Source organism: Theropithecus gelada, chromosome X, assembly GCF_003255815.1.
Source record: "Theropithecus gelada isolate Dixy chromosome X, Tgel_1.0, whole genome shotgun sequence".
In the NCBI taxonomy this organism is placed as follows: Eukaryota; Metazoa; Chordata; class Mammalia; order Primates; family Cercopithecidae; genus Theropithecus; species Theropithecus gelada.
Window position 1 is genome coordinate 84826572 of NC_037689.1, and position 124577 is coordinate 84951148.

General features: G+C 47.7%; 1 protein-coding gene, 1 long non-coding RNA gene and 1 pseudogene across 6 annotated transcripts; 1 reads left to right on the forward strand and 2 right to left on the reverse strand.

The window, feature by feature from the left end:
• Window positions 1-50119: 50119 nt before the first annotated feature.
• Window positions 50120-80121, reverse strand: LOC112616640. The gene is made up of 5 exons (XR_003117683.1): window positions 80033-80121; window positions 58451-58606; window positions 55594-55711; window positions 55051-55187; window positions 50120-51806 (listed from the first exon to the last, which is right to left on the reverse strand). It is a non-coding gene; the product is annotated as an uncharacterized LOC112616640 (long non-coding RNA).
• A 53-nt stretch (window positions 80122-80174) lies between these two features.
• LOC112615198 lies at window positions 80175-85950 on the reverse strand (annotated as a pseudogene).
• An 8450-nt stretch (window positions 85951-94400) lies between these two features.
• Window positions 94401-99355, forward strand: PJA1 (praja ring finger ubiquitin ligase 1). 5 transcript variants are annotated; one of them, XM_025372990.1, is made up of 3 exons: window positions 94672-94822; window positions 96750-97266; window positions 97834-99355. In XM_025372990.1, the coding sequence occupies exons 2-3, from the start codon at window positions 97139-97141 to the stop codon at window positions 98906-98908; spliced, it is 1203 nt and encodes a 400-aa protein (XP_025228775.1). In that variant the 5' UTR covers window positions 94672-94822; window positions 96750-97138; the 3' UTR covers window positions 98909-99355. The 5 variants fall into 5 exon arrangements, with proteins under 5 accessions (XP_025228771.1, XP_025228775.1, XP_025228772.1 ...); XM_025372986.1 differs by having other exon boundaries at window positions 94401-94822; window positions 97072-99355; XM_025372987.1 differs by having other exon boundaries at window positions 96750-99355.
• The last annotated feature ends 25222 nt before the right edge of the window (window positions 99356-124577 follow it).

Here is a 124577-nt window from a genome sequence, read left to right on the forward strand (position 1 = left end):
GCCTCAGCCTCCCGAGTAGCTGGGACTACAGGCGCCCGCCACCTCGCCCGGCTAGTTTTTGTATTTCTTAGTAGAGACGGGGTTTCACCGTGTTAGCCAGGATGGTCTCGATCTCCTGACCTCGTGATCCGCCCATCTCGGCCTCCCAAAGTGCTGGGATTACAGGCTTGAGCCACCGCGCCCGGCCGGGGTGGATGATTTCTAATTACAACCTCACTCAGCCTCACGGTGGGAGATGATTCCTCTTCACCTCCTCACCCTCCTTAAAAGCCAGCAGTCCTCTGTGTGTTGAGGGAGGAGTCAGGGATTCCAGGCAATGTGTTCTGATGGCGAAAGATCACATAGCTTTGGCCCAAGAAGGATGACTGCTTGTGTTTGGTTTCAGGGCCTTCTCTCAAAGCAGGTAAGAGGGAGAGGCCGAGGGGTGCTGGGAACAGCCTTGCTGGCTGTAGCCCAGTGGTTCGCAGCCTTGGCTACACAGGAGAATCATCTGGGGAGCTTTTAAAAATACAAATGTTCAGGCACCACCCCATACCAATTAAGTCAGAGTCCCTGGGTATGGGGCCTGGACATTCGTATGTTTTAAAAGCTCCCCAGGTGATTCTCACATGAAGCCAGAGCTGAGAACCAGTGATCTAGGTGGTCACTGGAATCAGGTTTGACCCAATACTCCAGCACTTCATGGCAGAGGAGACAGAGGTGGCTGCCTCATATGTGCCACAGTTGCCATGGCAGCTTGTCGATTCTACTTATAATACTTAATTGACTCCTTAGTTAGGTGTACATGTCTATTGGAAACCACTCGTCCCAGATAAAGGACGTGAATTTTGAGATTGTTTTCTCCTACTCGCTTAATCTAAAATGCACGGATTTCCATATGCCTCTGGCCTCGAGGTCCCGGTCAACACTGGAGTTTGTTTCCCAGGGCACATCTGCTTCACTCTTGTAAGGGATTCCTGAGGTTCAGCACATTTCAAATCCTGCATGTAATGCTGTCACTGGACATTTGTTTGATTATGAAATATTTCAGACACACAGACAAGACACAAGAAAAAAATACCTTAACAGACACCTGTGTACCTATCTCCCAGTTTTGTGAAATCTTGACAGTATTCCACATTTGCTTCACGCCTTGTTTTAGGAATAAAGCAATCCAGTAGAGATAAGGGTCCTTATATACTCCTGCCCTGGCCCATTTCCCTTCCTCTCACCCTCCCCAGACATAACCACTTTCCTGAATCTAGCGTACCTCATTTCCATGCATGTTTTCATTACATATTGATCATCAGCCCCATTTGAGAGAAGAAAAAACTGAGGCTCAGGGAAGTAAAGGGACTTTCCCCTGAGTTACACAAATTTATAGTGGGTAGTAGAGTCCAGAAGCCCCAGGAAAAGGTACCAGGCAGTCACCTCCCAGCATGCTGGCCCTGCAGTGCCCCCATCTGGGGAGCTCCCACCCCATCATTCTGTCAACACCTCCTTTACAGGCAGGGTCGGGCCAGACCAAGCCCAGCATGGCCCAGGACCAAGCAGAAATTGTGGCCTTCTCCTCACATCTCTTGGTTCCTGCCCTGCCTAAGAGGCCAGGCTCCCTGAGACCCAGGCCAATCCCTCCTCTGTTTCCTCTCTGGGCCACTGCCCAGCCCAGCTCTACCCAACCTCCGCCAAGCCCAAAGCAAAGGGCCTGTCTGTGCTGCCAGATTTCCCCACTAGGCCACTGGGGGCTGGGCTGAGGCAGGGGGCCTGCAATTTTGTTCTGTGGGTCCTCCAGGCTTAATTAGCATGCTGCCTGGAGTGGCAGGCCAGAGGTGGTGGGCAGGCGCCGAGACACTCTCCCTGGGCCCCAAACCACTGCCTGCCTCCACCTCCCCCCTCCTTGCCAGCAACAGAGAAGGCCTGTGTGCAGTGGGAAGGAAGGCAGTGGCCGACACCTCCATGCTGAGGAATTGGGTGGGGAGAGGCAGGCAGCACAAGCATAAACACAGGGAGAGAATTGCTCCCCTTACACATGAAGGAAGGGGAGGGAGCAGGGGAGGAAATGGCTATTTACGAAGCACCTACTTACAGGCGGCCACGCGTTATTCTAGCTGCTCCCCATAGCCACCCCATGTGGGACATAGAGTAGCTTCTTTGGTACAGAGGGGCAAACTAAGGCTGGGAGAGGTAGAGTCAGAGGCCCAAGGCTCACGGCTAACAAGAGGAAAAGGAATCTGGCCTACATGCCTTTCCAAGGAAGCAATGCAGCTCCACAAACCTCTCCCTTCCCTGGAGGCCTCTTCCTCCAAGAAGTCCTTTTTAGTGGAGGAATGGCCAGTTTGGATGGGTAGGAAGAGGTGAAGGAGAGTGGATGGGCAAGAGGCATAATTTACTCTTCATCCTGAAGCACTCAGCTTCAAATCGATGAACTTCCACTCTGGAGACTTCAGGCTGCAGCTTCTCCCTCCTAGCTCCCAGCCCTGTCCCGGGCAGACCCTGCTTCATCTAGGGACGCTCACCTTAAGGCACTTTTCTCCCACATGATTCCATCTTTGCCCCTGAAGACCCATATGGTCATAGGCTGCAGGACTAGAGGCCAGTCCAGGGCATCCCAAGATGTGGATTATGGTAAAAGCCAGAATACAGCTACCATTTATAGAGAAGTTAATATGTGCCAGGCACTGGGTGAAGAACTTGGCTCACATTAACTGCTTCGATCACTACCATGGAGATACTATTATTTCCCCACTTTAAGACCAAGGAGTTGAAGCACAGAGAAATAGAGGAACCTGCTCTAGGTCTATTAGGTGTCTGGGCTCCAAAACCATGCTCTGAGGGACCTTGGAAGACAAGGCTGGCTGGTAACTGGGAGGGGAGACTGGCAGTCCCAGGAAAGGGTCTGAGGAACAAGGATGGCCATGGGAGAGAACTCCTGCAGTCTCTTGGCTCCAGCTGAAAGCTCTCCAGGCTTTGCAGTGGGGCTCCTGCTCTGCCCCTGGGGTGTCTGCCAACTGACCCCTTCCAGAGGCTTCCGCCAAACTACTCCCTCAGGGCTGGTGTTGCTCAGAGCCATCTGCAGCATGTCCTTCTTGCGGAGCTGAGGCTGTGGGGTGAGATGCAGTGCAGGCTTCAGTCCCCTACCTGGCAGGGGCAGAGCCTAGGGGAGACCCAGCAGGTGGTAAGTTCTGAGCAGTCAGACCCTAGCTTGGAGGCTCCACCCATGCACCTCCTTTCCATATCTGGGCCTGAGGCCTCTAGGCTCTTAGAGAAAAATTGCTAAAATCAAATTGCAATTAACAGAGGCAATTATCCGCCTATTAGAAAACGTCCCCTGAGCCAGGCCTGTGCTGTGAGCTGCCTGGGCCCCACGGAGCAGCTGGGCCCCAAGGGAGGCCCCAGAGCACGGCAGCAGCCAGGGGTCAGGGGGAGGCAGGCAGCAGCCCAGGCCTGGTGGGGGGTGGGAGGCTCTGAAGAGCCCTAAGGGGGTTCAATAGAAACATGGGTCTGCACTGTGCCCTGGGAAGGGAGCCCCAGACTGAGCACAGACACGGACGCTACAGACCCTACTTTCCCAGCCCCTCTCTGGCCCCTCCTCTCCATTAAGCCTTCCTCGAGGGCAGACCCGGGGCAGTCTGTGTGTGCGGAAGAACAAAGGAAAGAAAAATCACGCAGCGGTAACCCTCCGGGAGCGATGATAACATTTTCACTTGAAAATTACCAGAGAACAGATTGTCTTATGCAAATTATATGCAAATCACGCTCCGGTTGGTCCTCTCCTAGCACTACTCAGAGTTCTTCCAGCTCTCTCCCTGACTGGGTATGATGGGGGAGGGGGAGGGCTCTCATGGAAATTAGGATTTAGGTGGAATTCTGCCTAGAACCAAGCTGGATGAGGTGACCTCTTGGCTTTCCGTTCAGTCCAGCTCTGAGTCTTGCTGCATTTGCATGAACCCTGCAGAAACCCCACTGCCTCCCGGCTGGACTGCTTTTAGATCCCAAATCCAATGGGGGTTTCTCTGCTGTGTCACCAGGACCGTCCATTTTCAGAAGATATTTGACGTCGGTTGCACAGAATAGGAGGAGCATGAGACCAAGAATCAAGAAGCAGCCAAGGGTTCTCAAATCTCTCTCCAGCCCAGACCTCACTGCTGGGCTCCAAATGTAGCCATTCTATACCTGGATGTCCTGAAACTCAATATGCCCTACATTTGCTCCTCCTCTGTGTTGCTTCCTGACTCAGGGCCTGGCAACCTCATCTAACAAGATGCCCAACCCAGAGCCTAGGAATCAGCCTTGACCTCCACCCATCCTCTGCCTTTAATCCTTCCTGTCCCATTTACCAACTACAATTCTTGGGAGATTTTTCCCCTCTTTGCTGTCCCCAGGGCCACAACTGTAGTTTATCTATCACCTTCCCTGACCTATTCCCAAGGTCTTCTGTCTGGGTTTCTGCCTCCAGTTCAGCCTCCTAGATCTGCACTCCACCCTGCTGTCAGAGTGGTCTTTCTACAAAGCAAACTGACCATGCATAAAATCCTCTGTGGCTCCCCAGGCCCATCAAGTTCAGTTCAGACACCTTGCACTGGCATACAAGACCTGTAAGATACAGGTTGCAGGTCCACCTCCTGCACTGTCCCCCATGTCCTCTACAGGCCCCACCACATACCATCTTGTCTCTCATCAGCCACAAAACATACTGCATTCTGACAGCCCCGCCCAAGCTATTCCCTCCCCTAAAACATCTTCCCCTTCTCTCTTCCCCAGCCCCAGTGAAATTGTGTTTATTCTTCAATAAACGCTTTGTCTCAGAGACATTCACTGTCTGCCAATGCTCCCCATAACACACACACACTTCACACACACACACCCCCCTCCCAGCTGTCATTGGGTTTCTTCCTTCTCAGTTCTCCCCCAGTCTTGTTTCTATAACAGAAATTAATTTACATTGTGTCCTCAGTACCTAATTGGTGATTAATGAATGAAAGACTAAGAAATATGAATTAATAGAGTTGGTGAGCAAGTGGGGCCTGGGTTTGATTTCTTGCTCCAGATGGTTAAGTCACCTCTTTGAGCCTCAGGTCCCCTACCTATAAATTGGGGAAGTAAAGCCTACCTCATTGTGATAATTCATTGAGATGAGGCATGTAAAGTCACCTAGAGTAGTCCCTGGTATCCAGTAAATGCTTTGGATGAATCTTTAGCTATCTGAACTCAGAGTTGGCTTCAAGAACGTGTGCTTTCTCAGCTAGCATGACCCAATGGCCATTGACTCTATGGTCCTTGCTCTGGGGTTGACTCTGAACCTGAGATCCAGCCTCCATTCTAAAGAGCTGGCTGGAGACTCCATGCCAGGCCAGTGTCAAGGCACATTTCCTAGAGGAAGGCCTATAACAACTCCTTGAACCTCACTGGCACTCAGGGGAAGCAGTGGTTGAGACTTCTGCCCTGAAGATGACCAGAAGTCCTTTGAATGGATCAAGGCATGTCAAAGCGGGAAGGGGCAGGAACTGAACGAGCCAATGTCAGCTCTGCCAGTAGAGACCTATATCAATGTGGGGTCTTTCTAGACTAAATTTCTGCATCCTTCATGTGAGGGTGGTAATACATGCTTGCCATGACATAATTGTGACTATTGGAATACGTGTGTAACATGACTAGCATAGTGCTTGGCACACAGTAATAATATAGCTGCCAGTATTTAATGAGCACTTACTGTAAGCATACCGTGAAATGATTCATGTGCACTTGTTCATTTAATTCTCACAGAAACCCTGTGAGATATGTTGTTTGTTTGTTTTTGTTTTTGTTTTTGTTTTTGTTTTGTTTTGTTTTGTTTTGAGACGGAGTCTCGCTCTATTGCCCAGGCTAGAATGCAATAGCACGATCTTGGCTCACTGCAACCACTGCCTCCTGGGTTCAAGTGATTCTCCTGTCTCAGCTGCCCAAGTAGCTGGGATTACAGGTGCCTGCCACCGTGCCCAGCTAATTTTTATATTTTAGTAGAGATGGGGTTTCACCATGTTGGCCAGGCTGGTATCAAACTCCTGACCTCTGTTGATCCACCCAAGTCGGCCTCCCAAAGTGCTGGGATTACAGGCATGAGCCACTGCACCCAGCCATATGTTTCTTTTTAGTGTGTGTGTGTGTGTGTGTATATATATATACACACACACACATATATATATGTTTTTTGGGGTTTTTTTTGTTTTTTTTTTTTTGTAGAGACAGGGCTTCACTTTGTTGCTTGGGCTGGAATGCAGTGACATGATCACAGCTCACTGCAGCTTCGATCTCCCAGGCTCAAGCAATACTCCTGCCTCAACCTCCCAAGTAGCTGGGACTATAGGTGTGTGCCACCATGCCCAACTAATCTTCACTTTCTATCTTGTAGAGATGAGGTTTTGTTGTGTTGCCCAGGCTGGTCTTGAACCCCTGGGCTCAAGTGATCCACCCACCTCAGCTTCCCAACAAAGTGCTGGGATTACAACTGTGAGCCACTGCATCTGGCGTAGCAGCCATATTTAAAAAGTAGAAGGAAGCTGAAGTTAATTTTAATTATATCTTTTAAAACCCAACATGCCTAAAATATTCTCATTTTAACATGTAATGAAGATCATAAAAGTATGCAGATATTTGACATTCTTTTTTCATACTGAGTCTTCAAATTCTGGTGTGGATTTTACACTTACAGTGCATCTCAATTTGGACTAGTCACATTTCAAGTGCTTAATATCCATGTGCAGCTCTTACCCACCAGAATGGGCAGCGCAAATGTAGCCATTCAGAGAAGCTAGAAGGAAGGGGAAGGGCAGTTTAGGTTGAGGAAACAGCATGGCCAAGGTTAGGTGTGTGACAGATGAGGAGACTTTGTTTTGTTTGTGTAAATAAAAATTGTCATTCACATTATTAGATTTTAAATAATGAAGTTTATATTTTTCACTACGTAATAAATTCACACAGTTCAAAAATTTAAAAATAGAAGAGACAAGTAGGTTAACATACACAGCAAATGCATTTTTAAATTATACTTTAAGTTCTGGGATACATGTGCAAAACATACAGGTTTGTTACATAGGTATACATGTGCCATGGTGGTTTGCTGCACCCATCAACCTGTCATCTACATTAGGTATTTCTCCTAATGCTATCCCTCCCCCAACCTCCCATCCCTTGACAGGTCCTGGTGTGTGATATTTCCCTCCCTGTGTCCATGTGTTCTCATTGCTCAACTCCCACTTATGAGTGACAACATGTAGTGTTTGGTTTTCTGTTCCTGTGCAATTCGGCTGAGAATCATGGTTTCCAGCTTCATCCATGTCCTTGAAAGAAATATGAACTCATTCTTTTTTATGGTTGCATAATATTCCGTGGTGTATATGTGCCACATTTTCTTTACCCAGTCTAACATTGATGAGCATTTGGGTTGGTTCCAAGTCTTTGCCGTTGTGAAGAGTACTGCAATAAATATACGTGTGCAAGTGTCTTTATAGTAGAATGATTTATAATCCTTTGGGTATATACCCAGTAATGGAATTGCTGGGTCAAATGGTATTTCTAGTTCTAGATCTTTGAGGAATCACCACACTGTCTTCCACAATGGCTGAACTGATTTACACTACCACCAACAGTGTAAAAGCATTTCTATTTCTCCACATCCTCTCCAGCATCTGTTGTTTCCTGACTTTTTAATGATCACCATTCTATCTGGCATGAGATGGTATCTCATTGTGGTTTTCATTTGTATTTCTCTAATGACCAGTGATGATGAGCTTTTTTTCATATGTTTGTGGGCCACATACATGTCTTCTTTTGAAAGTGTCTGTTCATATCCTTTGCCCACTTTTTGATGCGGTTGTTTGTTTTTTTCTTGTAAATTTGTTTAAGTTCCTTGTAGATGCTGAATATTAGCCCTTTGTCAGATGGGTAGATTGCAAAAATTTTCTCCCATTCTGTAGGTTGCCTGTTCACTCTGATAGTTCCTTTTGCTGTGCAGAAGCTCTTTAGTTTAATTAGATCACATTTGTCAATTCTGGCTTTTGTTTGCCATTGCTTTTGGTGTTTTAGTTGTGAAGTATTTGCCCATGCCTATGTCCTGAATGGTATTGCCTAGGTTTTCTTCCAGGGTTGTTATGGTTTTAGGTCTTAGTTTAAGTCTTTAATCCATCTTGAGTTAATTTTTGTATAAGGTGTAAGAAAGGGGTCCTGTTTCAGTTTTCTGCCTATGGCTAGCCAGTTTCCCCAGCACCATTTATTAAATAGGGAATCCTTTCCTCATTGCTTGTTTTTGTCAGGTTTGTCAAAGATCAGATGGTTGTAGATGTGTGGCGTTATTTCTGAGGCCTCTGTTCTGTTCCATTGGTCTATATCTCTGTTTTGGTACCAGTACCATGCTCTTTTGGTTACTGTAGCCTTGTAGTATAGTTTAAAGTCAGGTAGTGTGATGCCTCAAGCTTTGTTCTTTTTGCTTAGTATTGTCTTGGCTATAAAGGCTCTTTTTTGGTTCTACATGAAACTAAAAGTAATTTTTTCTAATTCTGTGAAGAAATTCAATGGTAGGTTGATGGAAATAGCATTGAATCTATAAATTATTTCGGGCAATATGGCCATTTTCAAGATATTGATTCTTCCTATTCATGAGCATGGAATGTTTTTCCATTTGTTTGTGTCCTCTCTTATTTCCTTGAGCAGTGGTTTGCAGTTCTCCCTGAAGAGGTCCTTCACATCCCTTGTAAGTTGTATTCCTAAGTATTTTATTCTCTTTGTAGCAGTTGTAAATGGGAGTTTCCTCATGATTTGGCTCTCTGTTTGTCTATTATTGGTGTATAAGAATGCTTGTGATTTTTGCACATTGATTTTTTATCCTGAGACTTTGCTGAAGTTGCTTATCAGCTTAAGGAGTTTTTGGGCTGAGACAATGGGGTTTTCTAAATATAAAATGATGTAATCTGCAAACAGAGATAATCTGACTTCCTCTCTTCCTATTTGAATACAATTTATTTCTTTCTCTTGCCTGATTGCCCTGGCCAGAACTTCCAATACTATGTTGAATAGGAATGGTGACAGAGGGCATCCTTGTCTTGTGCCGGTTTTCAAAGGCAATGCTTCCAGCTTTTGCCCATTCAGTATGATATTGGCTGTGGGTTTGTCATAAATAGCTCTTATTATTTTGGGATATGTTCCTTCAATACCTAGTTTATTGAGTGTTTTTAGCATGAAGAGTTGTTAAATATTATTGAAGGCCTTTTCTGCATCTATTGAGATAATCATGTGGCTTTTGTCATTGGTTCTGTTTAAGTGATGGATTACGTTTATTGATTTGCGTATGTTGAACCAGCCTTGCATCCCAGGGATGAAGCCAACTTGATCATGGTGGATAAGCTTTTTGATGTGTTGCTGGATTCGGTTTGCCAGTATTTTATCGAGGATTTTCGCACCGATGTTCATCAGGGATATTGGCCTGAAATTTTCTTTTTTTGTTGTGTCTCTGCCAGGTTTTGTTATCAGGATGATACTGGCCTCATAAAATGAGTCAGGGAGGAGTCCCTCTTTTTCTATTGTTTGGAATAGTTTCAGAAGGAATGGTACCAGCTCCTCTTTGTACCTCTGGTACAATTTGGCTGTGAATCTGTCTATTCCTGGGCTTTTTTGGGTTGGTAGGCTATTAATTATTCCCTCAATTTCAGAACTTGTTCTTGGGCTATTCAGGGATTCAACTTCTTCCTGGTTTAGTCTTGGGAGGGTGTATGTGTCCAGGAGTTTTTCATTTCTTCTAGATTTTCTAGTTTATTTGTGTAGAGGTGTTTATAGTATTCTCTGATGGTAGTGGTAGTTTGTATTTCTGTGGGATTGGGGGTGATCTCCCCTTTATTATTTTTTATTGTGTCTATTTGGTACTTCTCTTTTCTTTTCTTTTTTTTTTTTTTTTTGGCGGAGTTTCACTCTTGTTGCCCAGGCTGGAGTGCAATGGCACAAACTCAGCTCACTGCAACCTCTGCCTCCAAGGTTCAAGCAATTCTCCTGCCTCAGCTTCCTGAGTACCTGGAATTACAGGCATGCGCCACCACACCTGGCTAATTTTTTGTATTTTTAGTAGAGACAGGGTTTCACCATGTTGGCCCTGCTGGTTTCGAATTCCTGACCTCAGGTGATCAAGCTGCCTCAGCCTCCCAAAGTGCTGGGATTATAGGCGTAAGCCACTGTGCCCAGCCCTCTATTTTCTTCTTTATTAGTCTGGTTAGCAGTCTCTCTATTTTGTTAATCTTTTCAAAAAACCAGCTCTGGGATTCATTGATTTTTTTGAAGGGTTTTTTGTGTCTCCATCTCCTTCAGTTCTGCTCTGATCTTAGTTATTTCTTGTCTTCTGCTAACTTTTGAATTTGTTTGCCCTTGCTTCTCTAGTTCTTTTAATTGTGATGTTAGGGTGTTGATTTTAGATCTTTCCTGCTTTCTCTTGTGGGCATTTAATGCTATAAGTTTTCCTCTAAACACTGCTTTAGCTGTTTCCCAGAGATTCTGGTACATTGTGTCTTTGTTCTCATTGGTTTCAAAGAACTTATTTATTTCTATCTTAATTTCATTATTTACCCAGTAGTCATTCAGGAGCAGGTTGTTCAGTTTCCATGTAGTTGTGTGGATTTGAGTGAGGGTTTTAATCCTGAGTTCTAATTTGATTGCACTGTGGTCTGAGAGACTGTTTGTTATGGTTTCTGTTCTTTTGCATTTGCTGAGGAGAGTTTTACTTCCAATTATGTGGTAGATTTTAGAATAAGTGTGATGTGGTGCTGAGAAGAATGTATATTCTGTTGATTTGGGGTGGAGAGCTCTGTAGATATCTATTAGGTTTGCTTGGTCCAGAGCTGAGTTCAAGTCCTGAATATCCTTGTTAATTTTCTGTCTCATTCATCTGTCTAATATTGATAGTGGGGTGTTAAAGTCTCCCACTATTACTGTGTGGGAGTCTAAGTCTTTGTAGGTCTCTAAGAACTTGCTTTATGAATCTGGGTGCTCCTGTATTGGGTGCATATACATTTAGGACAGTTATCTCTTCTTGTTGCATTGATTCCTTTACCATTATGGAATGCCCTTCTTTGCCTTTTTTGATCTTTGTTGGTTTAAAGTCTAAAAACTAGGATTGCTACCCCTGCTTTTTTGTGCTTTTCATTTGCTTGGTAAATCTTCCTCCATCCCTTTATTTTGAATCTATGTGTGTCTTTGCACGTGAAATGGGTCTCCTGAATACAGCACACTGATGGATCTTGACTGTTTATCCAATTTCCCAGTCTGTGCCTTTTAATTTGGCCTTTTAGCCCATTTACATTTAAGGTTAATATTGTTATGTGTGAATTTGATCCTGTCATTATGATGCTAGCTGGTTATTTTGCCCTTTAGTTGATACAGTTTCTTCATCGTGTCAATGATCTTTATGTTTTGGTTTGTTTTTGCAGTGGCTCATACCAGTTTTTCCTTTCCATATTTAGTGCTTCCTTCAGGAGCTCTTGTAATGCAGGCCTGGTCATGACAAAATCCCTCAGCATTTGCTTGTCTGTAAAGGCTTTTATTTCTCCTTCACTTATGAAGCTTAGTTTAGCTGGACATGAAATTCTGGGTTGAAAATTCTTTTCTTTAAGAATGTTGAATATTGGCCCTCACTCTCTTCTGGCTTGTAGTGTTTCTGTGGAGAGATCCACTGTTAGTCTGACGAGCTTCCCTTTGTGGGTAACCCGACCTTTCTCTCTGGCTGCCCTTAATATTTTTTCCTTCATTTCAATCTTGATGAATCTGATGTTTCTGTGTCTTGGGCTTCCTCTTCTTGAGGAGCATCTTTGTGGTGTTCTCTGTGTTTCCTGAATTTGAATGTTGGCCTGTCTTGTTAGGTTAGAGAAGTTCTCCTGGATAATATCCTGAAGTGTGTTTTCCAACTTATTTCCATCCTCCCCATCACTTTCAGGTAAACCAATCAAATGCAGGTTTGGTCTTTTCACATAGTCCCATATTTCTTGGAAGCTTTATTTGTTCCTTTTCATTCTTTTTTCTCTAATCTTGTCTTCATGCTTTATTTCATTAAGTTGATCTTCAATATCTGATAACCTTTCTTCTGCTTGATTGATTTGGCTATTGATACTTGTGTATGCTTCATGAAGTTCTTGTGCTGTGTTTTTCAGCTCCATCAGGTCATTTATGTTCTTCTCTACACTGGTTATTCTAGTTAGCAATTCCGCCAACCTTTTATCAAGGTTCTTAGCTTCCTTGCATTGGGTTAGATCGTGCTCCTTTAGCTCAGAGGAGTTTGCTATTACCCACTTTCTGAAGCCTACTTCTGTCAATTTGTCAAACTCATTCTCCAGCCAGTTTTGTTCCCATGCTGGTGAGGAGTTGTGATCCTTTGGAAGAGAAGAGGAATTCTGGTTTTTGGAATTTTCAGACGTTTTGTGCTGGCTTTTACTCATCTTCATGGATTTATCTACCTTTGGTCTTTGTTGTTAGTGACCTTCAAATGGAGTTTTTGCATGGTCATCCTTTTGTTGATGTTGATGCTATTGCTTTTTGTTTGTTAGTTTTCTTTCTAACAGTCAGGCCTCTCTTCTGCAGATCTGCTGGAGTTTGCTGGGGTCCACTCCAGACCCTGTTTGCCTGGGTATCACCAGCGGAGGCTGCAGAACAGCAAAGGTTGCTGCCTGCTGCTTGCTCTGGAAGCTTCATCCCAGAGGGGCACCTGCCAGATGCCAGCTGGAGCTCTCCTGTATGGGGTTTTTGTTGACCCCTGCTAGGAGGTGCCTTTCAGTCAGGAGGCATAGGTGTCAAGGACTCACTTGAGGAGGCAGTCTGTGCCTTAGCAGAGCTCGAGCATTGTGCTGGGAGATCTGCTGCTCTCTTCAGAGCCAGCAGGCAGGAATGTTTAAGTCTGCCGAAGCTGCACCCACAGCTCCCCCTTCCCCTAGGTGCTCTGTCCCAGTGAGATGGGAGTTTTACCTATAAGCCCCTGACTGGGGCTGCTGCCTTTCTTTCAGAGATTCCCTGCCCAGAGAGGAGGAATATAGAGAGGCAGTCTGTCTACAGCGGCTTTGCAGTGCTGTGGTGGGCTCTGCCCAGTCTGAACTTCCTGGTGACTTCGTTTGCACTATGGGAGGAAAACTGTCTACTGAAGCCTTAGTAATGCTGGACACCCCTTACCCCACCAAGCTCAAGCGTCCCAGGTTGACTTCAGACTGCTGTGCTGGTAGGAAGAATTTCACGCCAGTGGATCTTAGCTTGCTAGGCTCCATGCAGGTGGGATCCACTGAGCAAGACCACCTGGCTCCCTGGCTTTAGCCCCCTTTCCAGGGGAATGAACGGTTCTGTCTCGCTGGCATTCTGGGTGCCACTGGGGTATGAAACAAAACTCCTGCAGCTAGCTTGGTGTCTGCCCAAATGGCTGCCCAGTTTTGTGCTTGAAACCCAGGGCCCTGGTGGCGTAGGTACCTGAGGGAATCTACTGGTCTATGGGCTGTGAAGACCATGGGGAAAGCGTAGTATCTGGGCTGGATAGCACTGTCCCTCACAGCATGGTCCCTCATGACTTCCCTTGGCTTGGGAGGGAGTTCCCTGATCCCTTGCACTTCCTGAGTGAGGCAATGCCCTACCCTGCTTCTGCTCACCCTCTGTGGGCTGCACCCACTGTCTAACCAGTCCCAGTGAGATGAACTGGGTACCTCAGTTGGAAATGCAGAAATCACCTGCCTTCTGCATTGGTCTCACTGGGAGCTACAGATCGAAGCTGTCGCTATTTGGCCATCTTGCCTGGGAATCTCGCAAATGCATTTACATATACTTTTCCTACTTTGTTTTATATAAATGCTATAGCCACTGTTCTGCACTTTGCTTTTTCACCAAATATTACATTTAGGGATTGTTCCATGTCAGTATATAAAGTGCTTCCTCATTCTTTTTTATATCATTATTATACTTTAACTTCTGGGATATATGTGCAGAATGTGCAGGTTTGTTACATAGGTATACACGTGCCGTGGTGGTTTGCTGCACCCATCAACCGGTCATCTACATTTGGTATTTCTCCTAATGCTATTTCTCCCTACCCCCCCACCCCCTGACAGGCCCCAGTGTGTGATGTTTGCCTATGTCCATGTGCTCTCATTGTTCAACTCCCACTTGTGAGTGAGAACGTGTGGTGTTTGGTTTTCTGTTCCTGTGTTAGTTTTCTGAGAATGATGGTTTCCAGCTTCATCCGTGTCCCTGCAAAGGACATGAACTCATCCTTTTTATGGCTTCATAGTATTCCATGGTGTATATGTGCCACATTTTCTCTACCCAGTCTATCATTGATGGGCATTTGGGTTGGTTCCAAGTCTTTGCCATTGCAAATAGCACTGCAATAAACATACATGTGCACGTGTCTTTATAGTAGAATGATTTATAATCCTTTGGGTATATACCCAGTAATGGGATTGCTGGGTCAAATGGTATTTCTGGTTCTAGGGATGTGAAGGACCTCTTCAGGGAGAACTACAAACCACTGCTCAAGGAAATAAGAGAGGACACAAATGAAAAAACATTCCATGCTCATGGATAGGAAGAATTAATATCATGAAAATGGCCATAATGTCCAAAGTAATTCATAGATTCAATGCTATTCCCATCAAGCTACCATTGACTTTCTTCACAGAAACTAAAACTACTTTTAGTTTCATATGGAACCAAAAAAGAGCCTTTATAGCCAAGACAATCCTAAGTAAAAAGAACAAAGCTTGAGGCATCACGCTACCTGACTTTAAACTATACTACAAGGCTACAGTAACCAAAAGAGCATGGTACTGGTACCAAAACAGAGATATAGACCAATGGAACAGAACAGAGGCCTCAGAAATAACGCCACACATCTACAACCATCTGATCTTTGACAAACCTGACAAAAACAAGCAATGAGGAAAGGATTCCCTATTTAATAAATGGTGCTGGGGAAACTGGCTAGCCATAGGCAGAAAACTGAAACTGGACTCCTTCCTTACACCTTATACAAAAATTAACTCAAGATGGATTAAAGACTTAAACTAAGACCTAAAACCATAAAAACCCTAGAGGAAAACCTAGGCAATACCATTCAGGACATAGGCATGGGCAAATACTTCACGACTAAAACACCAAAGGCAATGGCAACAAAAGCCAGAACTGACAAATGTGATCTAATTAAACTAAAGAGCTTCTGCACAGCAAAAGAAACTATCATCAGAGTGAACAGGCAACCTACAGAATGGGAGAAAATTTTTGCAATCTACTCATCTGACAAAGGGCTAATATTCAGCATCTACAAGGAACTTAAACAAATTTACAAGAAAAAAAAAAAAAAGAACAACCCCATCAAAAAGTGGGCAAAGGATATCAACAGACACTTCTCAAAAGAAGACATGTATGTGGCCCACAAACATATGAAAAAAAGCTCATCATCACTGGTCATTAGAGAAATGCAAATAGAAACCACAGTGAGATACCATCTTGTGCCAGTTAGAATGGTGATCATTAAAAAGTCAGGAAACAACAGATGCTGGAGAGGATGTGGAGAAATAGGAACACTTTCACTCTGTTGGTGGGAGTATAAATTAGTTCAAACATTGTGGATGACAGTGTGGTGATTCCTCAAGGATCTAGAACTTCATTCTCTTTTCATGTCCAAGAGGTAATCCATCTCCAACTGATGGACATTTAGGTTATTTCCAATCATTTGGGATTACAATGGGGGCAATAAATAATCTGTGCATACGGCATCTGTCTATTTGCATTTATAGCAATAGGATAAATTCCTAGAAGTAGAATCTGTGGGTCACATTTGTCAGTGATGGATCTCCAGCAGAGGAACGACGTGCTCAGGGCTACAGTTGGAAAGATCCCTTTGGCAATAGTGTGGTAAAGGTATTGGATGGGAGAGGACAGGAAACAGGGAGTCTGTTCTTCCATCTGTTGACTCAGTGAATTTTTATCCAGCTCATCTGTGTGATGGATATTTTGTTGGTGAACAGGACAGAGGCAGCCCTAGTTCTCAAGCAGCTGATAGTGGAATGCAAAAGTTGGAAGGCAAGAAATGCTGGCAGCCTGGACAAGGGGCAATGGCAGTGAGGAGGGATGCACTGACACTCTAAGGAAATCTAGAACAGGGCACTGGGCCAGGAGTCCAACAGACACGATCAGAGCTGGGCTTTGGAGAAACCACCCTGGCAGCAGTAAGGAGGGAGGAAGAAAGGCAGTAAGACCAGTGTTCAGGAAGGGGCCACCAGAGCACCGTGACTTGATGTGTGGCTCTGGGATCAGACTGCCTGAGTTTGAATGCCCTTGCACAAGAGACTTCATTTATCTGGGCCTCAGTTGCCCTAATCTGTAAAATAGAGCCAATAAAGTAGTACAGCTCTCAGAGGGTTGTTGTAGGGGTGTTAAATGAGGCAAATATATGTAGATAGTTATCATTGAACCTGGCATATCTAAAGCACTTAGCAAAGGACAGATAGTGCTGTTGTTTTGAAGATTAGGTTAGTGATAGTGAAAGGTACAGAATGGGAAAGAAAGATGTGAGGTTTAGGAGTTGAAATGGGCAAGGTTTGGTGATTTTATGATTGATCGGTTGTGAGGGTGGGAAAGGGAGAGTGAGGAGTACAGCAGGGCCCTTAGATGGGCAGCTGGGGGGATTAGGATCAACAGACACAAAGATGGGGGAAAGCAGAGTGTTCTGGCAGTTACCCCCCAGTGCCCAGAGCTTCCCTGGACCTTGGGACCTGGGCCAGCAAGAGTTCTTTCATGGGAAGCTGGGGGTAGGGGGAGCTGTAGGGAAGGTGAGTCCTGAGCCCATCTGCCTTCTGCCTGCCAGCCCGTGCTTGGCAGCGCCCTGTTCTATGCTCACATGCTTTCCAGCATGTGCTCCCGTAAGCCTGAGAGCCCTTGTTGCTAAGGCTGCTGAGAGTTGGGGTACAGCTGAGCAGCTCTATCCTGTTTCATTGGTCTCCTTCCTTCTCTGCCCTTTTTCTCCCCTTCAGTAGCCCAAGTTGGCATCTCTCTGCTAAAATGGAGAGACATAGAATATACCTGCCCTGTTCACACAGGGCTCAGAGGGACCCAGTTGGCTCTTGGCTGCCTACTCGGGATGACAGAGCATGGGGCAAGGATTGGAAATACACACGTCGATGTGGCTGATCCCAATGCTGGGATGTGAAGACAGTATGCAAGGAGGTAGCATGAGAAAATGGTAGAGTGGGGAGCGTTGGGGAGAATGAAGAGTCACCGAAGGAGTATAAGGAGAGTGGGTCATTGGTGGAGTTAGAGGAGTGAAATTAAAGGAGACAGGGACCCAGAAAATTCATCCCAAAGGCTTAGCGGCAACTAGATGACATTTCTGACACCTTGAATGTCACTCCAGCCCATTCTCCCAGCTCAGTAAGGCCCTGGATCTCCTTCTGCTGGCCACCTGCTTATTAAAGGCCATCAGAGGTGCTGTCAGGCCTGCATCAGGGGCCACAGGGTGCTGGTCCCATGACTGCTTGCAGGTCCCTGGGATCCTGAACCAGCTGAGGAGGTTAGAGGAATCCTAGGACAAAGCCCACTTTTACTTGGCACCTCTCTTAGTTCTCAGTGGCCTCTGGTGAGATGTCCCACAGTCTCCCTACTCAGTAGAACTCTTTGCAGTTCTAGATGGGTTCAGGCAGAAACTGAGCTTCTGCCCTTCTCCCCAGATCGATTCCCTGAGGTCAGCAGTTTGCCACTAACTTGCCAGCTAGTGCTGCCCCCTTTCCTCAAGGTGCCCTCAGCACCAGTTCTGAGCCAACTGCCTGAGGAGCTTAGCTGGACCTCCAGCCCACGCAGCAGCCTCTCTCTTGCCCACTCTTCCCTGGGTTTCTAGGTCAAGAAACATTTACCGGATACAATTCTCCAGAGCTCGTGGCAGTAGCAAAGGCAAGTCTTGTGCTTGCCTTTCTGCAGAGGAATTGTATGGATGGTGGGCACTGGCAGTAGGGCTGGGGCAGGGGGAGGGGACATCTTAGCCCTTAGCACCACTGAGTTCTCTCTAATTCCTTCTGGGTTGCTTTGGGAAATCCCAGAGAGGCTAAATGAGTCCTCAGGAGACATACAGCAAAGTGGAGTGTGGACGGGGTATCCTAACCCGCCAAGTGGCCTGGGTTCTAAAAGACCTTCAGCCCCCCTTTCCCATCTACCAGGCCAAGTCTCCATTTCCTCTCTCAGCCTTCTCTCCAGACGTTTGCTCCCTGGGTCTTGAGCCTCGAGGAGGACCACTTAGTGAGCAGGCTTTCCACTTGGGGCCAAGCAGTTCCTCCTCCCCACCTGACTCTATGTTTGTCCCATCAGCCCTGATCCTGCTGGCTGGCCACTTGCCACACCACTGCCTTGGGTTCTGGGCCTTCTCCATATCCTTCCCCACCTCAGTCTGCCCTGCCAATGTCCCTTAATGATTCCCAGTGGATCCCAGCCCCATCTTCTTCCCAGGGCCCTGGCACTGAGTGTAGGCCCTTCTTCAGTGGGCCCCTCCAAGAAGCAGCCAAAATAGGAAATCCAAGAAAAATGGAGTCAAGATCTGACAGAGTGGTCAGATTTCTCTGAGGGCAGCTTGAGCCGCCCCTGACCCCCTTCCCTGGGGTCAACACTCTGGAAAAGTACCCAAGGAAGGGTCTTTGGCTGCTGAACACCTCGTGCCTGCCTGCCATGGTGGCCTTGGAAATCCTGCTCTATGTCTAGTCCTGAGCCTTCTTGCTGCCACATTCAGCTCTCTTCCTTGTATTCTTGATAATGTTGGATCAGAAGTCTGGTTCTGAAAGCAGTATGCCTGGGTTCAAACCCCAAATTTGTCACTTGCTAGCTGTTTGATCCTGGACAAGATGCTTTTTTTCTCAATGCCGCTGCTTCCTCATCTGTGAATAATAATAGTACCTATCACATAGCCTTGCTAAAAGGATTATACAAATTAATCCACACGACAGGCACAGAAAGACACACATCGCATGTTCTCACTTATTTGTGAAATTTGAATATCAAAACAATTGAACTCATGGACATAGAGAATAGAAGGATGGTTATCAGAGGCTGGGAAGGGTAGTGGGGAGCTTAGGCAGGAGGTGGGATGGTTAATGGGTACAACAAAATAAAATGTATGAATGAATAAGATCTACTATTTGATAGCACAACCACATGATATAGTCAATAATAACTTAATTGTGCATTTTAAAATAACTAAAAGAGTATATAACTGGATTACTTGTAACACAAAACATAAACGCTTGAGGTGATAGATACCCCATTTACTCTGATGTGATTATTACACATTAGATATGTCTGTATCAAAATATCTCATGTACCCCATAAATATATACACCTACTATGTACCCACAAAAATTAAAAATAAAAATTTTTTTAAAACACATAACAAATTAATCTACACGAGCTGCTTAAAACAGCACCTAGCATTGACCAGTTAATGTTAGCCTTTGGTGTTTTATTATTGTGGACAGTGAGTCGGAGATTTGTGCGGACAGGGACTGTGTCTTTTTCACCATCATCCTCCCAATGCCCAGCACAGTTCCAGGCATACAGAAGATGTTTGCTACATGTTTGGTACATGACAGAGTCAAGTATACACAGATAAGAGTGTCAATTCTACATGCCCTATCTCAGCCAGGGACCTGGATGTTCTCATGACTAAAGAAGATAGGTAGATACAAGGAAGAGCTTCCATTCTTCTACTGGGGGCCTGAGTCCACTCTGACCTACCCCAGTCCTGTCAGTCCCTAGACCAGTGGTTCACTGGGAAATCCAGTAGGGCCTATAGGAACTCTGCTTAAAAAGACCATTAGAAGCTGGGCAAAGTGGTGTGCACCTACAGTCCCAGCTACTTGGTTATTTAGGAGGCTGAGGCAGGAGGATAGCTTGTGCACAGGAGTTCAAGACTGCAGTGAGCTATGATTGTACCATAGCCTGAGTATCTCCAAAAAAAAAAAAAATGCCATCAGTAATCAATTCACAGGCTCAGTGGCTCCCACAGGCCGCTTCCTTGGTGGTGGCCAGGCCAGTGAGATCCAAAGACTCAAGATACAGAATATGGATGCAGGGGGCAAAACATGGGCTCAGGAGTCAGACTGACCTGGATTTGAATACCAACTGCAAGTTAAGTAATCTTTTTTTTTTTTTTTGTTTTGTTTTTTTTTTTGTTTGTTTGTTTTTTGAGACGGAGTCTCGCGCTGTCGCCCAGGCTGGAGTGCAGTGGCCAGATCTCAACTCACTGCAAGCTCCGCCTCCCGGGTTCACGCCATTCTCCGGCCTCAGCCTCCCGAGTAGCTGGGACTACAGGCGCTGCCACCTCGCCCGGCTATTTTTTGTATTTCTTAGTAGAGACGGGGTTTCACCGTGTTAGCCAGGATGGTCTCGATCTCCTGACGTCGTGATCCGCCCATCTCGGCCTCCCAAAGTGCTGGGATTACAGGCTTGAGCCACCGCGCCCGGCCAAGTAATCTTTACTTACTTGCTTTATAGCCCCCAAAAGTCATACATCCTTCTTGGCCTCAGTTTGCTCACTTGTGAAATGGAGGTAATAATAACCCCTCTGCTCAGCTTGGCAAGGGCTTAATGAGAAAACTGTGTCAGGTATGCAGCATAGTGCCTGGCACAGAATTGGCACCAAGACAGTCACTAGTAGTTCCTGCCCCATCCTGTGGCCCTGAAATGGGGGAGTGCTGGCTGGAGTGGGGGAAGGCATGCATGGGGCCCTTCTGCCCACAGGGGTTTCCAGATGGTGGTTTTCAGCAAGTTTCCAGGCCAAGGGGTCACAACTGGGGTTCCCAGCCACCCATCCCCTACGCCTTGGCATGGTGGGGTTCTTGGCCTCCCGCCATGGCCGACTATGTAAATAAACCAGCTTTTCGCTGGTTGGGAGCGAGACTGCCCTAAGTGACATTTCAAATTAGTTCTGCTATATTGGGCTTGAGCTCTGAAGGGTCTGGGCATTTTTCCTCCCTAGCTCATCCCTTTCTTGTGAAGTGAGAGCTCTTAAAGCACACCCGGTGTGGGCAGAGGGCCAGGGCGGGGTGGGGGCAGGCTTTCTGAGGTGACCTGCTAAAGCACTCCCTAGGCCCCAGGCCACAGTCCCCCTTCCCAGGGGGGTCAGGAGCCCTGCACCAGGGTGGCTCCCCTCCACACCAGCCCTCCACAGCTGCCATGGCAACCCAGCCTCCTCGTACAGGGCACACACACCAGCTGGCAGGAATGCTGAACGGAAGGAGGGCTGCGTCGTTGGCCGAGGAGAGGGAGCTGGGCGCTGGAGGGGGCACGCGAGGGGTGGGCCAGCTGCAGGCCTGGCAGAGCTGAAAGGGAGATGTGCTAGCCACATGGCCTGCCCGGCTCAGCCTGGGGTTGGGACCGTGCCAGGTGATGAGACCATGGCAGGAGAAGAGAGCCAACATCGTGGACACATGCCACTATCTTTCTGGCAAGGCTTGGCAGCTTCCCTGCAGGGCTGAGGGCAGAGGGCACTGGATTCAAGTTCTTTCTTTCTGGGCAAGTCGCCTTACCCCATTTGGCTTCCGTTTCTTCAGGCTTTAGGTGTGAGAGTGTGAAAGAACTCAGGCTGTGGAGCTGGACAGATCTGAGGCAGACTCTTGGCTCTCGTGCTTAGGCCATTTTACATTTGTGAGCCTCAGTTGCCTCCTCCATGAGAGAAGAATAATAGTAGCACCCACTTCATAACTCATTGAGGGCAAATAATAAGAGAATGCATGCCAAATACACAGCACAGTGCCTGGGACAGAGTAAGAGCTCAATGCATGCTATCTGCTACCAGTATTACTGCTATTCTTTTAAATACATTATTCTAAGTGACAATTTCTGTGTCTGTGTCTTTCATTAGACTGGGAGGCCCTTAGAGGGCAGGGATCAGGTTTATTACTCTCTCCAACTCAGCAGCTCCAGGATTGGGCCAGCCCAGGGCAGATTCTGGGGCAAGGGGGTAATGACAAATACACACCAATAATACCTTGGGCTAAATGGCTTCCAAACTCCCTTGCAGCTTGGACATTTTGTACTTTTAACTCCGTAAGTTCCAAAGAAGGACTGCCCTTAGAGTGTTGTGGGCCTTGGGCCCATTTCTATATAAACAGTTCAAGTCACCCCAAACCAGCCTGTTAGCATCATTCTGGCAGCCTAATCTTTCTCATGATCTGGCACAAAAAAGTACTGTGCCAGTGAGCAGGAGCTATCTGCCTGCCAGATCGTTCTCCTGGAACTGGGCCCAGCTGCAGAACCCCAGGAAGACACCATAGATGCGAGTCCTGGAGCTCCTCAGGGCATCTGGTTGACTCCATGCATACCAGCCAGAGATTGCCCCAAAGAGGAGGCACAGAGACTGGGGTGTGCATGGGTTCACGTTTGGGCTTGAAGCACCCCATTTGAGAGGTGCTGCCGGCCCTGGCCTGTACTAGGCACCAGAAAATAAATGAGAACACAAGGAGGAAGGCCCTCCAAAGCACAAGGGCCCCTGAGTGGTGGGACTGGGGCAGGGGCCTTGTTTGCATGGGGCTATAGAATGTACTGCTCTAATGTGACAGTCACTGAGCCAAACTGATTTGAACTCTGGCCAAAGGAGCCTTAGCTCTTCATGCTGTGGGTTGCCCATGCCTGGGATTCTAATTTTCTCTGGATCTTCTACCACACCTCAGCCGAGACCACTGGCCTGGGACTGCTTGTCTGAGCAAGGCTAAGCAAGAGACCCCCTTGGCTGGCTAGGAGGAAGGATGGCAGGGGAAGGGGTGGTAAGACTAGCACACCAGGCAGTGGAGAAGGGGCTGCTGCCACACCAGCAATGAGTTCCTGCAGGTCTAATGGTTTAGTCATCCACAGGCAGGCACTGGTGCCAACCATCCTGTGTCCTCCAAAGGACTGGAGGAGGTTCCTCCGAGGACTGCCTGTGGAAACCAAACCAAAGGGGGCCTGAGGACAAGGCTTTCCCAGGCTGCTAAATCACAGCCAGCCACTGAGGGCCACCCATAGCCCAGGAAAGCTGAACACAGCTACTTCCCATGGCAGTTGCCATGTAAGCCTTGGGAACTTGGCAGGAGTGAGGGAGGAAGGGCTAAGAAAAGGGCACAAAGTCGGATAGTGGATGATGGGAGCCAGGCTGCTCACTGTTGGAGCGAGAGTGTACAGATAAGCAAGAGAGAAGGCTGGAATGATCCATGTGGCAATGCATTAGAGTGGGAAACATCAGCACGAACTCATGTTTAGCTTAATGTAGGTACAGATGGTTATGCAGAGAAATATTTGTAGATATGTGTATATACGCTAGTTAGTATATACACATATATCTCCTTATTCTCTTAGCCAAGCAGGCCAAGTAGCAACGAACACACCCAGTGCCCAGATCTTGGTTTCTAAAACCATTCTCCAATGAAAGGAACCAGAGCTCCTCACAAAAGTGGTTGATTCCAGATAACAGAAAATATACAAGATAAGCCTGGAGCATCTTGTAGTACTAGAAAGGAATTATTATACTAAAAACATAAAACCCACAATGTTGGGATTATGTCAAAGGGATATAGGAGCCAGCTAAAAGAGCTTCCAATGGCCAAAACTGGAACAATTTGAGCAACAAAATAAATAATGTAGAATTGGATTATAACCCGAAGTATAAAACAAATATCCATGAGTCTATAGTGATATAAATAAATGATCAAATAAATAAATACGTGGAGAAGTGGCGAATCTCCCATGTAGAAGAATTACAAATAATTTATGTAGATCCTGCTCCCACAAGGAGAAGGAGCATATCTTCCCATTCCACATTCCTTATGAGTGGGCTGCACATAGTGACTTCCCTCCAAAGAGTACAATATGGAAAGAGGAAAAACAAAGAGTAATTTTACAGTGGAGAAACCTGTCAAACACTACCTCTTCCAGGTGATCAAGGTCAACAACAGTGATAAGTCATATTGATCATAAGTACCCTTGATATGATGTGATGAGAACGGCACTTCACCTCTGTGGTCTTCCTCTCTAAAACCCATAACCCCAGTCTGATCATGAGAAAAACATCAGACAAATCCCAGTTGAGGGATGTTCTAAAATACCTGACTAGTACTCCCCCAAAATTGTCCAGATCATCAAAAACAAGGGAAGTCTGAGAAACTGTCACAGCCAAGAGGAGAATAAGGAGACATGATGACTAAATGTAATTTGGTATCTTGGGACAGAAAAAAAAAATAAGTACAAATGAAGAAAATCTGACTTTAATAATAACAATGTATCAATATTGGCTCATTAATTGTGACAAATATATCATCCTAATGGAAGATGCTAAGAACAGAGGAAACTGGGTACAGGGTATATGGGAACTCTCTGTATTCTCTGTTTTTTGTTTTGTTTTGTTTTGTTTTTTTTAATAAATCTTAAGCTGTTCTAAAATAAAATGTTTGTTTGAACAAGAAGAGCATGAAGTCTTGGGTTTGAATCCCATTTCTGCCCCTCCTGACCGTGTGGCTTTAAGAAAGTTATAAGCCTGTCTGAGAGTGTTTCCACTTCTATAAAATGAGAAAAATCATTTTTCCCTCTAGGCTTCCAGGAGAACCAGATGAGGTAATTTAAAGCAATGTGCCCGGACACATGTAGGCATCCAGTAAATGCTAATCTCCTTCTTCTCTCAATCCTCACAGACCCCAGCATGAAATAGATGAGACAACTGAGGCTCAGAGAAGCAGAGGGGCTTGCCCAAGGTCACACAGCTAGGACATGGAGAAACCAATATATACTGTTTCCTCTAAGGCCTATTGGTAAAGCTTGGGCTATATTGGGACCTATTGAAACATAGTGGGAAAGCTACCTGTCTGCCTGGGGGCCTCAGGGCCTCTGAGAGGCAGCCACTTCCTCTGAGAAACTGTAAAAGGTAGTACACCATAGTGGTTAGGTGTGTGGGGCTTAGGATCAGGCTGCCTAGTTCAAGCCTGCTTCCCCGCTGTGTGACTCGAACAAGTTGTTTCACTTCTTTGATCCTTAGTGTTTCCTCATCTGTAAAATGATACTGTTAATAGCATCTACATTTTAGCATTGTTGTTGTGGAGGCTAAATTAGTTAGTCCATGTAAATAAGGTATTTAGAGTTGTACCTGGCACATAATAAATGCTTAGTAAATCGTAGTAAATTATCTGCAGAATGGAGGTCATGGGTGGGTTTAAGCTTCCCTAACGGTCCTTCCAAGTCTTCTATTGTAGTGGATGGGGTGGGAGAGATGCCACTTTCTTTGAAAATACCTTGGCTGGGCACGGTTGCTCACACCTGTAATCCCAGTACTTTGGGAGGCTGAGGCCCCCGGATCACCTGAGGTCAGGAGTTCGAGACCAGCCTGGCCAACGTGGTGAAACTCCGTCTCCACTAAAAATACAAAAATTAGCCGGGTGTGGTGGCACATGCCTATAGTTCCCAGCTACTCAGGAGGCTGAGGCAGGAGAATCACTTGAACCCGGGAGGCAGAGTTTGCAGTGAGCTGAGATTGTGCCACTGCATTCCAGCCTGGGAGACAGAGCGAGATTCCATCTCGGAAAAAAAGAAAAAGAAAAAGAAAAGAAAAGAAAAGAAAATACCTGACTTTTCCCATAAAAATAATAAACACTTGTCAGCATATCAGTCAATGAATAAACCCTTTGTAGCCTGAAATTTGAAGGAAGTTTTGAAATCATCAGTATCAGTTTAGATGGGTCAACTGAGGCCCAGAAAGGGAAAGGGACTGACCTCAGGTCCCTCCGCAAGTCAGTGGTTAAGTTGAGCCATAATGCAAAGCTCCTGTTTCCCTGTCCTAGATTCCTGCCACTCTACCAAGTTGCTGCTGTGAGTCTTTACAGAATACTTCTACAGTTCCCAGTCTTGTGCTAGGCACCATGGAAGAAAAGAAGAAAAAATATATAGACCATGCTGCTAATTTCACAGTTTTAAAAGAACTTTGGGGACTAGATTCTCATGTTTACTTGGAGAAAAAGATGACAAAAATCAATACATAGAAATGCTGGCTTAGGTACTCTAGCCTGGTCACACTGAGGATATCAGCAGGAGTGAGATCAGAGAGGGTTACACAGCTTTCTGGGGGACTCAGTGCTAGATGTGGACCTTGAAGGCTGGCAGGCTGGATGCAGGCAGAGAACATGGGTAGGGTATTTTGCTAGGGTGGACAGCAGAGGTGAAGCCTAGTGGTGGTGTACTGGGAAACTGGCTCTTTGCAGGTGGCAAATAGTACAAACTCGTACTATTTGCCAATTTCTGTGATATAAATACTACCACCATGGCCACTCTTAAGCTACCAATAGCTTAACAAACTGCATGTAAAGTTCTTGAATATTTAATAGCCAGCTCTCAACTCCAGCACACCACTGCCTATGGATAAGAATTGGTTGTTTCCAGGGCAGTAGGAGCTGGGCTTTGAACAAAGCAGAGCGTTGGGATGGACTAGCTGGCTAGGGTAAGACCGGCTCAGGAAGCAGTTGGGCGTCCGGCAGCAGGTCACATGCAGGTTCAACTATTAGCTATTGAGCTATGTTCTTTGCTGGGCTCTGTGCCAGACATTTAACATGCATTATCTCATTTAATCCTCATGACAGCTTTAAGAAGTGTTGATTCATTCACTACTCCAACCGTCAACCTATCCATCTGTCTATCTAACACATCCATATGGAGCACAGCACCTACTATGTGCTGAACACTATCTGTGGCACAGTGGTGATGAAAAGAGAGTCATTATCCTCCCTTGAGTAGAAGGAAACAGACAATAAACACATTTTTTAAGGAATAAAAATAATGACCAATTGTCATGTTTGGAAGGAGACAAAAGAAGTACTGAATACAGAACAAAAGTGATACTGCTGTTATGTCTCTGAGGAGGTGACATTTCAGAATGAAAAGAAGCCAACAATGCACATGTGGCTGGGGTGAGAACATTGAAGTGGCAGAAACAGCAAGAAAAAAGGCCCTGAGGTAGAAAGGAGGTTTAGTTTGTTTCAAACAACATTGAGACCAACATGGTGGAGTTTGGTGAGAGAGTGGACTGAAAGGAGGCCAGGGAGGTAGACAGGATAGACAAGGGTCCAATTATGCAGCTTTTCAGGCCATGGTGAGGACTTTGAAGGACTTAGAGAGGGCTATCACATGAGCTGTCTCATGTTTATCCAGCTGATTCTGGCTACAGCATAAAGAATGGATTACAGAGAAGCAGGAAGCAGACAGGAAAACCAGTTAAGAGATTGAGTTTCCAGGTGAGAGTTGGGATGCTAGGTCCAGAATGGTGGGAGTATTGACAGACAGAGATAAAGAGGGACATGACCAAGATCATATACCTAATAAATGGCAGAACCTAGATTCAGATTGAGGCTCCACAGTTTATACTCCTTCCCATACCCCAAGCAGTCTCATGGAAATCTAAATTTGCTGATTTAGGGCCTCAAAACCTAGAAAAAATGTCTGAGCAGAGTAATACCATGATAGAAGACAGATGTATTTCTTTATATAAGCTTTGTACTTCAATGACTTGCTATTCCAATGACCATAGACCTCCACTGGAACATGAGCTCCCTGAGGGCAGGAGTCTGAATCATCCAGGATTTCCAGCCCAGAGCCTTGACTCATGGGGGAGGAGTCCCTGAATCAAAACATGACCAAATCAAGTACTGTGCAAGCTCTGGCTGTGCCCAGTTGGGCCCATCCTGGAAAAGCTGCACCACAGCAAAGGCAAGCCACTGCCTATCCAAAAGCCCCTCTCTGCGCAGCACAAACTTCCTGTTAGGGGCAGTAGTAGCCAAAGACAGCAGCCCTGGCCTCGGAATCAGATCCAGGTCCAGCTCCTCTGCTTCCCGGTGGTATGAACTCAGACAAGGAGCTTAACTTCTGTGCATCTCCTTTTCCTCATCTATGAAATGGGCAATGAATACTTCCTACCTCTGAAGGTTATTGTGAAGATCGAATGAAATCACGCAGAGAACATGCTTAATGCACCACCCAGCACATAGTAGGTTCTCAAGAGTCTTCCTCCCTTCATCCAAGATGGGTGAGGAGTTAAGAACCAGGTACCTGAGGTGTCACTAAGCTTGAGGTTCCTGAGGTGTCCCAAGCCCAGTTATGGGAGGTTATCAGCTGAGAGAGGTGAATAAGGAAACAAGCACCTTTCCCTCCCCTTCTCCACCTGTCTTCCACTCCCCCAAACTCCCCCAATCCCGCTGTCTTAAGCATCTGGGAGTCACCTAATTAGAGCTAATTAGCTTCTCTGGCAATAAAACCCCAATGATGGAAAGGCTCTGGAGCTCAGGCCTGTGACAGTAATCATGTTAAGTAGATATTTATTTATCCCTTTGTTAAGCAAGCCAACTAGCATGTAATATCTGAGAAGCTGATTTTCAGGACTGGGAGCTGAGTATGTGCTGTCAAGAGTCGAAAGCCCCAGTCGCGGCCAGCCTACTTGGAGCTCTTCCTCTTGGGTGTCTTGTCCTCCCTGACTCCCAAAGGAGCCAGATCACAGGGTGGCAGGGTTGCAAGAGTCACTGGACACATCTGTACAGACTGGAGACTGAAGCCCAGAACAGGAGTAGGAGCATGCCCAAGGTCACAGAGCAGGATGCAAATGATACCTGAGAAAATAGAAGATATGAAGGAGCCCTCTAAAGGGCATCTGCCCTGCACAATGGAGATTCATGGGAAAATGAGATCACCTTTAGCTTTGGAGAGGGTGGATGGTTAGGGAAAGCTTCACAAAGAAGCCGGAACATGCACGTTGACAAGAGGGCATTGGGTGAGAAGGACATTCCTGTAGAGGGAGTGGTGAGGCAGAGAAGTAGGGAAATGTCCAGCATGTTTGAGAAACTGAGTCTGGCCATTTGGTCAGTACCCTGGCAGTGTGAGGGCAGTAGAGTGGGTGGAAAGGTATCAAAGAGAATGGGGCTGGGGCCAGATGCTGAGGACTGAATGCCAGCTGGCTGAGGTTAGCGTGTGACCACAGGATTGGTCCGCAGCAGGCTAGCAGTAGGCAGTTCAGTCAGAAAGCTGGGCTCTAGTCTAGGGAGGGAGGATAGGAGTCTGGACCATCGACAGAGAACGGATTATGGCAGGAACTCTGACAGAGAAGGAGCAGGTTTGTGGAGGAAAGTCGCTACATTATTTATTCATTCATGCCACACTCCCTGGGTGCTCCTATGTGGCAAGCACTGGGCCCTGGAGATGCTCACAGTTGAATTAGGGAGGCCAACATGCATGCTAAGGAAAAATTGACAGCCCAGTGAGATAAGAGCTGTGATGGAAGAGAGGTCCGTAGGAAGGAAGGGAGAGATTCACTTTGCCTGCCACCCTCAGAAACTGCTTCTCAAAGGTGTGGGCAGAAGCCCAGAGAATTGACCAGGGCTTCAGAAGGTATAATTATCTAGTGTCTGCTCAGCACTTTTTGAACTTATACATCACTTCACACACAGTATATTTGTTTTTTAATCGTCCCAATAGCTGTGGGGCAGAGCGTATTAGCCCCATTTTACAGATGGCAGAAACAGAGGTTGAGTTAGTGAAGCAAGAGGTAACATAACAGAGTGGAGACGGCACAGCCTTTGGAATCTGTCAGATCTGAGTTCCAGTCCTAGCTCTACCACTTACTAGTTGGGTGACAGTGAGCAAGAGACCTAACCTGTTGGAGGCTCACTCAGTGTCCTTGCCCATAAAATGGGGATAATGCATACAACTGGATTTATTCAACAAGTTGTCACTAAGCACACGGTAAGTGTCCTTAAACAACTTGCCCAAGGTCACACAGCCAGTCTCAATTCAAACCCAGGCCTTTTGACTCTAAAATCTATTGTATGTGGGAGGTCCTCCCTATCTCTTCAAAGGTGAGAGGAAGGCTAGTGATAAGACTGAACAGGAAGGGTCTTGGCTATACAAGGTGAATAGCCTGCCTTTTCTTACCTCCAAGGGAAGCTAGGAAGAGAAAGGCTCAGCTTACTCAAGTTGACAGCAAGGAGGATGGAGGCTAGACATTTAGGATGATCTTGCTGACAAAGCTGTGAGTCACCAACTGGAAGAACTGTGGCTTTGGGGGCCTGGGAGATCTCTAGCAACAGGAGTAATCCCCATGAGTCTGAGCTGGGGCGAAGAAGCCTCGTCCAGAGGAAGATGGAAAGATGAGATCATCAAGGCTGCAGACTGGAAAGAACCCAAATAGGTCATCTGGTCCACCCCCTGCCTCTGGGCAGAATTGTTCTGGAACCAGACAGATGAGAATTTCTCCTGCTTTTCAAGGTCTCCAGGTGAAGAGAATATTCAGCCTTCCTTGGTCATTCTAGAATAGGTTCTCATAGTTCGCTTCCAGAAAGTTCTTTCTTTTGGCTGACTACCATTTCTCCTGCTACCATTTCAGCTTTTTGTGGTAACATAGGAAGGCTGCTGACCCACTTTGGGTCAGTTGCCCAAATAAGCATGGAGGAATGATGGCATCCCCTGTTTGCTGATGGATAGCCACCAACTCCTACGGGAAGACGAAGTCAGCAGCTAAAACCCCCAACAATGGGTCCCGCTCAGCTCTCTGGGCTCCTCTGCAGTGCATTCCCCCAGGTACCTTATGCCTTGAGCAACACGGTCCATTCCTATTTCCCAGACAAGCTCTGCATGACCCCCCCTCCATGTCTTTGTCATGCTCTCCCTTCCTCCTAGACTGCAAGGGCTTTCTCACTGGTTTTCAGCCTCTTGGAGTCCAACCCATCCTTCAAGACTCAGTCAAAGCTCACTTCCTCAAGGGAAACCTTCCCTCCTTTTTCCAGCTAGAGAAAATCATTCCCTCCTTCGTTTCTATTTTGTGTTTATTTCACTTTGCCTGATGTCAGAAGTAGTACTGGTTTGTGAGCCAAAAATGGCTGAATGTTGGCAATTTCATATGGTTCAACCCAAATTGTTTGTCTGTCTGCTTCCGTTTGTAGACAGCAGGGACTGCATTGTACTCATCTCTGTGTACCCCTCCACACCCGTCTCTTTTCCTCTCTCATGCCTAAGTGCCTGGAATGCTGCCTTGTGCACCAAAGGAGCCAAAGCATGTTTATTGAATTTGTTGAATAGTGATTATAATAAAATGATAATATTTAGATGGGCCTTTACAGAAGTCCACTCACACATTTTGTCTGTTAATCCTCATAACCACTCTGAAATGAAAGCCCTTTTATTTCCCCATTTAAAAAATGGGGACACTGAGATGTGATGAAGTTAGTTGTCTAGGGTCACACAGCCACTGTGGCTGAGGATCCCTGCCCTTATCAAATATGGGTGAGCTTGGCCTGAACCTTGAGAGAATCCAAAGGCTTCCCCAGGATTTCCGTACCACGCAGACAGTTTGCTGCCTGGGATTTTGCCTTCTTCAGTCTGCCCAGAGGCCCACAATCTTCACTACTTGCCTCAAGCCTTCCTTGAGGAGAATGACTAACTGGTGATTGGGGGAGTGGGGGTTATAAGGCGGGGGTCACTTGGCAGTATGAAGGCTCTTCCACCATTTTGTCAACTGCATTTCCTCTTGCTTCCCTCCTGGCCTTTCTAGAATAACAAATAAGCCTTCAATCAGGGCACTTCTGGGCTCTGGAGGCTCGGGGTCTAGCCCAAAGCAGGGTTACCAAAGCCACTTCCCAACGAAGGTGGTCTCCACACAAGTTCGCCTCCAAGCAGCTAAGGGAGTCATATTTTCTTTCTATCCCAGTGTTTCCCCAAAGTATAGTGCTCATATTGCTGGTGTTGAGGGAATTTTAAGTGGCACATAAATAAAGATTTGTATGTTGATAGTGATAAATTCATTTAAAGGTTTATTAGGAAAGGAATACAACCAGCACACCAACAAATGATTTCATAGATATCATTGCTTAGTATGACACTAAGGTAAGTATGTATGAAAGGTCTTTTTTTCAGAAATGAGTCCATTTAAAGAGAAACAACAGCTGAATGATGGAACAGTGGTGCGACTCTGGCAAAAATCATGCTGATGGGATGTGAACAACTAACATTTGGTAGCACTGTGCTCCTCTCATGTTCCTGGACCAACGCAGCCACAGGGCAGCCCTGGGAGGGTTTCTGGGAGCTTTGTGTGGAGGGGATCTACACATGTAGTAGAGGTGGGGCAGCCTGGGGGAGGAGGACTTGTGGACTCAAGTGGAACTTGCTAGCTATCTCAGCCCAACCTCTTTCTAGAAAGCTCCTTTCCTGCTTGAAGACCGAATGTATTCTCTAAGAGGGGCTAGACTTTACTCACTTCTGTATTCCCAGCACCTAGCAGAGGGCCTGGCACATAGTAAGTGCTCAACAAATATTCATGAAGTGAATATACGAGTTTTGACTTCTTCATTCCTCAGGTACAGTGAGAAAAGTAATTCCTACTGAAAAAGTTGTGAGGATTAATTGAAGTGAAATACCTCAAAGCTTGCTTCATTGGGCCAAGCAGATAGTCAGTCCTCAATCAGTGGGCGGTGTTATTATTGTTGCAGCGATTGTGAGGAAGGAGTATGAGCTGAGCCTCAGACAAGGCAAGGCTCAAGGCTCGTAAGGAGCTCTTGGTGAGGCCCTAACACCTTGGCTTGCAGCGGAGACTATAGCCTTGCTAGGCCTGTACACACACTCCTGTCCTCATTCACACTGAAGGGGACCAGAAGCACTCATCTGCTTGCACCTCCTGCTGAAGGTGGGGCCTGGATTTCCTCTCCAGGAGCTCCCTCCTCAGAGTCTGATCCAAGCACCAGAGCCAAGCTGGTCCAGGCCTGCGGTTTCCCAGGCACCTGAGGGTCATCCCTGTGGCCCCCTCCCCCGCCAGATCCTCCAGCAGGGTTTGAGTTCCTCCACCACATGGCCTGCTGGGCAGGCCTGGTATTGGTATGGAGCGAAGGGCAATGGATCTCAGGCTCCACTGAGGGAGACCCTGGAGGAAGGAGGAGGGGGAGGAGTGAAAGGCCCCCCCACACCCGGGGAGCGGGGGCAATGCCAGCAGACCTGCCTCAGAGGTCGGAAAACCCCCTGCAGCCTGAGGAGCACAAGAGGGGTCTGTTTCTGTGGCTAATGCAACAGATCCTTCTTGGGGTGTGAGGTCTGGCTGTTTCAGGGCATGCAGAACCTGAGAGGGGGCAGCTCCCACAGAGAAAGGGGCTGTGTGCAACTGTTTACAGGTACCTCTCATTACAGACACAGGCAGGGACCCAGAATGTTAGAGCTGGTCCAGTGGTTCCCAACCCTGGCTGCATCTGAACCACCCCAGGGGCATGTTAAAGATACAGACTTACAGGCCCAGAATCCCCAGGAGGAGGGGTAGTTCTGGAGTAGTTGCGATTCTGCCAAATTTGTAAATTACTGCTACAGTTTACTCTTTCTAAAAAAGATTGAGATATAATTCACATACTATAAAATTCATACTTTTAAAGTGTACAATTCCAGAGTTTTCGTATGTGCAAGCATTATCACTATCTGATTCCAGAGCATTTCATCACCCTAAAAAGAAACCCCATATCCATTAGCAGTCACTCTCCAGCCCCCTTTTCTCCCAACCTATACCAACCACTGATCTGTTTTCTGTCTCAATGGATTTGCCTATTCTGGACACTTCATATAAATGGAATCATAAAATATGTGCCCTTTTGTATCTGGCTTCTTTCAGTTAGCATAAAGTTTTCAAGGTTCATCCATGTTATAGCCTGGATCAGTACTTCATTCCTTTTTATTGTTGAGTGGTATTCCATTGTATGGATATACAGCATTTTGTCTATTCATTAACCAGTTGCTGGCCTTTTGGGTCATTTCCACCTTTTGACTATTATGAACAATGGTGTTGTGAACCTTCATGTACAAGTTTTAGCATGAACTTGTGCTTTCATTTCTCTTGGGTATATACCTAGAAGTGAAATTGCTTGGTCGTATTGCCATTCTATGTTTAATATTTTGAGGAAATGACAGATCATTTTCTACAGTGGCTGCATCATTTTTATATTTCCACCAGCAATGCAGGAGGGTTCCCATTTCTCTACATCCTTACCAACACTTGTTACTTTCTGAGTTAAAAAAAATTTATTCTAGCCATGGTAGTGGGTATGATGTGGTACCTCCTTGTGGTTTTGATTTGCGTTTCCTTAATGACTATGATGTTGAGCATCTTCTCGTGTGCTAATGGAAATTTGCATATCTTCTTTGGAGAAATTATTTGTCCAAATTTCTCTTGCACATTTAAAAACATTTGGGTTGTCTTTTTATTCTTGGGTTGTAAGAGTCCTTTATACATTCGGAACACTAAATCCTTATTAGATATATGATTGGCAAATATTTTCACCCATTCTGTGGATTATCTGTTAACTTTTCTTGATCTATAGTTCACTCTTAACCCCCTTTTTGCAGATGAAGAAACTGAGGCTTAGAGAAAAATGTGGCTTGCCTGAAGTCACATTCAGTGAGAGTCAGTGGCAGAAAGCTCTTTCTACTTAGCCATACTGGGGGTATAGGGAAGTGGGCTGGGAGGGTGGAGCAAATCAGCAGCATGGATAAGTCAAACCAGGGCCTAGTCTACCAACTATTTCTCTTTGCTTTTTGTATGCACGCTCCCATTTTGGTAGATGGCTTCTCTTGATCATTATGTCCTACTCAAGCCACTCCTAACATTACATTCCTTTCCTGATAGTCCATCAACAGTTGGTTAGAGAAAGTAGCCCAGGATTAAACCCTTCCTGGGCATAATCTACATGAGGATGATGAAAAAATCATGCCAGTGTGCATTCACAAGTTGTTCTGTGGTGCACGATGGTCCATGGAGGGCTGAGAAAGGAACTAGAGTACTGGAACCCTTGCCTGGGTTCAGGGACAATGAGGAGCCCCATGTATCAAACCACCCTTTTGCGGTGTGAATAAGTCTTTGTGTTCAGGACTACATCTTTCACATTTCAACCTCAAAGCGAGGGAAGTCTTTTCCTTTTTGGCTTCTTCATGTCAAACATCAGCCAAGCTAATGTTAAACCCATGATGAAAATTAGCCAAAATTTACACACGAATATATATACATCCTGGCTTGGACAGCAGGCAAGGACAATTAGGCAATTTTAGAAATTATCTCTTTGCTTACACCTCAATTATGAGAGTTCACTCCAATTTTAGGTAATTCCCAACATTTGAACAAATTATCAAGTTTCTTTGTTGTTGCTTGTATGATAACTTACTTAGATAGCTTAAGAAGGTGGCAGGTCTTGTGGTGTGTTCATATATAAATTGAAAGTGAATTCAGTTATGCTTTAAATTTACTTGAAAATTTCATGGCATTCAATTGCTCCTTCTACAAGTGTTGATTGAGGACTTCGTGAGTGCAGTGCCTTATGCTAGATGCCAGGACCACCTTAATTTACCTTTTTAGGCCTTAGTTTCTCCCTTTGTAAAATGTAGGGATGGGTGAAATCAGGGTTTGTTAAACTTTATTTTTTGGTGGCATATTTTCTCTAGGCAAAATCTCATCTGGAACTCTAATAAAAATGACAGACTGAGTAGAGCTGTTTTGGGATGGGGGGCCTCCCCTTAAATACACCACACCCATACCTAGCTGTCCCAGGACCTCTCTGATTTTTTTTTTCAGAGCAGAGATAGAGAGGGACTGAAGGCCAGCAGGGCCCTACCCTTGATGCTGCAGAAAGCAGCATCCATGTTTCTGGGCCTGTTCTCAGCTCTTTTTCACTGCTACCTCCTGCTGGATTGGGGGAAAGTCTGGGTTGGAGCCTGCTTAGAGGTGACACTACATCACAGAGCTGAGCATCTTCTGCTTCCTCCTCCCACACTGAGCCTCCTCCCCCACTGAGCCTCCTCCTCTCTCCTACTCTCTCCATCAGTCCAGTATTTCTGGAGGCCTAAGCAGATTTCAGACAAAAGAAGCTCTAGGCCCAGTCTACCTCCTCCGTCTCCCCAAGCCAGAGGGAGCTTGGAGCTCTTTTGCCCTCTCCTACACAGAGGGAGACTCCACCAGAGAAGGCCAGGAGCTTCGGGAGGATGTAGGCTGAGTACTCCAGATTTCTGGGGCCTACTGTTGGTTCCCTCTCTCCTCATTGCCTGTGAAGGAGCACAAGGAATTTCACCCCAAAATATGGCTCCCTGGTATAAGGAGTATTTTGAATTAAAGGTCTGTAGACATCAACAGGCACTGGATGAGACGTTTCCCCCATCTACATAAAAACCGGACAGACCCTCCAAGGAGAACAATCTTTTTCCCTTCCCTGTTATCTCATTATCTATTGCAGAAAAGAAAACAAAAAATGTAACCACACCTGAACAGACCCTTTCACAGAATAATGTGTCTCTCAGGATCGTTCAAATTCCAAAGAGAACTGTTTACACGTTAATCTCTGTTCCCTGATTCAGTCATTCTCATTGGTAATCATTTATTGCTCCTCAGCAGAATTCCTCTTCTCCCCCTTCCCATAACCTGTTTGCCACGATCCAAGTCCCCATTCTTTGTGTAACCTCAAGATGGTATCTAAGCTTCTGCCCCCGACTGGGGGCGTGGGTAATCACTCCACGATTCTCCCTGTGCACATGTTAATACATTTGTATGCCTTTTCTCTGATTAATCTGCCTTTTGTGAGTTGATTTTTCAGCGAAACTTCCGAGGGCGAAGGGGAAATTTTCCCTTGGTCCCTACACTTGCTTCAGCCAGAGCAGGTTCAAAAGGGGCTCCAGAAGGGAACCGGGTATGGAGGGGACTTTAATTGGAGACAGAGGTCACCTGCCTCATATTGCTCCCTACGAGGCTTGAAGAGAAATGCCCACAGCCTGCAGCATACGGCTGAACAGGCGGGGTTGGGAGTAGGAAGCAGGAAGAGGCTAGAAGCAGGGGGTAAGAACTAAAGAAAGAAAGCAGGCATGGGGGAGGGGTGGATCCCATTTTCCCGGTATTCAGAGGGGCTAGTCAGCAGCTGATGGGTCTCCAGGCAGTGGTGTACGGATGGGGCCAGAGCCTATTCTCAGGGTCTAGGTGGCCAACTGACTTGGAGGACTGCCTGGCCCTCATATCCACACCCTCCCTTCACCCCACAAAAAGGGAACTCCCGAGCTAGTGCCCATTTCCCCAGCCCATCAGGAGGAGGGGGTGGCTGGGGAATATTCTACCATTTTCCAGATGGAGAAAAGTGAGGCCCAGGGAGGGGAAAAGTCTGGCCGTTGGCAACAAAGTCTGCAGCAAGAGCCATTGCCAGCCTCACGGACTGAGCCCCAGGGCAGGGGTGGTGAGGGCGGTCAGGGGGTGGGAGGGGTGGGGTGGGGTGTGAGGTTGAGCTGAGCCGGCTGGGATTCTAACCACCAGCTCTTTATTTAGCTTTGGGTCTGAAGCAGCTAAACGAATGCAAATGAAATTCCGCCAAGTGAAAAGGGTTTCTCTGGTGAGACTCCTCCGTTGCCAGCCCAGAAGCCAGGTATGCGAGGACCCACCCCAGGGAACACTGGCTTAGCGCCCAGGCAGCCACTGGGTGGCGCTGTCTCTCCATCCAAGTGTTTAGGCGGGTTTCAGATGCCAGGGCAAAGAAGTCACCCCCATTCATGCCCCATCCTGCCAGGCCCTTAACAAAGGCGCCTGGGTTAGGGCAGGGAAAACCAGTTTTGACAAAACTCCATGTCTCCTCTGGCACGTGGGTGGGAAATGGAGGGTCCAGACTGGCAGGGCTTAAGAAACCCAGAGGAAGGGACAGGCAGTTGATTGGGGCCCCTGGGGGCCGCCCCGTTTCTCAACCACTCTTGGAGCTGAGAAGCTCCAGGTGTTTGAGCCTAGAGATGAGGGAAAACAATTCTCCCCATTTCATCGGCGAACACACTGAGGCCCGGAGTTAAAGGACCCAAAGATAAGCTTTTGAGCAGCCTAGGAAGCACCCTTTCCCAAAACTTACGTTTCAAAGTGAGTCCCTTTTTGCCTGGGCCACAGCGGCGACACGGAGAAGGGGGCTTTAGAAATGCTAATACCATGCGTGAGTGACAGTGCGAGGACAATGGAGAAGGGCGCTGTGAATGAGGCCGCCGAGGCCTGGGAGCCGGGCTCCCCACGTGGGAGCTGGGTGGGGGAGGGGCGGGAGGGGAGAAACCGGTCCCAGCCAAGGAGCTCCGAGTCTGGGCTAATTGGAAGGGGCTGCAGCTCCGGGGGCAGGAGGGGGGAGGTGATTACCTGCGGGTCGGCCGCGGAGGGGCGGGGCTCCGAGGAGGTAAGGGGGCCCTGCCGGCATTGGGAGTGGGCGCCGGAAGAGCCTTGGACCTGCTGACCTGAAGACCCCGAGAAAAAAGGCGGGGAAGCTGAGGGGTCTGGATAAGGCCAGAATTAAGGAAGGCAACAGCAGGTGACTTGGAATAGTGTGAAGGGGGCCCGAGAGCCCGTTCCCTCATTCGTTCATGCCGCATCAAAAGGTGGTTAAGAGGCTGCTCTTCAGTCACACTGCTGGAAGTCTTTTCGGGCTCCCTCGCTTATTCACCATGTGCTCTCCAGCATCAGTCACATTGGAATAAGAGCACCTGCCTCACGGGATCCTTGGGACGATGGAAAGAAACAGCGCGGGTAAAGTACTTAAGAAAGTGCATAACAAGCGGTCAGTAATGGTGAGGGTTTTTTGTTGTTGTTGTTGTTTGTTTTTGTTTTTGTTTTGTTTTCTTTTTTTTTTTTTGAGGTGGAGTCTCTCTTTGTCGCCCAGGCTGAAGTGCAGTGGTGTGATCTCTGCTCACTGCAACCTCTGCCTCCTGGGTTCAAGCAATTCTCCTGCGTCAGCCTCCCAAGTAGCTGGGATTACAGGCATGCACCACCACGCTCCGCTAAGTTTTTTGTATTTTTAGTAGAGACGGGGTGTCAACATTTGGCCAGGCTGGTCTTGAACTCCTGACCTCATGATCCGCCCACCTCAGCCTCCCAAAGTGCTGGGATTACAGGCGTGAGCCACCGTGCCCGGCCGTTTTTGTTTTTTGTTTTTTGAGACAGAGTCTTGCTCTGTCAACCAGGCTGAAAGTGCAGTGGAGGGATCTCAGCTCACTGCAACCTCTGCCTCCTGGGTTCAGGCGATTCTCCTGCCTCAGCCTCCCGAGTAACTGGGATTACAGGTGCCTGCCACCATGCCCAGTTAATTTTTGTATTTTTAGTAGAGACAGGGTTTCATCATGTTGGCCAACGGTCTCGAACCCCTGACCTCAAGCGATCCACCTGCCTTGGCCTCCCAAAGTGCTGGGATTACAATTGTGAGCCACTGCACCTGGCCAGTGGTGAGCTCTTTTCTTTCTTTTTCTTTTTTCTTTTTCTTTCTCTCTTTCTCTCTTTCTTTCTTTTTTTTTTTTTGATGGAGTCTCGCTCTGTCGCCCAGGCTGGAGTGCAGTGGCACGATCTCAGCTCACTGCAAGCTCCGCCTCCCGGGTTAATGCTATTCTCCCACCTCAGCCTCCCGAGTAGCTGGGACTACAGGCACCTGCCACCTCACTTGGCTAATTTTTTGTATTTTTAGTAGAGACGGGGTTTCACCGTGTTAGCCAGGATGGTCTTGATCTCTGACCTCGTGATCCACCCATGTCGGCCTCCCAAAGTGCTGGGATTACAGGTGTGAACCACCGTGCCTGGCCAGTGGTGAGCTCTTACGATGAATTTGGTAAATAGTGATTCATGCCAACTGTGAGCCCTGGGCTTGGCTTGCTCATCTGTGGTTCAGAGGTTGGTGCCCTACCCTGTGAGGCTGGCTACGCTGAGGGAAAGAAGAAGGGGCTCCACCTGGACACCAGGCTCTGGTCTGTGGAAAAACCAGAGGCCTGATGTGTGGGCCGCAGAGCCTGGGGGCCTGTGTGGGAGGGTCCCTGGGATGGTGCTGGCCCTTGGGGTCTAGGGAAGTAGGGCTCCCTTTGGGCCTCCTGGAAAGATGCAACAGCCCCAGGAGTGGTTGTGTAGTGAGGGGCATCCCAGTCAGCCCCTGGGGGCCCACAGTCAAACTCAAGCTCCTCTAGTAGAGTCAGTCAGAAGGCGAGAGAAGAGGTCCCATCCAAACTCTACAACAGTCACCTCCAACTCCAACTGTACCTGGCAACCCATTTGGGGAATGACAGAAAAATATCACAATATATGTTTTATTTATTTTTACCTCATCTTTTAACAGTTTTGACGTTCAGCATGCCATTTGTGATATACCTAATCAGTTAGTAAAGTAATGCATGTATAATAATAGCAACCCATGTACACTTACTGTGTCCCAGATACCACATGCATTAACTCACAAGATCCTCACAACACCTTATGGCCGTAAGTAGTATTACCAGCTCCACTTTCCATAGCATGTGGAAAGAGATGGAGTCACCTGCCCAAGCAAAAAGCCAGCATGCAAACTCACACAGGCCAGGCCCAACGTCTGTGTTCTTAACCACTATTATGTATAAACAAATTTCTGTGAATGTGTTGAGTTGGTGTGCTCAAAATGCTCTAGTGATAAGAGTTCATGATTTTAAAAGTTTGGTGACTGTTGCCCTGTCACCAAACTCGAGGGCAGCAGCTCCAGAAGGGTCCTTAAAGATGCTCATGGCGTGGACAGAAACACTAAAGCATGGCGAAGGACAGGACTTTGTCCTAGATCACACAGCAAGTACATGACAACACCGGGCCACTAATCTGGATGTTCTGCCTCCCATAATGAAAATTAACAAGTGCTGGGTTGCTCCCACATTCCCTGTCTCCTCCCCTCCCCTCCCCACACTTCCCCTCCCCGACACTTCCCCAGAATTCTCTTCCTGCTTCTCCTGTCTTCCTGACCCCCAGATGCAGGCAGAGGGTGCATTCTGGCTTGCAAGGGTGGCTTTCCGGACTTTGGCCAGGATCCTCCCACTAACCCCTTGGCCCAAGCCCAGGACGGCCACTGTCCTGTGGGAAAGGAGGCCGGGAGGGCAGGCCTTGAACAACTGGCATGAAAGCGGGCAATGACAATGGACAGAGGCAGCTGAGGAAGCAGGGGGCTCTAAACCTCCAGGATCTCCATCAGCCGCATTCAGAAGTGGAGAGAGAGATGCATAAAGAATAGATATGGAGCAAAGAGATGCATAAATAGACCTATAGTTACTTAGATATAGAGGCGTTTAGATATATAGATAGATATAGAGATACAGAGCTATGGAAATTTATAAATGCATACATAGATAGTTACATAGTCATAGAGATTACAACATAGACACATGCAAATTCTTCAGATTAGAAACATTCTTATGTAAAAGCCTTGTTAGAAAGCTTGGCTACGTAAAGTAATGCAGGATTCTCTCCTTTGGGCTGGAAAGGTGTGTCACCCAGTACACAGGGAATCACAGAATCAGCTCCTCTCTTAGGCTCTGAAGCTGTCTAGTCTCATTTCCATGCAATCCTGGGCCCTCCCGCTCCGCCACCAGGCTGTCAGCCAGCCTCTCTTGCCGCTCTTACTCCATCCCTCTGTGAAGAGCCCTGATGACTATCAAGTCCTTCCCTGGATTGAGCTGAGTGCTACCTCTGCGTGGCTGCCACCTGTGGATCACACCTCTGTACCCTGGGGCCACCAGACCCTAGTCTGCCCTCTCTACCCGGTGGCAACTCTTTAGATGTATGAGGTCAGAGACCATCTCCCCCAGAGCCCTCTCTTGGCTTTTCCCACCTGGGTGCCTCTGGGGCCCCATTGAAAGCTCTGTCTGACCAAAGGCACAACCGAGGAGAAGCGTGGTGGCCTGAGCCAGGCATGTTCCAAGGCCTTGACCAATGCAACTGACACAGCTGCCCTTGGGGGCCACTCCTTCGCTTTTTAAGCAACACATAGGGTTAGGGGTCAGATACGCTCCTCAGAAACCTCAACACTGCTGGGCTGGAGACAAAGGAGAATGAAGTCCAGGGAACAGTTCTCTGTCTCCAACTTTGTCCCTGCCTCTGGTTTGATGTCTCTGGCCCTTTTTCTATGTATCTATCTCTCTTTCTCTGTCATTGCTCTTGTGCTGCCTCCCCCACCCCCACTTTTCTTTTCTCCTTGTATCTTTCCTCCTCTCTTTCTCTCCACCCCAAAGCCATGTCTTGAATTTGCTCTTGGCCTTTTTGTTTGTCTTTAACTTCAAGAACTTGCATAGGTATTTTGTTGAAGAGAGCTGACCAGAGGTCAACATCGCATGGGGCTGTAGCAATTGCAACAAAGAAACACAGAGAAGGACATGGGGATAGAATTGTCCCACCCTCCTTTCACTGGCCCTGTTACAGCATCCCTCATGGTTGTCCATCCAGCCTCCACTTCCAAACCTCTGGGAACGGGGGTATCGATAGGCCCTGACTCAGCCGCCCCCTTGCAGAACAGCTCAAACTGACAGGAGGTCCTTTCTGGAAGTGGACTAAAATTGCTATTTCTGAGACTTCCACCCACAAGTCTTAACTGTGGTCCTTGGGATCATCCAGGTCACCCTAGCTCCCTCTGCGCTTTGGCAGTCCTTCAGAGGTCTCCCCAAAGAATTAAGGTCCTTTTCTGCCTGCATTCTCTCAATGTGGGCTCTCAGGAGAGAATGAGAGGCCCTCCAACACATCGTAATTGCACTGCATCCTGAAGAGGGCATCCCCATGCTAAACCAAATTGGGGAGGGAGTTGGCAGGAGCATCAGAAATATTCCAGGGAGGGGCTACTGGTCAGAAATGATGTCCCACCAGGTCACGTTCGTGGACCTCAGTCTGAGATAAGGTGAGGGAATGGAAACTGGCCCAGCCTGAGGACATAGGGAAAGTAGGCAGGCAGCTGGAAAGAAGGCCAGGGCAGGAGGCAGGCTGGCCCGACCCTGCCTGAGACCCAAACCCATGACAGGAGACCTCAGGTGCCCAGGGAACTGGGCAGCCAAGAGCCAGAGAGCAGAGAGGCCTGCTCTGGGGGCACATTCAGGACTGGATGCCCTCTAAGAAGAGAGGCACAGAGCATTGAGTCAGCCCTTTCAGCCCAGCGCCCAGGAGTAGCAAGAGTGCTTTTCAGCCACACACTCCCTAGAGAGCAGGCACGAAGTCTTGAGATCCTGCCAGCCTGGGCTCTTCAGCTTGCACCAAACTAGGACGGCCCAGCCTAGCCTGGCCAGACCAGTTCTGCATCTGCCCCTCAACTTCCATCAGAGCTGGCACCCTTGCAACTCCCAGCAGATTCCACCCAGGCACTGGCCTCAAGTGCTCCCAAACTCCTTGGGGTGGCAGGGGTCTCTCTATGCTTCAAGCCCTTAAGGGGAGATTTCTGGTCTCCCTGGAATGATTCCCAGAAGCCAACCAGGATCCTTCATGCTGCAGCTGTTGCTCTGGCCCTACCGTCAGTGGATTTTGCTGTTTACTGCACATTTAGTGAGTGTCTTACTTCTCCGTGCCAGGCCCTGTGCTAAGCTTTTTGCATACATATCACAGATGAAAGAGTTAACACCATGTGCCCCACCAGAAGTCCTGCCCCCTCTCTGGCATCCCTCTATACCTCTCAGGCAGCAGGAATCATATTCCCTAAAGGCAGCACTTGGCAAAAAGGGGCCTGCTCTGCCCAGCTGGCCACATGTCCCTTTACTTTCCCTCCCCTCTCGGTTCCTCAAGCAAGTGTCGGGAAACAGGATCCAAGGAGAAAACAGGCACCTGTTCCTGACAGGACCCCTCTTCCCTGCCCCAGCCTCTGGGCCTCCTGGTGCCCCTAGGGACTGATGGGAAAGAAAGGCCTTAAAGGCACTGGGAACCTCCTCCTAGTTTCTATTTGGCCTGCCGCATTTGGTCAACCCTGTCAAAGAGAGGAGATGCAGTAGAATGTAGCAGTTAATAGCACAGAGACCAGGCCAGATGGCCCAGGCTGGGCCACATAATAGATTTGCAAGTCTGTGTATCCCATCTATAAAATGGGCATCATAATTGTATCTACTTCACTGGGTTGTTTTGAGGGTTGAGTTAACATATGTAAAATATTCAGAATAGCATCTGAGGTGTAGTAAATAAACAAATAATTGTTAAATAAATTCAGCCCCTGTCCCCTAGGATCTCCCCAACTCCTACCCTCCGAGTTGCCCCAGTTTTTGCTCTATCTCATTAATCTCCCTGGACAAATATATGAACTCTGCCCTTGCTTCCTACCCTGGCCCCCTCTATCATTGTCCCTTAGTCCTCTGAGGCTAGACCCTAGCCCAGATGCTCAGCTACCCTCTGGAGATGCTGAAAGGCCTGCATGGGAATGGGTCTTCCTCTACCTGCAGCTCAGTGGGGGCCTCCCCTGGGAGGCCTCTTGCCTCTGTCTCCCCAGAGTGGGGCAGCTGCTCTGCCTCTTTAAGGCCCTAACTAGGTCATCGCCCAGCTGAACACCCCCTCACATTCCCCTCACACTAAACAATCTGATCTGATCGCTGGTGATGAGGTCAATTTCACATGGCTTTGTTCCTGCAGTGAGCTTGTCACGACCAATCATTTCCAAGCGAGGAGCCCATAATCCCGTGCTGGCTCTCTCACCCCCAGAGGCCATGGCCCCTTTCTTGCTCACCAATGTGAGGTCCCCAAGGGCCGGCTCAGCACGAGTTTCCTCATGGCCTTTGCATGCCCTCCCACTCTTCCTGGCTTGAGTGGGAGAGAGTCCGGGTTGGGGTCAATGATGGGGCTGCCAAGAGGGGACATAGTGGGTGCCAGGTAATCTGGGGAGAAGCCAGTCTCCAGGGATGGAGGTGGGTGGCTGAGGCAAGGGAACAGTGGTGGCATCCATTCTTGGGCCTTTGATCCACGCAGCTTGGGGAATGAGTCCTTACTCTGGGGTGACCCAGGATGGAACCTCTGTCCTGGGGACAGGGAGAAAGGGTCAGGGGCTTGTAAGAGATTCTGAACATAGACACCCCCCCCCCACCAATCCCCCTTGCATGGCCCTTGCATAGAATAGTGGAAGCCAGTGGGGGGCACATGGGCTCACATGCCAGGTACCTGCGGGCCACGACGAGAGGCAAAGGCATACTTCTGGGAATGAAGACGAGGATTTCATTTCTGGTGCCACTGTTAAGTAGCTGTGTCCAAGTCCCTTTTTCCTGAGTCTGAGATTCTCCGGATGCACCGTAAGAGTGCTGCGCCGAGAGCAAGCCATTGCTTCCTTTTGGTTTGAAGTATTCTTGAAGCTTTGTGGTAGGAGAGTTGGAATGTGGAGAGGAAAGGCATGGGATGGACATTTTGCGCCCTCTCTGTTTCCCCAGAGGGGCTTGGGCCCCACAGAGTCAGTGTCAGTTATGTTTGTTTTTGGTGGGGATAAAAAATATCATGCCAGACGAAAGAGCTTTTCTTCCTGCTTCTGCATCCTTCTTGCAAGACAGGACTCATCCCATCTGCCTAAGCCCTGAGGAATGGATGGTGAGAACAAGGGAGAGCGTGTGCCTGACTGGGCCCTGCCTAGGGATGCTGGCTTCTGAGTGGGGAACTGGGTGGGGAAGGGAGCACCAAAGCAGTGGGGGCAGCTTGCTGGACATCTGGGCCCCAGGTGAATCCTGCAGCTAAGAGGGAAGAGGGAAGGGAGTGTGCCAGACTCTAGACAGGGAGCTTTTGCTATCTCATCCCATCTCATTTAGCCCTCACATTGCCATAGTGAGAATGGGCTGTCCCTGCATTTTACAGATGAAGACATGAAGGCTGGTCTCAGGAGTGAGGGAGGAGAATCAGGTGGGCTGAACAGGGCTCCAGGTCAGGTTTAGAACATAGCAGTGGCAAGAAACTTCTCTTCAGAGAGCTGATGTCTGGGAAAGCAGGACCTAAAGGCCTGGCCTAGCCTGGGCCTCCAGTCATGGTGTCATGGAAAGCATATAAGCTTTGGAATCACACAGACCTGGGTCCTAGTCGTAGTCTGCCACTTTGCTGTGTGACTTTGGGCAAGCCACTTGCCTGTCTGAGCCTAAATTTCCTCCTCAGTTCAGTGGAGGTAAATGAGCTTGACTTCACAGGGCAGTCGGGAGGATTCAGTGAGATGACGGATGCACATATAATAGATGCCAAGTAAGCGTTCTTTGTTCTTCTTTTTTTTTTTTTTTTTTTGAGACAGGGCCTCAGTCTGTCACCCAGACTGGAGTGCAGTGGCGCCATCTCGGCTCACTGTGACCTCTGCTGCTCAGGTGATCCTCCCACCTAAGCCTCCCGAGTAGCTGGGACTACAGGCACACACCACCACGCCCACTAATGTTTGTATTTTTGGTAGAGACAGGATTTCACCATGTTGTCTGGGCTGGTCTGAACTCCTGACCTTAAGTGATCCACCCACTTCAGTCTCCCAAAGTGCTGGGACTACAGGTGTGAGCCACCGTGCCCAGTGTAAGTATTCTTTCTTTACCTCTAAATAAATCACAGACCCAATCTCTTCCCCACACCTCCACTGCAGCCATCCTTGTCCAGGTCACTCTCACCTCTCGCCTGGATCAGCAGCCTTTTCTCAGCTTCCCTGCTTCTAGGTTTGTCCCTTCCCAACTGTTAGTCACGCAAAAGCTGAATGATTTGTGGCAGTCCTAAGTCAGTCATGTTACTCCCCTCCTCACAACCCTCCCAAGGCTTCTGATGTCACTCAGAGGAAAATGTGAAGGCCTTACCTATGGTCTACAAGGCTCTCCACAGTGGTCCCTGCTGACACCGCTGGCCTCATCTGGGATCACTTTCCCCTTACTCACTCTGTTCCAATTACACTCATCTCTTCTGTGCCCTGAACCTACAAGCTGGTTCCTGCCTCAGGGCCTTTGCATTGCTGTTCTCTCTGTCTGGAACATACTTGCTCCACTTCTCATGGCCAGGTCCTTCATGTCATACAGATTTGAGCTCAGATGTCAATTCCTTACAGGATCTTTCCTTTCCAAAAGTTTCTTGGTTCCAAGTCCTCGTCATCTGAGAATTCTTCCTGTTGTCTTACCTGCATCTGTGCTATAGTCATTTAACCTCACTCCCATGACCCCTGTCCTCATAAAATGTCCCTTTAAGAACTCATTACTCGGCCAAGTGTGCTGGCTCATGCCTGTAATTCCTGCACTTTGGGAGGCTGAGGTGGGTGGATCACCTGAGGTCAGGAGTTCGAGACCAGCCTGGCCAATATGGTGAAACCCTGTCTCTACAAAAAATTAGCCAGGTGTGGTGGCAGGTGTCTGTAATCTCAGCTATTCGGGAGGCTGAGGCAGGAGAATTACTTGAACCTGGGAGGCAGAGGTTGCAGTTAGCTGAGATCATGCCACTGCACTCCAGCCTGGGCGACAGAGCAAGACCCTGTCACAAAAAACAAACAACAACAAAAACAGAACTCATTACTCAATTTTTGAGGCCCTCAAAACTTAGGAATCTACTTGGGCTCTACTGGATAAGGCCCCCAGATACACTGTGAGCTCCCTGGGGGGCCTGGTAGGGAAGGGAAATGGTGGTTTATTGGGGTCCCGACTAGTGTTCACATGCTATCATTTACTTCTTGAGACAGCCATGTAAGGTAGGGATTCCTACCCCATCATACAATGAAGAAACTGAGAGTCAGAACAGTTGACTTGACCGAGATCACATAGCTGGTTGCATGGTGGTCTTGTGATTCCAGGGCCGGTTTTCTGTCCACCACATTAAAACAGACCCCTTGCCACTTACACAGCAGAAGTATTTCCAGGGGTCCCACAGTAACCTTCTTTGAGTGCTTACTGAATACCTTTAAAGTCACATCTTAGCTCTAAGAGGCTCCACCCTCCCTCAGCCCCTCACTTTCATTTCTTCCACTGAAAGGAGCCCCCAGCTGTGCTGACCCGTTTCTGTGTGGCCTTGGGGGAAGAGATTCCACCTGCCTCACTGTCCCCCGTACTGACCAGCCTGATGCTACTGCCCAAAATGCCCCAGGGCATCTCCTCTGAGCTAGGTGCTCCAGGCTAGCCATAGAGGACCACAGAGAGCATAGACCCACAGCATACCCTGATACCAGGAGAGGGTGACACACTAAGCCCCTGGGAGTGCAGATCTTGGAGATTGTTGCCTTCACAGAGTAGGTCAGTATTTGGACTGGGACCTGTATGATGAGTGGGGACCTATTACATGGAGATGGAGCAGAGGCTGAGGGACAAGCACAGGCAAAGGCCTGGAGGTGGGAAGAACAGAGTAAGCAACTGAGTGTGGCAGGAGCTCAGGGCTGAGGAAGGAGAGGACAATTAGGGTCAGGCCTCCTCTCAGCACCCCAGCCACCTTGGGCTGCTGCCAGCCAGCCATTCTGCCCAGTTCCCCATGGACAAAGTGGGCAGGCAGGCCTACTGGGCCACTGTGTGCCGAGTCATGACAGCTAAACTCATGAGAGCCAGGACCCAGGGGCTGCTGGCTGTAAGGCTTTGGGGGATTTGGACCTGCACATTTTGACAAACAAAAGATCCTTCTGTGGTGGGAAGGGCCAGCACCTGAGGATCAGCTTGAGTCTGGGCACTTGGGCCAGGAAGAAGTGGAGGCACGACCCTTGTTGAAAGTAGACAGCTCTCACCCTTAGCAAGAGACAACTCCCACTGTTCAGGCTCACCGCAGCCTGATAAATGAGAAAGCAGCGTCTGCACTTGGGGAGAAGTGAGTGGCATAGGAGAAAGGTGGGTCCAGGGAGGGTAGGCCAGATGAACTAGGAGCCAAACTCCTTACTGACCGTCCTCTCTGCCCATGGTGGACCAGAGAGAGGAAAGGGACCCTAGGATTCAGAATGTCTTGAGAACCTACCATAGGCCAGGCTGGGAGCTTTACATGTACATTCTCACAGAATTCTCATGACAGCACTATGGTCTAGGTGTTGTTCTCCCCATTGTACAGAAGGAAAACCAAGGTACAGAATGAGAAAGGGTCCTGCCTGAGGCCACTCAGCAAGTCAGTGTGGCAGTAAGGCTTCAGTTCAGGCTTGGGGCTCCCTGCCTAGTGCTCTTCTTGCCGTAGCCCCTGGCATGGGGAGTCCTCAAATCTCCCAACATCCTTCAAGGCGCCAGCTTGTCTAGCCCTGTATTTGTACAGAGAGGGGCAGAAGTTTGGCCAGGAACATACAGCTGGCTGAGAAGAAGAGGCCCCGAGGTTCCCTACCCAGCCTGTGGCAGCTGGAGGGAGACGGTGAGTCGTGGAGCAGGGAGGGAGGGTGGGCTTGCTCACCTGAAACGTTTCAATTACATTCTCATAAAGTATAAATGTATGACTATAAAGAAAGACTTGCTCGCACATGCTTTTGGCAGCCTCCGTGCAAAGAGATAGCAGAGAGCTCAAAAGATCTAATTGCTTATGTAATCTCCGTTGAATTTGGTCTATCGGGAAATATCTCTTAGAAGTGTTTATCGCATCCCATGTTATAAATAGCCAAGCTCGACTCTCCTCCATGCCTTCCTGAGGCTGCCTGGGGGCTGGGCTGGCAGACGTCAGGAGGGAGGAGCCAGATCCTCTGGGGAGGAAGGGGCACCTGCCCTGGCAGGTGGCTCTTGGAGGCAAGCAGGGAGGGTACTGACCTTCAGTGTGCACAGAATCAGAGCCGGCTACTATTTTGCCCAATCCCCGCCTCATCCCAAGGAGGGGGGTCTTGGCATTTCCATGCCCCCCTGGCATCCCTTCATTTAAAAGCAGCAGCCCTCCTCTTGCCTATGAACATCTAGCTTAAAGAAGAAATGCGACAAGGGAAAGCTGGAAAATGAGAAAATATCCTTGGAAATTACACCAATATTATCATCCCCATTTTGCTGATGGGGAGACTGAGGCTCAGGGAGGCAGCAGGCACCAGTATGTGGTGGTGCTAGAACCAGGTCTGTCTGACCTCACATCTTGGCTTTTTGCAGCATGACCAAGGGCCACCCTGCTGGCGATGCAGGGTTTTGCTAACTTTCCCCTGGGAGGAACGTAAAGTGGCAACTTGGCAGGATGTGGCCTTTTCACATACACACCACCACCCTTCACTTCTGCAGTCTCAGTGATCTCTGGCCACACCAGGCCTGATCTGCTCAGTTGTCACAACCCAGGGAGCCCTGTCTCATCCCTCTGCCAAGCCCCCTCCTCTACCACTTTTGAGGTCCCAGCTCCAGGCCTGCCTCTTCCAGGAAGCCTTGCCTGAGATTTATGGCCATCAGTTGCCTGGCCCACCTTGGTTGTGGTCTAGGCCCCTCACCTGCCTGTGGAGCTCCCTCATTACCTATCTCAGTTTCCTGTGGCTTCTGTAACAATGACCACAAACTTAGTGGCTAAAGACAACAAAAATGTATTCTCTCACGGATCTGGAGGCTAGACGTCTAAAGCCAGTATCACTGGGCCAAAATCAAGGTGTTGATGGGGCCATGCTCCTTCCAGAGGCTGTAGGGGAGAACCTGGTCCTTGTCTTTTCCAGCTTCTGTGGCTGCCGGCATTCCTTGGCTTATAGCCACTTCACTCTAATCTCTGCCTTTAGGGTCACGTGGTCTTTTCTTTTTCTGTCTATGTCAAGTCTCCTCTGCCTCCCTCTTATGTGATTGCATTTAGAAACCCTTAACTTGATCACATCTGCCAAGATCATTTTTCCTAATTAGGTAACTTTTACAGGTTCCAGGGATTAGGACCTGATATCTTTGGGGGATATTATTCAGCCTACTACATTGTCTTAAGGGTCTCCCTGGTCTTCCTTTTTGTGAGACTAGAAACTTCCAGAAGGCAGAGGCAGTAGATGATGTCTCTGAATGTTCTTCGCATGATCCCCTATGTCACTTGGAGCCTCCAACAATCTTCAGGAAAGGTTGACTGACTGAGTGATTGGCATCTTGCCCCTTCTCCCATCGGTCAACCGTCAACTTCTAGATGTACTTGGTGTTTTCTTCAGGCTCCTGGGGCCACATGGTGGCATAGAGGAGGCTGATTTCTGGCCTCCAGGCATCTGTCAAGGTCTCCGGATGAATTTGCAGACAAGTGCCTCATGGCACATGTGCGGACATGGCTATTCACTGATCAAATTTGGAGTCTGGGTCCAACTGTGGGCAGGAGGAGCACATCTCATTGGCTTTCAGAGTCTGTTTTCAAAAGCATTCCCATTCCTGACAGACTAGAAGGAGGGGCTGAAGCTTACAAAGGAAATATGACAGGGAGAAATGTTAGGTCTTGCTCTTGAATCCAGTCCTCAAATGTAGGCTGGCAAGGGGGAACCAGGTGAGAGGGCAAGGGGGAACCAGGTGAGAGGGCAAGGAGCAGAGCTGAGGAGGTGACTGTCATATGCATGGTCTGACCAAATACATCCATGGAACCTTCAGCTGCATCTGTAGGCAGTATAGAAGTGAAGTTTCAAGAACAAGGAGGTGACAGACTGCCCTGGAATATGGTGTCAGCTCTGTGTGCCACGTATTAAGGGTACCAGAGTCACACTGGAGCATGACCAGGGAGGCAAAAGCATGCCGTGGAGAAAGCGGGGGCCCTGGTCTCAGGAGGAACAGTTGAAGGAAGTGGAGTTGTTTTGCTTGGAGAAGACTCGGGGGTTATGGCTATGGTGATGCTTCAGACCTGTAAGAGGCTGCTGGAGGGCAGAGGGAGAAGGCAGAGCTTAGGTGGCCCCCAGAGGCAGCACTGTGACCAATGGATGGAAACCACAAAGAGACAGAGTTCAGCTAAGTTGAATAAAGCAACTTTTGGGCCGGGCACTGTGGCTCACGCCTGTAATCCCAGCACTTTGAGAGGTCGAGGCAGGTGGATCACCTGAGGTCAGGAGTTTGAGACCAGCCTGACCAACATGGTGAAACCCCGTCTGTACTAAAAATACAAAAATTAGCTGGGCGTGGTGGCGGGCGTCTGTAGTCCCAGCTACTCAGGAGGCTGAGACAGGAGAATGGCCGGAACCCAGGAGGCAGAGGTTGCAGTGAGCCGAGATTGCGCCATGCACTCCAGCCTGGGCAACAGAGCAAGACTCCATCTCAAAGAGAAAGAAAGACAAAAAAAAAAAAAAAAAAAAAAAAAGGAAGCAACTTTCTTAGAGTTAGGCCTGCCCTGAAATGATCTCTGTCCTGAGAGGGAATAAGCTCCCTGCTTCGGGAAGTGGGAAAGGAGAGGCTGGGCAAGCATTTGGCTGAAACATGGTAGACGGGACTTGAACATCTGAATGAGGATTTGATCAGAGCAGGCAGCTCTCTGGAAGCTTGGGATGGCCTTCTGTCCATAGAGCCTCTCACTTCTTGAGGCCTCATCTGGGAGGCCTTTCCTTACTCTCCCTGCTGGTCCCCTCACCCCACCCTCCACAGACATAATTTTCCCTCCTCAGAAGACTGAAAGCACTGACCACATTGTATCCAAGCAAATTCTTTAGGCTTTGTCTCCTGCATGAGACTGAAGTCCTCTAGAACAGAGAGAGGACTTCTTCAGCTGTGGATCCACTCTTTACCTTTCCCCACACATTGCCTGGTGTCTGGGCCACAGGAGCCAGAAGAGAAGAAAGAGAAGAGTGCTAAGGCACAGTGGGCGGGGAGAGGGCTCACTCACCAGCCAGGAGTCTTTAGAAACTGCACGTTGACACAGATTCAGATACAGTGGAAGTGCGTCCTAGATGAAGGTGGGGTGAGTGAAGGTGACCTCTCAGAGTTCTTTCAGGCCTCAGAACTCTCTCATGAATGCCAACCCAGGTTTCTGGCCTTTCCTTTTCTTCTTTGCATCATTCTGAGAGAGTTCCCCTAGCCCAGGCTTCTGTTCCCAAGGGGCTTTTCCTCTCTACTGGCCCCTCTGACTCACTCCAAGCTCCCTCCAGATGGGCTCCATCGTCCTTGAAATCCCCAGCTGGGCCCACCAGCTGGACCTTCTCAGGAGTGAGGCCCGAGGAAGGTGCAGAGCCCACCCAGCAGGCTAGAGGGAGAACAGCTGCCTTTGGGGTAAGAGGGCTAGGGGGTGAGGCTCCCCCATAAGCAATCTGTGTTGGAAACAGAGAAGCTCAGTATAGGAATGGAGGTGGGGGTGGCTTTTTTGGTTACCGAAAAACATGCCAGGCCCAAGGTGGTCATTCTCTTCTGCAGCTCTGTTGATTAGCTCCATGCCCACTTAAACGCTTCATGTATGTCATGGTCCACATGCATGCCCGGAAGCCCGAGGGTCTGTTTTGGGGGTATGACCTTTGGCAGGCCCTGCCCCCCCCCCCACCCTGGCCCTCACTCAGGCATCACTTCAAAAATGTTAGCAGTGCCTGTTTATGTAGCGAATGACACTGGACTGGACAGAACCCAGCATCACTATCTGTCCTTATGTGTATTATTGGTTTGTTTACTTGTTCACTGACTGCCCCCTGGACTGGAAGCTTCCTGGAGGCATGGATCTCTGTTTCGCTCATCACTGCACTCCTAGTGCCCAACTCAGTGCCCCACACAGAGTAAGCATTCAATCAATATTTGCTAAATCAGTAGATGAATGGTAAAAGCTACGAATAGCCCCTTCAGAAAATGTCACATCCCCCTACAGTTTTGCCTACAATTCTAGGGGAATCTCAGACCCCAGAAACCTGTCTCTCAGATACCCAACAGATCCATGGTCCCGTTAGGAGACCCAGAAAGACCCAAGAGAGTAGCACATGTTTATCGTCTTATGCACTGTGTGAAAACAGGTTGTTATGGGCCTAGTCAGGAATAGGAATGGGCATAATCGTGGAGTCAGAGGTGTGAGGATGTCTCTAGGCTTGGCTGGGACATAGCAACCCTGAACCACAGAGCTGCCAGAAGCAACAGGCTCTCTCTGCTGAGGCTGTGGGCTTACCTCATGGTAAGAAGCCAGTGAGAATACAGGGGCTTCTTGCTGGCTTGCTGTCCCGCCCCCAGTGCATGAAATGGGTCCTTTGGTTGAGATGTCAGCATCTTGGGCTTTGGGCCAGTGGCATTCAGTGGCCCTGAGTCTGCAACCTTGGAGGATTCCTGAGCACACAGAGATGAAGAATAGCTCCTGGGTCATGGGCCATCCCTTGGTGAATCCAGGCCAGCATCTTCCTCTACCCTCTGCCTGCCCTCACACCCACCCCAACAGCTCTCAGTCCTCACCAGCTTCAACAGGGATCCAGGTCCTTGCCCTGCCTGTTTACCAGGCCTGTGGTGGGCAGGCAAGCGCTTTGGATATGTTAAAGAGCTGTGCCCAGAGAGTGATTTTTGCTATCACTTCAGGTGCTGTGTTGCAGCCCTCTCTCTGTGAGGGGACAGACATCCTCTGGGGTATGCCACGCCACAGGGAGGCTCTTTGCAAGAATGGAAAAAAATAGGAGTTGGGAGTCAGCCTGGTCTGAGTTCAAACCCTGTCTCTGCCACTTTCAAGCTGTGTAACTTTGGGAAAGTCACTTGATTTATCTGAGCCTCTGTTTTCTCATCTGTAAAATAGGGATGAAAATACATACTCTTCAGGGCTGATGCAAGGATTCAAGGAGATAATGTATACGGAGCACTTCCACAGGGTCTGTCACTTACTGGGTTTTCAATACACAGTAGTTCTCTTTGGTAGTTAATATTGGCAAGGGCTACTATAGAAAGTGTGGTCCCTGGACCAGCAGTGTCAGCACTACCTGGGAGCTTGTTAGAAGTGCAGGGTCTCTAGCCCCACCCTAGATCTGCTGAATCAGAAACTGCATTTTAGTGAGATCCCCAGGTGAGTCCTAGGCACGAGAAAATTGGAGAAGAGGAGGCTAGTTCACAGCCTTTAGGCTGGCAATCATATATGAGGAATATCCACTTCTGGAAGCCTATCCAGGAAATAGCTTCATACATCCTTAAGTTAAAATGGTAGTAGTAGTGAGTGCAGTAGTAGGATTGGGAGCAGTAGTAATAGTGGTAATAAATACTGAACATTTACTATGTACCAGACACTATTTGGGGTGCATCACAGCAACCCCATGAATCAGTACTGTAATTGCTGTTATTTTACCAGTAGGAAAGCAAGGCACAGCACAGAAAGGTTAAGTTACTGTCAAAGTTGGGGTTAGTGACAGAACCACAGCACAAATCCAGGGCACCTTCCTCCAGAGCTCACTCACTGAGGGCAGGCACAGAAGAAACTACATTTCAGGGACTGGGTGCAGTGGCTCATGCCTGTAATCCCAGCACTTTGGGAGGCTGAGGCAGGTAGATAACTTGAGGCCAGGAGTTCAAGACCAGCCTGGGCAACATGGTAAAACCCCGTCTACTAAAAATACAAAAAGTTACCTGGCTGTGTTGGTGTGTGCCTGTTGTCCCAATAATTGGGAGGCTGAGGTGGGAGGATCACTTGAACTCGGGAGGTCAAGGATGCAGTGAGCCAAGATAGCACCATTACACTCCACTCTGGGTAATAGAGCAAGACCCTGTCTCAAAAAAGGAAGGAAGGAAAGAAGGAAGGAAGGAAGGAAGGAAGGAAGGAAGGAAGGAAGGAGAGAAAGAGAGGGAAAGACAAAAAAAGAAAGAGAAAGAAAAGAAAAGAAGGAAAGAAGGAAGGAAGGAAGGAAGGAAGGAAAGAAAAGAAACTGTGTTTCAGGAGCAACATGGTCAATTCCATGCCACAGGCACCCACTGAATTGCTTCCTCATGTCTGCCTGGCCCAGGCCTGGGAGATACGGAGATGGAGGAGACACAGGCTCTGCTCAGTGCCAGAGACAAGCATGTGAGTAAATGATGAAAGGGGGCAACCTGCACCACTGCTGTGCCTACATGGGGAAACAAAATACTGTGGGGGCGCGGAGGAGTGAAGCCACGTGTCTTGCTTGTGGGTACCTGGTAGAAGCAGCTTCCCAGCAGGCTGGATTGTTCCCAGTTACAGCTTCCTTTATAAATCTCCAGGCTCTTAGGCATGATTAAAGTGCCTTCCGGATCAGACAGTGAGTCTAGGATTCTAGGGAGAAAAATTTTGACAAGGTGTGGGGAGGTGGTGGTGGTTAGGAGATGAGAATTTGAGCCCAGTTTTCGGTTTTAATTCTTTGTGTGGCCTTGGATGATCAGGCCCCACATTTCTCCTAGTCTGTAGGGAAGAGAAGTAGAAGCTGTGGCTGGGATTGTAAGGCCAAAGTAAGGAACCAAGGGTTTGTTGCAATTTTTAGCAGTTGCACCATGTCCACTTTGCTCACTGCTGTACCCTAGGCACCTAACTCATTGCCTGGTCCAGAGCTGCTGCTCCATAGTGACTTGTTGAATGCATGTTGAGGGAGCGGTCACAGGAAAAGGGGCCCAGGGTGAGCAGATCCCAGCCTCTTTATGCCCTTATGCCTGAATCAGCCCTCCATTTTGAACACAGTCCAGTTGGCCTCCTCTCTGCCTCCAGGTCTGCTCTTGACCTCGAGCTGTAGTTTATTCTGCTTCTCTCCATTAGGGCAATGAGTCTCTGCTGCCTGGTGAGAAACCCAAGGCTGACAAGGCCCTTGGAGATTGGTCCATTGCACAGATAGGGAAAGAGGCCAGAAAAGAGAAGGGACTGACCCAATGGCATGCAGGGAATCTGTGGTAGAGTCAGGACTGGGAGCCACATGTTCTTGTGTCCCCACCCCATCACTCTCCCTTCCTGGCCTAGGGCTCCCAGGAGTCAGGGAAAGACAGAGATAATGAGTGAATGAAGGACGAGGCTCTGTCATGAAGAAAGATTGGCCTTCAAGGCCTCTGGAAACAAATTGGAGGTGTGGGGAGAGCCAGAGGTGGCAGCACCAAGGACAAGGCTGCTCACGGGCAGGGGCTGGTGGGGAAGTGAGGGAGAGGCGCAGGGGAGTGGGCAGGCAGGAAGCTGTAGTTGGAATGCTGAGGACACGTGTTTCTTTTTAGGCACTCCTTTTCCACTGCTCACTGTCTCCTCTCAGGAGCAAAGGGAGAAAAAAGAGGATGTGATGCCTAGGTGAGCCCCATTATGTGGGACGTGTTGGTAGGGACTCCCCAGACAGCCCCTTCTGCAGTTGGCAGCACCAGGCCCAAGGCATTCCTCCAGGCCAGAGCCCAGCCTGCTCGCCCAGCTACTCTGTCTCCTTGAGGCTGGGTCGGAACCCTCAAGGTCTCACAAGATGCCCTCAACCCACTGGCTTTAAGTTAAACACACCTAGGTTTGAATCTCTCCACCAACACTTTCTAGGCTATGTGAACTTGACCTTACTTCTCCAAACCTAGGTTCATGCAACTGTAAATTGAAGAAAATGGTCCCTGCCCTGCCTCCCTCCCCAAGCGGAGTGCTCTGCACTCCTTCCTGTGCAAGCGCTGTGGCAGGGGTCTTGAGTTCCTCGCCTCTTTCTTTCCCTCAATACATCCTGGTCCAGCCTGGTGGGGAGGGTACTGAAGACCTTTCTGTGGCAGCTCACATTCTAGGCTCTCTCAGCAATGGAAGTGCCTCTGGTCCCTCAAAACTGTCCCTCACTCCAATCATCCCCAAAGCAATCTCGGCAGTCATTTCACAGCACAACACACAATCAAACGTGTGCTGTGTTTCCCCCACACACATGCATGAACTATACTTGCTGCTCGCCAAATGCACAGGCCAAGGGCGGAGAAGGCACCTGGGGTGCCCTTGAGCAGACCCTCCAGACCAGGGCCTCCACTAAGTGCTTGCTGTGGATCATCTTGCTAACTCTTTGCTACATATGTAGGAGGGCTTGCCACTATCTGTTTCACAGATACAAAGACAGAAGGGAACATCCTGTTCAGAGAAGAGGACTCCACATCCCTGATCTCAGTGGTGGCCAGGCCCATATCAGAGCTCATAGCTGCTCATGCTGTGTTACAAAGCCCTGAGGAGGAGACAGACAGGAAAACATCACTAACATGGAAGGTACCAGGAAAGAGTCATATAATGGAATACCATACAGCAGTGAAAAAGAACATGGCCACATGTAACGTGTAACAACATGGGTGACTCTCCCAGATGTGATGTTGAGTGAGGGAAATACAGCACAAAGAAAGAACATACTATGGCATGCTATATTTATATTCCATGAATATGAACTTCAAAAACATGTGGAACCAACCTACAGGGAGAGAAGTCAAAATAGTAGTTTCCCTTGGGGCAGGGATTACTGATTGGGAAGAGGCACACAAGAGCCTTCTGGAGTGCTGAAAATGGTCTATATCTCGACCTAGGTGGTGGTTACAGAGGCTGATACATATGTAAGTATTCATGGAGCTGTATGCTTAAGATTAGTGCACTTTAATGTATGGAAATTATGCCTCAATAGAAAAAGTATTTTTAAAAACCAAAAGTGCCAAGAGCTTTCCCCAGATCTTTGCATAACTGGCTTCTTGTCATTCAGGCCATCCCCTAAATATCACCTCTTCAAAGAGGCCTTCCCTGGTCCCCCCTGCACCTAATCGAATTGAGCAACACTCCCCACCTCTGTGCCTCAGTTGCTCTCTATTCTATTAACTGGTTTTCTTTTCCTTTTAGTATGTACCAGTGTGCTAGAGCTGGCTTTCACTGGCTCTTCCCAACTCAGTATTCAATGACTTCACACTGCCAGCTTGAGATCAGCCGTGATGGGAATGTCGGCACCACAGAAGTCAGCAGGTGCTGCAGATGCCCTCCTCCAAGCAGATCACTCAGCATTTTCCAGTACACGCTGTACACAACACTATTTGAAATCATCTTATGTATTTGTCAGCATACTGATCTGCTGTATGTCTCCTCCACATGAAGTTTCATGAGGGCAGGGTCTATGGCTTGTCATTTTTGCCACTGTATCCCTGGTTCCTAGAACAATGCTTGTTGTATAGTAGGTATTCAATACATGCTGCTTGAATGAATAAAAGTCTGACAGAAATACTGGAAGCACAAGAGAGGAAACTGTTACCTTTGTACAAGAATAGGGAATATTTGAGCTGAGGCTTCAACCATAAAAAAGAGTTTGCTAAGGAGCCAAGGGAGAAAGGACTTCCCAGGCAGAAGGAATAAAATGGAGGCGTGAAAGAGCATGGGAGGTCTGGGGGAAAGCCAGCCACCAGAGTGGCTGTATTGTAGGGTTGGTGGGGTAGGAAAGGCCTTGAGAGTGGTGCAGAAAGGTAGGCTGGGGCCACATTGTGAAGGGCCTTAGCTCCTTGAATGGAAGGCTGGATTTTCCCCTGTAGGCGATAGGGAACCATTGAAATGTTTTAATTAAAGAAATAATCCGATCAAGTCTTTGCTGGCGAGGTACCTCTGATGGCAGCCTGGAGGGTGGATTGAAGGGGGATGACTGGAGGTCCAGTCACCTCTCCACAGTATGCCTAGGATAGAAGGCTTGCCTTTTGAAACCAGCAGTTCTTCTCACTGTTTTTCCTGCCTGTTTCTATTCCCTCAGTCCTCAGTGAAGATGGAAAACAGCTGGCTCTTCCCTCAAAGCCCAGTGGCCCTCTAGGTCCTAGGCCTTAGTTTCCATTGGCCAGATTTCTCCATCTGGCCTAGCTCTGTGGGGACAGCCCACGTGGCCCTGCCAAGATGCCCAAAGGGTGAGTCTCCAGTGTGGGCACAGGAACTGTCTGTACCTTCCTAGTGTTTTGACTTAGCCAGCCCATTCCCCGTTCTGTGCCTCATCCTGCTGAGTCCCAGGCAGCAGCAGCCACTACTACAGTCACCGCTAGAAGAGGAGGGTTAAGGGGCCTTTGTTGTCTGTGGTGTTGCTATGCAGGGACAGCCACAGACAGCTCTGAGGTTGGGTTGTGGTCGAGAGTGGGGTTCATGCTTGGTAGCTGAGGCATGCCACTCCAGCCCAGGCTCCCGCTCCGGGCAGGGAGTGGTAAATTAGAACCTCCAGCCTTCTAATTTAAAGGACCAAAATAAGCCCAGGAACATTCCTGCTGGGGCCCCAGGAGCCCAGCCTTCAGGCAGCAGCTAGGCTCTGTCCTCAAGCCCTGAGTTGCAGAGGTTGGGGAGCTGGGCAGCCAAGGATGGCTAAAGCCTGGGTGACAGGACATACAGGAGGTATGGGAGGGAATGGGTGGAGGCATTTGTCTGTGGTTCTATAATCAGTCCACTTTAGTTCAGCCTGAGTCCCCATCAAACGTTTAACATCAGGCACTGGACTAGCTTAGCCCTGGGATGACAGTGGCGAGTAATACTAGGATTTACCCATCTGGGAGAAACCTTAAAGACCATTTGGGTCAAAATTCTCAATTTATAGATGAAAAAGTGAGGCCCAGAAAGGAAAAGACACTGACCCCAAGTCACACAGAAAGTCAGGGGCAGAGCCAGGACTAGAATTGAGGGCTGTAGTGCAGAACTAACTCCACCCCAAGCAGACCTGGGGGAGCATTGGATGGAGCTTCAGATGACCTGTTGGGTGTGTCCTACAAGAACCTGGAAGTCGGTCAACATGCAGGAGCTGCGGGAGGCATCCCAAAGGTGAGGCCTTGGAACTGGGCCTGGGGACAGGGCAACTTAGGCATAGAGAACAGGCCACATGAAGTCACAGAGGTGGGGAATCTCACAAGCCAGAACCAGGAACCTGATGTGGTCTAAGAGTTGCATGGGTGCATGGGTGTCTCTCCCTAGCTCATGTTCCAGTGAACACGTTCCCCAAGCGTACCTGCTGCCTCTCTTTCTCAAGAGGAAAGGAAGCTGAAATGTTGACAAGCTTCCTTATCATCACAGCTAACATTTTTTGAGGGCTTACTATGTGTCAGGCTCTGTGCAAAGTGTTATCTCATTTGATCCTCATAACAACCTTATGAGGTGGGGCTATTATTAACCACCTTTTAAAGATGAGAAAACTGAAGCACATAGAGGTCAAGTAGTTGGTTGAGGTGGCACAGGGGATTTGTACAGAGGAAGTCTGATTCTAAGTGCACTTAACCATCACACTATAATAGTGTTAATGATAACTGTAATAATAAGCTAGTGTCTGTTGAATATTTACTATGGGCCAACCACTGTTCAAAAGATTTCATAGGGAGTAGCTTGTTTGATCTTCCCAATGACTTTATGGGGTAGGTATTACCACTATTATTGTAATCTCTAATTTACAGATGAGAAAACCAAGGCAGAGAGAAGTAAAGAGCTAGTATTGCTTCTGCAAGACCTTGCCAAGTAGACAAGGGGGAAAGGATTTCCAAGGCAGAGGGAACAAAATGGAAGCATGAAAACAGCATGGCAGTGTCTGGGAGAGCCCAGCAGTCAGACTGTACTGTAGGGTGGGTAGGATGGCAAGAGACATTGGGTGGTCCTGGAGATTGCCCCCTGCCCACTGAAGGAGCGCTCTGCAATGGCCCTGATGAGAGGGAATGAGGGGGTTCTCCCGGTTGCTCAGGATTTGAGAGCTGGGTTGGGAAGCCTGAAACATACTAAGAACCCTCCCTGCCTCAATGGACCAGGTGAGGCCAGGGTAGGCATGAGTCGAGGGAGCAAAAAGTACAGGACTCAAGCCACATCCCCCAAGGAAAGCAGGGACAGAAGGTGTCTCTGTGGGGTCTCTTTCCTCATCACCAGGAGCTTGGCACCCCTGGGAATTGGATAATTCTCAGAGACCCTGGGAATGTCAGGGTCTTTAGTGTGACAATCCAGTCCTACCCTCTTATAGCAGCAATGTAAAAGCTGAGGTTGGGAATGGTGAAGGGACTCATGCAATGTCACGTTGATAGGAAGTGGTGGAGCTGTGGCTCAACTCCCAGTCCTCCAGAGTTCTTTCTGCTACCCTGCCTGGCCTCCTTTGGAGCAGACCCTTGGAGTCAGAAGAGACCTGAGTATGAATGATGGTGGATTTCTTGCCTGAAACCATGGAGACCAGAGGAAGTGCCACAGTATTTTTTAAATTCCAGAAGAAAAGAACTGTCAACCCAGAGAGTTCAATATCCAGTGAAAATATCATTCAGGAAGGAAGCAGAAGTAAAGACATTCTCAGATGAAGAAAAACTAAGAGAATGTGTTTCCAGCAGATCTGCTCTAAAAGAAAAGCTAAAGAAAGTTCTTCAGTCAAGAGGGCAATGAGGGAAACTTGGGACAGGGGTAGACTTGCTTTTTTCTGTCATACCGGTCCTCAGTGCCCTCCCCCATCTTAAAGCCTCTTCTATTACAGTCCCTTCCAGCCCAGGTGCCCTATCCCCTTTGCCCTCTGGCTGGGGCAGAGATCCAGGAGCCCAAGGCCTGGGTTTGTAAGCCAGGTGAAAGCTAAGGGGAATATGCATGGGACGTGGATTCCTGGATTGCAAATTGTGCTTAATACCACCACCAACTGGCTGTGCAACCTCAGGCAGGTTTCTTATCTTCTCTGAGCCTCCATCTGGCTGCTGGGGATAATTACCAAGCGTTTTGTGTGGCTAGGACAAGGGAAGGGGAGGGAAGCCTATTAGTGGTGTGTGAAAGGGCCGTCCAGATGGGAGGGATGGTTATCATCATTCCTCTGCTAGTCCCCTCCTCTCCAGCCAGCCAGGCATCCCCAGGGGTGTGGAGGCTGGGGGCAGGCCACTTAGCAACTCAGCTTCCTTTTACTTCCTCCCTGGGGCCTTTGCAGTTCTGGATTCCAGGGCTTTGATGGAAGGGTAGGAGCTGCCTCTTTGCATTAGCAGCCTGGGCTGCCTGGCCTGGACCTACCTATTTTCTTGGAATCTTTTTGGCACCAACAGCTTCTTCCTCACACATACTACTGAAAGAGAAGGAAGTAGGCCAGAAGTGGGGTGGCTCTTCCACCAGGGGTAGCCGTGGGGGTACCAGCTGATCCATGGGTGCTCAGGTGGAGGGCAGGGACTTCTCTAGCAGTAGGTTTGGCCCGGAATGCACAGCTCGAGGACAGGGTGAAAAGAGGACAGGTAGGAATAGCTGCTGCAGCTAGGTTGTAAGATAAGGACAGGAATGTAGCCGGGCCTGTACACAGAACCATGGCTGCCAGAGGAGCCCAGGGATCTGGCTTCTAGACCCATCAACTCGCTTGCCGATCTTTGGCATTCTCCTTTCCCTCCCCAAGCCTGAATTTTCCAGCTGTACTTTGTGTACTTGTGTGTGTGTGCATATGTGTGTGTGAGGGGAGGGCTAGGCTACTGACCTCTGAGGTCTCTTCAAGCTTCAACACTGTGGTTCTAATGAAGTAGTTAAGGCCTGAGGCAGGAGGCTAGCTGGGGAGCTGGGGGCTCCTGAAAGCTATCTGGGGGAGTTGGTACAATGTAGTCTTCGCTAAAGTGCTTTGTTGCTGACTAAGGACCGGGGAGTTCCAGCTCTCCTCATTATCATCTACATAACCTTCAGCAAGTCACATAATGTCTCTAATGTCCCAAGGCCAGTTTTACCCCCACCTTGGTAGGACGTTGCCCTTGTGGAGAACAGAAGATCCCCTTTGTATCATATAAGAGGGCTTGTAGCATAGCTATGAGAGGGGTCCACACCAATAAGTCTCCAGTGTGGTTCCCACATCCAGTCTGGCCAGCCCTCTGCATGGTTGGCTCCTTGACAGGCTGCCACCAGACCTCTCAGCCTCCAGGGCTTTGAGCAGACCAGCTCGCCTCTGGCTGATTCTCCTGGGGTAATCATGGGTCTGGACTGTACCATTCCTCCGGCAAGAGCCCCGCCCCCACCCCTCAGCAGACGGCAGGGGGTTTCACCTGTACCCTGAGGTCATGACATGTACTAGTTTACAGAGCTTTAAATTAGGCTGGGACCAGGCACAAAATGATCAAGACCAGTGAGGGAGATGTCTGTGTTGGCCCCTTTAGTTGTGGCCTTAAAGGACATACGTGGAGGGGGAAAAGAAGTTATTTGGAGATATAGTGAGTTCAGAAAGCTCAGGGCTTGCTGGGGCATTTGGAGAAGCCAAAGAGCTTGGTCAATCAGAAAACAGTATCAGCTTGGGCATCGGCTGCAGTAGCTGGAGAGAGTTCAGAGAGGAAGGGGAGAAGGCCAGAAGCTCAAAGAGCTCCTCCTCAAGTCCCCTGACAGACAGCCAGATACTCCTTATGAAAAGAAGCATTTCAGAAATGATTCCCAATGTCAGGGTCCATTGGCAGAGGTCAGGTGAGGAGAAGCAGTACTGGAAGTAGTGTATGAGCCCGACTGTCCCTTGGTTCTGTAACATACTTCCCTGCCTCGTTGGGTGCCTGCCCTTTCTCTGAGGTTGGTTCTCCCCCTTCCCCAACAAGACTATGAGCCATCCCAAAGCTTTCCAGTAAATCTATTTTTGGTTTAACTTAGCTGGACTCAGATTCAACCAAAACCCTTGCTGGATATGGCCCCTGATGACTAAAAGTCACAAACCAGGGTGCCCATCCTAACTCTAGAACAGAGGCAATGCACGGTGAGGGGAGGAGCCAGTTCAGAATCTATTAATAGGTCCCTTGAGTAGTGGATCAGCATGGTAGGGTGCCCGATTTCCAAGTCCTTGGGCTAAGGAATGCAGTAGGTGCTCCATGGATAGATGAATGAATAAATGAATGAATAAATAGCCCCTACCCCTAGCTATCCCACGTACCCTGTCCTTGGTGCCAGACTACCTCTATTCCTGCCCATAAGCCTTTTCTGGGCCACCCTACCCACCTGGCCTCTGAGAGAAGAAAGAGAAAGTCAGAGAGTCATGGGACGGCAAGCTGGCCTGGCCTTTACTCTGCAGAGTCCAGTGCCCTCCTGGCCCAGTTGGAAAGGGCAAGGCTCAGAGAGGTGAAAGGTCTGGCCAAATGTGTCAGGACTCGGCTCTCCTGCCTCCATCATAACACATGTCAGGAATTTTTGTTAAGTTTGTGTTCCAGAGGTCTCACTCCACAGCAAGTTCTATCCCAGAATGCATTGGGACTTCAAAGCATGACAGGATGGCATCTGAGCTCTCCCACTCCCCTTCGGCCCCGGCACTCCTGGGGCCAGAGGGTGGGAGTGCCTTTGATCAGTCAGGAGTGTTGACTGTCCTTCACCAGGCCTGACAGCAGAGATGAGCCAGAGGCTGGCCCATGCCCTCTGGATGCCGGGAGAGCACACAACGTCACAAGAGAGAAAGTCCAGCCTCCAGCCTGGGGCCTCCTGCATCTGGGGCACGCCACCCAAAGCCTGCACAGCTGGCCAGCAGGGAGGGCCACAGCTGGGGGATGTTTGTGCTAATCTTCAGCAAAGGAAGCAGTGTGATAGCTAGGCTGATGTCTCCAGGGTGGGCTGCCACTCAACGCTGGGGGCTTTGCTTCCCCTCCACCTTCCAGTCCCACATTCCTCCCCTCAAGTTCCTGCCTCCTGCAGCCCTCACCCCTGGCTTCTCCTACCAGTTACCATCACTTTCTCAGAGAGAGTCCTGGGTGTGGGAAAAATGGCCTTGGACTGGGAGTCTGGAGGTCTGGGTTCCACCGCTGTCTTGCTGTGTGATCTGAATCAGTCCCTCACCCTCACTGGACCTCAGTCTGCCCAGCTGCAATGCAAGGAGAAAGGTCTATGGAACTGCCCTAGCACTGCTACTCTGAGAGTCTCTGAATCAGAGAATGTGATTTGTGACTGATGACTCAATCACATATAAGGGAATGCTTATTCTCTGTCCTGTCGGGCTCAGCTGGATTGTTTGGGCACTCTAGGCACCATGACCATGCTCCTGAACTTGCTGTTAAAGGAACAGGGGAGTAAGGTCCAAGAGTGAGCTTTGATCAGGCTGGGGGGAAGAACAGAGGGAAGTACAGATTGTTCAAACCCAGGAAATGCTCCACTGGTTCTTGGACCCATGGCCCAGGGGAGAAAAGCTAAGAAACCTGATAGTTGATAAATCCAGGAACAAGGTGTCCAGCTTTCCTCTAAGAACAGGTTTTCTGTGACCATAACTCACATGCCTTGTTCCCAGAGCCCAGTACTGCTCAGGCCAAGTTCCCTTTCTTAGGGGAGATGACCATGTCATGACAGCCTCTCCAGCCAACGAAGGATGGGGGCTTGAGCTTGGCCTCCCGAGCCAGTCAGTGTTACTCCTGGAGTCCTCAGTGCTCAGTGGAATCAGAAACAACCCATCTTGACCTGTACAATACAATGATGCATGTCTCACTTGTTAAGACTGGGGAAAATCTCTACCATCAGGCCCCAAACTGAGGCTGCCCAGCAAGGTGGTTTCCTGCCAGGACTTTCCTCCCTCAGGGATTTCTGAGGACCACTGCATGCTGGGCTAGGAAGAAAGCAAAGAGAGAGAAACAATCTCAGGGGTCGGGGGTGGTAGAACAGTCCTTGGCAGTGTGCTGTGGCACAGAGGGCTGTGGACATGGAGTGCCCCTGGGAAGAGGTGATGGGCTCTCCCATGGCCTGTTCACTGTGTGCTAAGCTTTGCCTGCTGCCTCTTATTCCACCCTCACAACAACCCAGAGGAGAGGTCTTCATGGCTGCATTTTATAAGGAAGGACACTGAGGTAGAGTGATTAAAGGGCCTTCTCAGATGTCCCATGGCTCAGTTTTGTCTCCAAATCCTGTGGTCTGTCCGATCTCCATATTGCAGTGCTGCAGTCTCAAAACAGCCAAGAGTACTTTCAACAGGAAAGGACAGGAAGGCTTCACCAAGGAGGTGGCATTTGGGATGGACATTCGGGACAGGTGGATGGGAAGAAGGAGAGCTTTCCAAGGGTGTGGAGGAGTGTGGGGATGGGATGGAGTACGCTCAAGGCATTGAAATGTACCTTGGAAGGACAGCAAGGAGGCCAGATTGGCTAGAGAGAGTGGCCGGGAAAGTAAAGGGTGAAGCTCAGCAGATAGTTGTTCCCACTGTGGGGGCCCCTGCATGTTAGGATCAGGAATTTGGCCTTGATCCTGTAGGCTATGGGAAACCATAGAAGGATTTTGAGCAGGGGATGGGCCATGGGCTCTCCCCATGGCACTATGGAAGATAAATGTGAGGGGAGAAGACAAAAGTAGAAATATGAGATGAGAAATCTAAAAAAGTTGATTTTATAGAAGTAGAGAGTAGAACAATGGCTCCCACAGGCTGGGGAGGGAGGATGGGGAAAGGTTGTTCCAACTGTAACTATGTTACAATTAGACAGGAGGAGTAAGTTCTGGTGTGCTACTGTACAGCAAGGCCATGCAGTTAACAATCATGTAGTGTATCTTGCAAAATATCTAGAAGAGAGGATTTTGAATGTCTCCACCACAGAGAAATGATAAATGCTTCAATGATGGTTATGTCAATTACCCTGATTTGAACACTGCACAATGTATACATGTATGGAAACATCACTACACCCCATAAATATGCAAAATTATTATGTATTAATTAAAATAAAACCAAAGAAGAAGGAGAAGGAGAAGACCCCAGGGGGAAGGATCACTGAGGAAGGAGAAAAACAGGAGGGAGATTGAAGAAATGTGAATGCGTAGGACTGAAGACCCTTGAGGTGTTGCAGGGGGAGGAGAAAGGAATGCAAGATATACCACCCAGGGATGTAGTAGATGGGAAAGTCACTGTGGGAGATGAGGCTTCTGGGAGAAGGAGGATTTTGAGATGGGGTGTGGGTACAGGAGAAATGCCAGTGCAGTTTTGGCTGTGGTGGGTTTGAGGAGCTTGTGGGACATTCCAGCCTAGATGTGCCACGAGCAATAGGAAGAAAGGAGATGAGAAGAGAAACCAGTTGGAAAGAGAGCAGTTTGGGAGTCATCAGCCTCTTCCTAGCAAGTTCCATGGCCTCCCAGACCTCATTGTCTTCTTCATCTGTGTGAAGGCGTAAGGTCAGCCTCATTAGGTTTCTGTGAAGATTAAATGAATTGACACAAGCACAATGTTTGGATCAGTGCCTGGCACAGAGTTAGCACTCACTTCATCTGAACTCTTATTAGCGCAGAGGTGGTAGCTGCAATCTGAGGGGTGGATGAGGTCACACCAGAGGCATGTGAAGGATGGAAGAGAGGTGAGCCTGGTACAGAGCTCAAGGAGCACTAACCTGCCAGTGATGGGCAGAGAGCACCTCAGGAGTGTGCCAGTGACCAGACTGGAAGGGTCTGGGTCTTCAGTTCTAATCTCATGACGCTCCAGTGCCATCTCCCTGTGACAGAGTCTTTCTGCCTATCTTGAGACCCAGGTCATTAGCTGTGAGAACTGCAGGCATTTGGGACTCCAAGTATCCCAGCCTCACCTCTGCTCACCAGCACCCCATTCCCTCACACTGAGCCCACAACCAGACACCTTTATGTGCCACAGCACTGTGCAAAGGAAGAACCTCACATGGCCAGAGCTTCCATCCCAGGCCACTGTGGGCCTGAGACTGGTCTCCTTAGCTTCCCATCTGGGGAGTGATTGCAATATGACCCCCTTGCCACTCCCCCCCGGGTGAAGCAGGCAGATGGGCTTGTGACTTTGAAGTGTTTTGGGGTACCCTTGGGAATTCCCAAGGAAGGCCCAAGCCCTAATTGCCTCCCAGAGGCTGTGCAGGCTCTGCCAGAGGAGGAAGGGCCAATTCTTGCTTTTTGTGATCTTCCAACAGGCTGCTGGCAGTGCCTCCAAGACAGCAGGGGAGACTTGCTTGAGGGTTACAGGTCTAGGCAATGGGCAGGCCGGAAGCCCCGTCAGCAGCTACCATTCCACAGTAATCTCAAACTTCCAGTCCTCTCAGTGTGTAGCATCTTGCAGAGTCACGCATCCAGGCTCACACCTGTGATGGGGTCCAGGGACACATGTGGAGCTTTCAGGGCCCATGCTCATGTCAGGCAGCCCAGCAGAAGCTGTGGGAGCATGCACAGAGACCAGAGCTTCAACACTGAGTGTGGAGTCAGGACAGGGTGTGGCCCCAGCTGATTGGCTGAGCAGGCTTAGCTATGTGACCTTTCACCCTTGTCAGAAACAGGCTTTATTTGAATCTCTACTATGTGCCAGGCACACCGGTCTTTCTTTCATCTTAACAATGCCTCTCCAAGAGAAGCCTTATGACCCCACTTTACAGATGTGGAAACTGAGACCCACAGAGGTGAAGTGGCTTGCCCAAGGTCAAGCAGCAGGAAAGTGGTAGAGCTGGTTTTTAACTGAATCCAGAGCCTGTGTGCTTTCACTATACCTAGCTATCTCCAACTGAAAAATGAGAGGATAAAGAGGAGCTCATCATTACTTAACTACAGAGGGGCTGAGCCTGAGTTGCAAAGCCAGCACTTGTCCCACACACAGTGGAGGCTGCCCCAGTGTGCCCAAACCCAGACAATTAGGAGTTGCTCACAATCGCTGTACCACGGTCTCATGGAGGCAGCCAGATTCCTAAACATATGGATCACTGAAGGCCAGAAAGACTCCCTTCTGCAGCTCAGTGGACTGGGGAGCACCCTACCTTTCTCCTCAACTTCATGTGGACTCCTCTTCCTATCAGTAAAAGCTTAGGAGGTCGTCTTAGCTCTCTGAGCCTTGGCTTCCTCCTCTGCAAAATGAGATTTCCCTATCCTGTAGGGATGTCACGAAGATTAAATGAAATAACCCATGAGAAGGATATGGGGCTCCAAAAGAGATGGGAACAGGGAAGAAGTTGTCTAAGAATGCCTCACCTGTGTACACCAAGTTAGACTTTACAACAGCACGGTCTCATTTATTTCCAGGGTTTCCCTTGTTCTGTTCAACCAACCAGATGCCAGTGATGGTGTATTGGTGGTGGTGGTGATGGTTGGGGTAGTACATACAAAATGAAATGTGTATCAAATGGAAACATGGCTACCCTTTGATCTCACAACTTCGCATCAGGGATTAGACAAGTACATTAAGGATGTTTATTGCCTTCTTATTTGTACTAGCCCCAAATGGCAAACAACATAAAAGTGTAACAATGGGGGATTGGTTAAATCATTTCTGGTTATGGTACATACAGTACACAATTAGAGTACATTTCCAGTTAAGATGGCAACAGAGCCCCTCTGTACCAAGCACGGAGTGATGGAAGATCGATACACTATAAAAAGAGAAAACCCCAAAGACAGAGTCAGGCTGAAAAAATGAGATATAGAGCACATACAGAAATGCAAAGCAACCAGCACAGCTGTAACTTGCCAGTCTCTGGGTCAGAACACGGGCACCGTGGCGGGGGGTGGGCAGGAGTGGCCAAGACTCAGCTCCTGTGAGTACTACAAGTGCTCCATTGTGGGATGGGAGGCAGAAACCAGGGGGAGGAGGGGCAAGGTTCTCCCCTTATGAGCTGGAAAAGACAGCTTCCAGCTGCTTCTGGGAGTTCTGACTACAAGGCAGCCTGGGCCATGAGGAGCTGGGCGGAGGGAGACTCGGCCTCATGACAAGGAAGTGAACCGAGCCCCAAGGTTCTACACTGAAGCAGGAGAATGCTTCCAACATCTCCTATAGGGCAAGAGCCCTGAGTGTCATAAAATCAGATTCTGGGCTGAGGGGTTTGGAGGGGCCAATGGAGGCCACCATGAAACCACCAGACAGGGAGGGGTAAGCACTGAGAGAGAAAGACAATAAGACACAAACACAAACAAAACAACACCAACACTGCCTCTCCAAACCAAAATTCCAAAACACATAAATAAATCAAATGCTCAGGGAGAGCCAGCAAAATCTACAATCAGCACATAAATTTACTCCAGATGAGTTTTAGAGAATAGGCTGACAGATTTTGAAAATAAGCATGCCTAGGATGCTCACAGAGAGAAATGAAGGAATGACATTCCTTAAAAGGACAAAACAGGATTGCACAAAAACAGGAAGAGAGATAAAAAAAGAAAATCAAGTAGAAACTTTGGAAGTCAAAAATATAGTCATTGAAATAAAAAGAAAGCAAACTTCAATGAATGGGATAGCGCTAGCCTGGGCACAATCATGGAAAGAATTAGAGAATTGTAAGCTAGTGCTGAGGGATTCACACCAGCATAGAAACAAACTTTGAAAGAGCAGTTAGTAGGCATGAAGGGTTTGCATGGAGGGGCTTCGGCCTAAGTCTAACAGAAACTCCAAACAGATAATGGTGAGGAGGCAATCATTGAGAGATAATAGCTGAGAATTTTTCAGAAAGGAAAAGAGGTATGAGTTTCAGGGAGAAAGGGCAGGCCAAGGACTAAGCAAAATAAATAAAAATAAGTCTATACCTAGACACTTTGTGGGAAATTCACAGACCATCAAAGATAAGGAAAAAAACCTCACAGGCTACAGCAGAAAAGAGACCCATTCTATACAAAGAACAAGTTCACAATATGAGACAGAGCCATGCACAGAGAATGACTGCTATGACCTGATGACGGGGAAGGGTCTTGTTGCAGCTTCTCTGGTAAGCCGCCTCTCAAGATGGCCAAAGACATGGTTTTTCCTAGGTTTGAGGTGCACTACTTCAGTGTTTCTGCTTACCTCCTGCTCCTTCTCTGGCCCTCATTGTGACCATGCTTGACTCTCCCATCCTGTGCTGGGACAATCATTTTCCTTTCCTCATTGCTGCTACTGCAGAGTGAGGCGGGCCATGGCCTGGAGGAGATCCTCTCAGTGCACTACTGGGTCTTGCTTTGGAGGAGAGGATCAGGAGAACCAGCCCTTTACAAGACCAGTACTCTCACCACCAGACTTGATATAGGAGTGTAAAGGAGTGCTCACCTTGGAAGGTGAAGGGGGCTCCCCACACACTCGGGTGTCACATGCATCTAGCTTAGAATGTCTGCCTTGCGACTTCCAAACTGCATGCCTTTGGTTAGCAAGTCACTTCCAAGCCCCAGTGTTCTCATTTACAAAAGAGGGACCATAACTTCACCCAATGGAATGGTGATACAGAAAAAAAGGGGAGCCTAGAAATTAATGGAAACGTGCTGTGTAAGCTGTAATGTGGTGGACTATTGTGACTGCCTCCTCCTGTCTCCAGCTCACCTGGAATCCAGTTCCTTCCCCTGAGTGATTTCAGTTAGTCCCCACAACCCCATGACATGGGTGATATTATCCCATACGTACAGAGGAGGACACTGAGGATCAGCAAGGTAGTTCTTCCTCTCTGAGGTATTAAGTGGAAGAACCAGGACTTAAACTCAGATCTGTCTCACTCCAGGTCTGTTCTTTACTGCTGGTCCTGGCTTTGCCCTGACCTCAGACCTCCAGGGTACATGGAGGGAGGAAAGGAGGGAGGGAGGGAAAAGCTGCTGCATTGGAGTCTCCCCTCTTTAGGGAGACTGAAGAGACAGGGTCCAGCTCCCAGGCTGAGGTTTGGAGACAGCTGCAGAGCAAAGGAGCTTGGGAGGTTGGAATGCGGGATGGTAGATAGCAGAGGGGAGAGAGTTTCTGACTGCACCCCAGTCAGGGACCACATGAAGCAATTGGCCTGCCTTGCCAATCCCAGTTTAAACCCAGTTCTACCCCATAATGCTTGTGTGATCCATGGCAAGTCATTTAGCCTCTCTATGCCTCAGTCTCCTCATCTTTCTATGAGGTAGCAATCTCTATCTCCCAAGGCTGTGGGAAGGATGATATGAGGAAGCACACGTAAAGCACGCAGAACTGTGTTCACAAAGGGTGGCCTCTCTGCACCCATCACTGTCCCAGTCCTCAGCTCTGGGCTCTGTCCTGGCTCCTGACCCCAGCAGCATCTCCCTTGCTCCTAGTTCTGCTATGCCTTCTTTCTTTGCCTCACATTCTCAGGGAGACACAAGTCCAGATGCCCTGGTTGTTTGGAAAGATGGCAGTGTCTATGGCTGGGCCCACCTTCGATAAGTGAGAGTGAATTATTGATTCATTCTTGTATTCGTTCATTTACTCCAATATTTATTGATCACTGACAAAGTGTCAGGCACTGGTGATAGAGCACCAGACCAGACAGACAAGGTTTGTTGTTCATGGAGCTCACATTCCAGAGAAGATGAAGTCTACCACTTCCATAGAGGCCTCAGACACAATCCTACCCCGAGGTTGGCTGCCATGTTAGACATCCCTTTCAACTGCCTCTGAGCTGCCTGGCCCTTATGACCACAGCAGAGAACCCAAGAGATCATCTCATCTACCCTCTGCCTCTAGATAACCGTTCCAGCCCAGATGCCTAAAACCTGCTTCTGTCTATAAAACGGGCTCTGGAGTCCAAAGACCTAGGATCAAAGCACGACTCTACTGCTCATTAGCTTTGTGACCTTTGGCAAGTTCTGTAACCACACTGAGACTTTGTTTTCTCATCTATGAAATGGGCACTAGAACAGCGCTATTTTCATAGGGTCATTGTGTGAATGCAATAAGATAGATAACACAAGTAGCATGCTAGAAACAGTGCCTGGCATATGGTATGTGCTCAATGCAGATAAAATGGTGCTATTATTATTATTACTACTGTCGTTATTAATATTACCTGACCCACGGTGTCATAGGCCTTTGGTTCTGTGTCCAGTCTCAGTTTCAGAAGATATGCTTATTCCTGTCCCTGTGGCCAGGCCAAAATCCATAGGCAAACCTCCCAAGAGGCCCTCTGACCATGGCCCTGTTGGGGGCAGTCTGGAGGTTCAAGCTCTGTCTCAGGTGTCCTCACAGTACACTGTAGAGAGAGTAAGTGCACCCACTCACCTCCCTCAGGCTTTGCTCCAGTGGTCCCTTGTTAAGGAGGCCTCCCCTGACAACGCCATCTAAAATCACAAACCCTAGCACCCTCATTTCCCCTCCACTACTTTCTTCTTTTCCATAACCCTTGCCACCATCTTTCATGCTACATATTTTACTTGCATATTCTTTTTAAAATTGTGGTCTGTCTCTTCCCTCTAAAATGTAAGCAGGAAGAAACTATCAAGTCTGTAGGGCCAAGCAGGCTAAAGGCTAAGAGATAAGCCAGATGCCCTGGCTTGCTAGTTACCAACTACAGGACAGTCTCTGCCTGAACCTAAATCTCAGCTTTTCCATCAGAATCATGAGGTGGGTAGAACTGGGGTTCAAAGGGCCTCCTCAGCTCTGACTTAGAACAGTCTGTACTTTTGTGTCAGTTCTCATGGCAGACCGGGCAGGACCTGGCCTGAGTTCAGAACAGCCTGTTGTAGGAGGCTGTGCCACAGGCAGTGTGTCAGGGCTATAAGCAGAATTCCTCTGCCCACTCAACCTGGCTTTCCTCCACCCTTGACCTTTGTTGGAAAGGCCCTGGGTTTGCAAGCAGGGTGGTCTGGCTCCCCTCTCCAGTGGGGCAGGAGGATTCAACCTCATCTCCATATCCTGGCAGGTGCAGCCTCAGCCTAGTGCCCTCCTCCCCTCTGACAACATTGCCACACACGGTGACCAGCTATTTGCTCCCCTAAAAGGCTACTTGGCTGGACATGATGCTAGCACATGTTCTGTTGAGCTGCCTTCTCTCTCAAAGGTTGCCTTATGGTTTGCAAATGGAGTGAAACAATCCCATAGGACAGTTTGCTGATTCAGAGACTGCTGGCTCCGGGGTGCAAATCCTGCTTGGAATTTCATCTTTCACCCTGATTGTGGGTGTGAGATATCTGCTAAGACCCAGCATGAGAAAAGCCAGGACATGACATTTAGCCCCTAGCCTCTTTCTCTGCCCCACTGCCTTGCCAACAAAAAGGCTGCCTCTGGGGAAGGCAGCTGTCTCCATGCTAACATGGGCCCTGCCATTTATGTATTTGACAATATGTATTTATTGGGCGACTACTATGTGCCAAGCACTGCTTCAGGGGCTGGGGACACTGTAATAAGCAAACACAGACACAATCTCTGCTCTCTTGCTCCACTTACATTCTAGAGGCAGAGGCTGGCATTTAATATGGGGGCTTGAGGCATATTACAAAAGCCTGAGCGGGAGACTCAAAGTTTGCACATATGTGGTGATGGACGCTATGAGCATAAATGAGATGGCTCAAAAGAGAGTGTATAGAATGAGAGGAGAAGGGGTTTGAGATAAAACCTGAGGAATCCCAACATCTCAGGGGTAGGCAGAGGAAGAGAAAGTAGAGAGGAAGCCACCATGGGTAAGGGGATCCCAGGGCATCAAGCCAAGTCAAGAGAGGATTTTCAGGAGGAACAAATGATCAGCCATTAAATGAGTCATGTCAAGAAAGGAGAAGTCCAAGCAAAGGCCACAGGCTGAGTGTTTAGAGAGCAGCGTTTTTGAGTAGCGCACATGGAAGGCAACCCGTTACAGGCTCCAGAGCAAAGACAGACAGTGAATGCAAGAAAGAGGAAAGCAACATTTCTTGAGCACCTACTATGTGTCAGGTTCTCTGCTGGGGCCCTTATATGCCTCATCCTTTCATTCATTTGGTCAACAATTTTCTAGATGCAGGGCCTTATGGAAAGCAAAGATAGGTAAGGCCTCTGCCCTCATGGACCTCATAGTCCACATGGGAATAGGAGCCAGACATTTATCAAAGTGTCCCCCAAATGAATGTGAACTTACAACTGGGACTAGGGTTATGCAGGAGAAGCATGTGGTACTAATGAGATCCTTTAATTTGGGGCTTTGACCTAGCAGGGAGCTCAGCGAAGGCTTCCTGAGGAGTGGACAAAGAAGCTGAGATCTGAAGGACACATAGAAAGGAACTCGGTGAGTGGAGCAGAGTGGAGTGTTTTACGCAGAAGGAACATCATATGCAAAGAACTAAAAGGTGGCCACTGGGAGTGGAGTGGAGAAGGAGAGGGGCGGAGAGGGGCAGAGAGGGTCAGGGGAGCAGGGAGAGGTGGGTGAGGCAGAGCCAGACTCAATGAGGCTTCACAGGCCATAAGGAGGAGTTTTGTCTTTACCCTGAAACCACAAGAAAGCTGCAGCAGGTCGTTAATCAAGGCAAGGATATGATCAAAGTCCTGTTTTGAAAATACCAGTCCAGCTACTACATGAAGATAGAGCAAGAGATGATTTGGGCAGAGTATTTAGAAAGTGATACTGCTGAGTCCAGGAAAGGATGGTGGTAGCTTGCATTAGAGGGGAGACAAAGGAGGCTGAAACAAGTGGATGGGTTGAAAAGATGTTTAGAAATTGCTTAGAATAGCAGATTACCTATAACTGGCACTTGTAAATAAGGGAATGGTAAAATAAATGTTATTAGGTCCACCCAGTAGAATACTATTTGTAAAAACAGAGCTAAAGATTTCTAATACTGAACAGAAAGATTGACAAAATATATTTTTAGGTGAAAAATGCAAGGTACAAAACAGCATGTACAGTATTGTATTTTGTGGAAGAAAGGGAGCAATATCTATTGTTTGTCTTTCCATAAAGATGCACTAGAAGGATACCTACCCCCTCAAATAAAGGTGGTTTATCTGTGTGTGTTTTAGGGGGAGTACTGAAGTTGATGGAGTTGGGTGAGACTCCTTACTAAATCTTGTTTTATATTTATTTTGATTTTTCAATGTATTTCCTATTTAGAGATAAATAACCTTGAAAGTCAAAGCAACATAGGAAGTAAAATGAGCAGGATTGGCTATGAGGTTGGTAATGTGGGAGACGTTGAAAATGACTCCTAGGCTTGTGGCTTGTGTAAGTAGATGTAAGGGATAGGAAAAGACAGTAGGTTTGGGGAGGAAGACCATGAGATCAGTTTAGGACACATTGAGTGTGAAATGCCTTCAAAGAGTGAGATGACTCTTTGAAGAAGTTTGTATGTGAAGAAGAGAGAGGCAAGGCAGTAGCTGCAGAAGGAAGTAAGGTCCAGGAAGGTGGGTTGGTTTGTTGGTTTCAGTGGGAGACACCTGGGCACCTGAAAAGCAGTAGGGAAAGATCCAGTTGAAAGGGAGAACCTGGTTGTCCTTGAGCCACGTCATTGTTAATTATTCCATTTTAGGGATGAGGAAATGAGGCTCTGGAAGGCCCAAGATCACATCGCTAGTAAGTGGCAGAACCGAAACTGGTTCTGACTACCAGACCAATGGAGTCATGGAAAGGTGCTGGCAGGGAGCCATTAGGAGATAGGATTAATGAGGTCACCAGGCTTAGAGGCTCAGAAGACGCCCACATATTCTGAATAATCCCTCTAGAGCAGTCGTCTCAACTGGGGGTGATTTTGCCCCCCAGGAGACATTTGGCAATGTCTGGAGACAGTTTGGTTGTCAGAACTCAGGGTGGGGGTATGCTATTGGCACCTGGTGGGCAGAGGCCAGGGATACTGCTAACAGTCTGCCTCACCCACCCCAGCAATGCACAGGATAGCCCTTGCAACAAGTCAATAGTGCCCAGGTTGAGAAACCCTGCTCTGGAAGCTCCAGGGGTTCAGGGAGCTTGTCAGCATCTCCACCCTCTCCACAAATGCAAGTATCTTTATTGTTTTTACTATCTTTTTATTTCTGTGATTTGGGTGCATTGTAAAACATTCAAACAATGCGAAAGTTGTTAAAATATTAAGTAAAAGTCTTGCCTCTTTCAATTAGAATTCCCCAGAGGTAATGGTTGTTATTGTAACTTTAGTAAACAGGTTGAAATCACAAGCAGAAAACTTATTTTCTCTCTCCTATTTCTTCCTAAACACTCTCTGTGACCTATTTCTCCCCTGCTTCTTGGGTGAAATCTCCTGAAGAGCCAGAACTTTTTGAGGTGCTTTCAGATAATTAAAAAAATCCTCCGATTACTTCCAGGAATTAACATGTCCAGTCTAGTAGAACAGACAAAACCCAAACTTCACTAAAAGTGAAAGCTTTACCCCTCTCCTCCACTGAGGCCTGTCAGGCTGCAGAGGCCAGGGATGTGGTCAGTGTCTTCTCTCTTTTCTGTCCCTACTGGCTTATTATTTAGCCAGTTTCCCTGCTGATGCATATTGAGGTAGTTTCCAGTTTTTTACTCTTATAAACACTGTTGAGCCATCCTTGTACCTATGTTTATCTGTACACACTTGTTATTTTGTAAGGACAAATTTCTAGAAATCAATGTGCAGAGGTATGCATATTTAAAACAGTAAAACATACTTCCAGATTGTTCTCCAGAGTAACTGCATCAGTATATGTTCCCACCAGCAGAGTATGAGGGGGTCCATTAAGAGTTCTCACTCTTGGGTGGGCGCGGGTGGCTCATGCCTGTAATCCCAGCACTTTGGGAGGCTGAGGCGGGTGGGTAATTTGAGGTCACAAGTTGGCCAGCTTGGCCAACATGGTGAAACCTCGTCTCTACTAAAAAAAAAAAAAAATTAGCTGGGCGTGGCAGCATGCGCCCATAATCCTAGCTACTCGGGAGGCTGAGGCACGAGAGTCACTTGAACCCGAGAGGTGGAGGTTGCAGTGAGTCGAGTGAAGTTGCACTGCACTCTAGCCTGGGCGACAGAATGAGACTCTATCTCAAAAAAAAAAAAAAAGTTCTCACTCTCTCTCCCCACCTTTTTCAATACAGTACATACTAGTGGGGCCAGGCTGACATTAACTACTGATTGAATGAGTGCTGAGAGAACACCCATTCTTTGTGGGCTTCTTGAAGTCCATGAAGAAAGCACAAACTCTCCCAAACTCACTCCTCCCTCTTGACACACAGTCATCTCTTACTCCTCTCCCTCCTCCACCCTCTCAAACTTCAGGATTCTAGGTCCTGAATTGCTCTTGAATCCATTGTCTTCTCTCCGTTTCATGGCCAATGTTGGAATTCAGGCCTCATTATCTCTTGCCTACAAGAGTTCCTTGCAGGTCTCCCCATCTCCAACTTTGCCATCTCTGATCCATTCTTGACACCCCCAGCGTGAAGCTTCTAAAATGCCAATGTGGTAACCACCCCCCCACCCCTAGAGACTAGCTCCCTAGGGCCCACTCCACAGGACACACTGTGATCTGTCTTCTCCCTGTTCTCATCTCATCTGTAGCTCTTTGCCTTCCTCTTCTTACACCCCAGTCACACATTGCTGCCTGCCTGCCATGAGCACAGCAGGCTTCAGCTCTTTCTTTGTCCATTCAGTTCTCTCTGGCTAGAATGCCCTCTTCCTCTTTTTTTGCTGCCATCAAGCAGAGAGTGGACATTTGTTGGTTTGTGGCTTCCCAGCCTTCATTCCTCCCCTTTCCTTAGACTCCTGTTTAGTGAATTGTCTCTGCCTGATTGTGGGTGATGTTGGTGAAACAATAAATCTATGCATGCCTCCTTTCATAGAAGCCAAAGGGAAGTTGCCTTCCCCTCCCCAGCCCAGTATAGCCAGGAGGAGAGCATGTGACTAAGCTTGGTGACTGGACACTCTCGTTGGACTTTGAATCTGGAACAAGGAATATAAGAATAGAGGAAACATATTTCATTCATTTTATTGGCAGCATCCTGATCAAACCATTCCTGCTTCCTATTCCTTCCCAACCCCTCCCCAAGAAGTGTCTTTGCTTATGTCAATTTCCATATCTGGTTCTCTAGCTTTTCTCTTGATTCTGTAAGCTCCCTATAGCTTACCCCTCCAACCCCACAAATTCCCTTCTCTCCTAAGTTAATGAGAGATGCTTTCTGTTGCTTGCAACCAACAATTTCTGATAGGAAGTCCAGCTCAAATGTTTCTTGCTCTGGTTCTGCACAAACATACTTCCCTGTACATTCCCATAGCACCCTCTACAAAGTGCAGATCACGTCTCAGTTTTTTTTTTTTTGTTTTTTGTTTTTTTTTTCTGTTTCTTCCATTAGGATAAAAACTCATATTGGTCCCATCCTTGTGAGCTCTGGACTCACCAGCTTATGTGTGGTCCAAAGCCAAACATTTAAGGAAACAAACATTTAAAGACTGAGTTAATGGACTAGTAGCTCTGCCTGCTCCCCCTCTAGGCACTTCGGTGACTTACACAGACTCTGTCATGCCACAAAAATAGTAAAAAATGCACCTGCCTCCCTCGTGAGTCTGGCTGGGAATAACATGGTATGATTTCTGTTTGGGACCCTCCTTCTGTCTGTGCCATGGAAGATGGGGTGAGGGAGGGCAGGAGGGGGAAGAGAAGAGGACAGAAGTGGGACAGAGAGGCAGCTGTTGGAGCAGCTCAGGTGGAAGATGGTGGTGAGTGGGATTAACATGATGGCAATGGGAACAGAGTAAAGGGGCTGACTGGTGAGATTGTGAACAGAGCATTAGAATTGGATAGGCTGCTCAATTGTTTCTGGTAATTCTTAAAACAAAAACTGGCCATTTGAGATGGTTTCCATCATAAGGAGGTGGTGAGGGAGTTCGAGTGTGCCTGTGCATGGCGGAGCAGGGGTGGGGGGATTGGTAGGGGAGGGTGTCACACCATCTCCAGCATCCCCCTCCTGCCAGCAGCCATGACCGTGCAGGCTGTCTTGCCTGTTTTCTAAAGAGCTTCCCCAGGCAGCAGGGGAGAAAGGAGAAGGGGGGCTGGCCACCCACGCCACTAAGCAGAGGTGAGCCAGGAGCACTGAGTCCTCAAATTCGCCCTCCCCCCAGCCACTACAGGCTGCCAGGTGCCTTGTTTTTGATGAAAGCTTGTAAAAACCCATGTGCATGGATGGTCATGCATTCATTTTTGTTCATTTAACTAATACTCACTGAGTCTGGAGCCACGCAATGGTGAGCAAAGCCTGCCATGGACCCTGCTCTCAAGAAGCTCCCGAGCTGGCGAGCTGGTGGGGGAGAAGATGCGTAATCAGGCAATTAGGAACCAGTGTGAGCGGGAGGTAAGCATTGGTTGCTATGGGAACACGAGGAGCGGCCACAGCTGCTGCTCCTCTCCGAAGAGTGGTGGCAAGCAAATAAAGGAGGCGCAAAACAGGCAGACCTGCTTGCCAGGCCCAGCTCTGCGCATCCCAGCCAACTGGTCCAGGACAAAGATCTTCTGAAAGGACAAAACCCATCAGCTCTCTGCCACACTATCTCTGCACCTAAGAAATAAGTAGGGAGGGCATGATCCAAGGATCCAATGAGATGTTGTATGCCTGTGCCTGGCGCCCAGTAAGTCTATAGCACATGGCAGCTTCTAGGGGTTTTGTTTTCAAGAAATAGTTGCTGGTTAAAAGTTTCCTGGGTTATTGGACACCAAGGGTAGAGCTGTGAATGAGATAAACAAGGGTCTTGCTATCAGGGAGCTGATAGTAATTGAGGAGGGGAGACAGATACAAACATACTTGTATGGTACAAGCAATTACTACTGTGATCTTATCATGATGTTATGAGTGTGTTTCAGAGTGGGAGCTGGCCTAGGCTAGGGACCCAGGAAGACTTCCTGGAAGAGAGGCCATTTCAGCTAAGATCAAAAGGAAGAGAATTACCAAAGAGGTGGGGATCCTGCATTCCAAGTACAGTGAACAGTGTATGTGAAGGTGCCAAAGCAAGAACGAGTCTGATATGTCCCAGGCAAGGAAAGGAGGTCAGGGGAAACTGGAGAGGGAGAGAGGAGGCTGGAAAGATGGGCAGGGCATTAATCCACTCAAGCCTCTAGGCTGTGGTGAGGAGTTCATGTTGGATCCTAGGATGACCCCAACGCACACCACCCCTATGTCACAATGTTACTGTGACTTCCACTACTGATCAGCACATTAAAACAACCATCAGTGCCTGAGGCACAGCCATGCTCAAGGGGCTTGACTCAGAGCAGGTTTGGAGAAGATGCTGGAATTTGAGAGCTGACAGAGCTCTTGGAGAACATTTGGGTCCAAATTCTCACTGTGCAGATGGAAACACTGAGACCCGGAAAGGAAAAAAAGACCTGCTCAGGGTTACAGCAAGCAGGGGTATCAGGTCTGTAACTAGAACGCCGCTTAATCAGCCACACAGTGCCCCTTGCCTCTGTGGAGATCTAAAGGCAAGCTTTTTCTTACAGGTGTAATTTCCTCTCCCTCTCAGGACAACCAGGAGAGTGTTTCCAGCCCTTTCTTACTTTCTTGTACTTCCTGTAGTGTTCCTCTTTTCAAAAAGTCCCCATTTCTATTAACCACAGATTCTCATTTGCTTATCCTCCACCTTTCTGTCATGATGGGGCAGCCAGAGGCAGGGCTTGGACCCCAGGCAGGGCCTAACAGAGCTCTTGTACCAGCTATTGATGTGTCTTCCTGGCTTACCCTAGCTCCTGCCCTTGCTATCCCCTGAATCATGTTCTGTGGGCAAAGTCATCTCCACTGACATGGTCACAGTGCTTGCCTGCCCAGGCAGGCCTCACCACACATGCACTGGTGGAGTTGACATGGGCTCAGCCATCGTCTTATACACCCCCCCATGCCCCATTGCCCTGATGGGAACAGTGAAGCAGGAGCAGCCCAGAGTTCTTGCCTGTGAATGAACTGTGTCTGGTCTTCTGACTCTGCTTACCCTACTCTCAGCACTGTCCGCTGGCTCTCTTCTCTCCCTGTTGATGGAAGCACAGAGGAATAAGGGGAGTGGGGAGACACTATGGGAGGAGGGAGGCCAGCACTGCCTGAGTGGAACCTGCAGGGGTTGGGGTGAGAGAAACCTGCTTCTCTGCCCCTCTAGTACAGCTCTTACCCAACTAGCCCTCCCTACAGAGTGGGCCCAGGGTCCAGGAAGGTGCTCTAGGCCTCCACCAGGGAACTCTCTACCTGGTAGGGCCTCCCTTTTAGGCAGAAATTGAGGCCACTACATTCCTCTTGTTTAAGTCCTGGAAGGAGCTGGCTTTGGATTCAACAGTCCTGAGTCCAAATCCCAGCTCTGCCACCTCTAGCTGAGTAGCCTTGGACAAATCTTTGAACATACCTGGGCCTCAGCTTCCCTATCTGACCATAAAAATTGCTATCTCATTGACTTGCTGTGGAGATTAAATAGGGGAGCTAAGTACTAACTCCCTACCTGGTATATAATAATAGGTGTTTGACAAATGGTAGTTCCCTCCCCACACTCTTGACTTGTCTCTCCAGTCACACACCCAGCAAGTTCTGCCTAATTCCTTCCAGAGATCCTTGGGGTGAGGCTGGGGCCAGATTTGGCAAGAACCTCCTGGCTCCAGGGAGAAGAGAAGGGAGCTGTGTCCCATGGTAGACAGTCCTAATCCCTGAAATTCAGCAGGAGGCATGCAGTGAGAAGATACACCAGGGGAAAAGATGATGGGAGGGAAATTGGAAGGAAGGAGAAAGTGGCAGGTGGCTTTGGGGCCTGTGTCAGAACAGTGGGGAAAGGGGCCTGAGCCTCATGGGGGCCCATTGGGCCAGTTGAGGCAGTGCCAGAATGTTGAGAGAGACAAAGAAGGAAGACTGTGGGCCACAGGCTGCCTGGACCTCTTGGTGACAATTCCTCTGAGCTTATCCTGGGAGCACGGGATCTCTCTCTCATAGAGACCCATGTAGGCTCCAGCAGGGGATTCAGCCCAGCCCCATTCAGCTCCAGACACTTGGCTCCCTCATATCCCTATTATCTGCCTCCACAAACTAAACCTTCACCCCAGAACCGTGTTCCCCTTTGATCTTTTATTTCCTGCAACCCAGATGTCCCCAAAATATCTCTTAGATTTTACAAATTTTTCTTCACAAGAAATTCCCCCGTCTCCAGAAGTAATCAGCACTGGTTGCCACAAAGAAGCCTTAACTTTGGGTCCCAGGCTATGGATACGTTTGGCCGAAATGTTTCCACTGAAATGTATCCACTGACAGCCAGGAACATCCCTTGGAGAGGAGTTCTTGGCAGGCAGTGTACAGTGAAGTCTGGGGCCAGGAATGACCCTCAGTTTCCAACCTGGGTGAGGATTAAGTCTATGGCATGGATTAGAGTTGAATTCGTAGTTGGGATCAGGGCTGGATTTGTGACCAGGTTGAGGTCTCAGTCCATGACTACAGTTTATTAGTGTCTTTTGGTTGCAAGCAACAGAATTCAACTCCGGCTAACTTGGGCAAAAACTAAGACTGTATTTTCAAGATATTGGGCTTGTTTTCAGAATTGATTGATATGAATATGACACAGCTCCAATCTTCTCAATCTCTGTGTGTCTCCTTTTGAATTTCAAATTCTTTGGAGAGGAATCTCTGCCAAGAATAAGTCAAGTTAGCCAGGCTGCTGGGCCACACATTGTTGAGGAAGTGAGAAGGCTCTAAGCTTTGGGGAAAGCAGTCTGACACCATTTATTAAAATAAAAAGATGCACATCATTTGACCTAGCAATCCTACTTCTGGGACATCATCCTGTAAGAATGGAAACCCCAGTACTTAAGGTCCTATATGGACAAAGATGTCTTAGTTCATTTTCTGCTGATGTATCAGAATACCACAGACTGGGTAATTTGTAAAGAACAGAAGTTTATTTGGCTCATGGTTCTGGAGGTTGGGAAGTCCAAGGACATGGCACTGGCATCTGGTGAGGGTAATCCCATGGTGGAAGGCAAAAGGTGGAAGTGAGCATGCAAAGCACAGAGTAAGAAGAAGCCAAGCTTATCGTTTTATCAGGAACCCATTCCCTCTGTAACTAACTCACTGCCACAATAATGGCATTAATTCATTCAAGAGGGTGGAGCCCTCATGACTTAATCACCTCTTAAAGGCCCCATCTCCCAATTCCATTACATTGGCAATTAAAGTTCAACATGAGTTTTGGAGGAGACATTCAAACCATAACAGATGTGTATTGCATAATTACTTACAGCTTTTTTAAACCCTAAAAATCATAGTAACCTATCAATAGGTTAATAGCTGAGTAGATTATGACACATCCACACTATGAAATACTAGGCAACCATTGAAGATTAGTAATTAGAGCCATATGATTGATTTCCAGGGAGTGTTGTTGAGTGAGAAGAATATGAACTGGAAGAGTATGTATATAATTTCATTTTAATAAAAAAGGACAAATAAAAACTTGTGCATGTATTGCATATGTGTATATGTATATACACACAAAAGTATACATATATGTGTATGCATATGTCTGTATGTGATTACACAAGTATGAAGAAAAATATGGAATAATGAATACTAGTTTATTGACATAGATTGTGGAGGGAGTACTGATATAGGCCGAGGTGGAAGGCAAGTAAAAATAGAAAGGACTATAACTTTTTTTCTTTCATAATTGAGATTTTATTGGTTAAGGATCAGTACAGACATTTCGATTTGTACACAATTCTTAACATATGTAACAAAAATCTAAAAAGCTATGTATTGTAATTCTTTTTTAAAGTTATTCCAGTGACTTTCCTGCTTAAAATTTGGAAGCAAATTTTCCTTAAGAGGCTATCAAGGCCGGGCACGGTGGCTCAAGCCTGTAATCCCAGCACTTTGGGAGGCCGAGACGGGCAGATCACGAGGTCAGGAGATCGAGACCATCCTGGCTAACACAGTGAAACCCCGTCTCTACTAAAAAAAATACAAAAAACTAGCTGGGCGAGGTGGTGGGTACCTGTAGTCCCAGCTACTCGGGAGGCTGAGGCAGGAGAATGGCGTAAACCTGGGAGGCGGAGCTTGCAGTGAGCCGAGATCTGGCCACTGCACTCCAGCCTGGGCGACAGAGCGAGACTCCACCTCAAAAAAAAAAAAAAAAAGAGGCTATCAAGTACCAGTACCTTCACATGTTGATAAGCTATTATATATGTCCCACCAATTCACAACTGAATAGCATGTACACTACATATTCAAATTTTAAATCTTTCACAGCACAGTAACAAAGTTATCAGGAAAACAGGACTACCACAACCAAAGATGTTATAGAGTGCATACAATTCTGACAGGGAGAGCCATGATCAAAGAGTGGTTTTCTCTAGGAAACAATTCTACTAAAAAAAAACCAAAAAAACAAAAACAAAAACAAAACATGGGAATAGAAGTAATTTAAAATATTCAAGACATTAAATGCAGGACTGACTCCATATTGCCATTTAATATGCTTTGTATTACAGGATATAAAAACTAACCCCCATCTACGGAATGTTAGGCTGACACGCGAGACAGTCAAAACATCCCATAATTCAATATCCCACACTATTTTCTGGTTGTACCAAAAAATAAACAACCAGCAAATGATTTCACCTCAAAAAAAAAAAAAAAAAAAAGCATTTACACTTAAAAAATGGGATGAGGTGTGATTCCCTCTTTCTTAAAAATGCTTCTAGAGCTACTAAAAAACTTGCATTTACATTTGCAATTTTGTAAATTTACCAACTATTTAGTTGATAAGTTGATAAAAATATTCCTCTGGATTGTACAAGAAGTGAGACAGGGACCACCGATAAGACATGGTATATGGCACTAACCAGATTTGGCTCCTGCTTCATCAGAGGCTGGACTCTCTTCAGTTTTCCTTTCACCGTTTTCTGCAGGTAAATCTTTAGTTTCTTGGTTAGCCACTTTGGCCTGTTTTCCCTTTGCTCCCCTTTTCCCTTTTGTTTGCACTTTTTTGTCTAAAGATTTGTCCTTTGCTGCTGCCTTTTTCGGTTTTGCTTCCACTTTTGCAGGAGGTTTAGCTGACAACCGCGCCGATCTCCTCTTGGGCTCTTCCTTGGCGGCCCCTTAGGCGGAGCAGACCTTCCTCTTGGGCATCCTGGCGGCGGGGAGGGCGCGTGCCTCCCGTGCCGGGTGCCTGTGGGCTGCGGCGCCTGGAGAGCCTTCGCGAAGCTGGGCTGGCTGGCTGCTGCCAGCCCTCCCGCCGCCCAAGCCGAGAAAGGACTATAGTTTTAATAAAGCATGCACATAGGGTTTCTTTTATGACTGGGTCTAAAATTACATAAATATTTGTGTGTAAGTATAAAGATATTACCTTAAAAATATTTTTAGAAGATGAGTAAAAATATGCCAGAAAAAAATCTTAACAAAAGAAAACTGGAGGCTGGGTGTGGTGGCTCACTCCTATAATCTCAGCACTTTGGGAGGCCCAGGCAGGCAGATCACTTGAGGTCAGGAGTTCAAGACCAGCCTGGCCAACATGGCGAAACCTCATCTCTACTAAAAATACAAAAATTAACTTGGCATGGCATGGTGGCATGAGCCTGTAGTCCCAGCTACTCGGGAGGCTGAGGCAGGAGAATCACTTGAACCCAGGAGGTGGAGGTTGCAGTGAGTTGAGATCATGCTGCTGCACTCCAGCCTGGGCGACAGAGCGAGACTCCATCTCAAACAACAACAACAACAACAACAACAACAACAACAACAACAAAAACTGGAAAGTAGAATTGCTGGCAGGATTGACCTTTATACCAAAAGTCTTATTAGAGGTATATCATTATGTCATTTATTGGTGATCAAATAAATAATTCTCTGAGAAGATAGAACAATCTCAAACCTACAATGCCCCCTATGTGCTTTTAAAACATATATAGATGCTATTGTAATATACATACCCTCTTACAACTCACTTTTTGCATTCAATATTGATTTCTAGATTTATCCCTTCTGATACAACTAGCATTAGAGTCTGCATCTTAGCTGTGTTACAGTAGGTCTTCCACCGTCACAACTATTCATTTCCCTTTTGATAAATGTTTAGGTTCATTCTAGTTTTTTGCTATTCAAAACAATACTGTGATGTAAGGAATATAACGGCACATATTTCATTTCAATCATGTGCAAGTATATCTGTAAGCAAATTCCTAGAAGTAGAATTTCTGGGCCAAAAAGTATGTGCATTAGTAATTTGATAGCTATTGCCAACTTGCTGACTACAGAGGCTCTAACTACCAAGTACCCTCACCCTACCACCAGCAATGTTGAAGGGTGCCTGCCTGTGGCTCCACACCTTCAACAACAGTGTTTATCAAACTGTGTCTCATTGCTCAGTCTGATGGGTGAAATCATATTCCATTTTATTTTTATCATTGAGCTTGAACGTTTTCTCACATGTTGAAATACCATTTGTATTTCCTTTCTAATAAAATGTTTATTGGTATCCTTTGCTCATGTTAAAATTGGTTTGTTGGCCTTTTATTGATTTATAGGAACTCTTCATGTATTTCGGAAATTAGTCCTTTATGCAATTAGCAGCAAATATTTAATTGAAATGGGGTCTTACTATGTTGTCTAAGCTGGTCTTGAACTCCTGGCTTCAAGTTGTCAAGGTGAGCCACTGTGCCTGGCACTTCATTTTCCTTTTATTTTACTTAGAATTGTTTATTTTTTGCTGGCCAGAAGATTTTTTTGATGTAGTTGAAACTTTTCTCTTTCTCTCTCTTTTTTTTCTCTTGTATATTTCATCGAACTTACAAAGGTCTTCTCCGTTCCAGGATTATTAAAAAAAACATTCTCCCATGGTTTATTTTAACTGCTTTTAAAATTTCATATTTACATTTAAAGAAAACTCCGACTACGAGAAGATAGTTGCAATGGTACAAATACAGCTGACATCTGGTATTCAGAATATATAAAGAACTCCTAGAAATCAATAACCATAAAAACAACCCCAGTAGAAACACAGACAAAAGATATGACCAAGTAATTCAGAGAAGAGATCTAAATGGTCAACAACTGTGAAAGGATGCTTAACTTCTCTAGTAATTCAGGGAAAAGCAAAGCCAGTGTTCCATACTCATCAGATTGGCAACAGTTTTAAAGCTTATATCAAGAGTGGTGAGGATCTGGTGAATACTCACCAAAAGCAGAGATGTGAATAAACTTTAGGTGAAAATGTGATTGTTATAACCATTTTGGAAAACAGATTGGGAATATTTATTAAGGTTGAAATGCTCCAACATCCTCCTGCCCCCATGATGCCTCATGATGGCCTCCTCTTGCCCCCATGCATGCTCTTGGGTAATCTCCTCCCATTGAATGTGGGTTAGGCCTAGTAACTCACCTTTAATAAATAGAATGTGGCAAAAGTATTATGATGTCACTTCTAGGAATTGCCTTGCAAGAAATGTTAAAAGAGGTTCTTCAGAGAGAAGAAAAATAATATTGGTTAGAAATATGAATCTACGTAAAGAAAGGAAGAACATTGAAATGGAAATAAATTAAGGTATAAATAAAATAAAATATTTTGTTTTTCTTGTTACTAATTGATCTAATAACAGCTTGTTCAAAATAATAGTATCAATATGTTGAATGATTATAGTATATATACTAATGAAATGAATGACAGAAATGATTATTAAATCTGTTATAAGAGACTGAAGGAAGGAATTGGAAATAGTATGTTACAAGGTGCCTGCACTATTCATGAGGAGTTATAGCGTTATTTAAAAGTGAACTTGGACTAGTTGTAAATGTATATTGCAAGCCCTAATCACTAAAAAAGTAAAAATAAAAAGTAAACTTAATATGCTAAGAGAGGAGAGAATAAAATGCTTAATTAAAATCAGAGAAGCTGGGTGCAGTGGTCCATGCCTGTAATCCCAGCACTTTGGGAGGTGAGGTGGGAGGATCGCTTGAGCCCAGGAGTTCCAGACCAGCCTGGGCAATATAGGGAGGCCTCATCTCTACAAAAAAAGTCAAAAAGTTAGCTGAGCATGGTGGTGTGTGCCTGCAGTCCCAGCTACTCAGGAGGCTGAGGTGGCAGGATTACTTGAGTCTGGGAGGCAAGGCTGCAGTGAGCTGACATCACACCACTGTACCCTAGTCTGAGTGACACAGTGAGACTCTATCTCAAAAAAACAAAAAGACAAACAAAACAAAACAAAACAAAAAAGGCTGAACATATTGGCTCACACCTGTAATCCAGCGCTTTGGGAGGCCAAGGTGGGTGGATCACCTGAGGTCAGGAGTTCAACACTAGCCTGGGCAACATGGTGAAACCCTCCTCTCTACTAAAAAAAATACAAAAATTACCTGGGTGTGGTGGTGGGTACCTGTAATCCCAGCTACTCAGGAGGTGAAGGCAGGAGAACTGCTTGAACCTAGGAGGTGGAGGTTGCAGTGAGCCGAGATTGAGCCACTGCACTCCAGCCTGGGTGACAGAGCAAGACTCCATCAACAAGAGAAAAAAAAAAAAAAAAAAAGAGCAAGGGCATCAAATAGGGAATAGTTACAAGTACTACAAGTGTGGTAGATATTAATCCAACTATATCAGTAATCACTTTAAATGTGAATGATCTAAATGCACCAATTAAAAGAGACTATCAGAATGGATTTTAAAAACAAGACTTAACTATATGTTATCTACATGAAACCAACTGTATAAAGACAGAGATAAACTAAAAGTAAAGGGATTCAGAAATATATACCATACTAACAGTAATCAAAAGAAAGCCAGATTAGCTATGTTAATTTTAGACACAGCAGATTTTAGAACAAGGAAAATTATTAGGGACAAATAGGGGTGTTATGTAATGAAAAAGGAGTCAGTTCTCCAAGAAGACGTAACAATCTTCAATGTGTATGTGCCTAACAACAGAGCATCAAAATGTATGAGTCAAAAACTGATAGGACTTCAAGAAAAAATAGATGAATTCATAATTATAGTTGGAGACTTCAACACCACTCTATCACTAATTGACAGATCCAGCAGGCAGAAAATCAGTAAAGATATAGTTGAACTGAATAGCACCATCAATCAACTGGATCTAATGGACATTTATAGACAACTTCATCCAACAAAAGCAGAATACACATTCTTTTCAAGCTCACATTGGACATTCACCAAGATTGACTACATCCTGGGCCATGAAACATGCCTCAACAAATTTAAAAGAATAGACACTATACAAAGTATCCTCTCAGACCACAATGAAATTGAATTAGGAATCGATAAAAGAATGATAGCTGGAAAATCATATAGTATTTGGAGATTAAACAATACACTTTCAAATAAAACATGGGTTAGAGAAGAAGTGTCAAGATAAATGTTAAAGTATTTTGAGATAATTTACCAAAATATGTGGGATGCAGCAAAAGCAGTGCTTACAGGGAAATTTGTAGCATTGAATGCATACATTAGAAAATAAGAAAGACCTTAAATAAATCACCTAAGCTTCCATCTTAGGAAACTAGAAAATAAAAGAGTAAATTCAGTCCAAAGTAAGTAGAAAAAAACAGGCAATAAAATTAAAACAGGAATCAATGAAACTGAAAACAGAACAATAGTAGAGAAAAAATAATACAATCAAAAGCTGGTTCTTTGAAAAGGTCAACAAGATTGAGAAACCTGTAGCCAGACTAACCAAGAAAAAAAGAGAGTAAACAGAGTTACTCATATCAGAAATTACAGAGGAGCCATTGCGACTGACCTCATGGACATTAAAAGGATAATACAAAGTATTATGAACGACTCTATGGCCACAAATTTGGTAACTTAGATAAAATGAACAAATTCCATGGCTTGTTTTTAATGAATAAGATATGGCAAAAGTGATGGGCTCTCACTGCATCTTTCCTCTTGGGATCTCTCTCTCCCTCTCTCCAGCTACCATGCTGTGAGGAGACTTAGGAAGCCTATGGATAGGTCCACATGACGAGGAAACAAAGCCTGACAACAGTCACATGAATTAGCTTAGAAATGGGTCTTCTTTGGCCTGTCGACAACCATGTAAAAGAGCCTGGAAGTGGACCTCTTACCCTACTTGAGCCTTCAAATGAGACTGCAACCCTAGATGAGAGGTTGGGTGCAACCTCATAAGAAGCTTTGAGCCAGAGGCACCTAACTAAGCCATGCCTGGATTCCAGACCCATAGAAACCGTGATATGATAAATGTTTGTTGTTTTTAGCTGCTATGTTTTAGGGAAATTTGTTATACAGCAATAGATAACTACAACATACTCTTTGACCAAGAAATTCTATTTCAGTGTTTCTATACTGGAGCAATTTATTTCAATCCTTTTCACATCAGAACATATATTTAAAATGCTAATATTGTGTCAGCTCATTGGAATAAACAGACAGTGTGCTCTTGGCCAGAGGCAACAGTCCCTAGGGGCAGCTGCTGAAGTCAGAGCTACCTTCCTGTAGATCTAAGGGGATCAATATATCAGAACACTTATAACTCAGTTGGGAAGCTCTGCCCTGAAGAAACTCTTCTATGTAGGCACAAGGAGCCATGCACTAGGATGTTCATTGAATCCTCACTTATAATTGCACAAAACAGAAACAGTAGGAAAAGAGATAAATTAGATAACTTATGCAAAAGAAGGCCATACAATAATACGTTATAGTAATATATTGGATAATTGATACAGTAATATTCAGCAGTTAAAATGCATGACTTAGATCTACAGGTATCAAAATTGCTGAGTTTCAAAAATCAATAGAGTGAAAATCTAAGTTGCAAAAGTATATATTTATAATGATACCATTTGCATAATTTAAATACATAAAAAATTGTGTATTGGTCACAGATATATATATATCTGTAAATATATACTACATATATGCACAGATATATATATACACATCTGTAAATATATACTACATATATGCATATATGTATATATATACACATACACATACATATACACATATACATATATACACATCTATCTATACATAGATATATATATACACACACAAACATGAACAAGACGAGAGCACATCAACTTCCAAATAAGGCTTATTTTCAAGAGAGAGGTCAAGTGAATAGGATGAAGTGAGAGCTTCAACTGTACTATTTTGTTTCAAAAACAGAAGGATCTGAGGATCTGGAGAAAATAAAATTTGCGCAATCCATGTGACAGGTGCATTCAAATGTGTATTTTGTATTCTACTTTTCTGTATAGTTGACATATTTAAAAATATTTTATAAAGAAAATGTATCCTCTCTTGAGTCCAAAAATACATATACAAGCTGGGCACAGTGGCTCAAGCCTGTAACTCCAGCATGTTGGGAGACCGATGCAGGTGGATCGCTTGAGGTCAGGAGTTTGAGACCAGCCTGGTCAACATGGTGAAATCCCATCTCTGCCAAAAAATACAAAAACTAGCTGGGTGTGGTGGTGAGCACCTGCAGTCCCAGCAACTCAGGAGGCTGAGTCAGGAGAATTGCTTGAACTTGGGAGGTGGAGGTTACAGTGAGCCAAGATTGCGCCACTGTACTCCAGCCTGGGTGACAGAGCAAGACTCTGTCTCAAAAAAAACAAAAAACAAAAATACATATACATTCAGTATATTGTATTGTCCCATTTCCTCATATCGTTATTTATTTTGCAGTCTATTTGATTTATCTATACCATAAGAAATGAGGTGAAGTTTCCCACTATAATTGCAGACTTCCTGATCTCTCTTTATATTTCTAACAGTATGTTTTATATATTTTGAAACTACATTGTTTGGCACATAAATTTTTGTGACTATTATATTTTTTTTTAAAAAAAATGCGTTGTTCTGTAACATGCTTTTTTCACTTAATTTATTTATATTAGATCAGTACGTATATACTTGCCTTATTTCCTTTCTTCTTCTTTTTCTCTTTCTTTCTTTCTTTCTTTCTTTCTTTCTTTCTTTCTTTCTTTCTTTCTTTCTCTTTCTTTCTTTCTTCCTTTCTTTCTTTGAGATGGGGTCTGAGTCTATTTTCTAGGCTGGATTGCAGTGGCGCAATCTTAGCTCACTGCAGCCTCAACCTCCTGGGCTCAAGTGATTCTCCCACCTCAGCCTCCCAAGTGGCTGGGACTATAGGCATGTGCCATTGTGCCACGGAAATTTTTACATTTTTTTGCAGAGATGGGGTTTCACCATATTGTCCAGGCTGGTCTGAAATTCCTGGGCTCAAGCAATCCTCCTGCCTTGGTCTCCCAAAGTGCTGTGATTACAGGTGTCAGCCACCATGTCTGTACATGAGCCACCAAGCAACATGTTTAAGTAAATTTAAGCAATTTATTTGTTGAGGAGAATTAAAGTGGTTTGCATTATCTTGCTACACTCCTATTCACATATCTTTCTCCACTTGTGTGTCTCAATAGAACACACAACAGAGAAGTTGACTAGAAGTAGAATTGCTAGATGAAAATGTATCTCCATTTAAAAAGTTGATAGCTTCAGATTTCTCGCCAATGAAGTTCAATTATTATTATCATTATTATTATCATCATTATTTTGAGACAGCATCTTGCTTGGTTGTCCAGGCTGGAGTGCAGTGGCGTGATCTCCACTCACTTCAGTCTCAACCTCCTAGGCTCACACAATCCTCCTGCCTCAGCCTCCTAAGTAGTTGGGACTACAGGCACACACCACCAGCTTGTCGTATCTTTCTCAGTGAATAAAACAACCTGTTTTGTTCTCTTTAGTGCTTTTTACTCTGAGTTCTCGATGTTTAGGATATTGATGTTGTTACGAGTTTCTTTCCTCCTTCCTTTTCTTTCTTTCTTCCTTTTTTTTTTTTTTTTGCTTCTTTCTTTCCCTCATTCCCTCCCTCCCTTCCTTTTTTTCTGCTAGTATTTTACTGTCATATATATATTTTTTCTATTTCTGCTTTAGGTGAAACTCACAGAAATAGTATATAACTTGACTTTTAAAAACAAAATCCTCAAAATAAGAGTTTGGTTTTTATTAGGAGATGTTAACCCATAATGCATGCTGATATATTTAGATTCCTGCGTTTTTGTTTACTTTTCGCATCCTTTTTTTTGCACACCCCCAGCAACATTTCTTGACCTTTGTTCAGAATGAGTTTTTCTCTTTGTTCCACATATTATTACTTTAATGGTTTGAAAGTTATACATTCTATTTCTATTATGTTGCTACCCCTAAGATTTTTGTTCTCTTGTGCATTTTGTTTCCAGTAAGAACAAAACTTTGCTACTGTTGTGAACATAGGAAATGTTTACATTGGCTGTAAATATTAGAGTTCCATTATAAAGCGCAATTTAAAGACTTCAGAATTCAGTAAAATGGTATAAATCCAAAAGACATAACTGTAATATGTTTTAACTGCAATGCAATACCAGAATATGAACCTGTGTTGTGTCTTATGATCTCTTGAATAGAGAAGCTTGGTTTTGTGATTAGCAGCAACAAATTCAACACTAAACAGCTTCAGTTTGCTTTAACAATAAGGTTAAAAAAATTTAAGCTTACTGCAACCCTAAATATAGTTTCACAGGTTTAATACTTTCGGTACAACCATAACACGTAACATAGGATGTGATGTAGTAACGTAATTACTCTCACATTGGACTTAATCAGAAAGAATTTGCAGATTTTATTTTATTTAAAAAAAAAACAGAAGGGAATATAGCTAAATATTTAACATTAGTTAAAGCTGGGTGTTCGTGACATTTTTCGCTGTCCTTTGCTGTATCCTTGACGATTTCATCATTTAAGATGAAATAATGCTTTCGGGCCCACCCTGATTTGTGGAGAGCAGCTGCCGCCCCCGCCACATCAAGGGGGCGGGCTCCAGCTGACTTCACAATCACTTCCGCCGCCGCAGTCGCCACCCGCCCCGCTGCTGTCTGGCGGGGGAGGAGCTCGAGACCGGGAGCAGCGGCTCTGGCGGTCGTGGCGGTCGGAGGTCCGAGAGCTCTGCTTCTCTGAAAAGCGTGTGGCTTTCTGGACTTGGTGAGTGAAAGGCTGATTGTTTCCTCGATTCATCCGGGCGCTGGCGGTGGCGCGAGTGGTCGGGCGCAGTGCGAGTGGCCGGGCACGGGGACGAGGATTTTGCGGGGTTCCTGGGAACTGCTTTTCAGGTTCGCCCCTCGGGAAGGGGTGGGGCGGACGCGGGACCTGACTGCAGAGTGAGGCCCATGTTCTACATCGGCCTGTTCTGGGGCCGCATCCTCCGCTGCCGGGAACCCCTTTCGTGTGGCGCGGTCCCCACTCGAGTGGCTTTCATCGCTATTGGGAGGGTAGTGGTGGTCGCGGCCCTCTCCCACTTCTCCCTGCCTCTCCTCCCCTCTCCTTCCTTCTTCCCTCCTCGGCCCCTTTGCGGAGCACTCCGTGGCCTTTCTTCCCATATTTTGCTGTTGTTTTGCCAAATGGTAAATGGTTAAGATTTTTAGGTAAAAATACTGTTCCCAGGGAAAAAATTGTAAGGAGGAAAAAATAATTATTCTCAGGGAAAACTAGACCCACGCACGCCCTTTTCTTTCATTTTGCCTCTTCCCTGCTACATCGGTTTGGGTCTCCCGTTTGAGCTGATGGCCTTTTCCCACCTCTTATTATGACATTGCGTACCCCCTACCCCACACCCCTCCGTGTCTCGCGAGCACGCGCCCCCGCACAGAAGCTTTCCATTGCAGCCCCCTCCTTGCCCCTCCATCCTCAAGGTTCCAGTGCGTCTTCTCTCCCGCGCATGCGCAGGCACACGCAGCACACACCCTCTCACACACCCTCTCACACACCCTCTCACACACCCTCTCACACACCCTCACACCCTCCCATGCCTTCCCCCTCCTCTATCCGCCTACCACATACACACCTCTAGCACCGGCCCCCTCCCTGCTCGGCCTCTGCGTGCTCTCGCGAACACATGCCTATTCACACACCCCCTCAGGCTGCTCTCCTTCTTCCTTCCTGTCATATACACACATAAGGACATCCTTCTATTGCTGGCCAGTGACATGCATATACAACCACATGTGCTCATTCATACCCCCTCCTCAAATGCTCTCCTCTATTGATCTCTCCGCCACGTGTGTCAGACACAGCTCTTTCGCTGGTCCCTGAGGTGTACACACACACTCACATAAATCCTTCTATGGGGACACCACCTGCTTCCCTGCTTGCCATATCCACACAGGCAGGCATCGTTCTTTGATTGCCGGCCTCTGTTCCATCCACCTCAAGCGCATCCGTCTCCAGTGCTGCGCCACTCCCGACCCCCGCTTCCGTTTGTGCCTGCTGCATTTGCGCACACTGACATTTCTCCATTGTTGCCTCCCATTTTGACTAACATACGCACACACAAACTCTCAGACACTCCTCTCCATTGCCAACCATACACTCCCCTGCCTGTGACATACACATAAACATGGGCATCCTTCTGTAGTTTCAGCTGCCACACATACAGCGACACACACAAACACCTTCCCTTTCCTCATAGATACACACACCCCTCTCCTCCAAAGCCACCCCACCCATGCCTGTCATTTTCATACCCACATCCAGAATCATTCCAACACTCATACCCTTTCCCCCTACAAACATAAACATCCCTCTGTTGCAGGATTGCTGGTCCCCTTCCACCTGTCCCTCTCCTCTTGATAGACACATAGGGACTTGTGCGCACACAGCAATCTGTATTTTCCACTCTATTCCAATTTGCATTTCTCCTGTATGTCTGCAGCACTCAGAAAAACGCAGACACCCCATAAAAAGAAAACTACAGCAGTCTTTCCTTTCCCCACATTGGCACAATTCTACAGTACTTCACCCACCTTCCAAGTGTCCGGTCACCCCCCATCTTCCGTCAGATTCTCCCCTAAGTCTGGCTTTCCTGCAAACCCAGTCTTGTAATCATTTTGCCAACATTAAAAATGTGTTCCAGGTCTACACCTGTCACTGGAATGCTACTCCAGGCCTTAGAAGAAAGTGAAACTAAATTTAAAGGCCCCTTATTCTTTCAGTTACGTGCCTGCTGAAGTGAAAATAATTCTCCCTGCTCCTTTATTCTAAACTGATTTTACTTTCCCATCTGAAAAACGTGTGCAGGGAGCAGGAATCTTTCTGCCCGAGCCCCAGCTGTATTGAAAACCCTCCTAAGTCAGAGTGACGGGTCAGGAATCTAGCAAGCCTGTATGGCCCAATCCAACAGGAGGGTATCAGTCCAATACAGGTAGGAGGTATGGAAGAAGGCATGCTTATGTCAGTTTCAGGCCACCCACGAGCCAGCGGGAAAGGATTGCCAGCCAGAGAAAGACGAACTCCAAAGTCCCAATGCACAGATCAGCCTCCAGTCAAACCACCAAGAGGAGCCGATCGCCATTTTCCACTACTCGTCGTAGTTGGGACGACAGCGAGAGTTCGGGAACCAACCTAAATATTGATAATGAGGACTATTCCAGGTATCCGCCAAGAGAGTACAGAGCTTCGGGTAGCAGAAGAGGAATGACCTATGGACATATTGACTCTTATGGGGCAGATGATAGTGAGGAGGAGGGGGCTGGGCCTGTTGAGCGACCGCCAGCGAGAGGAAAAACTGGCAAGTTTAAAGATGATAAGCTGTATGACCCAGAGAAAGGGGCAAGGTCTTTGGCTGGGCCACCTCCACAGTTCTCTAGTTTTAGCTGTGATGTGAGAGAGGAGCGAGACAAGTTAGACCCAGTCCCTGCAGCAAGATGCTCAACTAGCAGAGCTGACTTCCTGCCACAAAGTAGTGTGGCCTCACAGTCGTCTTCTGCTGAAGGCAAGGTGGCTACAAAAGGTGACAGCTTGGAGAGGGAGAAAAGGGAGCAAAATTTACCTGCACGTCCCAGCAGGGCTCCTGTGAGTATTTGTGGTGGTGGGGAAAACACCTCAAAGAGTGCAGAGGAACCTGTGGTCAGGCCCAAAATCAGAAACCTGGCAAGTCCAAACTGCGTGAAACCAAAAATTTTTTTTGATACTGATGATGATGATGATATGCCACACAGTACTTCCAGGTGGAGGGATACTGCCAATGACAATGAAGGCCACTCAGATGGCCCAGCAAGAAGAGGCAGAGGCGAGAGTTCAAGTGGCTATTCTGAGCCAAAGTACCCTGAAGACAAACGGGAAGGGAGGAGTGACCAAGTGAAACCAGAAAAGGTGCCGAGACGACGACACACCATGGCCGACCCTGACTTCTGGACGCACAGTGATGATTACTACAAATACTGCGAGGAAGACTCTGACAGTGACAAAGAGTGGATTGCTGCTCTGCGTCGGAAATATCGAAGCCGAGAGCAAGCCCTGTCCTCCAGTGGTGAAAGCTGGGAGACTCTGCCGGGGAAAGAAGAGCGGGAACCTCCACAGGCTAAGGTGAGTGCCAGCACTGGCGCCAGCCCCGGCCCCGGTGCTAGTGCCAGTGCCGGGGCTGGCGCCGGGGCCAGTGCTGGCAGCAATGGCAACAATTACCTTGAAGAAGTTCGAGAACCATCTCTTCAGGAAGAGCAGGCATCCCTGGAAGAAGGAGAAATTCCTTGGCTCCAGTACAATGAGAATGAGAGTAGCAGTGAGGGGGATAATGATTCTGGTCATGAGTTGATGCAGCCTGGGGTATTCATGCTGGATGGAAACAACAACCTTGAAGATGACTCCAGTGTGAGCGAAGACCTAGAAGTGGATTGGAGCCTCTTTGATGGATTTGCAGATGGGTTAGGAGTGGCTGAAGCCATTTCCTATGTGGATCCTCAGTTCCTCACCTACATGGCACTTGAAGAACGCCTGGCCCAGGCAATGGAAACTGCCCTTGCACACTTGGAGTCTCTTGCAGTGGATGTGGAGGTGGCCAATCCACCAGCAAGCAAGGAGAGCATTGACGCTCTTCCCGAGATCCTGGTCACTGAAGATCATGGCGCAGTTGGTCAGGAGATGTGCTGCCCCATCTGCTGTAGCGAATATGTGAAGGGGGAGGTGGCAACTGAGCTGCCATGCCACCACTATTTCCACAAGCCGTGTGTGTCCATCTGGCTTCAGAAGTCAGGCACCTGCCCTGTGTGCCGCTGCATGTTCCCTCCCCCACTCTAAAGACCAAGGCTGTTTACTCCTGGTCTGATTATTTTCCCCATCTGAAATCCACAATACTGCAGGAGCCCTCTTGAAATTAACAATGGAAACAAAACCAGTCAGTCAGTTAGCCTAAACCTACTGATTCCTCGTGATTATTTCCAATGTGAAAACAGTTGTGTATGATTGCATTAAAAATCATATCATCTTTTAGAGGTTAGAAAAGGGAAAACTAAACTTTATAAATGCTACTTGAGATTGCAGTAAGAACATACGTTTTCTAACCTGAAAGTTAAATCGCATTTGTTTTCTTCAGTAGAATGTGTTGCTGTTACTTGTAATGTCAAGTGTATCTGTTAAATATGTCCAAAAGGCAAAATCATTTTTGTTGCATGTTATGGGTCGATGTTCCTGTAATTGCAGTGCTGTAAAAGCTTATTAAAGTTTTTCTTTTGGTTTTACATGGTATAATGGAATTCTTTGGTTTTGTCTGAAACAGTGGTACTGAATGACTTTATAATTGATCCCTTGCATTTGCATCAAAAACTTTAGTTTCACTGGAAATGCTGACTTCAACAATCGCAAAAAAAAAAAAAAAAAAAAAAAATGAGGGCAGTGACTTTAAAAGTAGGAATAAAGTGTATGGTTGTCCAGCTACTACAGGGAAAGAGTCAAATAGATGAAGAAGGAAGAAAACAAAGAAGGAAAGAAAGAAACAATAAGAAAGCATGGTAAAGAAACAAAACAATGCCAGGATTAAGTCCAAACTGAATGTAGGGATGAATGAGTTGAAATCACCTTTGAGAAAATAGAAACTCTCAGAGGGAATGGGTCCAAAAAAATAAAGCTATATGCGAATTTTATAGCTTAACACAGTGACACAGATAGGAATAGAAAAAATATGCCACACAAGTGCTACAGGAAAATACAGGTACTCACTTACACAGAGTGAACAGGTTTTAACATTTGGCTATATTTGCTTCAGAGATGTCTCTCTCTCTCTCTCTCTCTTTCTCTCTCTCTCTCCTGCCACCCCTCTCTTCTCTCTCTCTCTCTCTCTCCAATAAATAATTTTTTTTTAAGCACAGGTGAAGTTCCTCAGCCCATAATATTTACCTTCTTTCTTACACAGAGGTAAGAAACACACCAGAAAATGGTGTGTTTACTTCTTGTGTGTGTCTTTAGACATATATATGAGTGTGTGTATGTATGTATATGTGTGTATATATTCATAATCAAATACAGTATTAATGTTTTTTAAATGGATATAATTGATAGACTATATATATCATTTTGCAACTTGAATTTTACGCTCAACAGTGTTTTGGAGACTTAGCCATTTCAATATATGTGGATCTAGTTCATGCAGTTTTAACTGCTGTATACAAAATATTAATTGTATGAATTACCACACCTTATTTATCCATTTCCCTACTGGTGAACACTTAGGTTCTTCCCAGCATTTTGCGGCAATGAATATACTAAACAGATGTCCTTTTGTGCACATGTGTGACGTTCTCTAGAGGTAAGTATATGGAAGTGAAATTTCTGGGTTCTAGGGTTTGAGCATCTTCACCCCAACTAGATATTGCCAAATTGCTTTCCAAAGTCATTGTACTTGTTCATGCTCCTACTGACAGTTTCTGAGTGCTATTTCCACGCATCTCCAACAGGCTGGATGTTGTTCAAGTTCAACCTGACTCATAATCGGTGACATGTAAATTAACACACCGATGAAACATATTACATCTATTAGAAGCCAATAGCTTTTCTTCATGATAATATCTAGTTTGGGCTAGGAAGAGATGAAATGAAAAGACTCATGGGGTTGGTGTGCATATAAACTATAGCGGTCTTCTTGGAAAACAGTTTGGGTAGTAGCTATCTATCAGCATATTCAATTGGTGCATGCACTTCAGCCCAACCTGGGTTCCTTGCTAGTATGGAATTAAAACTATGCAGCAGTTAAAAGTTGGATATACTGATACGGAAAGATCTCCAAGACAGTGTTAAGAAAGCATAGTGTAGAGTAATATGTACAGTGTTTGTGTAAAATAAAACCTTACAAAACCAAACTTTATATGAAAATGCCTAAGAATGTCTGGAAGGCGACATGCCTAACTGATGGCAGGGGTTACCTCTAGGGAGGGACGGAGGATTGGGGGAAAGCAGTCAGGAAGGAGGCTTTTGTTTTTCACCTGAAATAATGAATTTGCTTCATATTTTTTACAGTGTCAGTGCATTTTCATGAATATTATTACAACAAAATAAGCAAAATCAAAAAATTTTCCAATTAGGAAAAGCAGGATGTCATTCTTCTCTCACTGCAAGTACAGAAATGTGGGTTGAAACTGCAGCTCTTTTTTCTGCAACTGGTCAAGCTGATATTTGTGACTTTATCCCTCACAAGTCATTCTAGGTTTCCCCTTGGCCTTCAGCCAGCACCTCAGCTGGTTATGGAGGCTCAGGAGTCTGAGTCCTTGGAGAGCCCTTTTAGGGTGGGGTTTTGGAGGTTTACCATTAACCTTTGCTGTGCTCTGACTGGCACCACCTAAGGAGGTATTTTAGGAGCACGCTTGGGTCCTAATCATCTTCCTTTCTGTTGCTATTGCATAGCAGTGACCCTAATTTGCCTTTTAGTCAGAATTAGTCTCTGCACAGAAACAGAAAGGGACACTTACTCAGTGCTCAAAGCCCCCTGCTGGTGTGTTGGAGCAACCTGCTACTGCAGTGTCTTGGTGGACTTGAGGCGTGCTCTACCAGGAAAGCCCACAGGCCCCAGGACCTGTACTCCTGGGGCCCTGAGCAGCTGTGACTTGGACCTGGGACATCAACTAAGCCCATCATACACTCGTGCCCAGTACTTTAAGGCTGGAGGGAGAAAGTCAGAGAAGCAGGGATCCTAAAGCATTTGTCCCCATGCTGCTGTGGTGATGATGGTGGTGGCAGCAGGGGCGGCAGCAGCAGTGGTACGGGGTGGCAGTGATGTGGGTCCCGTGCTGACAGTGCTGGCCGCCAATAGCTCCTATGGCAGGATGTGGCTGTGTGCTTGGCTGCCCAGTTCCTTTGCTCTTGCCAGTTTCTGATTCTCCAGCCTCTCTGACAATTCCCCAAGCTCCTCTATAGCTTTCCAATAAAACTTTTCTGATTCAACTAAACTAGCATTGGTTTCTGTTGTTTGTAACTAGGAACCCCAAGTACTTGCCAATACCATAGCCCACTTTTGTGGCTGTTTTCCTCATCATATGAGATATTCCACATGGCCAAGGGTCAGGCAATTTCTGTTTATGATGCAGTGGACCTGTCATTGGCACCCGGGGTCATGGTTTTAGAACAGCAGGCCTCAGGGGCCTCCAGACATGAAGCAGTCATTTATGAGAATAAGTTGTTTGGATATTCATTGAAGGTATCACCCACTATACTTTACTTCTGGGTTTCTGGTCTTGTTTTCTGGCTGTGAAATAAAAAACCCCAGATTTGGTCAATCATTTGAGGCATAAAGCACTACATCTTGCAAGAGAGCACTGTAACTTCCTGAGGTGGTCTCCCCAGCTGGCACTACAGCTGAACCATTAGAAGGCTCTTACTGTGCCCTAAGGCCCTACCCTTCTCTTAGCCCTTTGTTTCAGTGAAACCCTTCCATGGAAGTGCCTAAGGACCTCTGACCTGAAGTGTCCTTTCCAGCTCTGTTTAAATTTTATTCATCCTTTAAAAAGTTCATCTGTGGCCGGGCGCAGTGGCTCACGCCTGTAATCCCAGCACTTTGGGAGGCTGAGGTGGACTGATCACGAGGTCAGGAGTTTGAGACCAGCCTGACCAATGTGGTGAAACTCTGTCTCTACTAAAAATACAAAAATCAGCCAGGCATGGTGGCGGGTGCCTGTAGTCCCAGCTACTCAGGAGGCTGAGGCAGAAGAATGGCTTGAACCTGGGAGGTGGAGGTTGCAGTGAGCCGAGATCGCACCACTGCACTCCAGCCTGGGCAACAGAGCGAGACTCCGTCTCAAAAAAAGAAAAAAAAAAAAAAAAACTAATTTGCCAGCTCCTGAAAAGAAAAATTCAATATCCCCTAGCTCCTTGCCTCTCTGTGTCTCCCATCTCTAAGTTCTTGATGTCAAAAGCTATGTGTGAGCCATTTCTACAGTCCCAGCATGCACTGCTTGGCACAAAAGTGTTCTGCAACACTGGGTGACAGCGTGAATAGATTCCTCTCCCAAGGTAGGCTCAAGCAGGGGCTGTGTTCAGAGAACGCAGTAGGAGTCATGGGGACTTGGACCAAGCTTAGCCCCACTCCCACCCCCAGCCTCTGAGGCCCTGGCGCCCCCCTCCCCTCCTGCCACCCTCTCAACCCTCAAACTCTATCCCATTTTCTGTTTGTCCTGTGGAATCCCCAGTGTGTCAGAGGCTGTTCTCATACCCAAGGCCTGTGGAGAGAAGGTGGCGTTTATCTGAAGATGGAGAAATACATGGCAACAAGTTTCAGCATGCCCCTCTTGGGCCTGGATTGAACCTCTGAATAAAATGAAGCTGATAGGGTGTTTGCCGACACGGTCCCAGCCTTGCACAAGGTCTGGTGTGGAGCAAGCCAGATTCTGGGACCCCTGGGCAACCCTTTCAGCCTGCCTTGGCATATGCCTCTGCAGCCTGGAACTTAGTGGCTAGGCCCTTTGCTGTGGGTTTTGCTGACCCCTGGAGGCCCCCCTTCCTCCTGTTTCCTCCCTGGGTACTTCACTATCCCAAGAAGGGTGGTAAAACATTAGTGAGACTTCACAATCTCTCACATTTGGATAAGATTTCCCCAGACCCCTTTGCATTCACTGATTTCACTAGACCCTGCCATCAACCCCAGGTGAGTGGTAAGGAGACCAATGTTCAGAAAGGTGATGACATTCTGAAGACAGAGCAAGAGCATGTTTGCTTGGTGGGGGAGGGCAGCAGAGATGTTTTCTCCCCATCCATCCTAGTCCCAGCGTGGTGAGGAGCACCTGGGGATCTGGACGTCAATGTAGAACCCCCAACTGGCTGCAGCTAGACCCCATTCAGGCACTCTGGTCATAAGCACTGTGTGCTACCTGTGTCCAAGCACAGCACTGTGGGACCAGGGCAAGAGCAGCCCAGGGGCACGCAGACAATAGAAGTCAGGCACTTTGGTAGGAGGAAGAGGAGAAACAAGACATATACGTAGAAGAATTCATACATAGAACTGAGGACTAGCAGATAGTGTCTGCTCATAGTCAAGAGGTGTGTGGCTGGGCCACCGAACCCATGGAGACAGATCTTCAGGGACCCAGGGAACCAAGCCCAAGGCTCTGCTCAGTCAGGACCATGCTCGAATTGCATTCAGCAAACACATTTCTGCCCACTCTTGCACTCAAAAACGGAGGTTCAGAGTTGGCTAGTTTAGCTCAACAAATATTGATTGAGCTCCTGCCTGTGGTGTGTTCAACTGGGGCCTGCAAGAGATGAGTAGGGCTTAGTCCTTCCCTCAAAAAGCTCATAGTCCAGTGTGGGAGACAGACAAACATAGGTTTGCCATATTCTTTGTGAAAGGCAATGTGGAGGCAGGCACAGGGTGACCTGAGAGCAAAGAGCCTGGCTGGCCCAGCTGGGAAACAGGTAAGGAAAGGGAGTGTAGGATGGGCCCTTTCTACATTGTCGGGTTGTCTTTGATGGTGGAGGTGTCAATTGTTACCATTTGTTTGAAGGGCCCTTTAGTAAAATGTATTAACATTTAAAATCCACATACTTTTTGACCCAGCAATTCCAGTAGTAGGAATTTATGCTACATGTGCAAAAGCACAAAGTTGTTTGTACAAGTATCTTTATTGTTGCATTGTTTGTAGTAGCAAGAGACAGAAAGGCATTTCAATGTCCATTACTAGGGGCCTGGTTTAATAAATTATGGCACAGCCATCAGATACTTCGCTAGACAGCCTATACCCAGCATGAGGCACATCCACAGTTATTGCCGTGCAGCAGTATCAAAAAATCAAGAAGTTACAAAAGCAAGGCGTGAAACAGTGGGCAGTTATTATCATTCACGTTTCACAAAAGATACATATTCATTTGTACTAACGAATATACAGAATATCTCAGGAAAGACGATATATAAGAAACGGGCCAAAGTGAGGGACAAGAGAAGCCTCAATTCTCACTGTATGCTTTTTCCCTTTTGGAGTTTTTGTTATGTTAATTTGATTTTGTTTTTATTTTTGTTCGTTTTCTTCTTGCTTTTTTTTTTTTTTTTTTTTTTTTTTTACCATGTGTATACATGACAGAAACAGAGAAAGAGGGAGGGAGGGAGAGAAAAGGGCAGAAATCTCAGGCAAAGGGCCGGAATGAACAAAGGCATGGAGGTATGAAACAGTACCGTGTGTGGTGTAGGGTGTGTGTGTGTGTGTGTTTGTGTTGTGCATGTGAGACCCTGAGTTGTGAAAGAAAGACCCTCCCAAGTGACATCTAGTAATGTAGTAATGAAGTGGGGAGTCTATTGTCAGGATATAAATGGAAAAACGCCAGTCGGGACTTTCAGCTACAAGGTCAGGCCCCCGCCGGGGAACCAGAAATTGTGGCTCCAGCAGGTCTCCAACGGAGAAGAAGAACTGCAGTTGAGCTAGCCTCATGAAGACATGATGTGGGGGCTGGAAGGTGGCCCAGCACTGAAAGCAGGTCCACCATGATCTCAGGTATGTAAAAGAGACCTCCACATTGTATATGTGCATAATAAAAAGATTATCAGGAAACCTACCATGAAGTTAGCTAACAGTGATTCTCTCTTAGTGGTGGGATGTAGTTAATTTAATTTTAATTGTCTTTCCTTTTTGAGGGCATTTCTTAAATTCTCTTCAACAAGCAGATGATTGGGGAGAAAGAATTAAGAGACAATTAAAATGTTGCTCGAACACTGACTGAAACCTCTCAGGCCGGGATCTTCCTGAGGGAAGCCAAGCAGGCCCTCGTTGGCCACCCTGGTCCTATGTTGGAGTTGCAAAGAGGCTTTGCACCCAGGCAGTGTCGCCTAGTGGAACGACCACAGCATTTGGAGTCAGACCTGGGTCTGAAGCAGTTTTAGTGCTAATTAACTGCGAGTCTTGATCAAGCATATGCCCTCTCTCAGCTTTGGTTTGCTTATTTATAAAATGGGACCCCCAAAAAATCCCTATCCCATAGAGTGATGGGAATGAGCAAATGATAGACAAAATATACTATACCATCTTAATGGGACTGTTGTTGTTTGTTGTTGTTTTTCCTAGCTCTTTTTTCTCTGGGCTGGGGCAGTAGGAGCTTAAGGTTCAGAAGGAAAACAAACAAACAAACAAACAAACTACTCCCTGGATAGAAAGAATCCCTCCACCTCATCGTTCTCTCTTCAGCAACTTAGCAAGGCTGGCTCCGGATGCCTGGCCCCAGTCTGGAGAAAAATAGTTAGCAGGACTCCAACATTCCCTTTGGAAGCGGAGTGTTGCACGATGGTGGGGTGGGGGCGGGAGTAGGGGGAGGAAGCAAAATGTTTGCTATTTTTTTTCTGTGCAATTGACTCTGCTGGCCCAGGCACTTTGCTCACTGCTGTCTACATGCACAGATGGTGGCTTAGCCTCTTGGTGAAGGGCTTGGCTTCCTGTTGCGCGTGCCCACCCCATCCAGGCCTGCTGAGGAATGTGGGCTGGTCCAGGCTGGATGGGCTCTGTGTCTCCTGTGGCCCCTCCCAGAGCCCCAGTCTGACCCCTCCGCAGGCCTAGATGAAGGAGCTTCTGTGTCATGGGGCCCCCGCCTGATTAGACATGGCTGCCACATCGACTCCTCCCTCCCAGGCTGGGCACTGGGAAAAGAAAGGCCCAAAGCTTGCCCAGAGTCCCTTCAGCTAAGAGGGTAGCTGACCTGGGATCTTATCTAGGGTTGTGAGAGTCGGAAATTCCTGCTGGTCTCTTTGTTCTCACGTGGAAAAGTCCCACAGCACCAAGTTTTTAGGCCAGAGAGGATGGGGGCTTCTATGGCCCAGTCCCCAAGGGTTGTCAGTGAAGGCTTAGGACATGTAAGTGCAAATCTCGTCCTGTGTTGGCTCTGCAGAGGTAGAGCTAGTCCATTGGCTATAGATGGGTAGTGTGAGGCAGAGGTGGTAAGGCCCATGATCACCAGAGAATTGTCAATTGGGGTTTTAAAATGCACCTTCCTCCCCTGCCATGAATGGGAGGGGTTCTTTGCACTGTTTTTTTTTTTTTTCCCTCTCTTCTCTAGGTTGAAAGAGTCACTTGACTATTTATCAGCTCTAGATCTTTAGTGAGACACTTCACCTCTCTGAGCCTCAGTTTCCTTATCAGTTGAAGGGGGATGGTAACCTCACAGAACTGCTTCAAAGAGGACATGAGGGACTAGTGCCGTGGTCGTACACAGGAGGCACTCTAAAAGTGCCATTTCCTTCCTATATTTATTAAGTACTTCCTTTTGTGGAGCACTGGGAAATCCAAAAGTGAGGAAAATGGTCTCTGCCCTCAGTCTCATGGGTTATTGGCCACTAGCCCAGGCTTGACCTTGAGCCCTGCTTCTGACCAGCGGAATTCTGGCCTGTTTCTGGAGTTGCTGATGCTGCCTCAGGGCCTGTTTGATGCCTGAGGCTCAGGCTTCCTTTTGCTGGTCTAGCCTTTGTAGCCTCAGCCCAGTGGCAAGAGCCCACAGTCTGATGACAGTCCTTCCTGGGCAGCCTGCCAGCCTGTTAAACACTTCCCTAAGTATCATCTCAGGGAATTTTCCCAGCAGCTCTATAAGGAAGGTGCTCTGATCACTAGTCTCAAAGATACCTGCCTTCAGGTCTGAGTTTTGCACTTCACTTGCTCTGTGACCTTGGGCAAGAGCCTGAAGTGCTCTGTGCCTCAGTTTTCTCATCTGTAAAATGGGAGTTAAATAATAGTAGCTCCCTTTGCAGGGAGCAGGTGCATAGGACAGTGCCTGGCACATATTAAGCTCTCAGCACTTGCCAACTGCCATCCTTAGGAAACTGAGGCTCAGAGGGGGAAATGACCTGTTCAGGGTCACATAGCTAGGAAGCAGCAGAGCTGGAGCTGCTAGTCCAGACTTCTTGGCAGTAACTGTTATGCTACCCTTTGCTTCATATCCTTTGGATTTCTGGATGCTGCACCTAGAGGTCCTATGACAGGCCTCTGCCAGCTAATGAGGACTCGGTTGGATTTCCTTGTGCTGAATTCTTGACAGGACCATGGCAAGCTCCTGCTGTCATATTCTTGCAATCCGACCCACTGCTTCCCAGCCCAGCCTGGCCTCTCCCTGGACTCCTGGAACTTGGTTTATGGTCAGGCCTTGCCTCACTGCATATTTTAAATAATAAAATTAACAATGCGAATAGAACACTGTGCTACCTGGCACTTTAAAATATCAATGTAGTCAACCCTGAGATTAGCCCTGTGAGGTAGGTGCTATCATCATCCGCATCTTCTACACAAGAAAACTGAAACACAGGGAGATTAAGTGACTTGCTCAAGGCCACACAGTTATGAGTGGTAGAGCCAGTTGTGTTTTTAGTAGCGATGGAGTTTCACCGTGTTGGCCAGGCTGGTCTCGAACTCCTGACCTCAGATGATCTGCCTGCCTTGGCCTCCCAAAGTGCTGGGATTACAGGCGTGAGTCACCACGCCTGACCTGAATCCCTGCTTTTAACCATCGTGTTCTGGCTCGTCTTGTCGGCCCCATCCCACTGCAGTGAGCCCAGCTGTGCCTGACACAAAACTCCATGGGAGTGTGAACCAGATCAGATTTATTCACAGCCAAATCTTCAGTGGCTAGCACGGTGCCTGGCACACGGTAAGGGCTTAATGAAAAGTTGCCGAATGAGTAAATGAATGAAGGAAGCTGAAATAGGGTCGTGGCCACAGGGAAGAGAGATGAGACAGATTTGAGAGATAAGAGAGAACTGAACAGATTGGGAGACCAATCCAAACGGGGATATGAGGAAGTCTTGGATGACTCCCAAGATTTTGGCTTGGGTGGCTGAAGGATGAGGTCATTTACTGAGATAGGAGCCATATAGGAGAGACCGAATGCACGGGTGTGGAAAGTGGCATTGATGAATTCAGGTTAGGATGTGTCAAGGGCGAGGAGCCTTTGAAACAGGCAAGGGATGTCCAGGAGGCTTTGGGATCCAAGTCTCGGAGTTTAGAAGACAGATTTGGGCCTCCTGCCCAGCCCTCTCCCAGTGCCCCTCCTCCTTCAATCATACACTAAACCGCTGGCCCAGCGGCTTTTACTCTTCCTACTGGGAAGGAAAGGAAGGAATCTTTGATGGTGGGAATGGGAGGGGGCTAGACTTTTCTAAACCAAACAAACGCATACACAGTGCCTGCTTGTTGCGTATCAGCTTGCCTGGCTCTGGGCACATGTAGGCTGGCTTCCAGGGCCGACCTCCCCCAACCACCCACAGGCCCCTGCCGCCTGCTCCCTGCCAAGGTGAGCTCTGACAGGGCGACTTGTCATCTTTTCAACACCTCATTTTTCCCTCCTTACTCACTGCCCAGGGAGAGGTCCTTCCTGTTTGCACACCTCAGGGGCTAGGCCAGGAGGAGGAACAAAAACAGCCTTCATGGTGGAGGGGGAGGGGAGGGCAAAAGGAGAGGGGTGAGAGAAGAGGAAGAGAGGGAAGAGACGGGGTGAGGAGTAGGGGAAGAAGAGAAGAAGAACCCAGCTCCTGCCTCCCCCTACCCTCCAACCCATCACACGCACCCGCACACCTCTCGCTCCCTCCCTCGCTCTCTGGGGAGGCTGATTCCCAAGTCAACCCAAGGTGGTCAGGATCCCAGCTGACTTTGGAAACTAGCTGTCATGTCTTTTCCTACCTTCAGGAGAGGCTTGGACCTAGAGTTGCCCATCCCAAAAACCCCTGCTCAGTTTTCACCCCAGCAGGCCTAGGCCCAGGGCCTTTTTTCGCTGGCTTCCCCACCGTTTTTCTCCAGGTCTCCAGGTCAGCGGGTCCAAGGCTCTTCCGGCGCCCCCTCCCAATGCCGGCAGGGCCCGCCACCTCCTCAGAGCCCTGCCCCTCCGCGGCCGACCAGCAGGTAATCCCCTCCCCCTTCCTGCCCCCGGAGCTGCAGCCCCTTCCAATTAGCCCAGGCTCGGAGCCCCTAGGCTGGGACCCGCTTCTCCCCTCCCGCCCCTCCCCCACCCAGCTCCCACGTGGGGAGCCCGGCTCCCAGGCCTCGGCGGCCCCATTCACAGCGCCCTCCTCCATTGTCCTCGCACTGTCACTCACCCATGGTATTAGCATTTCTAAAGCCCACTTCTCCGTGTCGCCGCTGTGGCCCAGCCTCGGCCAAGGAACTTAGCCCTATAGAACAACTAACAATTATAACTAACCTTCAAGAGCACTTTAGAGTATATAATTCACTTTTCTATATAGCCATTTCATTTACTTCTCACAACAGCCCTTAGTGATGTGGAACACTGAAATCCACAGAAGTTCAGTGAGTTGCCCAAGGTCACAAAGTAATTTCCAAAGCCAAAATTTCAACTCAGGTTTGTCTGATGCTAGAGGCCACATTCTTTCCACTACACCATCTTGCCTCTCTGTCAGGCTGAGCTTGCTTCTGCTTGGCTGAGCTCTCTTAAAAGGTGGGTATGGTCGGGCGTGGTGGCTCATGCCTGTAATCCCAGCTCTTTGGGAGGCCGAGGTGGGTAGATCACCTGAGGTCAGGAGTTTGAGAGCAGCCTGGGCAACATGTCGAAGCCCATCTCTACTAAAAAAAATACAAAAAATTAGCCAGGCGTGATGGCACGCGCCTGCAGTCCCAGCTACTTGGGAGGCTGAGGCAGGAGAATCGCTTGAACCCAGGAGGCAGAGGTTGCAGTGAGACGAGATCTTGCCACTGCACTCCAGCTTGGGCAACAGAGTGAGACTCCGTCTCGAGAAAAAAAAAAAAAGATGGGCATGGTGGCTCACTACTCCTGGGGAGGGCATGCTGGATCCAGCCTGCAGAGGAGGGCCTGGGTTGTTTCCCTGCTGCCACTAACTGAGAGGCTCATAGGTGGTGCCTCCTTTAGGCCACTGCCTGGGCAAGACAGCTTGGCCTAAAACACTGCATGGGGAAGTGGTTAAGGACGCCGGAGCCAGATGGCCAGCTTCATATCTCAGCTCTGCCACTTGGCAGCTGGGTAGCCTTAGATAAGTGACTTAGTGTCTCTGTGCCTCAGTATTCCCTATGTAGTGAGGAGGATAATCATGATACCTACCTGACAGGGGTGTAATGAGCATTAAATGAGATAATATGCACAAGGGACATAGAACAGTGCCTGGACAGCGCCATGAGTCTGTCAGTATTATTGTGTGCTTGTCCACGGTTCTCTTGGGGTCAGGGGCAGCATGGTGTGAACAGAGGATAACTTTGTCATCAGACAGCCTAGGATTCAAATCCTAGCTCTGTCATTTACTAGCCTTGTGTGTCTTTGGATAAATGACTTACACTCTCTGGGCCTCAGCAGTAAAGTGGAGATAATAATAGCTCTCACTTCTCAGAGTTGTTATGATGATTAATATTTGCACAAGTGTTTTCTCGAAAAGTAGAATGCTATAAACTATAAGCTTTAAAAATTATTGTTATTAACTTTGCTCAAGATCCTACCCAAGATCTTTACATCCTTTGCCTCTTCCATTCTCACCTCTGACTCAGGAATTCCTTCCACTCCTCCTGGGCACTGGTTGCTTCCCAGTGCCCAATCTACCCTTCAACCATAGTAGACAAAACATTTTCTGAGCCTCCCCACTGACACTGAACATGCAGAAGATAGCCAAAAGACAGGACAGTCTCTGCGTTTGTACCCCTGTTTTCCTCTGGGTGGGGCGATAACCCTTCACATGTGCTCAACACTTTGAAGTCTACAAATTCTGTTTGCAAGTTAGTTATCTCATAGGCCCTTCCCTCATAACAACTCTGGGACTCAGGCAGGCTGGCTCTGTTGATCCCACCTTACAGATGGGGGCGCCAAGTCTCAGAGAAGGGAAGAAACCTACCCAAGGTCCCATAGCCAAAAGCTGTAACCAAGTCTTGGAATATTTGTCTCAGGGGCAATGTCCAAGCAAAATGTCCATTTTTTTTTTCTGTGTCCTGGACCACATTTGCAAAGGTTTTCCCCTATCAATACATACACTGGCCCATCCCACCGTCATAAACAAAGTCTTAAGTTACCAAAGAAAAATGACTTCTAGCAGGGTGTGGTGACTCACACCTGTAATCCCAGCACTTTGGGAGGTCGAGGAAGGAGGATTGCTTGAGACCAGGAGTTTGAGCCCAGCCTGGGAAACATGGCGAGACCCTGTATTTACAAAAAAAATAAAATTAAATTAGCTAGGTGTGGTGGCACACACCTGTAGTCCCGGCTACTCAGAAGGCTGAGGCAGGAGGACCCCTTGAGCCCGGGAGATCCAGGTTGCAGTGTACTGTGGTCGCGCCACTGCACTCCAGCCTGGGTGGCAGAGTGAGACTCTGTCTCAAAATAATGATAATGAAACAAAAAGAAAAATTATTTCTTTTTATGAACTGGAAGTAGAATACTTATTTTAATTCTACAACATTTGACCTTGGTGATAAGGCTACTCCAGTAATAACTTTAAGCAGGCTATATTTTCTTTAGAAGAATAATTCTAATAGGCCAACATGGCTCCAAGTGGATTATAACTAGCCCAAATCACTGGAAAATTCCCTTGTCTTCTGAAATCTCAGGATTAGAACTCTACTAAAAACACTTCTCTAATGGAAAAAGTGTTTTCATTTAGGCCAATGACTGTGAGCTTGGTCAGGAGGTAGGGATGTGCTGGTGGTGGATTACAGAATTCCCAAGGGCATGTGTAATTTGTAGAAGCAGATTCAAGATACCTATTTTCTTCCCCGTGATCTGACCTCCAGAAAGTCAAGCTTGTATCAAACCTTTTTGGTTGATATGGGATACACAGAATGTGGAGGTGGATGCGCATGAATGAAGATTGAGAAACACTGAGCCAGGAGGGTTCTCAAAAAGTTGAGAACCGACTGCCTGATATACTCCTGGGCTGACTTGTGCTTAAACTGCTCCTGTTGTTGGAAAGGTGACCTGACTCTGCATCAATTTAAGTGTCTATCTGTGACAGTCCAAGGCCGAGTTTCAGTGTCCTTTGGTTCTGAGGAATGAAGGGCCAAGTTCCACAAAACCAGGGATATTTCCAGAAGAGGCCACAGTTTTATGGTCTGGAGAAATGGGGCTCTACCAGTGCTCATCTTGCTTCCTGAGAACTGCATCACTTACTGGACTTTCTATTTTCACTAATAACTGGATACCCTCGGTGTGTGGGGAGATAGGAGGCGGTGGTGGTTGAATGTTTAAGCTGGAAGAGTCTTCAGGCCAATCCTCTCATTGTAATACAGTTGTAATATCTAGAGAAGGTGAAGTATTTATTCAAACTCCCTGGTCATGTAGCATCAGCACTGAGAGTAGAACCCAGGACTCTTAGCTCCCAAGTCAATATCCCTCTTGCTTCCTGCTTCCCTTGCACAGTGTACTGACCCTGCCTCTGCATTATTTTCGTTATCTTCTGTACTCTGGGCCCCTCCAGGTCCACACTGTGTCTCTGGATCAGTGCAATTCAATACAGTAGCCACTTGCTGCCTGTGGCTAGTCAGCACTTGACCTGTGCCTAGTTGGAATTGACATGTGTTGGAAGCAGAAATAAACACTGGACTTTGAAGATTTACTGTGGAAGGTCACAAGTAAAACATCTCATTAATAATTTTTATATTGATTACATGTTGAAATAATAGTTTGGACATATTGAGTGAAATAAAATATATTACTAAAATTAATTTCACCTGTTTTTAAAAAAACTTTTTGAACTGAGCTACTAGAAAATTCCATATGTGGTTCGCATTATATTTCTATTGGACAGCACCATGCTAAATCTCCAGTAGAGGTAACAATGCTGTCGGTTCTGAAGAGATGCCCCAGATAGAGCAGGGCAGGTAATGGGGGAAGGTCCCATCAGATGGCAAGAAGCCAAGGCCCTGCCTGGCAGGCAGGAGGGCCAGTGAGCCTAGGGTCGGAAAGTTGGAGAGGTATTAGGCAGGTGGGTGGCATCTGGTAAGACTCTGATAGGCAGCCAATCGAAGAATAGCCACAGGACATGGGGTTTGGAGGCCTGACTGCAATCCTGGGAAGACTGAGAAAACAGGGCAGCAGCCCTGGAAGGCAGTGATTATGTGCTTGAGGGCATGATCTTTATACTTGGCTGAATCCCACTTCTTATATATGCTAGCTGTGTGACCTTGGACATGTTACTCAACCTCTCTGTGCCTCAGGTCCCTCGCCTCAAATGAGAGCAATGCTGAGTTTCTATGTCATAGCATACATATAAAGCTCTTGGAACAGTGCCTGGCTCATAGTAAGCATTCAAAAGGTGTTAGTTATCATTGCTATTATTACTTGTCAGAGAAGTAAGTAGCGATTGTGTCCCTCTTATGGCATCCTTCCATAGTCCTATGATGGGCCCAAACAGATAAGCTTGGGGGTTAGCTGCTGGATCTGGGGTGCAAGGCAGAGGCACAAGTTGTTGTGAAACCAGTTGCAGGTGGTGATGACACCCAAGCCAGGGGTCTAAGAGTCCAGGTGAAGCTTCAGCTGAGTTTAAAGGTCAACCCCAGGGGCCAGGGTGCTGGCTCTGTGGCCACAGCCGTAGCCATAAGGGGCTGCAAGCCGAAGAAACCAGGTAGCTCAGCCCAACTTTGTCCCCGCTGCTGATTCTGGGAACATCTTTGAGATGTGAGAGGCTTTGTCCCAGCCCTGCCTATGCATAGGGATTCTGGGCCTTGGCACTGAGAGGGAAAATCACATAGAGACATAGAAATCCCTCTGTCTATAGCTCAAATAACAAGACCCAGCTCTTGCTGCAAAGCAAGAAGCAGCACTTGACTGCTCCAAATGCTGCTGTTTCTGTTTGTGCTTGTCTCTAGGCTTAGAGAGATTGTATAGGCAGACACGACACTCCATTGATATTCTCAGTCATGCCCAAGAGTTTAGCTTTTCTTCCCCTGTGATAATAGGGTTGCAGCCTGGGTCTGGCCCTTCAGATAGCTGAATCCTAGAAAGTGTGTCCTCCCCCCTCCCTCCTCCTCACCCCCCACTGTGTTTAAGGCCCTGCAGTGAGGAAAGCACAAGTGTCAATAGTAGACGCAGAACAAAAAGGACTAAGGAAATACTTTGTAATATCTGGCCTAATCCAGTGAGGCATGAGACACTGGAAAGGGAGGCCCAGAGAGGCTGGGATGATCCAGTCTGAGGAAGGGAGTGATTTCTTGTTCCCCCATGGCTGATATTCCCTCTCAACTTCAGAAGTGGGGGTAGAAGACTTGCCCATCTGTTTAGAATTTATTGCAAGAAAAAAAGAGAACTGGGGAGTGAGGGGGGAAAGAGAGAGAGAGGAACGAGGAGGATGTTTGTGCATGTGCGTGTGTGCGTGTGTGTGTGTGTGTGTGTGTGAGAGAGAGAGAGAGAGAGGAGGGGGTCACTGAAAGAGAATGTAATCTCCTTGGTCACCATCTCCCCAAACCTGTTCTTTAGCATTGATCCTTAGCGCTGTTAGCATGGACACCAACACAGGCGTTTTCAAAGCCCCTTGGGGTAAGGGCTTTGTGTAGACAATGGGCCATGGGTTACCGCAAGGCTAGTAGTCTTAACAGTAGGGTGAGGCTTGGCCAGTTCCCTAGGCACAAGTGGAAGAATAGCCGTCACCAGATGCTTCTGGAAACAGTGTATGTGTGCAAGTATGTATATGTTGTGGGGACCATCTCTGTCCAGGTCCCTCCAGGAGTCCAGAGAGCATCCAGAGACAGCCTTGGAGTCTGCTACAGACTAGACCAGAGGGTCTCTACTCCCTCAGCCTGGCCTCTGGTGGGCATGGGAGGAGACCAGGTTTACAACAGACTTAGCAAGGAGGCAGACAGATCTGAGATGAGGGAGGAGCTGAGTAGGGACTGAACAGTGCTGGGCATGAAACTCTTGGTAGCCTGGGTTGGCCTAGCCAGTGGCAGGCTGGAAGCTCTGCTTCCAGGAACAAGGTCACTGGCCCAGTCACCTAAACTCAGGTGCTCACCATTTGGCAACACTGTTCACAACCAATTTGAGACTGGCCTGGGTGAAGAGGCAGGCACTAGTAGAAACCCCCTCACAGGCAGCTGTGGTTGCAAGGCAAATCCAGAGAGAACTTTCAGACTTTGCAGAGATCCCCTGAAAGAGAACACCGAGACACTAGGTTTGAGCTGGGGTGAGACTGGGTGAGAGAAGCCCGGAATCTGCTTTCCTACAAAATCACAACATTTGAGCAAGGGGAGCAGCACAAAATGAAAAGAGCACTGGACTGGGAGCCAGCAGACCTCTGATGCAGGCTTTGTCCAGAACCTGATCTGCCGTGCTATCCTGAGCAATGCCTTCCCCTCCCTGGGCCTCAGAGTCTCTGTCTCTCAGTGAAGGGCTGGGCTCCAGGGTCTCTACTGCCAGCCCTGATTAAGTCAGGACTCACTGAATCAAGATATATAGACTCTATTCATGTCTGCGGACATCTTTGAATCCTTTACATCTGAGACTCAGTGGGACCTCCCAGAGCAATCATCCTTCCAGGCAGCACCACTCTCCCTGCAACCACCCAACCCCAGATAGGAATCTTTAGGAACTTGTCTTTCGGGAAAGGGGTGAGCTACCCCCCTCACTTCTCCCATTTCACCTGCACCTCCGGAAGTCCTTCCTGTGTCTCCCTTTCATCCCTTCTTTATATTAGGGTTCTTTTTAAAGTGGTGTCTCTAGGGTCCCATTTTTAATTTCTTTTGTTTCCCCCAACCAAGAGAGGAAGAATCTGACTGCACATCTGGTTGAAATTTGGGGGTGGGGGTAGGGAAAAGAGGCAGCTTGCTTCTCTTACACTTGGTGAGTTCTCCTACACAGGGTGGGGAGAACCTGTGAGAGCCAGGGCCTCCGTGCCCCCTCCCCGCCATGCCCCCCATGGTCCTTGTCAGCTGCCTTCTTGGCCTTTCTCATCTCTGAAACAAACAAACAATCAAGAGGCAAACCTGAAACCTTGTGCTGAGACGGTAAACAGCGCGGCCGGGCTCCGGCCTTAATGGGCCCCAGCCCCGGCCTGTCTGCTCCCCGCCCGGCCTGCATGCCTCCAATGTGTTTCTGATTTGTACTGAGCTAGCGGCTCTGCCACGCCGAATGTGGCAGCTGCCTCAGCCCCGCCTCTCAGGGATCCAGGGGTGGGAAGGTTGGGAGAAGTGGGAGGAGGGGACCCCACCTCCCCAGCCAGATTGGTGCAGAGGCCGTGGCAGGAACTTCTGAGACCTATACACAGACGTGGGAGGGGGTAGGTAGGAGTAGGGATGAATTTCTTCTGGCTATAAACAAACATGCTTCTCATTTAAGGACCCAGGGGTGCCAGTCACCAGATCCCCCTTACCCATTTTCCAGGGGGCAGGCAGAACGAGAACTGGAATGGGATGCTTGGGGCCTAGCACGGCCTCTTTTCAAGGAGTCCACCTCCCAAAAGGTAATGGGAAAGGCAGAGGTGGGAATGAAGAAAATGAAGTTCTGGGGAGTCTTGCCTCCAGAAAAGGCTTAAGGGTATGGCAACAGGAAGTTGTCTGCAAAAGAACTGAGGAGCAGGGGCCAGGGGATACAATGTTTCTCACCCTCCCCACCCCAAAGCCTACAGTGAGAGAATGTCAGTTTCTGAGGACTATTTACCCTTGGGCCTGTTGGCTCCAGGGAAGCATTAAGAAGGTCGTTTTCATATGGCTTGGCCCTGGTGGCTGAGGACGGGCATCATGCCATCTTTGCTCATTGGCCTTGCACACGTACCCATATGCATCTCCTTGCACACTTGGGTTGAGGCATCTGGGCCCATTTTCCCTTGTCCTTTCATCCTAGCCCTGTATTTGAAGATAAGGCCTATGCATTTGACAATGCTAAGGGGGCCAGCTGAGGGGACAAAGGAGTTTGCCACATTTTCGCCAAAGAAGTTTTCCCAAATCATCTGATAAAATCAGTTTTCTTTGATCATCTCCCCCTCATCTTTCCCACATCCTTAAGCCACTGCTTACCATCTCAGGGATCACTTTATCGCTGGAATTAGGGCCAAGACTGGGGCTTGGGTTGAATAGAAACAACTGGTTTGTCTACATAGACCTGATTAGGCATGTGGAGACATCCCTTTGGCTTAGGCCCTGACAGTTGTCCAACTGCTGCTCACCCAGCCTGGACCCAACCTAGAGATTGGATCTGACCAGAATCCAGGACCAGAGGGTCCTGCTGGGTCAGCTGGACAAAAAGATGAGAGGCCACGGAGAACCTTGGGTTCTGTGCAAAGAGACAAGCCCTGCATACCCAGTGGGCCATTTGGTGTGGCTGAGAGGAGCGCTTGCTCACTCCTCGCAGCCTCCTTTCCAGAACCCCATTCATGGAATGTGGGAGGGTGGGGGTAGCAGGCCATCTTTGGGAAAGCAGCCCCTGGGACCCTGTGGCTTTGTGGCTGTTTATTCCTCCTCCTGCTTTTTTCCCAAGCACTAAACATTTCTCACAGTGTCTAGCCAGTTCCAGTTATGCAAGCAGCATTGTATGTTAACAAGAAAAATATCCATCGGGGGTGTATGGAATCCAAGGGCCTTTGTCCTCCAAGCCACCCGGTACTTCCCTTCTAACTGCAATGCTAGGCCCTACTGTGAGATGGAGGGACAGAGACTGTCTTTATAACCATTGCCTCTGTCACATAATGGGACAGATTTCCCCCTAGGGCTCTGTGCATGTGCATCAGTGTGTGTGTGCATGCGGGTGCACACAGTGTGGTGTATGGGGAACACAAACCTTGCCCTGTGGACTTTTTGAGAGTGAGGAACAACTGGCTCCACCTCAGTGGCATCAGAGTGGCAGAAAAGAGCTGGAATGGACATCTGTCTCCTAGATGCACGACTCTACTTATGACCCGGTAGTTCCTCCTCTGCTCCCCCAGAGAAGTTCATCTCTCTTCTTACTTTATATGTTCTCTATCCTTCCTGGTTTCTTCACATCTCTCCCAGGCCCAGAAGCCACTGGGTCAAGGCTCCCAAGCAGACTTCAGCGGCTGAGAGTGCTGTGATTGAGGCAGCTCGGAGGCGGGAGCTGGCGGGAGCTAGGGGAAGCAGTAAGCTGCCTGAACTAGGTGAGCAAGGCAAGCCCCAGGCTGAGCCCTGTCACCAGTGGGCTGCAGGATCTTGGAAAATTCATTCCCAGTCTGAGTCTCAGGTTCCTCACCTAAGAGAGTGGGGAAGAGGTTAAATTAGATGACTAGGAGGGGGCTGGGCACAGTGACTCATGCCTGCAACCCCAGCACTTTGGGAGGCCGAGGTGGGATCACCTGAGGTCAGGAGTTCGAGACCAGCCTGACCAATATGGTGAAACCCCATCTCTACTAAAAATACAAAAATTAGCCAGGTGTGGTGGCATGTGTCTCTAGTCCCAGCTACTCGGGAGGCTGAGACAGGAGAATGGCTTGAACCCGTGAGGCGGAGGTTGCAGTGAGCCGAGATCGCACCACTGCACTCCAGCCTGGGCAACAGAGTGAGATTCCATCTCAAAAAAAAAAAAAAAAAAAAAAAAAAAGACTAGGAGGGGCCCTGCTAGCTCTGGCTGATGATGACCCAGGGCCCCACCTGCTGTGCCCCATTGTGCCATCCCACCTAGTGGTGCCCAAGGGCTCAATTCCTTTTCTCAAGGCACTGTCCTTTGAAACCTTCCCCATGCAGCCAGCCACACCAAGTCAGCCAGGACTGTGTGGTGGGCTCAGGCCCAGGCCATTGTGATGACAATGGCAAAGGGTGACAGAGCTCATTTATTCATTTATCTAATAATCACAGATTGCCACCCACAGGGTGTCAGGCAATGTCCAATCTCATAAAGCCCAAGAGACTTATCAAACTCATAGCTCTTTGCTTGGGGACCTCTGCCTGGCCTCTCTCCAGCTCAGCAATTTCTTCGCCAAGCTCTAGAGAGGCTGCCCCCCACTTCCATCCCTCACCTACCTCCAGTCTAGACTAATGTCCAGTGGTCCCCGAACGGACACTTTCTGGATGGCTGCCAGGCTACTCTTCCAGGACCTCATCCCAGCTTTGTCAGAATGGGGCTCCAGCCCCTCCACTCCTGAGCTTACCTTGCTTGGGCTATTTAGCCCTTGTCTCCTTCTCCTGTTCCCTCTCCAAACACTAGAGAGTCTTCCCCTTGCTTTGCTCTATCCAAACTGTGGGTGAGCCTCACGTCTACCAGTCGGAGCCTTCTGGATCCAGTCTACATTCATACCCCCCAACGCACCCCTCCCAACCCCCCAACACACCCCTCCCTGTCTCCCCTGCCTCAGCACCTTCTCTGCGCAGCTCTGGGCAGTCATATCAACAAAGGGAGACCCAGGACAGCCAGCAGGGAGAGGCCTGTGAATCAGTGTGGGTGTGCCTGTGTGAGGGGATGGCAGGGAGGGGATGGGATGGGTAGTTGCAGGCAAGTGGGCGAGTGGGGATGGTGGAGTGTGTATCTGGGGACGGCCAGCTGGGGTATGTGTCAGAGTGAATGGGCCAGTGTGTGGCTCCATGTGTGACCCTCCCAGCAGCCGTCAACCTGCATTAGTACACACATGGGTGAGCCTGTACGTGTATGCAGGAGGCAGAAGGGTACAGGGGACGGTGGGAAAATATTGGCTGTGGAGGCAGAAGAGGTTTCTGGTCTTCACTCTTCTGCCAGGTTTCTCAGTTCCTGTCCCCTCTCTGGGCCTCAGTTTCTTCATCTGTAACCTGAGAAGGTTGAAATGGAGATGTGTAAGGGCTTATTGGAACTGTAGCATGCTCTAGTTCCTTGATATTCTGTGGACTAGGAAAAGCTCAGAAACGCTTCCTTTAGGGCCGGGCGCGTTGGCTTATGCCTGTAATCACAGCACTTCAGGAGGCCGAGGCGGGCAGATCACCTGAGGTCAGGAATTTGAGACCAGCCTGGCCAACACGGTGAAACCCCGTCTCTACTAAAAATGCAAAAATTAGCCGGGTGTGGTGGCAGGCACCTGTAACCCTAGCTACTCGGGAGGATGAGGCAGGAGAATGACTTGAACCTGGGAGGTGAAGGTCAGCAGTGAGCTGAGATCATGCCATTGCACTCCAGCCTGGGTGACAGAGTGAGACTCTGCCAAAAAAAAAAAAAAAAAAAAAAAGCTTCCTTTATGAAGGAGGAGGACATGAGGGAAAGGCAGGCAGAGTCACCTCTGAAACATCCATGAAACTATTCCTTTGTAAATCTCGGATTCTCCTCCTTGTGCTTTTGTCTTCCTAGAACCAATGTAAGGGCAGAAGTGGAGGAGGGTGGGGCTCTGTCTGAGAAGCCTCCCCTAGTTAAGGAGGGGTGGGGTCTTGGGCTAAAAGAAGGTACCCACGAGTGTTGTGTGTTCCCAAACACAAAGAGGAGGCTTCTGGGAAGAGTGCAAGGGGCCCATGTCTATTGAGTCTCTCTATAAGAGGGCCTTGAGGGCAGCAGAGATCTGGTGGGAGGTTAGCCACCCCTTGAGGCTGCATGTGCCGAGCAAACACTGTATATGCTCAGAGGATGTGTGTTACAGATACATAAAAAGAGGAAAGTTTTCTGAAGATACCTTTATAAACATTTTACACAGGATTTTAACTATGCATTTATTTTTAATGTTATTATAATTAATAATAATGTGCAAAATGTGAATAAAAGGAAGGCTTGGGAAAGTGGTGGAAAAGTATAGGAAGCTAAAATCTCTCACACTACCTTTGGTATCACCTCTGTTGATCTGGATTTTAATCCTAACCTTACTATTAGCTTCCCTGGATGACCTTGAGCAACTGGCTCCCCTTTCCTGTGCCTCAGTTTGCCCATCTGTCCGATGCTGGAGGATGGGGGGAGTGGTTTCCACTATCTTCAGGGGCCTACATAATCAGCTCTCAGGTGCAACAATTCCAAGGTTCTCACAAGACCTTGAGCTGTGGAGGAGCTGCGGAAGGGAAGGTCAATTCCGTTCATACTTCAGTGAAAACAAGAGGCTGGGCTTGCAAACTCAGGCAGGGAAGCACAGTTTCTAAGCCTTGATTTGCGATCAGAGAGGTGAAGGGACTTGCCCAAGGTCACAGAGCAAGTGGGTGTCAGAGCCAGGCCCAGGCTAGGTCTTCTGGATCCCAGTCCAGTACTCCTCCATTGTCCCCACCCAGACACAACTAATTTATCTCAGGGGGCTCCAGGAAAATGGGTGGGAACTAAGAGAGCTCTCATGATCCACAGCTGGGTCTGAGAAGGTTAAATTCCCAGCTGGAAGCATTCAGCGAGGCTTCCAGAAACCCGGCAGTCCTTACAACTTGCAAATAAGTACTTTAGGCCACAGGAAATGATCCCAGACCACAAGGCCCAGGGATTGCACCAGAAGAACAGTCCTGCCTGCGTGTCAGCCAGCATGTGGGAGAGGCAGCCTGGGGTGGGAATGTTAGGAGACATCCTGCAGACCCCTGGGTTAGGCCCAGCTCTGTGAGTTGCTAGCCCAGGGGCTTTGGGCAAGGCATTCCCCTCCCCCAGTCCCATTTGAGAACTGATAATAATAGAAGCTCCTCGCGAGGTTGCTACGAGGAATAACTGGCCTGGTGGATGTGCAAAGGCATTGCAAACTGTAAAATGCCGCTCACGCCTGAGGGACTGTTCTTAGAATTGCTGCTTGTACACATGACCTCTGGGTAACTTGGGAGGAGGTAGCCCTGGATGTGCCATGTTCCAGGGCCAGCGCCTCCCGTTTGGGGAAAATGGGGGAAAGGGAGATGCGGTGGGGAGAGGAGGTGAATGGGTGCGTCCTTGGGGTGGGGGAGAGTGGGAGCTGCGGGCCCGGGCAGCGGCCTTTCATGCGTGGGCTGAATGGCGGGGTCCCGAGGCAGAGCTGAGGCCCATTGGCCAGGAATGCCGTTCCACAAAGCCGCCACACATCGCTGAGCCCGCCATGACCACAGCCGCGCACGGGAGACCCGGGGGACGGGGCGGGGCTTCTGGTCTTTTCTCTGGGAAGAATCTCCTTCCAAGAGGGTCCCGGCTAGAACACAGGATTTCCATTTCAATGCTCCCTGGCAAGCTGCCCTCCCCCGAAATCGGCTGAAGGCTCACGGAAAAGCCTTTAAAAACACACTAATTACAAACAATTCCTCAGCTTCTCCTGATTTCCTTCCACGCGGCACTGGGGGCGGGGCGGGGCCGGGCTGGCCTGGGGAGGGGAGGGGAGGGATCATCTCCTCGCGGCTGCAGAGTTGTGTGTGAAAGCCGCGGCGAGCCAGCCCAAGCACTGACCCAAGTGAGCCAGGACTTGGGCTCCTGCTTCCTTCTGGGTGCCCGAAGGCCGGCCTAGCTGGGTCTGGGTGGTGGGAGGCAGCTATGAAAGCCGAGAGCAGGCGCCTGGGAAAATGCACCGTGACTCCAGGAAGCCTGTTGTAAATGGAGCCAGAACAGGAACTTCAGGGAGCATTGTCGGCCCTCCACCGTCTGGGCCTGGACCCCAGGTGTTGGCCCCCAACTCTGCCCCACCCGGCCCTCCTGCTGCTGCTGCTGAGCCCATGTAGCCAAACCCCTACCGCCCACAGCCATGGGGGCCAGAGTTAGGTGTGTGAGCGGTGCATCTATTCCCTAACGGCCACCTCCGGCCTCCCAAGAAGGGAGAGGGATAGCAGGTAATGGTTTCTGAGCTCTCCGAGCCCAGCAAAGCCCTTTGCAACGAATCTGGACAGTTCTGGTTGAATCTGGGGGAGAGCCTAGGGCATTTTGGCTGACGTCTGGCTTGCACACAGCTATCCTTACAAGCAGGGCCCCAGCTAGGGAGGGGTCATTTTATGCCTTTAGGAAGCTGAATGAAAGGAACCCCATTAATCTGTTCCAACTGGCCTCAGCTAATGTCTTTGTTCATGAAGGGGATGTGATGCCTTGGGCGAAGAGGGACGCTATTTCATGCCTCTCTGGCCTTTGATAACAACAATGCTCACCAGCACTCAGAGCATGTACCCTGTGCCAGAAGCATTTGACATGTAGTCACTTATTTAATCCTACCCATCTGTGTGCTGAAGAAACCAAGGCACAGAGAAGTGAAGTGACTTGCTGAGGGTCACATAGCTAGTAGATAAAGCTGGGCTTAGAACCCAGGTGGTATGGTTCCAGAGTCATCTTCACTGGCTCTGCCATCTAATCTGTGAGAACAATAATAATGACTATTAGTGCCAGCTCCTGTGTCAGCCATTTTACACACATACTCGGCATGTGGCCGTTCACAACGGTTGTGTCAGGTAGACTTCATTGTCTCCATCCTACAAATGAGGCAGCAAAAACTTGGAGGGTTTATGTGACTTTCTCAAGCCCCCGCAGTTGGTAAGGGGCAGAGATGGCATTTCAAAACCCACCTCTGCCTAATTCTTGACAGGCAGACTTTCCTTGAACACCTTTGCCACTGTTTCAAACAAACTTTCCACGAGTTAAGGTGCAGTGTTGGCCGGGCACAGTGGCTCAAGCCTGTAATCCCAGCACTTTGGGAGGCTGAGACGGGCGGATCACGAGGTCAGGAGATCGAGACCATCCTGGCTAACCCGGTGAAACCCTGTCTCTACTAAAAAATACAAAAAAAAAAAAAAAAAAA

Excerpts from the sequence above, each read along its gene's own strand:
- PJA1 (XM_025372986.1), top strand. The coding sequence starts at position 97,139 with ATGCACAGATCAGCCTCCAGTCAAACCACCAAGAGGAGCCGATCGCCA.